Here is a 144,179-nt window from a genome sequence, read left to right as displayed (position 1 = left end):
AAGAAACAAGAGCAGAAGAGTCATATATAAATTAACAATGGCAAGATTGACAATTATTAAGAAATCAGAGTAGCTAGTTATAATCTTGAAAGATTTATTAAAAGAAATCACTCTCTAATGGAAATGTGAAACCACAGAATAAAGCAATATTAAACTATTAACCCTACCTCCACAATATTCAACTCAAGAGATCTATTGCTGCATTGAGTCCAAATTAAAGGAACAATTCAACCACTTACCCAACCATCAAAACACTACCTGGCTTAGGCACTGTGTGCACTTTCCTCAGCTAAGTCACAGAAGTTAGCCATGCCAGTCTCTTAAGGAGTCATCCCAAGGCCATACCAATCCCTTGCAAAAGTTCAGAATCTTTGGGAATGATGGGATAAAAGATGAGAAGCATTTGTATCCATTTTCAGTGTTAGTTATCTCCCCTTTATCTTGCTTAATGTGTTTTCATGTACTACAGGTGACTTGTTCTTTCATTTTCTGAATACATGATAATACATGAAAGGAAAAGTTAATGTTTTACTGAGGGACCATGCTTATTCAGGTACTTTTGAATGCAGACTGTTCAGCTATTGATATAGTAATGTCAATCAAGATTATCTTTCAGAAATTTTGTGCTAAAAATGAATGCCCACTTCCTTGTAAAGATAACTCAGCACAAAAGTGGTGGGTCCTTGGATGGCTGGTCTATCTCAGAAGCAATCTATATAAAGAACACAGCATAGTAGTCAGGCCCTGCCCTTTGTAACAGTGAATGTTTACTCTGAGTTGTTACACTTTATGGGAGCTGCTAAAGCCATTACATAATTGCAGAGTCTCTAGCTATGCTTTATTTTGTGTACCTTTATCATTATAAAATAGCATCTGCTCTCCTTTTCATCCTTATAGTAATAATGTAAGGTAAATAGAGGCAGCAACTATGCTAAGAGGTAGCTTCTGGGAGATCATCAACTGTACCCATAAAGGCCCTCAAAAAACAGGCATGCTCAGTAAAAAATGTGTATTCTCAATATAATACATGCTCTAATTAAAGCCCCTCTGCAAATCACCCCAAGTAAACATTCCATGTAAATAAAATACACTGTCTTACCTATGCATACCTGGTTTTAAGACAGATTTCCTAGACCTCCAGTTCTAATCTTTTGGCTCCTCACTGCCCCTCTAGAAATTGTGGAGCTACTATTGGATAAAAGCAAATAGTACAATAATCACTTTAATACTAGAGAATCTGGGGCAGACTTGTGCAAACTCAAATGGGGACTTCTCTGTTCTATCTACATGGCTGCTGAATGTGTCAGTGCTTAGGAAAGGATGCTGTAGTTTTGGTTTAGAAAATGATAGTATGAAAAACAGGATATTCAAGACATTATCTAGCTGCCTGTGGGATTAAGCTGTGGGTGGAATTTTGAGCCAAGTTACTGAAGGGTGTGATCTTATCAAAATTCAAGTGAGGGTGATCAGACTTCCAGAATGGTGGGGTAAAGATCTACAAAAATTCATTCCCCCATAAAAGCAACAAGAACATTGCAAAAATTGTCAAAATCAACTTTTTTTAAGAACTCTGGAAATTAACCAAAGGCTTGAGACAATCTGCAGAGAGTTTACTAATGAAACCTAGCTGAATCTTGGAAAAAAAACAGTAAGCTTTGTGGAATTTTAACATCTCCTATTCTAATTTCTCTTTCCCTAGTTCCATAGTAGTCTTGAAAGCCAACAGCCTTGCAATCACTTTAGCCATGAAAATAGCAGACTAACAGCCACAGGAGAGGGAGTTTCAAGTGCCCTCAAGGCCTCATTCGCAAATAATTTTTATTATTTGAAGTTCATACAGGTCTCTGGAAATCACCACTTGCAGGGCTTGTGTTTGTTTGGACTGCTTTGGGGCTTACTCAGTGCAAACAGCCTTTCTTCTGGGGCAGTTGGCAAAGACAATCAGTGGCAGTTGTTTAATGTTGCAGCTGCCTGAGGTGGCCATAACTGTTGGACGAACAAGAAGCTGACCAAAAGACTTAAAAGAAGAATCTGGGTAATGAGCTGTCCATAGGGTGCTTTGAAGAACTATAACATATTTCTGATAATCTAGAAGGACATATGCACATTCAGGGCTGTTTGCATGTTCAGAAAAGACCTGAGGAGTCGTTATTCTCTCACCTCTGACTGATATTGAGGGTCTACACAAGCAGGAAGTGAAAGTTTAGGCAGAATTAGACACTACCTATGAAATATTGCAGGCATACCTCAACATACCCACACACAACCCTCAGCAAAGGTTGGGAGACTAATTTGATCCAAAGCAATTAAAAATATCTCTGTCAAATAATTAGCTGACCATTAAGCAAACCACAGAGACTTCAGTGGTCAGACATGTTAAAGATTTCAGACTTTAAAGAATTACTTGAGAAAAGTGATTATGCAAAAAATAGCAACTACAACAAACAGCAACAAGGAAGAAAACTCTGGTAGGATTGATCTGGTATGCAGAGTTGCCACCTTATATTATTTACAGTGTCCAGTTTTCAACCAAAAATTATCATCCATATAAAGAATTAAGAAATTATGGCCCACACAACTAGAGAAAGCCCTTGCACAGAAACGAAGACCCAACACAGCCATAAATAAATAAATAAAATTAAAAAAAAAAAGAAATTATGGCCCATACACAGGAAAAAAATCAGCCAATAGAGAATGTTCCTAAGGAAGCCTGGACATTAGATTTATCAGAAAAAAATTTAAATCAACTACTATAGCTATGTTCAAATAACTAAAGGAAACCTTGTATAAATAACTAAAGGAAAGTAGGAAAGTATGAGGATGACATCTTGCCAATAGAGAATATCAGTAAAGAGAAATTATTTTTTTAAAAATTCTACAGTTGAGAGGTAGTACAATAATTGAAAGAAAAAAATCACTGGAGGGGCTCACCAGTGATTTAAACTGATGAAAAATATTAATCTGTACATGCACAAAGCTCAACAAACTCCACTCCAAGAAGGATAAACTTAAAAAAAAACGACACTGAGACACATAATCAAGTTGTCAGAAGTCAAAGACAAAGAGAAAATCTTGAAAGCAACAAGAGAGGAGGAACTTACATGTACAAGTGATCTCAATAAGGCTAACAGCTAATTTCTCATAGGAAACCTTGGAGGCCATATGACAGTGAAATGATATATTCAAAGTGCTAAAAGAAAAAAAACTGTCAACCAAGAATTCTATATCCAGCCAAGCTGTACTTCAAAATCTAGGGGGAAATTAAGGCACCCCCAGATAAGCAAACTTCGAGAGAATTTCTCTTTAGGAGATATGACCTACAAGAAATTCCTTCAGGCTGCAGTGAAAGGGTACTCCGCAGTAGCTCAAATCCACGTGAAGAAATAAAGAGTGCCAGTAAAGGTAACTGTGGAAAATATAAAAGACAATGTAAATGTATTTTTTCTTCTCCAATTTTATTTTAAAATATTCAAATAAAGCAATAATTATAAAGGTCTGTTGATGGACCTATGATTAATAAAGGTCTCATTTGTCTAATAATAACAGCACAAAGTAGAGGGAAGATTTAGAGCTATTTAGGAACAAAGATTTTTGTATACTTAAGTTGATACCAATGTGAACCAGATTTCTCTTAATTAACATGTTATTGGTAGTTCCCAGGGAAAACACAGACACACACAAAAAATTAAAAATACATATGGTAAAAGAAATTACACAGGAAATATAATGGTACATTAGAAAATAACTATTTGACATAAAATAAGGTAATAATGAAGAAATAGAGCAATAAAAAAGACATAAGACATAGAAAACAAGAAGAAAAATGTCATCTGCAAATTTTTCCTTATCAGTAGTGAAAGTAAATGAAAGTGAATTACATATTGCCGTTACAAGTCAGAGATTGGAAGAATGGATAAAAACACAGTATTTGTGTACTGTCTACAAGAGACACTCTAGATTCAAAGATACACATGAATTGAAAATAAAAGGATTGACAAAAATACACCATGCAAAAAAGCTGGAGTGGCTATACTAAATCAGACAAAATAGAATTTATGACAAAAGTTACCTGAAACAATGAAAAACATTTTATGATGAAGAAAGTATTAATCCACATGGGGGAAAAACCCCACAATTATAAACATACATACATCTAACAACAGAATGACAAAATGCATGAAGCAAAACAGATAGAATTGAAGGGAGAAATGGATCATTCAACAATAATTTCTGAAGACTTCAATACCTCATTTTCAGTAGTGAAAAGACCAACTAGATTGAAGAGCAAATAAAATAATGCTTAATATCATTAGTTATTAGGAAAATAAAATCAAAACCACATAGAGGAAGAATCTGGAGAAGATTTTGAGTGTAAAGCACCAGGAATCCATCTCACTACCTAGACAAGAATTGCACTGACAGAATCTGACTGATGTAACTATTTTGGAGCTCTGGAGTCTATTAAAGGCTTGCAGATTCTAAAGGAAGGCTTGGACAGTAAGTAATGGTTAATTGTGGTCAATTTCAGTTTTTTAGCATGGTAGCAATCACCTGTCTCCCACTCACAGCCCCATAGCAAGCAGCTGTACATGTATTCCTGGAGCAACTTGCCCACAGCTTGTGGGAGCCAGGGTGGAAAATAAAGAATGTCCTCCAAATGTTGAGGATCTGTCCTCTGATAAATGATTGACACTTCTGATTGCGGAGGTACAGATATAGAGTTGGGTAGCTATTGTTGCAAACCCCTCCCCCCACAGCTGAGTAAATTCCAGGGTATTTAAAGGTCTGGGACAGACCTGCAAGATGGCAGAAGAGTAAGAGGTGGAGATCACCTTCCTCCCCACAAATACATCAGAAATACATCTACATGTGGAACAACTCCTACAGAACACCTACTGAACGCTGGCAGAAGACCTCAGACTTCCCAAAAGGCAAGAAACTCCCCACGTACCTGGCCGTGTGGATGAATATACATGCAAAACTCCTCAACAAAATACTAGCAAACAGAATTCAACAACACATTAAAAGGATCATACACCAGGATCAAGTGGGATTTATCCCAGGGATGCAAGGATTCTTCAATATACCCAAATCAATGAACATGATACACCATATTAACAAATTGAAGAATAAAAACCATATGATCATCTCAATAGATGCAGAAAAAGCTTTTGACAAAATTCAACACCCATTTATGATAAAAACTCTCCAGAAAGTAAACATAGAGGGAACCTACCTCAACATAATAAAGGCCATATATGACAAACGCACAGCAAACATCATTCTCAATGATGAAAAACTTAAAGCATTTCCTCTAAGATCAGGAACAAGACAAGGATGTCCACTCTCACCACTATTATTCAACATAGTTTTGGAAGTCCTAACCGTGGCAATCAGAGAAGAAAAATAAAAGGAATACAAATTGGAAAAGAAGAAGTAAAACTGTCACTGTTTGCAGATGACATGATACTATACATAGAGGATCCTAAAAATGCCACCAGAAAACTACTAGAGCTAATCAATGAATTTGGTAAAGTTGCAGGATACAAAATTAATGCACAGAAATCTCTTGCATTCCTATGCACTAATGATGAAAAATCTGAAAGAGAAATTAAGGAAACACTCTCATTTACCATTGCAACAAAAACAATAAAATACCTAGGAATAAACTTACCTAGGGAGACAAAAGACCTGTATGCAGAAAACTATAAGACACTGATGAAAGAAATTAAAGATGATACCAACATATGGAGAGATATACCATGTTCTTGGATTGGAAGAATCAATATTGTGAAAATGACTATACTACCCAAAGCAATCTACAGATTCAATGCAATCCCTATCAAATTACCAATGGCATTTTTTACGGAACTAGAACAAAAAATCTTAAAATTTGTATGGAGACACAAAAGACCCCGAATAGCCAAAGGAGTCTTGAGGGCAAAAAACGGAGCTGGAGGAATCAGACTCCCTGCCTTCAGACTATACTACAAAGCTACAGTAATCAAGACAATGTGCTACTGGCACAAAAACAGAAACATAGATCAATGGAACAAGATAGAAAGCCCAGAGATAAACCCATGCACATATGGTCAACTAATCTGTGACAAAGGAGGCAAGGATATACAATGGAGAAAAGACAGTATCTTCAATAAGTGGTGCTGGGAAAACTGGACAGCTACATGTAAAAGAATGAAATTAGAACACTCCCTAACACCATACACAAAAATAAACTCAAAATGGATTCGAGGCCTAAATGTAAGACCAGACACTATAAAACTCTTAGAGGAAAACATAGGAAGAACACTCTTTGACATAAATCACAGTAAGATCTTTTTTGATCCACCTCCTAGAGTAATAGAAATAAAAACAAAAATAAATGGGACCTAATGAAACTTCAGAGCTTTTGCACAGCAAAGGAAACCATAAACAAGAAGAAAAGACAACCCTCAGAATGGGAGAAAATATTTGCAAATGAAGCAACTGACGGAAGATTAATCTCCAAAATTTACAAGCAGCTCATGCAGCTCAATATCAAAAAAAACAAACAACCCAATCTAAAAATGGGCAGAAGACCTAAATAGACATTTCTCCAAAGAATATATCCAGATTGCAAAAAAAACACATGAAAGAATGCTCAACATCACTAATCATTAGAGAAATGCAAATCAAAACTACAATGAGATATCATCTCACACCAGTCAGAATGGCCATCATCAAAAAATCTACAAACAATAAATGCTGGAGAGGGTGTGGAGAAAAGGGAACACTCTTGCACTGTTGGTAGGAATGTAAATTGATACAGCCACTATGAAGAACAGTATGGAGGTTCCTTAAAAAACTAAAAATAGAACTACCATATGACCCAGCAATCCCACTACTGGGCATATACCCTGAGAACACCATAATTCAAAAAGAGTCATGTACCAAAATGTTCATTGCAGCTCTATTTACAATAGCCAGGACATGGAAGCAACCTAAGTGTCCATCATCGGATGAATGGATAAAGAAGATGTGGCACATATATACAATGGAATATTACTCAGACAAAAAAGAAACGAAATTGAGTTATTTGTAGTGAGGTGGATGGACCTAGAGTGTGTCATACAGAGTGAAGTAAGTCAGAAAGAGAAAAACAAATACAGTATGCTAACACATATATATGGACTCTAAGGAAGAAAAAAAAAAAAAAGGTCATGAGGAACCTAGTGGCAAGACGGGAATAAAGACACAGACCTACTAGAGAATGGACTTGAGGATATGCGGAGGGGGAAGGGTAAGATGTGACAAAGTGAGAGACTGGCATGGGCATATATACACTACCAAACGTAAAATAGCTAGCTAGTGGGAAACAGCCTCATAGCACAGGGAGATCAGTTCGGTGCTTTGTTACCACCTAGAAGGGTGGGATAGGGAGGGTGGGAGGGAGACGCAAGAGGGAGGAGATATGGGTATATATGTATATGTATAGCTGATTCACTTTGTTATAAAGCAGAAACTAACACACCATTGTAAAGCAATTATACTCCAATAAAGATGTTAAAAAAAAAGAAAAAAGAAAAGGACTGGTATACTTTTTACTCCCTTTATTTTCTCTTTGCTCCTTTTGTGTGCCAGATATTTAAGGACTAATACATTTCAAAGTATATGGGGAAATTTAGAAAGTCACTCTGCTTATCTAGGGAAAATCACAATCTCAGAAAAGACCTGAGAGGACCTTAAGTTCATACCTTAGTCTGATCCCCAGCACAGAGCCACCCTTCTACAATAAATGAAACAAAAAACAAGAAAAAAACAAAAATAAAATGGCAAACCCTGGGGAAGGGGGATAATTGAATCTTCAGTTACCACATTATAAGATTCAAGTGCCTAGTTTTCAACAACAATTTAAAAAAAAATCACAAGGCATACAAAGAGTAGGAAAGTAAGGCTTTTTCAAAGGAAAAATATCAACAGAAAATGTCCCTGAGAAAGACCAGATGGTGAACTTAGTAGACAAAGTTTAAAACAACTGTAAAAGGTATTTAAAGAGCTAAAAGAAGATATGGAACATGGACAAAGTCAAGAAAATGATGTATGAACAAAATGGAAATATAAATGGAAAGATAGCATAAAAAGGAACCCAAAAAGAAATTCTGTATCGGAAAAGTACAATAATTGAAATTAAAAAAAATCATTAGGGGGATTCAAAAACATATTTGACTAGGCAGAATAAAGAAAAAGGCAACTTGAAGATAGGACAGTTGAAATTACTGAGCCTTAGGAATAGAAAAAAAAGGTTGAAGGAAAGTGAAAAGAGCCTGAGCGATCTGTGGGATATCATCAAGTCAAGCAACATACATATTTTGGGAGTTCCAGAAGGAAAAGAGAGAGAGAGAGAAATTATTTGAAGAAATAGTGGCTGAAAATTTCCCAAGTTTTATGAAATACATGGATACAGGCATCCAAGAGGCTCAACCAACTCCAAGCTTGATAAACTCAAAGAGACCCACTCTGGGGCACATTGTAATCAAACTGTTGAGAGCCAAAGAGAAAGAGAGAATTTCGAAGGAAGCAAGAGAGAAGTGACTTGTCATACTCAAATAATTCCTGATAAGATTATCAGCAGATTTCTCATTAGTAACCTTGGAGGGTAGAAGGAAGTGGGTTGATATATTCAAAGTGCTGAAGGAAGAATATTATCAACCAAGAATCCTATATCTGGAAAACTGTATTTCAAAAATGAGGGTGAAGTTATGGCATTCCCAGATAAACAAAACCTGAGGGAGTTTGTTACTGCTAGACCTGCCCTACAGGAAATGCTAAAGGAAATCCTTCAGGTTGAAATAAAAGGACACTAGGCAATATCTTGAAGCTATAGGAAGAAATAAAGATCTTTGGTAAAGGTAAATACACAGAAAATCATACTATGGTTTGAATGTTTGCCCCCACCCCTGAATTCATATGTTGAAATTCTAATACCTAATGTGATGGTATTAGGAAGCTGGGCCTTTGGGCAGTGATTAGGTCATCAGGGCAGAGCCCTCATAATGAAATTAATGCCCTTATGAAAGAGGCCCAAGAGATTTCTCACCCCTTCCTCCGTGTGAGGTCACAGTGAGAAGACATTAGCTATGAACCAGGAAAAAGGCCTTCACCTGAATGTGACCATGCAGGCACCTTGATCTTGGACTTCCAGTTTCTAGAACTGAGAGAAGTAAATTTCTGTTATTTATAAGCCGTCCAGTCTGTGGTATTTTGCTGTAGCAGCCAGAACGGATTAAGATAAATTATAAAAGCTAGTTTTATTGTAACTTTGGTTTGTAACTCCACTTTTTGTTTTCTACATGATTTAAGAGACTAATGCATATAAAAACAATCATTAGTCTATGTTTTAGACATACAATGTATAAAGATGTAATTTTGTGACATCAACAGCTGAAAGGGGTAGGGAGGTAGCTGTATAGGAGCAGAGTTTTTTCATATTGACATTATGGTTGTATAAATGTAAATTAGAGTTTTTAACTTTAAGGTATTAAATGTAGTCCCCATGGTAACCACACACACACACACACACACGCACACACAAAACAGCTAGAGGAGTCAAAGGCAGAGAGAGAGAAAATAGAATGTGGTTGCCAGGGGCTGATGGGAATGGGGAGTAATTGTTTAACGGGTAGAGTTTTAGTTTTGCAAGATGAAATATTTTCTGGGGATGGATATTGGTGATGATTGCACAACAATATGAATGTTTTTAATGCCACTGAACTACACATTTAAAAGTGGTTAAAATGGTAACTTTTATGTTATATATATTTTATCACAATTTAAAAAGCACAAAAATGCATTGAGATATTCATAACTACTAGGATTGATAAAATGAAAAAGACAGTGTTGGTAAGGATGCAGAGAAATTGAATCCCTCATAATTCTTGGTGGGATTATAAAATGGTTCAACCACTTTAGGAATCAATTTGGCCATTCCTCGAAACGTCAAACATAAAAAAGTCCATATGATATAGAAATTCCATAATTTTGAATTATATAATCAATAGAATTGAAAACATATGACCACACAAAAACCTGTACATGATTGTTCATAGTAGCGTTAGTCATAATAGTCAAATAATGGGAACAAGCCAAATGTATATCAACAAAGTGGATAAACTGTATGTGGTATATCCATACAATGTAATATTACTCAGCCATAAAAATGAATGGCATACTGATACATGCTATAGGAAGGATGAACCTTGAAAGCATTATGCCAAGTGAAATAAGCCAGGCAAAAAAGACTGCATATTGTATGATTGTATTTATATGAAATGTTCAGAATAATAAAATCTTAAAAATAGGAAGTAAATTATTGGTTGTAAGGGGCTTATGAGGAAAGGAAATGGGGAGCAATTCCAATAGGTGAGGGGTTTCTTTTTGCAGTGATGAAAATATTCTGAATTTAGATAGTGCTAATCATTGCACTACCTTGTGAATATACTAAAAAATACTTAATTTTACACTGTAACAGTATAAATTTTATGGTATGTGAATTGTATCTCAATAAATCTGTTATTAAAAAAAGATTCACACGAGACACACAATTTCACTGTTAGCTCTTGTACAAGGAAACCTTGGCTGATGAAACAACCCGTGATGTCAGTAACCTAGTAAACAGTGGTATTTATTTTCCATTAGGAAAATGATTATAATTTCAATAGAGTAATTGCATAAGGTATTAAAATAGTTTCTCCTTTTCGCTCCCAGATGTGTTTCACTGATAGTTCTTATTGCATAAGTGAGTATAGATTTGCTTAAATTACACAATGTAAACCTTTCAACCACATCTGGAACAGGGCTTGTCAAGGGCAGAAATGAGAGTGTAGGCTTATCATGGTGAATCACAGGACTGAGCCAGGTACACCTCTTGTTTGGTATCTATTTTCTCACACACGCATTTCTCAATAGATATTTTCAAAGAGTTGAGAGAGAATTCTCTGGACCAGGCCCAATATGAGAACCAGGCCAAGTCCTTGCCGCCCAGAGAAAGCACCTTAAATTCTCCTTCTATTTTTCCTGGAATCTTAGTATGATTTCTATCTTGGGGAGTATAAGACTGTGTGTGCCAATTCCTAACGACTTTTACGGTATTGAGGAGAATAAAGGTCTTGGCAAAAAAATCTGCAAGTATGTTGTTGGACCCTGAAAGAAACTGGGGTGGGTTCAGTGAAGGGAGGGTAGGTCAAGAGCTAAATGTAGTCCTCCTTGCCACAAGCCTAGAAATGGACCACACACTTCTCTGGCTTTCCATCTTGGTGATACTGTGCTTCCCAAGCGTAGTCAGCATGTACTTGAGCAGCATGAAAATATAAGTTTGAAAGTTGATTTGGACACCATTTTGATGTTGCAGTTTTGTTACAAGTGTATGTGTGTTTTATAACTTTCTACAATTTTCCTTAAACATTTCTCAATCCACTGTTCAGCTAAAAAATGGAAATGATAGTGAAGTTTTTTCTAGTTTTTTGTTTAGTACGTAAAGAAAATCAGGAGATGGGTATCAATTTGAAAAGAATTTTTATGCTGTTGGGCTTAAAAGTTCTTTTCAAATTGATCCCATTTCCTGATTTTAATTATTAGTATTAGATAATTAGTATTTTCTGTGTCTTCTAAAATATAAAATTGACATTCAAATTCAGAGGGCTGGGTAGAGTCAGGTCATTATGGAGTTTGTATGTACTGGTTCAACACTGTGATCAAAATTCTGCCATTCCCATTGATTTTCCTGTTAGATTAGAGTCAATGATATAAGGTTCCATAACCTGGGGAGATAATTATAGCCAGAGTTAGAGAGCTTAAGCCCTAGACTACTACTTCCAGAGTTACAACTACTGGACTTCTTGAAAGGGGTACCATATACATACATATAAGATCTTAAAGGCTGACATTACCAGGCCAATAGCAGCAGGTGAATATAAGCAGCCATAATATAAGCATGGGTGAATGAGTATGGATTAGGAAGGTATGCAAGAGGAGAGACTGAAGCTAAACTAGACATGATCTTGGGTAAGGTCAGGAATCCATGAGGAGGGAGAGCTCAAGACAGAGGCCTGAATCTACTGACAGAAATCCAGGATGAGCCCTATGCAGTGCTGGTGGAGAATAGACTAAGCGCTGAGAAATGAGGTGAAGAAGGAAAGTATAATCAGATGTTATCTTGCAGGCAAAGCTAGATCAAAACCTAGGCACGGTTGTAATAGGTCAGCAAAGCCTAGAAGCAGATTCTGAGTGGACAGATAGAACACATAAGGGAGAGGGACAATTGGCTGTAGCCACTGAGATCTATCCCTGTTTTTATGGGAATCTATGAGATTGAGTGTGAGAATCAAGGCTGTCGTCACCATCAGCATTACCATCATCAACATCATCATCACTGCCATGACCATAGTCTCCCTGTTTATAGGTGTCTTATTTTACATTCCAGGAACTAAGAATTTACATATATTGTTTAATTTAAACCTCTTAACAGTTCTATACTCTTAATTTTATTATCTCATTTTCATGTTAACAACAACAGCAAAACAACTAATGCTCAGAAAAGTTAGATAACTTGCTCAAAGGCATGTAGGCAGTAAATAAAGAAAGGTGGCATTCAATACCTACTCTACAGTCTGTGTTTTTAAAAACCAGACACTCTGTCTCTAATAGCATCTCTTTCCTATTAGTATGAGAGCTGCATAAAACCTAAGAGAAGCTCACCTTACCCTTGTCACAGGTAGTCATGGATTGTGGTTTATAGATGAAGGGGTAAGAGGTTGCAGGGAGGAGATTGACCCACTATAAAGTGCAAGCAGAGCTTGTCCTGCTCATTAGATATTATAGCCAACTTAAGATGCTACCCATACACTCGTATCCTGAGTGTATGTATGTGGAGAGGGGGAAGTGTTTTTTACCTATGTCTCATAACTCAGAGAGTAGAGCTGGCAGTGTCCTCAGAGATTCCCCAGCCTAACTTTCTTGCTTGATTACATGACCTCCTAACTCAATTCCAGTGCCAAACAGAAACTTCTGCCAGCCTTTCCCAACTCCCAGGCCCCCAAGCAGAGGGAGTTTCTCTTTCTTTGGAGTTCCACAACATTTTTCCCTATGGCTACGAGAGCACTGGCTGTATTTTGTTGTGCGTTATTGTTCACAGCTCTATCTCCTCTCCCATCGTTATTGGAGTTGCAAGTGACCTAAGGTCAGAAGTTCTGTCCTAATCCTTTTTTTTCTCGGTACCTATTACCTAATACAGAAGGAGTGTAGTTACCAAAATTTATTGAATTGAATTTCACATATGACTAAACTAAGTGCCAAAACGTTAAGCAATTTGCTCAAGTCACGTGTAGATTGATAGCAAGACCAGGAAAGATTTCTCCTACTCATAATTTATACTACAGAATTGTGGCCCTCATCTGGGGTAAGTGTTAGTCTCTTTCTCTTTGTACGAGGTATTTGAGGGGGTGTTACTTTCTAACCATGCTCCTCTGAGCACGCTGTTATCACTCTCACGTCATTCTCCAGGGTTGTTTTTTTGCTGTGTGGGCACCTACAGAGTGAGGATGGAATTTTAAAAATTTACTTTGCATGGCACCAAGCACAAGGCTACTTTATTGCCTTTTTTCTTTGATGAAAAGATTGTAACTCTTAATTCAGGAGGAGCTAAATTGATTTCTATACAATCTCATAGGGAACTAGTGACAAAAGTAGAACACATTTGAATCTAGGTGAGTGTTTTTTGGTTTTGGTTTTTGTTTTTTAGCTCTAACAGCATTGAACCGTCCCCTACATAGTCTTAGAAAGAGCTTAAAACAAATATATTATGAATATCAATGCTACAAATACAAATACTTTAAAAAGCAATGTCCACAACCAAACCAAAAAGAACTTTTGTGTGTGTATATAACTTTATGTATGTTTTGTGACTGTGAAGAAATATGTGGAAGATCACTCTCTATTTTCTACCTTGGAAGGAGAGTGGTGGGATTGGAGGGAATTTTAGTTGGAGATTATTAATTTTTTATTCATATTTTTGTTGTTTCCCACAAAAATTAATAAACATTTTTAAGAATTCTGACTGACTGAACTTAACACCTGAACACATTATTTTCACTCAGGCCCATCTATTCAGCTTCTTTATTGTAAGAAAGAGATGACTCAGGCTAGCACAAGTAAATGAGATTTACTGTGTTGATAAGTGAGCCATGACTGCATAGGACCCAGGGACAGGAGAGGAAACCTGGTTTCCTGGGAACTTTACCCAGAGGGTGAACTCTGAATTCAAGAAGAGGTTTGGAACTTCAGAAAAACTGCCTGAGATTGACTCTGTGCTCCCTGTTAACACCTCACAGCCACACTCCCTGTGGTGCCTTCCATAACTGTCCCACTACCAAGTGACAAATGCTTCTCAATTTTCTCAGCTAAAATTCCTGAGAGGGGGAGAGAATTGGATTGGCCAAGATAATCTCTTGATGTCACATCTTATAAAACATTGTTTTCCTTTCTAGTGTATGTGAACTACAAAGTTGTCTTTCTAGCAGATGCCCATCCCCCTGGTACAACCTGTTGCCTGGGAGGTGGGCTCATGTGTTGTAAAACTCATATGGATGTGGGAGGGATGGGGAAGTCTTTAACTCTCTTGCTTTTGGTAAACCCATTCAATATTTATTTTTCTTGTCTACTTTAGCCCGTGTGGAGGAATATTATTATACATGTGCCTCACTTGTTATTTTGAGGCCCATAGTTATTTCTTAGCTGCATTCCTTGCTTAACTCTCATTACATTCTACTGAGGTTGCCTCTGTATAAGTGTGTAACCATCACTAGACTGCAAGTTCTCTGAGGAATGGGCTTTGATTGCTTCATGTGACATCCCAGGCATCCATCTAGCCAGCTCAAAGGTCTTCAGCAAATATTATTGAAATGAATTGTTGGCCTCCAAGATAACCAGGGAATTCTTTGAATTTGTTAAAACACAGTGGTGTTCAATTTCTAGGAGCCTGAGTCCCTTCCAGTGCTCATCTGTAATTGATATTTGTATTAGTGATTCTGCAACACAGCCTGGGGCCTAGCAGGTCTTCAGGGTGTTGACATGATTTTGAGTGTCTTGGAAATGGTTATGAAAAGATGACAGTGGTTAGCAAGGTGGGGCTGGGCAAGCGTGAGTGAGGTGGGAGGCTGGGTAACTTGGGGTTGATTGTGTAACATGAAAGACAGCTTACCCATCTGAAAATGTAAAGTAAAAAGGAGGCTATGCAGATCTTATCTGTTTCTATCTCTGATCTGGAAAGCTCAGAAACAGTTGTCAAACCCTGTCTGGACTCATCCATATGCTGCCTTTGATATGAATCCTAGTGGGTGATACCCACATAATCACAGCCTTGTTCCACATTGCATAATAAGCCTGCCATGACCTTGGGCTCTCACGCCTGTTCTGAGGGCGATGTACAGTGACACCAGAGCTGTCAGAGAAGCCATTTTCTGTCTGAATAGTTTTTAGGACACTTTTAAATGTCACCTATCAAAGCATAGTTTCTTCCCATGGTACCTAGCTTGGGAAAGTGTTATTCAGGGTGCATAGGGTGGGAGGCATGACGTCAATGTAAAATCACAGACTGCCTAAGGGTCAAGACTCCCCTTTGCCCCCAAGCCCTGGTTATTCCAGACCAGTCAATTTTTCTGTTCTCTAGCCCGGGAGAAACATGTCAATGGCATGAAAGAGCACAGAGCCTACATCTGTTTTGGCCAGAGAAACATAGAGCCAGTTCACAGTAGCTTAAGCCAATGACGTTCCAGGAATGCTCCTCAGGGTCCATCTAACCTCCATGGCCTATCTTATAGACAGTAGAGTAAACCGACTGGGGTAGAAGTAAAAAGATATGATTATTTTTAAAGATTGTACAAAATTACTGCCAAGTGGTGGTGAATGGAGACAATGATCTGGATATTTTAAAAGAGAATTTTCAATTCCTTTGCCTCAGCATTCTAGACAAATAAGGCAAAAGAATTACACTCAGCATCAATGGTTATTTCTCAAGCTTTGTGGTGAGGAGCATGAGTTTTGGTGTCATAAAAAATTGGATTTGAATCCAAACTTGAATACTTACTAGCTATGGGGTCTTGGCTGAGTTAGTCCCTTAAGAGCCTGCATCTCCTCACGTGTAACAGGGATACTCAAATCTCCCTTGCATGTTTCTTGGGAGGATTAAGTACACTGAAGTGAAGCACTGAGGACAGTCCATGGTCTGGAGATTGTCCAATAAATAGTAGTTTGTAGTAAAATTCCACTTGGAATGTATTGTCTTACCTAGGGCCTGCCTGTCTTCCTTCTCAGTTTTACCCAGACTTTTATAGAGCTTTTGATTGATGGGAACCTGTATAGAAACACTGAGACAGGGCTTGCTTCCTAGTGAATACTAGACACCAGCATTGGCGAATGATCTAAGGAAACAGCAAGACCTTATTAAAACATTGCCTTTGAACCCCTCATGGTTGGTGCCAGTGCCTCATTGTAAAGTGTGGAGTTACCCACTCTCTTTGCCTCAATTTGGTATGGATAACTTAACAGATACACCCACATATGTCTGTCAGGCTTGGAACTACATGTTACCACATGCCCTGTGTACCACTATAAAGAACTTTCTTTTTTGCCATTTGAATACATCTTAAGTTGCTTTAAGTGTTTACTGACATTGCTGTTATAACGTTATTTATCAGCTTCATGAACCTCCAAACTGTTCTCCATAGTGGCTGTATCAATTTACATTCCCACCAACAGTGCAAGAGGGTTCCCTTTACTCCACACCCTCTCCAGCATTTATTGTTTGTAAATTTTTTGATGATGGCCATTCTGACTGGTTTCTTACTTTCCCAACTGTGAACTTTAATTGTCCAATTTTAAGCACCAACTCAGGTCATTTCCAATCCTGAACTAATTAATTGGCTCCCAGTCTCTAAATTTCCTAGTATATAGATCAAGGATTTTAATTGTGAGATGATGCATCTTACTAACAACTACCTTATTTTTATGAGGATATGTATGGCACAGTATCATGATTGAGAGCACAAACACTGGAGCAGACTGTTCAGGTTCTAATCCAAAACCATCATTCACTATGTATGTGACCTAAGACAAGTTACTTAGCCCCTCTGGACCTCAAGTTCCTCATCTTCATAGAACGCTTATATGGATTCAATGAGTTTGTATATGTAGAGCACTAAAACACAGTCCTTGCATAGTAAGTGCTACAGAAGTGTTAACTGTTGTCATTATTGTTATGCATATAAAATAGGCTGGGCCCCCCCTTTTCTGGAAAGAGCACTAATCAAACTCTGGTCATTGTCCTCCTAGTATTCAGGTATACAGCCTCAAAGGGGACTGTCTGATGGATCCCCCCGAAGGCAAGTAGGACTGGAGGTTAGAGCTGAGGACAGGGGACTCGTTTTGTACACAGAGCTGTGGGTTTGCTGGATACAAGGCAGGATGACATGCTGAAAAGTCACTGGGATGTTGAAGAAAAGGATTCACACAAGTCACAAAAACAAGTTTGGTGTATGATATATAAAACTGGTGTGGGAAAGGTGATGGAGGTGAGAAAAGAGTCATATGCATTGTACCAGAGAATCATAGGATGACAACAGGAGCTAGTCCCAGGAGAATTCTTAACGTGGCATGGGTGAGTTGGCTACATTGAAATGAGAAGTGCCAGAGCAGTCATGATGAACCACCCGTTCTTTCCCCTATTAGGTTAAGTTTGACAGTTTCCTTGTTAACCTACTGGAAAATCTTGGCACATTCTAATGTATTCCCGAGACAGGAAATAATTTCCCTTTGCTATTTCTATAACCACAAAAATCAGGTTCTAAGTTGGTCATGGTGCTCATGGTGGGGGTGGGGCTGTCTAGGACTTCTTCAAACAGTAGCTTAGCAGTTACAGATATGGAGAATTTTAAGTCATAGTCTCTAATACTTGGAAAATAATAAATAGCTGTTAATTCATGGAGACAATAGATTTCAGAAATGACATAAAAATTCATCTCCTGCCCATGCTACTGTAATTTAATGCATACTATGTGCTGAGTCTTCAGCACTTTGTGTCTATCATCTCATTGATCCTTAGATGAACCCAATAAAAGTTACATATTATTAGATTTATTTTTTTCATATGACTGATATACTGCTCAGAGAGATTCTATTATTTGCTGCATGATACCCTAAACTGACTTAGGTTAGAAAGGGTCATTTTGAGGTAAGTAGGGGGCAAGAATGAAGTCAGTGGGATCAATTAGAAGACTACAGCAGCAGTCTAGATGAGACATGATGGAGGCTTAGACCAAAGTGGAAAGGCTGGAGATGGTGGGAAACTGTCAGATCCTGGATACATTTTGAAGGTATAATGAACAGGAATTTGACAGAATGAATGTGGGTAAAGAGAGAAGCTGAGGAATCAAGAGGGAATCTAAGTTTGTTGGCCTGAGGAAATAGACAGTTGAAATTGTCACAACCTAGGTGGGAAAGACGGAAAGGGAAACAGGTTTAGAGAGCAAGAACAGGAGTTCAGTTGGAGACCTGTTAAGTTTGAGATGTCTAGTAAATATCCAAATGGAGATGTCAGGTAAATAGTCTGAAATTCAGGAGAGAAGTCTTGGGTGGAGATAGAAATGTAGGATTCTGGCCCATAGATTTTCTTTTCTTTGAAGCATAGTTGATTTACAATGTCATGTTAGTTTCAGGTGTACAGCAAATTGACTCAGTTCTATATATATTTATATATATATATATATATATATATATATATAAATAATATATATGTATATATATTCTTTTTCAGATTCCTTTCCATTACAGTTTACTACAAGATATTGAATATAGTTCCCTGTGCTATACAGTATGTCCTTGTTGCTTATCTATTTTATATATAATAGTGTGTATCTGTTAATCCCAAATTCCTAATTTATCCCTTCCCCCCGCTACCCTTTCCCTTTGGTAAACATAATTTTGTTTTCTATGTCTGTGAGTCTGTTTCTGTCGTGTAAATAAGTTCACTTGTATCATTTTTAAGATTCCACATATAAGTGATACAGTATGATATTTGTCTTTCCCTGTCTGACTTACTTCAATTAGTATGATAATCTCTAGGTCCTTCCATGTTTCTGCATATGGCATTATTTCATTCTTTTTTATGGTTGGATTATAGATATTTTTAAAGATACAAGCCTTTAAGAAATTACTCTAAGCATGAGTGTAGATAGAAGAGAAAAGAGGACCAAAGACAGAGTGTATGGTGGGCCATACCTCTTAGAAATTGGTGGGAAGAGGAGGCGTCAGCAAAGGACAATGAGAAAAAAATATCCACTGGAACAGGAGGGGAAAAAAAGATTGTGGTGGCCTCAAAGCCAAGTGCAAAAAGTGTATTAAAGAGAAGCGAGGGATTCAACTGTGTCCAAATGCTGCCAACCATCAAGATGAAGAGTGAGAGTTGACCATTTAGACTTAACAACACAGAGTTCATTGGTGGTCTTGAAAGGAACTGTTTGACAAAGTGAGCTGGTATGGGAATCTTTGGGGAAACAAGGCCTAACTGGAGTAGATTTAAGAGAGAGTGGGAGGAAAATATTTGGAGGCACCAAGGGGAGCAGGAAGAGATGTACTTCTGGAATTATAAAGTTGTATATTTTCACAGAGACTGGGGAGGGTGTATGTGAGAGCTGGAGTTTGACCTTGATCCTCTGATCAGTTCATCATGACACATTATCCTAAGGCTTTTACAGATTGGACTGGTATATTCATTTTTCTCCCCTTTAACTGCTCTATTTTTTTCTTCTTCTCTCTTTTGTTTTTGAATTTTATTTATTTATTTTTTATACAGCAGGTTCTTATTACTCATCAGTTTTATACACATCAGTGTATACATGTCAATCCCAATCTCCGAATTCATCGCACCACCCCACCCCCACCCCCGCTTTCCCCCCTTGGTGTCCATACATTTGTTCTCTACATCTGTGTCTCTATTTCTGTCTTGCAAACCGGTTCATCTGTACCATTTTTCTAGATTCCACATATATGCATTAATATACGATATTTGTTTTTATCTTTCTGACTTCCTTCACTATGTATGACAGACTCTAAGTCCATCCACCTCACTACAAATAACTCAATTTCATTCCTTTTTATGGCTGAGTAATATCCCATTGTATATATGTGCCACATCTTCTTTATCCATTCATCTGTCGATGGACACCTAGCTTGCTTCCATGTCCTGGCTATTGTAAACAGAGCTGAAATGAATATTGTGGTACATGACTCTTTTTGAATTATGGTTTTCTCAGGGTATATGCCCAGTAGTGGGATTGCTGGGTCATATGGTAGTTCTATTTTTAGTTTCTTAAGGAACCTCCATACTGTTCTCCATAGTGGCTGTATCAATTAACATTCCCACCAACAGTGCAAGAGGATACCCTTTTCTCCACACCTTCTCCAGCATGTATTGTTTGTAGATTTTTTTTTTTTAAACATCTTTATCGGAGTATAATTGCTTTACAATGGTGTGTTAGTTTCTGCTTTATAACAAAGTGAATCAGTTATACATATACATATGTTCCCATATCTCTTCCCTCTTGCATCTCCCTCCCTCCCACCCTCCCTATCCCACCCCTCTAGGTGGTCACAAAGCACCGAGCTGATCTCCCTGTGCTATGTGGCTGCTTCCCACTAGCTATCTATTTTACATTTGGTAGTGTATATATGTCCATGCCACTCTCTCACCCTGTCACATCTTACCCCTCCCCCTCCCCATATCCTCAAGTCCATTCTCTAGTAGGTCTGTGTCTTTATTCCCGTCTTGCCACTAGGTCCTTCATGACCTTTTTTTCCCCCTTAGATTCCATATATATGTGTTAGCATACTGTATTTGTTTTTCTCTTTCTGACTTACTTCACTCTGTATGACAGACTCTAACTCCATCCACCTCACTACAAATACCTCCATTTCATTTCTTTTTAAGGCTGAGTAATATTCCATTGTATATATGTGCCACATCTTCTTTATCCATTCATCCGATGATGGACACTTAGGTTGCTTCCATGTCCTGGCTATTGTAAATAGAGCTGCAATGAACATTTTGGTACATGACTCTTTTTGAATTATGGTTTTCTCAGGGTATATGCCCAGTAGTGGGATTGCTGGGTCATATGGTAGTTCTATTTTTAGTTTTTTAAGGAACCTCCATACTGTTCTCCATAGTGGCTGTATCAATTTACATTCCCACCAACAGTGCAAGAGTGTTCCCTTTTCTGCACACCCTCTCCAGCATTTATTGTTTCTAGATTTTTTGATGATGGCCATTCTGACTGGTGTGAGATGATATCTCATTGTAGTTTTGATTTGCATTTCTCTAATGATTAATGATGTTGAGCATTCTTTCATGTGTTTGCTGGCAATCTGTATATCTTCTTTGGAGAAATGTCTATTTAGGTCTTCTGCCCATTTTTGGATTAGGTTGTTTGTTTTTCTGATATTGAGCTGCATGAGCTGCTTGTAAATTTTGGAGATTAATCCTTTGTCAGTTGCTTCATTTGAAAATATTTTCTCCCATTCTGAGGGTTGTCTTTTCATCTTGTTTATGGTTTCCTTTGCTGTGCAAAAGCTTTTAAGCTTCATTAGGTCCCATTTGTTTATTTTTGTTTTTATTTCCATTTCTCTAGAAGGTGGGTCAAAAAGGATCTTGCTGTGATTTATGTCATAGAGCATTCTGCCTATGTTTTCCTCTAAGAGTTTTATACTGTCTGGCCTTACATTTAGGTCTTTAACCCATTTTGAGTTTATTTTTGTGTATGGTGTTAGGGAGTGTTCTAATTTCATACTTTTACATGTGGCTGTCCAGTTTTCCCAGTACCACTTATTGAAGAGGCTGTCTTTACTCCACTGTATATTCTTGCCTCCTTTATCAAAGATAAGGTGACCATATGTGCGTGGGCTTATCTCTGGGCTTTCTATCCTGTTCCTTTGATCTATATTTCTGTTTTTGTGCCAGTACCATACTGTCTTGATTACTGTAGCTGTGTAGTATAGTCTGAAGTCAGGGCGCCTGATTCCTCCAGCTCCGTTTTTCTTTCTCACGATTGCTTTGGTGAGAGTGGGCAACCTTGTCTTGTTCCTGATCTTAGTGGAAATGCTTTCAGTTTTTCACCATTGAGGATGATGTTGGCTGTGGGTTTGTCATATATGGCCTTTATCATGTTGAGGTAAGTTCCCTCTATGCCTACTTTCTGCAGGGTTTTTATCATAAATGGGTGTTGAATTTTGTCGAAGGCTTTCTCTGCATCGATTGAGATGATCATATGGTTTTTCTCCTTCACTTTGTTAATATGGTGTATCACACTGCTTGATATGCGTATATTGAAGAATCCTTGCATTCCTGGGATAAACCCCACTTGATCATGGTGTGTGATCCTTTTAAAGTGCTGTTAGATTCTGTTTGCTAGTATTTTGTTGAGGATTTTTGCATCTATGTTCATCAGTGATATTGGCCTGTAGTTTTCTTTCTTTGTGACATCTTTGTCTGGTTTTGGTATCAGGGTGACGGTGGCCTCGTAGAATGAGTTTGGGAGTGTTCCTCCCTCTGCTATATTTTGGAAGAATCTGAGAAGGATAGGAGTTAGCTGTTCTCTAAATGTTTGATAGAATTCGCCTGTGAAGCCATCTGGTCCTGGGCTTTTGTTTGTTGGAAGATTTTTAATCACAGTTTCAATTTCAGTGCTTGTGATTGGTCTGTTCATATTTTCTATTTCTTCCTGGTTCAGTCTCAGAAGGTTGTGCATTTCTAAGAATTTGTCCATGTCTTCCAGGTTGTCCATTTTATTGGCATATAGTTGCTTGTAGTAATCTCTCATGATCCTTTGTATTTCTGCAGTGTCCGTTGTTACTTCTCCTTTTTCATTTCTAATTCTATTGATTTGAGTCTTCTCCCTTTTTTTCTTGATGAATCTGGCTAATGGTTTATCAGTTTTGTTTATCTTCTCAAAGAACCAGCTTTTAGTTTTATTGATCTTTGTTATCATTTCCTTCATTTCTTTTTCATTTATTTCTGATCTGATCTTTATGATTTCTTTCCTCCTGCTAACTTTGGGGTTTTTTTTGTTCTTCTTTCTCTAATTGCTTTAGGTGTAAGGTTAGGTTGTTTATTTGAGATGTTTCTTGTTTCTTGAGGTAGGATTGTATTGCTATAAACTTCCCTCTTAGAACTGCTTTTGCTCATCCCATAGGTTTTGGGTCGTCGTGTTTTCATTGTCATTTATTTCTTGGTATTTTTTGATTTCCTCTTTGATTTCTTCAGTGATCTCTTGGTTATTAAGTAGTGTATTGTTTAGCCTCCATGTGCTTGTATTTTTACAGATTTTTTCCTGTAATTGATATCTAGTCTCATAGCCTTGTGGTCGGAAAAGATACTTGATACGATTTCAATTTTCTTAAATTTACCAAGGCTTGATTTGTGACCCAAGATATAGTCTGTCCTGGAGAATGTTCCATGAGCACTTGAGAAGAATGTGTATTCTGTTGTTTTTGGATGGAATGTCCTATAAATATCAGTTAAATCTATCTTGTTTAATGTATCATTTAAAGCTTGTGTTTCCTTATTTATTTTCATTTTGGATGATCTGTCCATGGTGAAAGTGTGGTGTTAAAGTCCCCTACTATGATTGTGTTACTGTCGATTTCCTCTTTTATGGCTGTTAGTATTTGCCTTATGTATTGAGGTGCTCCTATGTTGGGTTCATAAATATTTACAATTGTTATATCTTCTTCTTGGATCAATCCCTTATGATCGATCATTATGCAGTGTCCTTCTTTGTCTCTTGTAGTAGTCTTTATTTTAAAGTCTATTTTGTCTGATATGAGAATTGTTACTCCAGCTTTCTTTTGATTTCCATTTGCATGGAATATCTTTTTCTATCCTCTCACTTTCAGTCTGTATGTGTCCCTAGGTCTGAAGTGGGTCTCTTGTAGACAGCATATATACGGGTCTTGTTTTTGTATCCACTCAGCCAGTCTCTGTCTTTTGGTTGGAGCATCTAATCCATTTACATTTAAGGCAATTATCGATATGTATGTTCCTATTCCCATTTTCTTAATTGTTTTGGGTTTGTTATTGTAGGTCTTTTCCTTCTCTTGTGTTTCTTGCCTAGAGAAGTTCCTTTAGCGTTTGTTGTAAAGCTGGTTTTGTGGTGCTGAATTCTCTTAGCTTTTGCTTCTCTGTAATGGTTTTAATTTCTCCATCAAATCTGAATGAGATCCTTGCTGGGTAGAGTAATCTTGGTTGTAGGTTTTTCTCCTTCATCACTTTAAATATATCCTGCCATTCCTTTCTGGTTTGCAGAGTTTCTGCTAAAAGATCAGCTGTTAACCTTATGGGGATTCCCTTGTGTGTTATTTGTTGTTTTTCCCTTGCTGCTTTTAATATTTTTCCTTTGTATTTAATTTTTGATAGTTTGATTAATATGTGTCTTGGCATTTTTCTCCTTGGATTTATCCTTTATGGGATTCTCTGTGCTTCCTGGACTTGATTAACTATTTTCCTTCCCATATTAGGGAAGTTTTCAACTATATTCTCTTCAAATATTTTCTCAGTCCCTTTCTTTTTCTCTTTTTCTTCTGGGACCCCTATAATTTGAATGTTGGTGCATTTAATGTTGTCCCAGAGGTCTCTGAGAATGTCCTCAGTTTTTTTCATTCTTTTTTCTTTATTCTGCTCTGCAGTAGTTATTTCCACTATTTTATCTTCCAGGTCACTTATCCGTTTTTCTGCCTCAGTTATTCTGCTATTGATCCCTTCTAGAGAATTTTTAATTTCATTTATTGTGTTGTTCATCATTGTTTGTTTGCTCTTTAGTTCTTCTAGGTCCTTGTTAAATGTTTCTTTTATTTTCTCTATTCTATTTCCAAGATTTTGGATCATCTTTACTATCATTATTCTGAATTCTTTTTCAGGTAGACTGCCTATTTCCTCTTCATTTGTTAGGTCTGGTGTGTTTTTACCTTGCTCCTTCATCTGCCGTGTGTTTTACTGGCTTCTCATTTTGCTTAACTTACTGTGTTTGGGGTCTCCTTTTTGCAGGCTGCAGGTTCGTAGTTCCTGTTGTTTTTGGTGTCTGTCCCCAGTGGCTAAGGTTGGTTCATTGGGTTGTGTAGGCTTCCTGGTGGAGGGGACTAGTGCCTGTGTTCTGGTGGATGTGGCTGGATCTTTTCTTTCCGGTGGGCAGGTCCACGTCTGGTGGTGTGTTTTGGGGTGTCTGTGACCTTATTATGATTTTAGGCAGCCTCTCTGCTAATGGATGGGGTTGTGTTCCTGTCTTGCTAGTTGTTTGGCATAGGGTGTCAAGCACTGTAGCTTGCTGGTCGTTGAGTGAAACTGGGTCTTGGCATTGAGATGGAGATCTCTGGGAGATTTTCGCCGTTTGATATTACGTGGAGCTGGGAGGTCTCTTGTGGACCATTGTCCTGAAGTTGGCTCTCCCACCTCAGAGGCACAGCCCTGACGCCTGGCTGGAGCACCAAGAGCTTTTCATCCACACGGCCAGGTACGTGGGGAGTTTCTTGACTTTTGGGAGTGCTGAGGTCTTCTGCCAGCGTTCAGTAGGTGTTCTATAGGAGCTGTTCCACATGTAGATGTATTTCTGATGTATTTGTGGAGAGGAAGGTGATCTCCGTGTCTTACTGTTCTGCCATCTTGAAGCTCCTCTCAAATATGTTTTAAAGTGAAAATGATAGCACTTGATAAAAAGAATGGTTTTATAACTCATGGTTCTCAAAGAAAAAAGGACAATGAAAACAACCTGATTGTAGTAAGGCACTCCACATTCAAGTCAGAGATAAGACAATAGTATGTAACACTGTTATTGTTCTAATTTACTCTGTGGAACTTAACCAATATAATAAGTTTATACAATATGAATATTAAGAAAAACAAAAAACTTAATATTTGCAAAGTTTATAATTGTTCACTTAGAAAATCCTGATGAAATAATTGAAAAACATTAAGACCCCCATAAGAGTTTACTAAAACTCCCACATATTATACACATTGACAAAAATCAACAGCTTGAGTAATTACCAGTTAGAAACTAATAGAAAAATATCATTTTAATAATAGTAATAAACTTTAAATTATATAAGAACTAATAATAAAGTATTATATTAAAATCACTGATAAAACTTGATTAAAAGATGAAACAAACAAAAACCCGTGAGTAAATGGAAAGTAATGGTATCTGTCTGTAGGATTCAATATTATAGAAATATCAGTTTTCAAATTAATCTGTGATTTCAGTTCAGCTTCAATCAACATCCTACTGGCATTGGAGGTTTTCTTTTTTTTAGAATTAAATTTTTATGTTGAGATAATTTTAAGCTAGCAGAAAAGTTTACAAAAATAGTACAGAATTCCCATATATTTTTCACTCAGCTGCCTCGTAAGTTAACATCTTACCTAACCTTAGAACTTTTATCAAAAGTAAGAAATTAACCTTGGTAAATACTACTAACTTAAGTCAAGAACTTAGATTTTACTGATTTTTCCACTAATATATTTATTCTCTTTCAGGATTCAATACAGGATACCACACGGCATTTAGTTGTCATTTCTCCTTAGTCTCCTCTGATCTGTGAAAAACTCTTATTCTTTCCTTGTCTTTCACGACCTTGACACTTTTGAAGAGTCACTTATTTAGTAGACTGTCTCTCAGTCTGTGTCCATGTGAAATTTTCTCTTCATTAGATGTGGTTCTGCATTATTGGGAAGGATACCACAGAAGTATCTGAGATATGCCTTTCTCAGTGCATCATCTCAGGGGCACATGAGGTTGATATGTACCACTGGTGATGTTAACCTTGATCACTTGATTAAAGTGGCATCTTCTAGGATTCTGCACTATAACTATTTAGGCCTTTGTAATTACAAATTTATAGAGTACAGTGTTTGAGTGGTTTTTGTATCTTAAGCTTTACAGTACCCACTAAAAACATTGTTTTCTAAAATTACTTAATCAGTTCTTTAAAGTTATTTATGATCATGTGATTCATATTTTCTTCATCAAGACATTTAATTTAATTTGTTTGTGCTTAAACTCTCATCCATTAATTTTAACATCTTTTGGTGGACCCTGACTGCAGTACTATGGCATTCTAACAGTGATTTTAATTTTCCTTTATTCTTTTTACATTTATTAATTGGTATTCTTCTGTAAAGAAGAGTTGTCGCTCTTATTTATTTATTTGACAAGTTTGTTTGTTTAAATTTATATCAGTGTAGTATGGGTTAATGGGTATTTATTTTATTCTTTGTGTTATAATACAGTATTACCATTATTTATTTTGTTGATCAAGGTGTCCCACCATTGACCATCGGAAGTTTTCAGATTGGTTCTTAGGGCCTTTTGAAATGTTACTATCTTTTTTACTTGGGGGGTCAGTTTCTTATTTCCTGGCACCACAAGATGCTTCAGGTTTATATTGTATTTTAAAACTGCCTCAGCTTTGGATGATTAAGCCAATTCTCCAGAGAACCCTAGTTTTGTTTGTTTGTTTTGGGTTTTTGTTTTAGAAAATGGTATTTAGAAACCAAGATCTGAGTGCCAAGTATGCTCATTGCCATTGGGGTGTCACTGCTTCTAACCCCTCTCAGTGGATAGAGCTGGTACACACACACACACACACACACACAGACACAAACTTGTGTACACACCCTTATCTATCTATCTATCTATATACCTACCTACCTATCCATCTATCTAGCTATCCATGTTTTTAACTGCACATTTGTATTGATACCTCTGCCTCATATCTAGCACCACAAGTTCGTTCTAGTCTTCTTTCTTTTCTTAATTTTAATTCCTTACTCTGACTCTAGTTATCTACAGTACATTTACTTATTTGTTCACCTAAGATATAAAAACAAAGTAGAATCAGAATTTCTAACCCATATCCCCATGAAAAACAATTTACCAAGTACAGTGCAGTATTTGAGTACAGTTTTTTCATGTTTAGCTTCATTGTATCCAAAGTACTGTTTTCTAAACTTACTTAATCATCTTTTTCTTCCCATTTCTTTTAATATTATTGTGTGACTTATTTGTAATACAGTTAGATGCATTTGTCACAGTTTTTTTTCCATCTTTCTCCTCCCTCCCACACACATTCTGATTGACTTATTTTTTAAAAATTCATATGCAGTGAGTTCCACACTTTGTGGTTTATAGTTTTCTGACAAATGTACAGAGTCCTGTATTCACCACCACAGTTCTCCCAAAATTCTCTTGTGCAGATACCCCTCTCCCCAACCCCCAACTGAGCAACTACATCTGCCTTTTCCAGAGTGACACATAAATGGAATCATGTACTATGTTGCCTTTTTGGTTTGAGTTCTTTAACTTAGTAAAATGTATTTATGATTCATGCAAGTTTTGTGAATCAATAGTTTGCTATTGTTTTTGCTACTGAGTAATATTCTATTGCATGGATATTCTGCAGGTTGTTTATTCACCATTGAAAGAGATGTCCCACCCCCAATTTTTGGTGTTTATGAATAAAATTCCTGTAAATATTTGTATGTAGATTTTTATATGTAAATAGTTTTTATTTCTTTGTGATAGATGCCCAAGAGTAGTATATAGTTGCATATTTAAGTTCATAAGAAACTGCCATATTCTTTGCAAAGTGACTCTAGCATTTTGAATTCCCACCAAGAACTTATGAAAATTTCAGTTGCTTCATTTTCTTGTCAGTACTTAACATCGCAAGTTTTTGTTGTTGTTGTCATTTTTGTTGTGTTTTTATTTTTTTTAGACATTCTAATAAGTGTGTAGGGGTATCACATTGTGGTATTAATTTGCATTTCCCTAATTACTATTAATATTGAACATTTTTTCATGTGCTTAATTGTCATCCCGTTGTCATCTTACTGAAGGTTTTTTTTTGGATCTTTTACCTATTTGTTATTAGATTGTTCATTTTTTAATTATTGGGTTTTGAGAGATTTATATATTTTGGACACAAGTCCTTTTTCAGAATTGTGATATGCATATATATGCTTCCAGTCTGTGGCTTGTCATTTCATTCTCTTAACATGATATTTCATGCAGAAAAAGTTTTTAATTTTAAAGAAGTCAAATTTATCATTTATTTTGTTTTGTGGGTCATAATTTTGGTATTATGTCCATAATCTCTTTGCCTAACACAATGTCATGCAGACTTTCTCCAGTATTCTTGATTATTCTGGTTCCTCAGTGAACATAGGGAAGATGATCAGACAGTTTCTTTGCCCTCTCACACAGCTGCTTTTCCCTACAATACACACTTCTTAGGGCTTTTTCCAATCTTTTCTGAGTGCACCATGTGGGGTTCGTGGAGAAACAGACTACAAGAGCATGTGGACAGTTTCTATGGCCTCCAAGGCTTCACTCTGTCCTGCCAGGCCGCACTCAGCCTTTACGAATATTTTGACTCTTCTAGTTTAACTTTTCTTACTGTGTCTGGTTTCTGTCTACCCTAGGTGAGTGAATGATCAAATCTCCTGTCTCCGTGCAGGCACCGTCTCTCCTTAGATGTTTGGGACTATTTGTTGGGACTCAGCTCTTTGATGGGTTAAAAAACACTAATAAACTTGAAGTTAACCTGGCTCTTTTTTGTTGCAAGGGTGGGCATGATCTCCTATCACCTCTATGTCTTAGGTGAAAGCTGAAATTACCCCATTTTAGATTTTTGAGAAATCAGAATAGCTGATTTCCAGTAAGTGAAAAATACTATCCAAAAAATATTTTTAAAAAGCAGCTATAAGGTAAGATTTTCTTTCTAAACATTATATTATAAAGTTACCTTATTATATTTTAAATAATAGTTTACTATATTATACAGCTCCCTCAATCAAAACAATGATATTTTGGTAGAGAAATAAGCACAACAGAGCAATGGAACAGAATTGATTTTCCAGAAACAGAGTCTATAAATATGCTAATAATATATGATAAAGGACATAATTCAAATCTCTAGAGACACACATTACTTACTTACTAAAAGATTTAGGGACAATTGGCTATCCATTAGAACAATAATTTAATTTTCTGTATCATAACTTTTACAACAATAGTGTCCAAATATACTAAAGATATAAATATAAGGAAAACTAACAACAAAGGTATTATAAGTATGAAATTATAGAATGTTTTTATAATCTTGGCATGGGTACATTAAGGAAGACACAGAACCCAGACACTACAAACAAAAAGAATGAAAATTTTAATCAACTAAAAATAAATATTTATTAAAATGTCTGAATAACATAAAACATCATAACTAGAGTTTAAAAAACAGTGATAGGACAGGAGAAAATATTTGCTTATATTTGCTTTCTCTATAGGACTCTACAATCAACATGAACATTACTAAATAGCTAAATAAAGTTATTGGCAAAAGATTAAAATTGACAATTCACAGAACTGAAATGGCCAATAAACAAAAGATAAGATGCTCAACTTCCTAGCAATCAGAAAACAACAACAACAATGAGATATCAGTTTTCATTCATAAGAATGGTAATTTTTAAACAAGCTTATCATCAATTCTTATTGATAACAGTGAAAGGAACTGAGAACTTTTATATACTATTGATGAGAAAATATGTTTAAAATGCCTTTAAGTGGGCTAACTGAACAGTATCTTTTGAACTTTAGCATGCTTAAAAAAAGTCTGATTTCTTGATCACAGGAAACAAATCCTCTTTAAGCTTGCTTATTCGACTTAAGCAAATTATTGACTCTTCCAACTGAAAAATTCAACTGAAAGGAACTCAGCAAGTAAACATTAGCTTTAATTGAGGCTGGATCAGTAAGCACCTATTTCCTACTGATTCTCAATTCTCCCTTCTGTCCTGTAGTTGCCTCCCCCTGTGATAATGAGATGGTGTTATGAGAACTGAATCATGTACTAAAAATTCGTATGTTGAAGTCCTAACCCTCAGTACCTCAGAATGTAACAGTATTTGGAGGTAGGATTTTTTTTTTTTAATTAACGTCCTTTTTTTTTTTTACATCTTTATTGGAGTATAATTGCTTTACAATGTTGTGTTCGTTTCTGCTGTACAACAAAGTGAATCAGCTATATGTATACATATATCCCCATATCCCCTCCCACTTGCATCTCCCTCCCAGCCTCCCTATCCCACCCCTCTAGGTGGTCACAAAGCACCAAGCTGATCTCCCTGTGCTATGCGGCTGCTTCCCACTAGCTATCTATTTTACATTTGGTAGTATATATATGTCAACACCACTCTCTCACTTCATCTCAGCTTACCCTCTCCCCCGCCCCCGTGTCCTCAACTCCATTCTCTACCTCTGTGTCTTTATTCCTGTCCTGGCCCTAGGTTTGTCAGAACCAGTTTTTGTTAGATTTCATATATATGTGTTAGCATACGGTATTTGTTTTTCTTTTTCTGACTTATTTCACTCTGTATGACAGACTCCAGGTCCATCCACCTCACTACAAATAATTCAATTTCATTTCTTTTTATGGCTGAGTAATATTCCATTGTATATATGTGCCACATCTTCTTTATCCATTCATCTGTCGATGGACACTTAGGTTGCTTCCATGTCCTGGCTATTGTAAATAGAGCTGCAATGAACATTGTGGTACATGACACTTTTTGAATTAAGGTTTTCTCAGGGTATATGCCCAGTAGTGGGATTGCTCAGTCATATGGTAGTTCTATTTTTAGTTTTTTAAGGAACCTCCATACTGTTCTCCATAATGGTTGTATCAATTTACATTCCCACCAACAATGCATAAGAGTTCCCTTTTCTCCACACCCTCTCCAGCATTTATTGTTTGTAGATTTTTTGATGATGGCCATTCTGACAGGTGTGAGGTGATACCTCATTGTAGTTTTGGTTTGCATTTCTCTAATTATTAGTGATTTTGAGCATCCTTTCATGTGTTTTTTGGCAATCTGGATATCTTCTTTGGAGAAATGTCTATTTAGGTCTTCTGCCCATTTTTGGATTGGTTTTTTTAGGTTTATTTTTTGATATTGAGCTGCATGAGTTGCTTGTATATTTTGGAGATTAATCCTTTGTCAGTTGCTTCGTTTGCAAATATTTTCTCCCATTCTGAAGGTTGTCTTTTCATCTTGTTTATGGTTTCCTTTGCTGTGCAAAAGCTTTTAAGTTTCTTTAGGTCCCATTTGTTTATTTTTGTTTTTATTTCCATTACTCTAGGAGGTGGGTCCAAAAGGATCTTGCTGTGATTTATGTCATAGAGTGTTCTGCCTGTGTTTTCCTCTAAGAGTTTTATAGTGTCTGGCCTTAAATTTAGGTCTTTAATCCATTTTGAGTTTATTTTTGTGTATGGTTTTAGGAAGTGTTCTAATTTCATTCTTTTACATGTAGTTTTCCCAGCACCACTTATTGAAGAGGCTGTCTTTTCCCCATTGTATATTCTTGCCTCCTTTGTCAAAGATAAGGTGACCATATGTGTCAGGTTTTCTATCCTGTTCCACTGATCTATATTTCTGTTTTTGTGCCAGTACCATACTCTCTTGATTACTGTAGCTTTGTAGTATAGTCTGAAGTCAAGGAGCCTGATTCTGGAGATAGGATTTTGAAGAATTAATTTAAATGAGGTTCTCAGGGTGTGCCCTAAGCCAGTGTGACTAGTATATTTGTAAAATGAGGAAATTTGAACACAGGCACACACAGGGAAGACAATGTGAAGACCCAGGGAGAAGATGGCCATCTATAAGTCAAGGAGAAAGGCTTGGAACAGATCCTTCCTGCAAGGCCCTCAGAAGGAATCAACACTGCAGACACCTTGGTCTTGGACTTCTAGCCTCCAGAACCATGAGAAATTAAATTTCTGTTGTTTAAGTCATCCAGTCTGTGCTACTTTATTACAGTAGCCCTGGAAAACTAATACAGATGACATCCAACATTTCCCAGGGCTACATTTTTCCTGTACATGTACAGTAAGAAAGAATAACTATCTCAGAATTCCCATCAAAATACCTGAGTTTCATTTGGATTAGAAAGGTTCTAAGACATGTGCCATCCTCTAAGTGCATCATTGTTGTGATCAGAGGTGTTAAATGGGTTCATTGCCTTAGCTAAGTCGTAAGCTCCACTTCTACTGAAGCCTGATGCCCCAGCACCAAAAGAGCTTGAACGGAATATGAGGCTACTGCAAATGGGGGAGCTAGGACTGGATGCCAGGTAAATGTCTTCTCTGTTCTTTGACCTGCAACTAGTCTTCTCACTAACTGAAGGAAATACTGACATGTGTGTCCAAAGGGCCCATATGAGCTTTTTATTATGCCATCTTTGTTATAGTGAAAAATTGGAATCAATCTCAATGCCTGCCAGTAAAATAATGACTGGCTAATCTGTGATAAAAGCACAGAATGGATTAGCATGACTTCTATGCAAATGTTTAAAAGAATTAATTATATTTACATGGTTTGAAATGGAAATATCTGCATGACCAAAATGGGAAATGTGAGTTCTGAACAATATCTGTAGAATGATAATAGTTACCAAAGAAGTCAACAAATTACATTTCTGTGCATACATATAAATGTGTATACGAATTTTAAAAGTGGCTAGGAGGATACCCACCTAACTGGCAACAGTGGTTATGTCAGAGGAAGGGTTTAGGATAGGATTAGGAGGATTAATTATGGAGAATTTTGCTTTATTTGTGGTTTTTGCTATTTATGAGAATACATTCAAGTAATTAGTATTTATAAAACTAAAAAATGGTAAAGTGCTTAGTATCAGATCTGGAATATAGTGAGCACTTAGTAAGCGTTAGCAGTTATTGCTATTATTAAGGATAGGTGAGACTTTTCAAATCAGATTCCTCCAGATGCATGTAAATTAGACCAGGGAAAACTGTGGTCTTGGCACAGTGGGCCAGGTGCTTGGCAAGAGGGCCAGGCAACAAGATGACATATACATGTTACGTGTACATGTATGGATTTAAGTGCACAGCACAAATGTAGAAGGTCGCTCACCAGGCTGGTAAATATGATTACCACTGGGGGCTCATGGAGTATGAAGGGGATGAAGTTGGCCTCCATTTTTATTCCACCTATTATATTCTTTTAACTTTTCATAAACATGCATTATTTTGGTACTATTTGAAGTAATCAAAATTATGCTTATATAATCTCCAGTTTGCTTCTATAACCTGTATCCTCATTTGCTTAAAAACTTAGCAAGGAAGAGCAATTTACAAAAACATTAATTGGGGCCCTGTTTGTGTTCTTATATTCTGGGCTATTGAGTGAGAATGAGGATTGTTTGTCAAAGCAGGACCAGCTGGGATTCTCTGGCTGACTCCCAGGCGCAACTGTGAAGACACGGATCCTGGGTGCTCTCCCACCTCGTCAGGAGCAGCGCTTCTCCTGTCTGCTCTTGGCACCCCGCAGCATCCTGTGCCCTGCTAAGGTGTTAACTGACAACTGACAGATTTTACTAAGAGCCTACTCTTCTCAGTAATATTTTCATTTTAAATGTTGACTTTAAAACTAAAAAAAAAAGAAAACCTTCTAAGATTCAAGGCATAAAGTTTCTTCATGATAGCCCAAAAATACGATCACCACTCTCCCATCCTTGAAGCAAATAAACAAATGGTCTCTTGACCCCTGAGTTCCCATTAGCTACCATCCAGCATTTATCAATTTTTATGCAAAATTTTCAATAGAACATTTCTTTGTCTCTTCTGCTAACCTCTGGACTACTGCAACTGCAATGTAATCTGGCTTTCATCTTCTCTCCTGAAACTGCTCTCTTTAAGGTCACCATCTTTAAGATCTAATTGCCAATCCGAGGGACTTCAATTTAATTCAGTACTCTCTAGGAGAGTGGTGCTACGGCATTTGTCACAGTTTTTAATTTGTTTGTTTATCTGTCTCCCCACCTTGACGGTGAGCATCTCTTGGTATGAATCTCTGCCTCATTCATTCTCATATCATAGTTGTCTTTTACAGTGCTTAGCCCATGAGCACGCTGACCACAGATGCACTTACTCTCTGAATTTACTGAAACACTGGATGATTTGGGAGGCCCAGTGCTGGTCACGTAGTAGGAGAAAATAAAATAAATGCGAAAGCATGACAGGCAGTGGGAGTATCAGATTGGGGGAGGTACTTTAAGCAGGTTCTTTTAGCAGCTCTTCAATAATGCTACCTGCCCACTCTTCAGATTGGCTCTGATTACAAGAATTAGGTACACGAAGGTATAACTTGGTGCAAGGACCAGAATGATGTTTTGGTTGAAAGAGAGGGGTGGCATCTCCGTCATGACATTAGGTAAACTGTGGGAATAAGAGGAGGAGAGAGGCATTCTAATATTAGAGAAAGAATGTAACTCCCGAGCCCAAGGTTTAAACCGTGCATTATTCTTATCCCTAAACCCCAACAGCGCAGGCCAGGCCTCTTCCATACTGCACACACCTAAAGCAATGGAATTGAAGGTGGCTTTTAGTCACTTTTAATGACATCTCCAAGCAAGTCCTGAGCTGTGCTGAAGAGACAGGTATAGGATCTCAGCTCTGAATGTGACTAGTGCTCACAAAATGCTGTAGTGGAAAATAGTACTTCTGATTGTGATCCCACCTCCCACACATCTCCCCTATTTATTTCCCCAGGTTCCTGTTGTTTTAGTCTTACTGTGGTGCAGACCGTGTGTTGGGGGGGGGGTGCTAGGAAGGGATAATGAGTGGAGGGGAAGAGGGAAGACTTCACTAGGTCTGTAGACAGGTGATAAATATGCTCAGATGCACTGGGTGACTTTCCTTCCACTGAACACATCTGAAGTCAGACAGAATAATTGTAAGTTTAGCCTGCTCTGACTGTAACAGAAATAAAACCATTGTAATAGAAACAATGGTTCCTAAGATCAATGTCTTCCACTTCTAAACCAAACATCTTCGCTGTGCCTCTGTGTTTGGTTTGGCTTTAGAAGCGGAGTCCTTTATCAAACAGCAGGAGACCATTATCTGGTGATAATGTATCTTGATTCCATTGTTGTTATCTTAAAACTGGTTACTTCTGGGGCCATCCTTCTGGTATGTTTTTTTAATGACATGTTTAAAAATCTTTGTAAGAGCTGTATTAAAATGACAGATATTTTATATTGCCAACATAAACCACAGTGTCCAAGGCTGATAATAAACTCTGCTCCTGGTCTTGGCTACTGTATGCTTTAAAGCTCTTAGTTACTTTTCAAATGTTGGCAGAGTTGTCAGTCATTCTGCATCATGCTTATAGTTTGTGTGAAGAAGCCATTTGTTAAATTGCCACCTCCTAGACTCAAAGAACACTTAACAAATGCTTTCAGATAGAATGCTACCTTATTCTGTCAAATACTGGGAATCTTGCAAGGGGAAGAAATACCTGAGGGAAAAAGCAAATTATAAGAGAGAAAAGTAACAAAGCACATTTATTTCTCCATTCTCTATTAAACTTCTGATAAGAACAGAGAATAGTACCTAATTCCTCTCTTTCCTATGTGTGTTTTTGTTATTCGTTTGACTGGTAAAGCTCTTTGGGGACAGGAAACGATACTACACTGGTGGCCTCGAGATTATAAAGGAATGACCACCCTAGGATGGTGACTCAGTGTGGTGACCCCAGAGTCAAAAAAGCCTCTCTTCAGATTTTCCTCATATTCTACCATCCTTTCCCTCTTTCTGATAGACCCTACTATTCTCTAACTCCAGGGAACTGATAGGATTTTACAATTTTCTTTCCACCTGGTGTTTAGAGGAAGGAATTGGTATCTTTTCCAAGTAAGCCCCAGCATTACTTAATAGGATTCAGGAGAGGTTTGCTAATGGAAGTCTATGGGAATTTGATGGATAATTGAAAAAACAAAAGAAATATGTGACTACATTTGTATACCAAGCTTGTAAAGTGGGTCATACTACTTGCATATGGATATTACCATGCTTCCCATGTATGCATTATGAATACATAGTAGTCTTTTAATGTTTTTTTTATTTCATTAATTGGCAGATACTATGTGGGAGTTTGGGAAGTTATTCAATATCAAAAAGGAATTCCCATTCTTAAAAGTAATTACCGAATTGAGGGGAAAGAGAAAACTCTTGAGTTTTGTATGAGCTTACCCCCTTGTTCCTGCTGATCAAAACTCTTAACAAACATCAAAAAAGGCTGTGCTTAGATCCAGGGACAGTCATTAAGGAAAGGTCTAGAGTGCATTTCACACCTGGGGAAGGGAGAAATCCTATTTGAAACCATCAGTGGGAACTTTCTAGTCTTTAAAGCCCTTGGAAGAATAAAAAGAGATGTCAGGTAGCCAGGTGTATTAGATTTTTAGGGCTACCATAAGAAATACCACAGACTGGGTGGCTCAAACAACAGAAATTTATTTTCTCACAATTGTGGAGGCTAGAAGTCCAAGATCAAAGTGTTGGCAGTGTTAGTTTCTTCTGAGGCCTCTCTTCTTGGCTGGTAGAATCGTCTCACTGTGTCTTTACATGGCCACCCCTCATTCTGTGCTGGCTGTGTCCTAACCTCTTTTTGTAAGGACGCCAGCCATATTGAAATAGGACCCACACGTATGACCTCATTTTACCTTAATTACCTCTTTAAAGGACCTATCTCCAAATATAGTCACACTCTGAGGTACTGGGGGTTAGAAATTCAACATATGAATTGGGAGGCAGGCACACAATTCAGCTTGTAACATCAGAAGACTGAGAGGGATCTCCAAGAATGGCTGCGGTACGAACCCTGGATCCCTAGGTTTTCTTCCTCTTTGGATCCGGTGCCATGGTCTCAGCTCCTAACAGCCCTCAAGTCCCTGAAATCCTAGCTCCTGCAGTGTTGGGGCAGTGGGGTTCAGCTCCTGTCGAATGATGAAGAAGCAGATGACTAGAGGTATGAGGGAGTCACCGACGTGTGGGTCAGAGTCGTGCAACCAAAGTTGGAACTGGAAATCACTTTCAACGTAGAAACATCTTTCTATGTCATGATCAGTTTCTTTTCAACTCTCAGTTTTCTATTTCAGATATGCAGTTGGTTAAAATGGCTTTCTTGGCCAGGCTGAGTATTTGCCACAATAATGCAGTATATTTGTTTGCAAACAATAGAAAAAGAGAAATAAATATTAATTATAACCTATTCACACAGAGAGTCTTCCTGTACACCGTTTTTTCCCCCTCAGGGCCTATCAGTGCTTCTTAAATATGTTTTGATTGATTAGTTTTTGGTTCACTGAATTTTACAAAACACCTTCAGGCTTCCTCAGGCTGTGCCTAAATGTTTCTTGAGAATGGTCAATTTATACAAAACACAGGACTGACTCCATATATTTTTTGTTGTTGTGTTTTCTGATGCCATGATTAGGATCAGCTAGATTGAGTAGAGACAAAATTGACATATCAGATTCATGAGTTCATGCAAGAATCCTTACAAGAAAATGATTATACATTTTTCCTTAATAGAAACAGCTGGTGTCAATGATGCGGATAGCTGAAGTTTTATTTGGATGACAGCAGTTAGTATAACAACTCTCCTGCTGCTTACATTTAAAATACCCTCACGGACACATGGTGCTGAAAGGATAGCGAGGCTTGAGTCTTCCAATAAGGGATTTAAACCCTAGCTTGGCCTGGGACTCCACAAGAGGTAGGAGCACTGTGAAAGCTACTCTTCCTGGGTTGCACCTGGCAAGCCTGGATTTTTTTTCTCAGTTGAATCCTCCCATGATTTATCCATTTCTATGTGGACCTTGTTTTAAATTACCATGATCCCTGTCTTGTATTTTTCCTGAAGGAAGTATAAGAGAAAATGGGCCAAAAAATCTGAAATGAAGGCTGAGTTAGTCTTAATAAAAAGCATTTTTAAAAATATGGAATATTTTCAATTTAGCTGTAGACAAAAATTATCTTCTTAAGTTTCTTGGGGAAATTTATTTTTATATGGGATTGAGTGAAACCAGGCCAGAATAAGAGTTTAAGGTATTAAAAAATAAAGTACATTGCCTCCTGGATCCTTTATGGACCTCTTCAAGCAGGAGGAGAATTAATAATGATAATGCAATAACTATAATTGTCATCTACTTGCAATCTGCTAGGTATTTTGTATACATTATTTAAGTTAATTCTTACAAATTTATGTGGGGCCTATTCTTAGCTTCATTTTCGTATTTAGAAAACTGAGGATCAGAGAGGTTAAATGACTTTCCTGTGGTTACAGAGCTAATGTAGTAAAGCAAGAATTTGAACTCAGTCTGGCTCCAAAGCTGCTGCTTTTAATCATACCCGTAATTATTGCACTGTAATGCCACAGGTTGCCTCTAAAATGTCCCCCTGTCTAGATTAACTAATCTAAATTTAATCTAATTCTTCTCAGCTTTGGCTTCTTAAGAAATAGGAAATGAGGTACCATTCCCCTCCTTTGCCTACTTTCCCCCGTGCTATTCGGCTTCGTTCTCTAACTCACCAATTCTTGGTTCATACCTTATTATATTGAAGGAGGAGGAAACTGCGCAAAAAATAAGGCTTAGAGACATGTGTTAAGAACCTGATGTGCTTTATCATTCATTGGTACTTTCATTTGATAAGTATAGCTACTTAGTCCCACTCAGAGCAGCTAATTTGCATAGTTCTTAATTACAAATATTCATTCCCTTAAGTAGCTGTTCCTTTCCTGGTTTTTAAAAGTCATAATCTAATCCATCCCAAGTAGGTATTTCACAGGGAAAAAAAAAAGAAATAGGTCCACATGTATCTTTATTTTAAAGCATGAAATTGGTGCATCTTAGAAGCTCCTCCATCCCCTCTATTTTCCTGAAGGTGTGATGGAAAATAGCACTAAATTATGAACTGGGTTACAAGGGAATAAGTTGGGAATTTAGCGACAGGTTTGTAAATCCAGCTGCTAATTTGGATGTGTAATAAAAGGGCTAAGGCCGTGAAAATTTTTAACTCAAAAATAGAGACTGTACTACAAAATTACAGTACTTCCAAATAGCAACATTTCAATTGACTAGAAGGCTTGAGGGATGGAGTGCTTGTTCATTGAATCTTTTGAAAAATTTGAGATTATCTGTTGTACTCTTTGCTTCAGTATGATGATGTTACCGTGAAACTTTTTGACGCTCCTCTCTCACAATCGCTATCTTGGAGTATGCCAGGTTCATTCTGTGAATAGCAGAGACCATATAGAATTTTTAAATATGTAAATAATACCAGTCTCCCCCAGAATTATACAAATGGAACTTGTATACTGCACCTGTCCTCGACATGCGTTCCTTTCTTGCAAGCGCACATCCCACTTTCAGTTGAAAACAAGTGGCAGTAGCAAAAGAAAGAAGGTGGTTGTAGTGTTAACAGTACTTGGTGGTGGTATCATTAGTATTTCATATTAGCTTTAGGTGACAGTAGCTTATAAAGTTATCCTTTTTTAAGTGTATTTATTTTTTAATAGAAACTGTATCCTAGAAGCAAAAGGCATACCTAGAGCCTTTAAAATTATCTCAGTAACTATATAATATACTTTCCACATTCATCCCTCCATGACGTACTTCTATCATCACTTGTGGAATATTTTTTTTTGATGAGGAGCTGGGGGAAAGGACTAATATCCTTCATTTTTTCTGCAATTATGAGCGTTAAGTTGAACTGTCAATTACTAATAAAGGTAATGGGTTCTAGCAAATTTAGGACTTTTGCTTGAAGCATTTGTGAGACTCCTTAGGTAATTGGAAGAAGTCCTGGACTGTTGTTGGAGAAACTGCTCTCGGATCTTCTGCTTCTACTTAACTATGTGACTTTCAAAAGGAGTGTAATCTCTCCAAACCTCAGTTCCTCATCTGTAACATGGGAATAATGATGGCTACAAGACAATGCATGCTTATACCTGAGTACTATTGTATTGTAAGACGTTGGGTTATGTGCCTCCCCAGGGACAAGCCGGTAAATGCACCACAGTGAGGGTTGGGTGTATGAGGCTCAGTAGCCTGATTTTTTGACATAGGGAGAAAGACTTCATCTCTCAGAACAGTACTTACATCAACCAAACCCTATGTATTTGTAAATAAGGAATGGTGGTGAATTGACTCATAATGAGAAAAAACTTTCGCAGGAACAGGAACACTGGTAGTCCATTCTCTCTTTGAAAGGTCAAGCCTTATAAAGAGAATTAAGTCTTAATGAGAAAATTGCCTAAGGATCTTGAGACTGAAATAAGGGGAATTGGATGATGTGAAAATTTAATGGCATAGCTCTAAGATGGCCTAATGTATCCATCTCAAAATAGTGATCATTTTATTATTGGGACAGAAATGTTGCAGATACACTGGCCACAATCCTTTGTGGTCATCTTTATATTAAAAATGGCTTTGACAGGAGGACTAAGCTGCAGCTAAGGTTTTGGTTATCCTCTCCCAGAAACAATGAAATCTGCCAGTATACCATGTGAATCTTCAATTTCCACATTCAGTAGCCACTCATTCTCTTTACATTTGACTTTTTCTTGTTTAGCTATGATAAAGCATTTATTCAAGTTGCAGCCTTATCTCCAAGGCCAGGAATCTATTTCTTCTTTTTTACATGATCCTGCCTATTTTTACTCTAAAATGATTTCAAAATTTAGTCCTCAGAAGTAATCTGACTTCTCTTTTTTCCAAATTCCTGGTTCCATTTATGACAATACCTACCCCACACTGTTATTATGACTGCTAATTTTTATATAATGCAACAGAAAGTGTGTAGTATGACTCCTAGTAGCTTTTGGACATTCAACAAATGATGTTTTAACTTGAATATGAATGTCTTCTCTGAAATACTCTACTGTATATTTTTGTCGGTTATTGGTACCATAGCATACTAGATTTTCTGGATCATTTCATCCCAATTTCAAAAACTTGTTCCCATTTTCAAATAGTCATTCTCATTTTCTGCTAAGCCAACAAACTATCCTAAAAATTTCATTTTTTGAGCATCTAAGCTACATTTTCCAGATGCTCTTACACCTCTGACACATTTTTTGGACTGTGGTGCCTGATTTTTAGTTAAAGAAAATACCCATTAGGATTTGAAGTATATACAAAACAACACTCTATTATAAAATTTGGAAGTATCATAATGTCACATTATAACTTGTATTACAGTGAGATACAGTTACTCAACTATGGCAGGTAGTGGTTACTACTTTTCTATTGTATCACAGTTTGTTGTCAATGTAAATATTTTGCTTTTCATGTTCTCCTCTAGTTTCTGTAAGGACAGGAACAACGTTTCACTCATCTTTGTATTCCCTAGGTACTCAGTAAATTTGTATTGAATAAACAGGTAATAGCCCAAAAAAAACAGGTTCTAACATTAAGGAAGATGAGCTTAATTTCAAAATGCTACCTTTTTTCAATCATAGTATTTAAAACTGCCACATCAATTTATTAGCATAAAAGATGCTCTACTATTCCAGATTGTATTCAGTAGGAGCATTTCTCCCAACTATTTCCTGGCTATATTCCTGATAGAAATGTATGTTAGGGGACTGGTAAAGCAGTTAATTGAAATCACTGACATTTCTGTCATTGTTTACCTCTTTTCTCAGTTGGTCAGAGTTAATTCTGTTAGTTTCTGTGACTTTGCATAGAAGTCCTTCTTATGTCACTTTGTAACTAACATAATTAAGGTCCCATGTGGGCGAACAGTAGGATTTCCCAGACTCTCCTGAATCTCAGTCAGACATATTTTGAAGACAGTCTGTGTAGAAAAAAAAAGGACAAACTTTTTGTCATAAACATGTATAATTCCTTAACTTTTCTCTTTATCCTTATATAACCATATTACCATGGAATCTCTGAATTACAAATAAAGTGTCCGTGATAAAGGAACCTCTCTCAATAGCTTTCTCTATATTCTGCATAAATACTTTACGTTGAAGTGACTTTCAATGATGGAAAATCCACTTCAACATAAAGCAGCTATTTGGAGCCCAAACTAATCTCTCCATAATTCCCACACCTTGGTTTCCTCTCTGAAGCCATGCAAATATAACATACATTTTCTTACATCTTTCTTAAATGTCTTAAGAATAATATGTGACTTGCTATAGTAAGCATGGCACAGAAACAAGTGATAACCCTTCTCCTTGTCTCTGCAGTTTCATAAAACATCATCACCCTCTTTGGATCTTTTTCATATACAATGATATGAACTGACATTTTCTTGTGTTTTCACATTACTAGGTCAGTGACATTCCATCTCCTAATTAGTGTTCTATTGCGGTTGTGTGAATGTTGACACACTCCCTTGGTATTTTACTGATACTTTACTGAAAAGATCTTCCTAAGATATTTAAGAGAGAACATTCCAGTTTTCCTCTTTATCCTCTTTTTTTTCAACTTTAGTAAAATGTATAAAAATTTTAAATGTAGCATTATTAAGTATGATACATGCATACAGTCATTAAAGAGAAAGGTACTGTAGAGGTTTAAAAACATGTCTCCATTCTTCAATATATGCAAATCAATCAATGTGAAATACCATATTAACAAATTAAAGGACAAAAACCATATGATAATCTCAATAGGTGCAGAAAAAGCTTTTGACAAAATTCAACACCAATTTATGATAAAAACTCTCCAGAAAGTAGGTATAGAGGGAACCTACCTCAGGATAATAAAGGCCATATATGACAAACCCACAGCCAACATCATTCACAATGCTGAAAAACTGAAACCATTTCCTTTAAGATCAGGAACAAGACAAGGCTGCCCACTCTCACTGCTATTATTCAACATAGTTTTGGAAGTTTTAGCCACAGCACTCAGAGAAGAAAAAGAAATAAAAGGAATACAAATTGGAAAAGAAGAAGTAAAACTGTCACTGTTTGCAGATGACATGATACTATACATAGAGAATCCTAAAGACGCTACCAGAAAAGTACTAGAGCTAATCAATGAATTTGGTAAAGTAGCAGGATACAAAATTAATGCACAGAAATCTCTTGCATTCCTATGCACTAATGAGGAAAAATCTGAAAGAGAAATTAAGAAAACACTCCCATTTACCATTGCAACAAAAAGAATAAAATACCTAGGAGACAAATAAACCTACCTAAGGAGACAAAAGATCTGTATGCAGAAAACTATAAGACAGTGATGAAAGAAATTAAAGATGATACAAACAGATGGAAAGATATATCATGCTCTTGGATTGGAAGCATCAACATTGTGAAAATGACTCTACTACTGAAAGCAATCTACAGATCCAGTGCAATCCCTATCAAACTACCAATGGCATTTTTCACAGAACTAGAACAAAAAAATTCACAATTTGTATGGAAACACAAAAGACCCTGAATAGCCAAAGCAATCTTGAGAAAGAAAAACAGAGCTGGAGGAATCAGGTTCCCTGACTTCAGACCATACTACAAAGCTACAGTAATCAAGATGGTATGGTACTGGCACAAAAACAGAAATATAAATCAATGGAACAGGATAGAAAGCCCAGAGATAAACCCATGTACATGGTCACCTTATCTTTGATAAAGGAGGCAAGAATATACAATGGAGAAAAGACAGCCTCTTCAATAAGTGGTGCTGGGAAAACTGGACAGCTACATGTAAAAGAATGAAATTAGAACACTCCTTAACCCTGTATACAAAAATAAACTCCAAATGGATTAAAGACCTAAATGTAAGGCCAGACACTATAAAACTCTTAGAGGAAAACATAGGCAGAACACTCTATGACATAAATCACAGCAAGATCCTTTTTGACCCACCTCCTAGAGAAAGGGAAATAAAAACAAAAATAAGCAAATGGGACCTAATGAAACTTAAAAGCTTTTGCACAGCAAAGGAAACCATAAACAAGACGAAAAGACAACCCTCAGAATGGGAGAAAATATTTGCAAATGAAGCAACTGACGAAGGATTAATCTCCAAAATATACAGGCAGCTCATGAAGCTCAATATCAAAAAAACAAAAAACCCAATCCAAAAATGGGCAGAAGACCTAAATAGACATTTCTCCAAAGAAGATATACAGATTGCCAACAAACACATGAAAGGATGCTCAACATCATTAATCATTAGAGAAATGCAAATCAAAACCACAATGAGGTATCACCTCACACTGGTCAGAGTGGCCATCATCAAAAAATCTACAAACAGTAAATGCTGGAGAGGGTGTGGAGAAAAGGGAACCCTCTTGCACTGTTGGTGGGAATGTAAATTGATACAGCCACTATGGAGAACAGTATGGAGGTTCCTTAAAAAACTTAAAATAGAACTATCATATGACCCAGCAATCCCACTACTGGGCATATACCCTGAGAAAACCATAATTCAAAAAGAGTCATGTACCAAAATGTTCATTGCAGCTCTATTTACAATAATCAGGACATGGAAGCAACCTAAGTGTCCATCATCGGATGAATGGATAAAGAAGATGTGGCACATATATACAATGGAATATTACTCAGCCTTAAAAAGAAATGAAATGGAGTTATTTGTAGTGAGGTAGATGGACCTAGAGTCTGTCATACAGAGTGAAGTAAGTCAGAAAGAGAAAAACAAATACCGTACGCTAACACATATATATAGAATCTAAAAAGAAAAAAAAAAAAAGTTCAGACAAACGTAGGGCCAGGACAGGAATAAAGACACAGATGTAGAGAATGGACTTGAAGACACGGGGAGGGGGAAGAGTAAGCTGGGACGAAGTGAGAGAGTGTCATGGACATATATACACTACCAAATGTAAAACAGATAGCTAGTGGGAAGCAGCTGCATTGCACAGGGAGATCAGCTTGGTGCTCTATGACCACCTAGAGGGGTGGGATAGGGAGGGTGGGAGGAAGGTGCAAGTGGGAGGGGATATGGGGATATATGTATACATATAGCTGATTCACTTTGTTGTACAGCAGAAACGAACACAACATTGTAAAGCAATTATACTCCAATAAAGATGTTAAAAAAAAAAAAAAAGAATTACCAAAATGTGACACAGAGACCCAAAGTGAACAAACGCTATTGGAAAATTGTGCTGATAGACTTGCTCAGTGCAGGGTTGCCACAAACCTTCAATTTGTAAAACATGCAATATCTGCAAAGCACAATAAAATGAAGCAAAATAAAACAAGCTATACCTATATTTTATTTAACCCTATATATCCAAAATATTATCATTTCAGTATGTAATCAAATAGAAAATATTAATGAAAAGGTTTACATTCTCTCTCATTTTGTGCTGTCTTCAAAACTGTGTATTTCACACTTAAAAGAACATCTCAATTTGAATGCTAAATTTTCATGGGAAATCCTTGATCTGTACTTTTGATTTCATAAAATTTATAGTTGAAAAAGAATATTCACAGACCCCATTTTTTCCAAACATACTGAAAAGTTTTCTAATAACTGGATGGAGTATTAGTTTTTTAATTTAAAGTAATTGAAATAAAATAAAATAAAAATTTTTATTTTATTATCCAAAAAAATGAATATAATAAAAAAATAAAAACATGTCTCCAAAGTATTTGATACCACTCTCATCAAGAGGTGGAGTCTGGTTTCTTTTCCTTTGTCTGGAAGTAGAATGCAGCAGAAGTGATGCTTCATGAATTCTGAGACTGGGTCCTAAAAGCAGTGCTACTTCAGCCTGACTCTCTGCTGGGACATTTGCCCTTGGGACTCTGACACCATACTGTGAGGAAGAAAGTGCTGGCCACATGGAGAGGTATCATAGATAAAGCTCCTAGCTGAGGTCCCAGGCAGCAACCAGCATTAACCACCAAAATGTGAGGAAGCTTTTGAGATGGCTGCAGCCCCAGGCACCATCTGACTGCAATCTCATGAGAAACCCCCAGTGAGAACTGACTAGCTGAGACCAGCTGACCCTCAGAACTCTGGGAGATAATACTAGTAAATTACTGTTGCTTTCATATGATGCCAAGTTTGAGATGGTTTGTTTTACCACCAGAGATAACAAGAAAATAGCTTATTGCCACATTGGGGGCTGCCATAGCCAAACTTAAAATGTGGGGCATTGACTTTGAGATGTGGACAGCAGCTAGAAGAGGCTGAAGTTTTTTAGCAAAGTTTATAGGGTCTTGAGGACTTTGTCAGTGAGAACTTAAACACACATGAGTAAAGCCTTATTAAAAGCTGGAGGAAAGGAGACCCTTGTAATGTAGTTGTGAGACATTTAGCAGCGCTGTCAGTTATTGAAATGTGGAAAATAAATATACCTAATGAACTGAATGATCTGCCTAGGAAATTTCCAAGCACAGTGTTGAAGATTCAACCTGATTTCTTCAGCTGCTTGTAATGAAATGAGAGAAGAACTAAAGAAATAAGAGCTTTAAAAAAAGCTGTTAAATATAAAGAATCCAGGACTTGGGTTCAAAAATAAAACAGTTTCTCATTCCCAACCTCTCCAGATGGTAAACTATTCTCAAATTAGGAAATAGCTTTCAGGCAAAGATCAAATCCAGGGCACTGTTAGGAAAACATGGCCTAAAAAATGACTTTAAAGCAGTTTCTAAGACTTCAGAAGTATTTAAGGTGGTGCCTCATATACCTTGACAGACAAAAAGGCCATCTGAGAATCTTAAGAACATGCTTCACATATCCTCTCAATTAAAAATTCTGGCTTCTAATAATTTTTAGGGCATTATCCTACAGAAACTTGACAGGGAAGTGAAGGTAGAGAAGAGTTTACCTTAAAACACTTTATGTGAGTGGGCTTTTTTTGTTTAATGAACTGAACCCTAAAAGATTCATTGAAAATCCATAAAAATTTTAAGATAATTGTATTAACAGAAACACTGCCAGCTTGGACTAAAAGGGAAAGCAACACTATGAAATGAAAAGTGGTCTTGGTATGCCCAAATTTTTATGGGAAGGAAGCAGGCAGAGAAGAGCATTCAGCTGTAGTCATGTGTTACATTTAGGCAAAAGGAAAGACAATTCAAAGGGAAGAACCAAGAGCCATGGAGAATTATTGTCAGACAACAGGACTAAACCCTAATCAAGGAACTGGGAATATGTCCTTGTCTGGATTCCAGAATTAAAATAGACCAGTGACTACTGTATATCTTCCATTTTTCTTTCCCTTTCTTTCCTTTTTTCCCTCCCTATACAAGAGCATCTGTCTTATGCTGTATTTTCAGTGTGTGAGAGGTAGACAGTCAGTTTCTTTAGTGCATGTGCATGCACACACACACACACACACACACAACACACACACCACACACACAATGCACCCAACAAAAGAACTACTGGCAAATGCATTTTCCATACAGGCGTCTTAGACTGTCTATGAAACCAGACAAGCAGAAATAGGCAAAAATTGTTATACAGCAGAAACTAACACACCATTGTAAAGCAATTATACTCCAATAAAGATGTTAAAAAAAAAAAAAGAAATAGCCAAAAATATTTATTATTAGCCCTCTACAGAAAAAGTTTGTTGATCCTTGGTCTAAAAAAATTGATATACAGTGCTACCACTAATGAAAAGAAAATTGGAATAGTTATGTTAATATCAGACATAATATGTTTCAGGGAAAAGAATATTGCTAGAGATAAGAAAGGCCATTTAATAATGATAAATTGGTCAATTTATCAAGAGTACATAAAAATCCTAATAGAGTATGTATATAACAGAGTTTCAGAATAAGTAAAGAAAATCTGATAGAACTGCAAAGCAAAATAGACAAGTCTGCAATTAGTTGAAAATTTAAAAATCTCTCTCAATGTCTGATAGACTATATAGACAGAAAATTAATAAAGATGTTGAAAACATGAACAGCACTATCAATCAACCTGATCTAGTAACATTTATAGAACACCCCATTCAACAGCATCAGAATATACATTTTTTCAAAGTGCAGACAAAATTTTTTAAATATAGGTATGCCATGTTCTGGGCCATAAAACAAGTGTCAGTATATGTTAAAAAAATTTAACTAGTACAAAGGGTACTCTCTGATCCCAATGGAATTAAATTCTAAAATCAACAAAAGAATATCTGAAAAATCCCCTAAGGATTTGGAAACTAAATATCACACTTCTAAATAAAACCCTGAAATAGAGAAAAATCTAGAGGAAATTAGAAACTATTTTAGACTGAATGAAAGTGAAAACATGACATATCAAAATTTGTGGGATGTAGATAAAATAGTACTTTGAGGAAAATTTTATAGCACTAAATGCCTATGTTAGAAGAAAAGAATGGTCTTAACTCGGAGACCTAAGCTTGTACCATAGAAGCTAGAAAAAAAGAACAATTAAACCGAAATTAAACATAAGAAAGGAAATTTTAAGAAGAGCAGAAATCAGTAAAATAGAAAACAGACAAAAACAAAAGATTAAAAGCAATAATATCACAAGCTAAGGATCAAAAAATTGATAACCCCCTAGCCACACTGATCAGGAAAAAAAGAGAAAAGACAAAAATTGCCAGTATCACAGATAAGAAAATGATAGCCTCTACACATCCTACAGAAATTTAAAATATAAGAAAATATTATAAAGAAATTTATGCTCATAAATTCAGTAACTTAGATGAAATAGTTGTGTATCTTGAAGGACACATATTACCAAAGCTCACTCAAAAAGAAACAGGCAAAAACCTTGACCTTTACTTCAAAGGAGTATCATATACTTAGCTTGAAATGGATCATATACGTAAATCTAAGAGCTAAGTTTATAAAATTTCTAGAAGAAAACATTGGAGAATAATTTAGAAATCTTGGATTTGGCAAAGATTTCTTAAATAGAACACTAAAAGCATGGACTATTAAAGAATACAATCAATAAATTGCTCTTTAACAAGAGTAAAACTTTTGTTCTTCTAAAGCCACTGTTAAGAAAATGAAAGAGCAGGCAGCTGACTTAGGATAAAATACTTACAAATCGTATAACTGACAAAGGACTTGTATGTAGAATTTGCAAAGAATTCTTATAAGACAACAAATAGCCCAAATGAAAATTGACAAAACAGTTGAATAGACATTTCACCAAAAGAAAATACACATACGGCAAATGAGCACATGAAAATACGTTCAACACCAGTTGAAATTAGGGAGTGCAAATTAAGTCCCACTGAGATATTCCTTAATACCCATTAGAATGGCTAAAATTATAAAAAGACTGATCATGTTAAGTGTTGGCACCATTGTGCCACTAGAAATCTCATAAAATACATCTTGGTATATGAAATGGTACAAACACTTTGAAAAAACATATTGACAGTTTTTTTTTTTAATGAAAAATTACACCTACCATACAACCCAGCCATTCTACTCTAAGTTATTTACTCATGTTAAATATGAGTTTATATCCACACAAAGACTTGTTTATAATTGTTTATAGCACCTTTATTTATAATAATCAATACTGGAAATAACCCAAATGTCCATCAACAGGTGAATGGTTAAACAAATTACAGAATACTGTGGAATACTGCTCAGAAATAAAAAGAAAGGAAATATTGTTACATGTAGTAACATGGAAGAATCTTAAAGTAACTGTATTAAGTGAAAGAAGCCAAACATGAAAGAGTACATATTCTATAATTCCATGTATATAAAATTCTAGAAATTGCAAACTAATCTATAGTGAGAGAAAGCACATCAGTGGCTGCCTGTGGATGTGGGTGAAGGGACGGAAGGATAGATTACATGAGTATGAGGAAACTTTTGGGGGTGATAGATATGTTTGTTATCTACATTGTAGTAATGGCTTCATAATTGTTAACACATGTCAAAGCCTATCAAAGTGAACATTTTAGACATATAGATTATTATACCAAAATAAATTTGTAAAAAGGAATTACTAAGCTTTATTTGTCAAAGGACAACATTAAGAGAGTTAAAGGAAAGCTACAGAATGGGTTAATATATTTGCTACACATGTACTTTACTATGGACTTAGAATATATAATGTTTTTCTGAAAATAAATAAGAAAAAGATGCAGGCAACTCATTATTTTTGAATTTTATTTTATTTATTTTTATACAGCAGGTTCTTATTAGTTACCTATTTTATACATATTAGTGTATATATTGTCAATCCCAATATCCCAGGCAACTCATTTTTTATGGGCAGATATTTAAATAGGCACTGCACAAAAGAAGATACTTAAATTATCAATCAACATTAAAAGGTTTCACAGTATTATTAATTATTAGAGAAATGCACATTAAAACTACCAACGAGTAGTGACCCATCGAGACAGCTAAAATTAAAGAACTGACTGTACCAAGTCTTGACAAGAATGTGGGAAAATTGGAACCCTTATACAATGCTAATTTGATATTTATTGTTATAATTACTTTGGAAAACTAGGGGTATATACTAAAGCTAAACATACATATATATACCCTATGACCCAATAATTTCAATCTTGGATATTAACCAATAGAAGTGAGTGTTAATGTCTAACAAGAAACGTAAAATAACGTTCATAGTCTTATTCATCATAGCCCTAGTTTGGAAACAACCAAATGCCCAGTTAATTTTAGGATAGGCATATAGGCATACTTCATTTTATCACGCTTCACTTTATTGCGATTCACAGATACTGTGTTTTTCACAAATAGAAGGTTTGGAGCAACCCTGCATGAGCAAGTTTATCAGCATCTTTTTTCCAACAGCATTTGTTCACTTTGTGTCTCTGTGTCACATTTTGGTAATTCTAACTATATTTCAGACTTTTTCATTATCATTTGTTATGGTCATCCGTGACCTTTAATGTCGATCTATTGTTATCGTTATGGGGCGTCATGAACCACACCCATGTAAGACAGGGAACTTAATCGGTAAATGTTATGTGTATTCTGACTGCTCCACCAACCAGCTGTTCCTGGTCTCTCGCTTTTTCCAGCTGTTCCTGGTTTCTCTGTTTCTCCTCAGTTCTTCCTAGTCCCTGAGACACAAAAAGATTGAAATTAGGCCAGTTAATAAACCTACAATGGCCTCTAAGTGTTCAAGTGAAAAGAAGAGTCACATGGCTCTTAATTTAAGTCAAAAACTAGAAATGATTAAGCTTAGTGAGGAGGGCATGTCAAAAGCTGAGATAAGCTGAAAGGTAGGCATCTTGTGCCAAACAATTAGCCAAGTTGTGAATGCAATGTAAAAATTCTTGAAGTTAAAACTGCTACTCCAGTGAACACATGAATGATAAGAAAGAGAAACAGCCTCACTACTGATACAGAGAAACTTTTAGTGGTCTGGGTAGAAGATCAAACAAGCCACAACATTCTGTTAAGCCGAAGCCTAATTCAGAGCAAGGTCCCAACTCTCTTTAACTCTATGAAGGCTGGAAATGAAGAAGCTGCAGAAGAAAAGTTTGAAGGTAGCAGAGGTTGGTTCATGAAGTTTAAGGAAAGAAGCTGTCTCTATAATATCAAAGGGCAAGGTGGAGCAGCAATTATGATATAGAAGCTGCAGCAAGTTATCCAGAAGATCTAGCTAAGATAATGAAGGTGGCTACACTAAACACTGGAATTTTTCAATGTAGATGAAACAGTCTTATATTGGAAGATGACATCTAGGACTTTCATAGCTAGAGAGGAAAAGTCAATGCCTGGCTTCAGAGCTGCAAAAGACAGGCTGATTCTCTGTTAGGGGCTAATGCAGCTGGTGACATTAAGTTTGAAGCCAGTGTTCATTTACCATTCTGAAAATCATAGGGCCTTTAAGAAAACAAAAAAAAAAGAATTATGCTGAATCTACTCTGGATGACAGGACATCTGTTTATGGCATGGTTTACTGACTATTTTAAGCCCACTGTTTGAGACCTACTATTCAGAAAAAAGGATTCCTTGCAACATATTACTGCTCATTGACAATGCACCTAGTCACCCAGGAGATGAAAATGTACAATGAGATTCATGTTTTTCCATGTCTGCTAGCACAACATACATTCTGCAACCCATGGGTCAAGAAATAATCTTGATTTTCAAGTCTTGTTATTTAAGAAATACATTTCGTTAGGCTATAGCTGTCATAGATAGTGATTCCTCTGATGGATCTGGGCAAAGTACATTGGAAATCTTCTGGAAAGGATTCACCATTCTAGATGCCATTAAGAACTTTCATGATTCATGAAAAGAGGTCAAAATATCAACTTTAACAAGAGTTCGGAAGAAGTTGATTCTGACCCTCTTGGATGACTTTGAGGGGTTTGAGACTTCAGTGGAGGAAGTAATTGCAGATGTGGTGGAAATAGCAAGAGAGCTAGAATTAGAAGCAGAGCCTGAAGATGTGACTGAATTGCTGTAATCTCATGATAAAACCTTACAGAGGAGGATTGCTCCTTATGGATGAGCAAAGAACAGTGGTTTCTTGAGATGGGATCTACTGGTGAAGATGCTGTAAAGATTGTTGAAATGACAAAAAGGACTTAGAATATTACATAAACTTAGTTGATAAAGCAGCAGCAAGGTTTGAGAGGATTGACTCCAATTTTGAAAGGAGTCCTACGGTGGGGTAAAATGCTGTCAAACAGCATTGTATGCTACAGAGAAATTGTTCCGAAAAGGCAGAGTCTGTCAATGCAGCATACTTCATTGTCTTTTTTTTTTTTCTCACACACACACTGTATTTTATTTTTACAAGAGATAAATAAACTGACACCAAGCATTGTAAATGGATGACCACAACAAAAGCAACAATGATTGCAATTACCAAACACGAAACACACTCATACTATGTCATAATATTGACATTCAGTCCAGTAATCCTCCACTGTAACAGCTCCTTTACTTTGCAGTGAAAATTGATTTGTATATTTTTTGCCTCTGAGTGCTTGTGGGTTTTTTTTTTTTTATTCAAACAGAAAGTCACAAAAATTATAATCATCCTCATCAGTTCACTCAGTCCCATGTAATTATTATTTTTTTTTCATCTTGATCTTTTGTTAGCACTTTTATGAATTCATCAGTTTTCCATTAGAGTTCTGAAAATGCTTATTCATTCAGTTCAGTAGTATAGTCAGTTACCAGAAACCTGTACTTGTCACAGTCTTTTCCATGAATTCCTTGAAGATGAAACCCTTTTATAGGAACATTTTTGCGAATCATTGTCTTATTTTAAGAAAATGCCACACCAACCCCAACCTTCAGTAATCACCGCTCTGATCAGTCTGCAGACATCAACATTGAGGCAAGACCCTTCACCAGCAAAGAACTTACAACTCACTGGAGGCTCAGATGATGGTTAGCATTTTTTAGCAATGAAGCATTTTTTAATTAAGGAATGTACATTTTTTTAGATATAATGCTATTATACACTTAACAGACTACAGTGTAGTGCAAACATGACTTTTATATGCACTGGAAAGCCAAAAAATTTCTGTGACTTGCTTTATTGTGATACTCACTTTAGGTACAATGGAATATCAGGTGATAAAAATGAATGAACTCCCTAATGTAAACTATAGACTTTGGGTAATAATGATTGATGTGTCAATGCAGATTCATCAGCTGTAACAAATGTACCCCTCTGGTGGGGGATATTGATAATAGGGCAGGCTATGCATGCATGGGGGCAGGAAGTACATGGGAAACCTCTGTATCTTCCCTTAAATTTTGCTGTGAACCTAAAACTGCTCTAAAAATTAAAGTCTCCAAAAAGAATGAACTACTGTCCACACAACAGCATAGATAAATTTCACAGGAATAATGTTGAAAGAAAGAATATGGATCCAAAAAATGTGCATGCAATATTCTACAAATATGAAGTTTTTGATATCTATTGATTAGAGGCTACAAAAGGGACCTCATGAGGTTGTGGAAATAATCTAGTTACGTGACAGTATATTATGTAAAATATCATCAAATTGTACATTTAAGGTTTTTGTCCTTTAAGTTATATCTCGTTTTTTAAAACTAATTGTATGTAAGTTCCTACAAATGTAAACTCCTCAAAAATCTGAATTTAGATATATACATTCAGATACACGTGCATACAGGCATATATAGGTAGACTCATAGATACTAAATTCAAAGGTGGATATATGCGGGTGTACTAATGGAATATTTCTGAAAAGATACACAAGCACCCGGTTACAGTAAGAAATGGGAGCTGTACTTGCTTTTGTATCTTTTGGACTTTACACCCTTTACATGAATTTCCTATTCTAAACAATAAATAAAGGGAGTGCAAGAAGAAAATATTAGCAAAATATTACATCTCTGCTCCAGAGTCTTCTTAACTTGCATTAATCTTTTGCTTCTCTAACCTACAAACTGAAATAATTAAAATAATTTTTAAATGAGTTAATATGTAGAAAATCATACAGAATTTTCTGATGTTAGAAGTTGGTTTTTAATCTTAAATATTTATGAATTTAAGAATACAACCAAAATTCTCTGATAGAATTATTTCTCAGTGTGTTAATTACACCATTGAGAATTGCTTTGTTCTCATCCTACCATGTCAAGAGCAGAGTGGAAATAAGGAAACTTTAGAGTGTTGATTGTATTGTCCTATTGTTATGAGGTTGAGCTTTCACAGTACAAATTGGACTAACTTTTGCTGTTTTCCCTATCAATTCTTTGAGCTTTCTTCACTCCTTCACAAATTGGGATATCATTTGACCAAAAATTTAATTAGCAGCGAGAATCCCAAGGCTCATGAGGGCCTAAACATCTTTGTAAGAGGCAAGTTTAGAGAAATGAAATCATTGATGGATGTTGGGAAATTGCACTACACTGACCTTATTCTCCAGAGAAGTTTAGTTCAAACTGAAGAAAAGCATGTGCATTTCCTTGCTTTGGCTCCAATTTAGAGAATCTTATGTCTGTATGGCCTTTCCAGGGATGTTGGGAGCCAATGTTGAAACTGTACTTTAAAGAGCACCAAAGTTAAAATTCACAGGCTAAGGAACAACTTGTTTTCACAGCAATGAGAGCTGGCATGGCAAACACTTCTCAGTGATGACTTACATACTTATTCAGTGATTTAGACTGCTTCTCTGGCACGGGTCAAATGGCATATTAACATGGGATATAATCCTTTCTCACCCTGTAGGCAATGGCTCAGTGTGATATTGGCACCATATTAAGCTTCATTAACCCTACAACACGTTGCCTTCTTACTCTTGGCACTCTCCTGCAGGCTGCAGGCAGTAACCCATGAGTAATCTGATTACCTACAACCGACTGTAGCCACATGGAATGGAGGCTGACTACAGAGTGGAACACAATTACAGTCTTTTGAGATTCAATTAGAAAGCTGTTGGTAGAGCTTCCTTCGGAATTCTGTAACTGGCTCCAATAACCCCTCGTGAACTGCACGTTTCTTTAAGAGCCCATAGTAAATAATGAACTTAAAAAGCTTCACCTGTTATGCATATGCCTTTTAAGAATTTGTCCTCCTGAAGTGCATAATAAACCACACTTGCAGTTAGAGACAACAATAACTATTTCCAGACTCTACGTGGAAATTTTTTTTTTTTTTTTTGCCTTCTCTAAAGGGGAAATGTTATTTGTTTCCTCCACAGAATTATTCTGATTGTAGTCTTCTTTGTAAATGGACATTAAAAATAAATGCTACTTAGCATGGAGCTGAACACTATCAGAGGCTAATTGTCCTTTAAATAAAACCTGAGGTTAAGAAAAATTAAGCTTCACATTTGAAAAAACAAAATTAAGACAAAGATGTTCTAGACTGGATTATGTCATTCTGTGACATCTCACAAACCTCAGGTATGCTACATATACATATACAAAAGATGTCATTCTTTGCTTGTTGGTAGTCTGAATTTCTAATTGCACATTTAAAATGGAGTGGTTCTAAAATGCATTGTTGGAAGAAACAATGCATTATTTAGAAGGTGTTTCAAGTATATAAAATGAATTCGGTAATGGAGTGTTTGTTTGTTTGTTTACTGTGTTATTTTTGCCCCCAGTTTGCCTCATCTTACTTATTTGTTATGAGATTTGCTTATTCTATTCTGACAGTTATGAAATGAATATGAATTTTGGAGGCAGACTTGAGCTTCAGTCCTAGCTTTGCTACAATCTGTGAAAACTTCACAAGTTATTTAATTTTTTGATCCTCAGTTTTCTCTTTTATGAAAAAGGGAATAAAGTACCTTATAAGAGTGTTATTGCAATGATTAACAGCACATGATGAAGGAAATGGCACAGGGTATGGGGTATCATAAACATTCAACACGTGTGCCTTTCTTTCTTACTAAATTTGTAGATGTCACTGGAAACTTTATCAGCTAGTTGTGAATTCATATCTTTGTTTTTATCACTATGTATAACAGTTATCTGGTTTAATGATATAAGCATCTATTTTTATGCCATGAAACTGGAGAAATCATCACTAATTGATGAAATGCATTACTTATAGGCATTTATTTGAGTCCCTGGGTTTCAGTAAGTGGAATCTGAGTTTGAATTAATATGATATTTTCCTTTTATTCCCATTGTCCTTTCTTCAAAGAAAATGTGTATACACATTTCGTTCATTAAATTCAACTGATTTCCAAAAAACACAAGCTAACACTTCAGACTAATGCCAGTTCTTTGACCTCTGTAAGGTGCATGCAAAAAGAGTTTGAAAATGTAGCATTTTCAAATCTGAAAGTTGGATGAATGGTTACAAATGCTCAGAGTATACAAAAAATCTCTCTACTTAACTCTGCAAGTAAACAGCTAGTAAACTGCTGAAATACTAAACAGTTGATAATATTGAAAAGATATGACTGAGAAAGTCACTTTCCTCCCTTGACTCTGTAGATTAGCATGTGTCTGGGGAATCCCCACTGGTACTGATTCCAACATCAGGACTAGTGTGCATTTGATGACTGCTGGTGTGGGAGGCTATATCACCCCTTAACACCCATGAATCAGATGGCTTAGTTAGGTCCAGTCATCACTTACAATAATTTAATCAGATTTGCTTTATGCATATTGTTGTCTAATGTGATACACCTTACTTTATCATAATCCATAATGAGTTACTACATGTCAACAGGTCAAGCTTAGCATTCATTATACACCAAGGTTTTGGGGCAATTTTCCAAAGTTTTGTTAACACATTTTGCTGGATTTCCATTATTGTAATTAACTATAGCTGGGTCATTAATACAGGAAAGCCAAATGGAGCCCTGATTCCAAAGTGACTTGTCTCGAACTGAACTACTTTTCAAAGAATAATCCTAAAAGCAGCACTGGCTACATCACCAGCCATGAACACGGCTGGAAGAGTAAAAAGCTGGTGTACCTTAGTTTATTTATTTTTCACTCTTGTTTCTCAGTTGACCCCTTAGGTGTGTCCATATCACCAATGAGAAATCTGGATCAATAATAGTTCAGATAAAGGAAATCGAAATGGGGTTGGTTCAACTTTTCAAGCATCAGATAAAATAAGCTCTCAAAAAAGGTACAGAAACTCAGTTTTTTAGATTGTTTGGTCAATACTGTTCATGACTCTCATGAAAGCATTACCATTCTTTTCTTTTTTTTTTTTTCCTTCTCTTTTCTTTTTTGACTCTAAGCCTGGAGTAAAATAATCAACTGGACAAAGCTTGACAGTAAATTGTTATTCTCATTTTTCTCACCTCGCCCCCTCCCCACCCCATTTTTATCTATTCCCTCATCCATAGCTAAGACTATTATCATTGCCTGGGCTAATAGATGTCATACTTTTCTCTTTGTTTCAAGTATCTTGTCCTTCCTACGCATCCTGATTACTCCTATCAATGCATGTTTCTCTTTTCATGTTGATCTTCTTCAATAATGCCACCAGCAGCCTCTTCTTGTGTGTTCTTATTCTTAGGCCAATCTCAGTCAATTCTTATGTTTTTTTCACCCTATTAACTGACTCTAAAAATATTGATAAATAATACAGCTTTTATTGGAACTTTGTTCAAAGAGAGAGATGTAAAGTTACATGGAATGCACATAGTCAAAAGGCCCCTGAATGCTCCTAAGTGTCTTTGCTCTTGTCCCAAAGTTCCTCTTTTCCCAGACACTAACTCACCCTTTCCTTTTAGTAGTTAGAAGACTTCTCTTCTCCCATTGCATTCTCACTTTTTTTCTGTGGCTCAGCAAAACAAAGCACCTGCCTAAGCATCCATGCTGGGTAGGGATGGGGGTAAGAGTAGTGGTATAAACAATGTATCATTTCATTGTGAGTCCCACATGCATCATTTCATTTAAACTTCACAACACTCCAAATGAGGAAACAAAGCACCAGAAAGGTTCAGTACCCTAGATCAAAATTAAGGGGCAGAGCTCAGATAGAGACCAGATCAGGTTGCTTCTGAAGCCCTTGTATTTGCCACCAAACCAGCATGAGAGGTAGTTTTAGGTGATGGTTAATCTAACTTTTAAACACTTTGGTAATATATATTTATTTCAATAAGTATTCTTTAAAATATAGTACAACTCGTGGTCTATGGATGTGGAAAAGAATTGTAAGGATGTTATTCAACTGAATAAAGTTCAGGAAGTACTATCTGACTATATTACTTCATACCTCTGCCAACTGTTCTCTGAGAGTCACCATACAATGTGTAATTTGAATAGTCTCTGTGCTTCTGTGCTACCTTCTCTATCTAGAATGTCTACCTTGCCCCATTTCTTCTTACTGAAATCCTGCTTACATGGAACTCCCTTCACACAACCTTTCCCAGCTGCCCCTCTTCTGGAGATCTTCATCCATATGCTGACATGGCACTGAGTGGATTATATACCTTTTGAGGATACTTGTCAGTGTGTTTGTTCCCTTCTATTCACCTTGTAGTCAGGAACTTCTTCATTTACATCACTATAGCTCCCTTTCCCATAGTACTTGGCTTAAACATAAGTATCCAGTAGAAAGATGCTATAAAAAATAGGAAGTCAAGGAAACTACGTTCAGTTCTTATCACCTGCAACTTACTCGCTGTGGGACCCAGGACAAACAAGGTTTGAGTCTCTGTGAGGATTATATAACATAGTATGTGAATGTAATGTGAATATTAAATCTTACTAGAGAGTCAATATACATTAGTGCTTTTTGTTTCTACCTCCAGTAAATATTTTCTGAATACATAAAAATGTACAGAAAAGATTGATGCAAAAATTGTGTTAAGCTCCCCCCCAATTGTTTCATACTCTTGCGTGTAACTTGGGTATTACTCAAATAAACAATATTTAACAACAGTATCCATTTGCCCAAGTGCTTATAAAATTCATATTAGTCAGGATTTATGGATGCATGTGACTGAATACCAACTCAAATTTGTGTAAGAAAAAGAAATCTTAAAAAATTGAGAGAGGGAGAGAGAATGAATATTCTTTGTCTCAGGAAACTTCAAAGTCCCAAGGTTAGGATTTGGTTCAGATACAGCTGGATGAGGGATGCACAGGTAGTGTCACTAAGGCTCTGTCTCTCTCCATCTTTTTTTTTTTCCCCCCTCTGTGTTGGCTTCATTCTTAGGCTGTTTGTCTCCAAGTACAGACGGTAAGGCCAAAAGCAGCACTGGGTTAACCTAGCCCTTTTAACTAGTATCCTTAGGTGGGAGCCTCTCTACCAGCATGTGCATCAGTCCTCAAGGACTCTTACTGGCCTTTTTTGAGTTTTATGCCTTGAAATAATCACTCTGTCCAGCATGTTAGGTCACTCTGATTGCCTCACTGGCCCAGGGTTTGATGGAAGAGGAAGAGACTCTGATTGACAGCCCCATTAGTTCCAGAGAGAAAAGGTATAGGACAGTTATAAAACAATAGATACCTTGTCTAAAACAAGTGAAGTTGCATGAACACAAGCATTCTAGGACTGGTGTAGCAGATGTTCTTTGTGCCTCGCTCACATACCTTCAGCATTCACTATTCCAGTAACATGCTGACAGTATCCTATGGCACGTACCTTTACCTTCACCCAAGGGTTTTCTTTGGCCCGGCTGACATACAGGGAAAGCAGGTGGTGAGATAGTTAGTGCCCCTGGAAGCATCCCTTGACCAATGATGGGGGAGGAGCTGGTGGATATATACCTCAGCTTCCTCTCTCCTCTGTTGGGATATCTTAGAGGCATGTTTTTCACTGTCTCCTAGAATTCCCTAGTAAGATTGGTTGCTAGGTGCCATAGCAGTAACCCACTTGGTAACACATCATTTATTGGCTTCTTTCCCTTCACTGGATCATTTGTCCATTTCCCTCTACCCAGGATAACCTCTCACATTAATTACTTATTCTTACCTCCTGATCTTGGGGGTCTGTTTCTTGGGGAATCCAGCCCTCCCCCCAAAAAAAATCTAGTAAGAAATCTCTAGTCAATTCCAAAGTTTGCTGGGTAAAATTTGCTCATTGCAATTAATTTCATGAAGACTGAATAGTTACATTGGGATGGCTATTATATTTGTCTGTGATATGTGAAAATCAGAAAAAAAACCTCTATATGAGTGAACATCATAATGAAGGCTGGGAACACATTAGATGGGATGTAGTTGAGGGGCAGTACTGTTACAATCTTTCTCACACCTTTTCTTCCAATTAAAAAGTTCTGCAGTTGCAGTCATTTTAATGATATCTGAGACCCATGAAAACATTTAAAACCAGGTTTGAAAACATTTGGCTCATATATAAGCTCAGTTTTTAAATCTGATGCAAGAGAAACACAATTACTTTCATCATTCCAACCTGTCTTTGGCAGCCAGTTTACCCTTTGATTCAATTAATTTCTACAAATTAGATATGTGGAAATGTAAAGAAGATAAACTCATACCGATGTATTCAGTAAATACAGTGAAATTCTTGCTGTTATCAACTATGGGGTTATAAGAAGTAGACAGTATACTTCCAATTCTCAAGGGGAGTTTAATCTAGTGGCAAGGAAAGATGCAATGAATGAAGAGAGTGCAGGGGATCTGACAATGTATGTGAAGGTTAGTACAAGCAAACACCCTTTTGGAGTTTGGGAAGTAGAAAGTAAAGATAGTCAAGAAGTCAGGATCAACATGAAGACAAAATAATGGCAAAAAACGTATAATGTGTTCTGGCAGACACTAAATTGATTGGTTTACCCAGTAGGGCTTAATTAAGAATGACCTTTTCCAGATGTCCCTTACTCATGCAATTTGCATATTGGGGATTTTGAAATGTTGCTTTTCCATCATTTGCATTTGGGTGCTGGGAAGGGATAAGAGGGAGTGAGGTTGAAAGGAAGAATTCATGCCAAGGGTTTAAGGGAAATATATGAAGTTTGTGATGTCACTTGTAGCTTCTTCTAGGTCTCCTTTGTAAGTTTCTCTTCTCTTCTCACAGCCCTCTTAATGTTGGAGTATCTCATTATTGCATTCTAGGTTCTTTTCTTTTATTGAATTATGGCCTTGATGACCTCATTCATCCCAGTGTTTTTTTTTTTTAATTAATTAATTAATTTTATTTATTTTTGGCTGTGTTGGGTCCTCGTTTCTGTGCGAGGGCTTCCTCTAGTTGCGGCAAGCAGGGGCCACTCTTCATCGCGGTGCGCGGGCCTCTCACTATCGCGGCCTCACTTGTTGCGGAGCACAGGCTCCAGATGCGCAGGCTCAGTAGTTGTGGGTCACGGGCCTAGTTGCTCCGCGGCATGTGGGATCTTCCCAGACCAGGGCTTGAACCCGTGTCCCCTGCATTGGCAGGCAGATTCTCAACCGCTGCGCCACCAGGGAAGCCCCCATCCCAGTGTTTATAAACATCATCTGTAGGCTGGTGATGCCCCAATTACCTCTTCAGACCAGAGCTCTCTCATGAGCTGCAGCCCGAGTTTTTTCAATTGCTTAATCAAACTTTCCACTTGTACGTTTAACAGACACTTCAAACTTAACATGTCTAAGACTGAACTCTTCTTTCCCATAAAATTTGCTCTACCTATAGCCTTTCTCAACTCAGATGATGGCAACTCATCCTTTCAGATACTCAGTCCAAAAACCTTGGAGTCATTCTAAAATCTTATTTTCTCTCATAACCACACATCCAATCCAATGTGAAATCCTGTTGGCTCTACCTTCAAGATATATACAGACTATTTCTCACCACCTTCATTGCTACCATCCAGGTCCAAGGCATCATCATTATTCACCTGGATATTACGTTAGCCTTCTATTGGTTTGCAGTCTTTTATTCTTGTTTTACCTTGAGACTAATGGTGATCTTCATGTCACTGTTCTGCTCAGAGCACTGCAATGACTCTCCCATTTTTCTCAGGGTAAAATCAAAGGCTCAGACCGACCTACAAGGCCCCGTGTGATTTGGCCTCCTGTCACCTCTTTGACCCCCCTCCTACTGCTCTTCCCTCGGCAAGTCTGCCCCAAAGCATCACCTCCTTAGCCATTCCTGGAGCCTGACCAGCCTGGACCTTTGCTTATGCTGTTTGTTCTGCCATTCATGTTCTTACTCCAAGGATTTGTTTGACTCAGTGTCTCACCTCCTTCATCTGTTCACTCAAATACTACTTCCTCGATGAGGCTGACCACCTATTAAACCAACTGCCATCTGCACCACCCCAACCAAACAGCATTCTGATTCCTCTTGTCTACATTTTCCTACATTACTTCTTCATTTACTTTTTCTTATGTTACCGCTTACCTACATTACTCCTACATTTGCTTCCTTTCCTAGTACTTACAATTGTATAGTACATTACAATAAATGTACTATATCATTTATTTTTTAGTCATATGTATTGTTTATTATATATCTTTACTTGATGGAATATAAGCTACATGCAGGCAGAGCTGTCTCCCCATCTTGTTCCCTGATGCTTCCTCTGTTGCTGAGTAACAAACTGCCGACAAATGTAGTGGCTTAAAACCATGCAAATTTATCAGCCCACAGTTCTCTATAGGTCAGAAGTCTGGCATGGTTCAACTGGGTTTTCTGCCTAGGGTTTCAGAAGGCTGGCATCAAGGTGTTAGCCAGCCTGGGCTCTTATCCGGGGGCCCTATGGAAGAATCCACTTCCAAGCTCATTCACCTTGTTGGCAGAATTCAGTTCCTTGCAGGTGAAGAGCTGAGGTCTCCATTCATTTTATTTTTTTTAATTAAAGAAAAAACTTTATTTTTTAGAACAGTTTTAGATTTACAGAAAAATCACAAAGATAGTACAGAGTGTTCCAATATACCCTACATTCTTTGCTGGCTGTCAGCCAGAGTCCTTGCTTTCAGCTCCTAAAATCCCAAAGGCCTCCTGCAATTCTTTTCACATGTGGCTTTCCATTTTCCAACATGTAATGGCACACTGTGTCCTTTTTATACTTCAGATCCCTCTGACTTCCCCTTCTGCCCTTACTTCTGCTTTTAAGAGCTCATATGATTACACTGGGCGCCCTTGGATAATCTAAAATAATCTCCCTATTTTAAGGTCAAGTGACTAGTAACCTTAATTGTATCTGCAAAGTTCATTTTGCCATGTAATGTAACATATTCACAAGAGTAGTAACAGGGAAGAAAGGTCATGGGGGCCAAAATTCTGCCTACTACACCTCACAAGCACCAAGAACTGGGTCTTCTTGGCACATAGTACAGGTGAATGATTATGTGGCAGTGGACACCTGAGCTAGAGGTTTTATTTGCAGGAAGTTGGTTATTTGCCTGATGCATTTGGGAGAAAATTTTCCAGATCCTTCCAATTTGAGTGTATTGGAATGTAAAAAATCACTTGTGTTTTTTTTTTTTTTTTACGAGTTATTTTGTAGCTTTTTTTTAAAATTTTTTATTTATTTATTTATTTACTTATGGCTGTGTTGGGTCTTCGTTTCTGTGAGAGGGCTTTCTCTAGTTGCGGCAAGTGGGGGCCACTCTTCATCGCGGTGCGCGGGCCTCATACTATCGTGGCCTCTCTTGTTGCGGAGCACAGGCTCCAGACGCACAGGCTCAGTAATTGTGGCTCACGGGCCCAGTTGCTCCGCGGCATGTGGGATCTTCCCAGACCAGGGCTCGAACCCATGTCCCCTGCATTGGCAGGCAGACTCTCAACCACTGCGCCACCAGGGAAGCCCGACTTGTGTTTATTTTGAGAAGGAGGAAGAATCAGGAAATGAGAGAAAGAGATAGAGAGAGGAAAAGATGGAAAGCCAGGGAGGGATCAAGGTGAGGACAGAGTAAGAGAATGCCCAAGGCCATGCACCTGGGAGCCTCTGATTTTCTGTTTCACACACACTGAAAGTAGAGATTTTCCACCTTTGCTAATGTTGTCAGTCCCAAGACTCTCACTCTTGTGTGCCAGATGTGGTTTTCCAGGCTCTTAGAGCTGCAATTGTTTAATAAACCAGATACCCTTAGAGGTTAGCTTGTATGCACCGACACGTATCCTGCCTGAAATAGGAGTTCTGGTAGATGCCACAAGTTCACAAGGGTGGCCAGGAACTGGGAGGCTTGGGATGGAATTCATGGTTTTTTCTCTTTCTTGGCAATAACATATCACTTTATCTTTATTACATTAAAACACAAGATATTTGAATTTAAATTTGAGAAATTACTTCATTTTCTACAAGAATGCTTAAACTCCATAGGGAAATTGATTTGGTAATTATGACAATGTCTGAATATCAGAAAACTTTAGATTAATTGAAAATGATAAATTAGTCATTTTTCAGCCTTGTGTCTGGATTCACTCAACCATGAGTATGCTGCCAGTTTAGAACTCTTCTCTCCTTCTCCACAGTGAATTCTCAGAGTCCACATTCAAAGTACAGGGGTCCAGCTGGCCAATCTTTTCCTGTAGCATTCACACTTGGCTCTTTCAACTGGCTGACTAGGAGAATCCTTCCCCTGACTGAGATGACAGCTTTGGGTGTCCTCCAGAAGTACCATTCTGTATGGTCCTTTCACTTTCTGATGAAATTATGCTAGGAAAAAGATGTTATGCTAAAAAATTGTTTAAGAAAGAATGAGGAATTTTACCTTCTAATTTTGTCATTTCTTCCACTAGCTTTTCTTCATCCAGTCATCCAACAGACTTGTGTTGAGTGTTCTCTCATATAACAGAGGGCTAGTGCATTGGAGAGACAGATTTGGGAATAAGTTCAAATAGTTTGAATTTGTTGACTGAACTCTAGTGAAGAGTTGGGTGAGCATGGGAAGAGGAAAGAATGATTTGGGGGAGCTGGTTGGGGGGACTCTGTGACCTAGAGCATGGATAGGCAATCTATGGTCTGTAAACAGAGTGGGAGTTAAGAATGGTTTTGCATTTTTAAATAGTTAGAAAAAAATCAGAGGAATAATTTTTTTAAAAACTTATAACACATGAAACTTACATGAAGTTTATATTTCAATGTTCATAAGAAAAGTTTTATTGGAACACAGTAATGCTCGTTCATTTTACATCACCTATGTCCACACTGGTAGAGTTGAGTAGTTGCACAGAAATGGGTGTGGCCTGCAAAGCATAAAATATTTATTATCTTGCCCTTTACAGAAAAAGTTTGCTTGCCTCTGAAAAGGGGTTAAGAAAGAAATCCTCATTCATTCTTTAGGAACTGAAACAAAATAACCACTGTAGAACACCAGGCTGTGGTGGATGATGGGGGCTAAGGCTCAGGAATTGTAGATTGGATTTAGGTGGTAAGAAGGGAGGGGAGGAGAATGACACATCTGGTAATGGCAGGAAAGGGGATGAAGCATCCCAGGGGCTCAGTCCTGGCAATGCATGGATGTCACTTGCTCAAGTAATAACAAGCAGTCTAGGTTCCATGCTAAAAATAGTATTAGAAGTTATTGGAATTCTTGTAGTTACAAATGATAGAAATCCTACTCAAATTTAAACCACAAGGAAATTTACTGTCTCACGTGACAAGTTTCAAGGGCTCTAGCTTATTATCTAAGCTCTGCTGATTTGCAGAACTTCACATTGCAAGCATGTCACTTCCATGTAGCAGGTAGGATGGTGGCCAGTCCCAGAATCACAGCCTTCCGGTTTAGAGTAGTCCCAGCAAGGGCTTGATTTGCTTGGCATGGTTCACATACTCCTTTCTGAAGCACTTCCTGAGGATGAGATGAGAATAGAGAATTTTGATTAGCAAATTTGGGTTACCACAAGAATGGGTTCTGAGCTAGAAAAAGGGTTTCTGTTACCAGAAGAGTAGACAAGTTTCCAGATAAAGACAACAGATGTCTGCTTCAGTGAGACAGTTGTGGAGAAATGGCATTGGCACAGAGTAGCAGGCTAATGAATGTGGCATCTCTGGGCAGCATCAGAAGCATCGAAATGCAACATCATTGGCATGGCTGGGCAGTACTTCAGTAGCTGGGTGGGCCAAGAAGCTGAATATACAATAGATATCGTCTGCCTGTTGTGGGCTGCTTCTGAGATCATGCACACACCCGAAAACCAGACAAGGGGCCTTGGGCAAGGTCTGAAGTTCCAGCGAAGTCTAGTTACAAAGTCAGATTTGTGATTATTGGACCCTTGCACATAGCCCCAGGCTAAAGTGGCTTAGGGGAATATCTGTTACACAGAGATGAATGTCACTTGGGCCCTTACAGTATGTAGTCTGTTTTTCTTGGTCCCAAGGGTGGAAAGACAAATAAGTAGCTATAATTTAGTGAAGTGTAAGTACTATCATAGAATTATATGGTGAGATCTTAGAATGCATAACAGTGTTTAAGTTGGGTTTTCTGGAAAAGTTACCTAAAAGGTCAGTTAGGAAAAAAACCCCTAGACAGTAGAACCATATATGCAAAGAGATGTGGACTTGAGAAAGCAAGTAGCAAGTAGCTCAGTGTGACTGGGTTGAGGAGACAGAACTAACATTAGTCCAGGTGCTAAGTTAGGTGCTTTCAATTCTTTATCTGATACATAGCATAACCTATATCACCCTGCTTACGGTGAAGCAAGAAGAAGAGGTTTTGCAATCAAAGGAGAAGTATAGGATGATTAAGGCTTCTTGTTGGGACAAATGGGTGGAGAGTGACATTTTCAGTGGAGGCAGAGATTAAAAGAGTAGGTATCTGATTAGCAGGGGAGGTAATGAGTTCAGATTTGGAATTTGAGTTCATGATGCCTGAGTGATAATCAGGTGGCCGTGTTTAACTGGCAGCTGGAAATATGGATTAGAGTTCAGAGAAATAGTTCAGGAATTTTGTGTTTACTCTTCTCCTAGTATCCATAGGAGATTAATAAAACCACTGTAATTACTCACTATGAAGCGTGAGAATTTCTCCAGAGAAGTCCAGAATTGTTTTTTCCTTTTTCTTTATTTTTATAAGCACCATAATCATTTTTATGCATACACTTACATTTGTGAACCACTGATTTAAAGCAAGAAGAAAAGTTCTCAGCAGGCCTCAGATCCTACCTGAGTTGAAAATTATTTGATGACATCATCAGAGCAGCTTTAATAGCACAATAGTGGGAACAGAAACCAAGCTGAGGAACAAATGGAAAATAATGAGTTAAAGGCTGAGAATGTAAATTTCTCGTTCAAAAAATACCGACCGCTAAAGGAAAGTGAAAGGAGAGCATGACTGCTAAAAGGGAAACAAGAAATGAACAAATTGTTTTGGGGGTGAAGGATACCTGAAAATGTTTGTTGGTTGAGGAGAATGAATGGGTGGAGAGGGAAACTACAAAAAGAAGGACTTATTGAAGATCAAGTTTTCAGATGATATGGAGGGACTGAAATCTTGAGTACACATGAAGTGTTACCCTTGGAAAGGAGCAGAGACAAGACTTTCTCTGAGATGGAAGTGGCAAATATACGATGAATCCAATGGGGGTGAATGGAGGGACTTTGATGCAGTTCATACATAACACTATATACTTGGTGTAGAAAACAAGATCTTCTGCCAAGACTGATGAGGTGGGAGTGCAGAAGGGAGCTTTCAGGGAGTGGTGATAGAGTCTACAATACAGTAATAGGAAAGTGAAAGACCAAGGGCTAGGAAAAGAAAGCACTGAAGATGAGACTCATATCATTGTAACAGCTCCAAACAGAATGACTTTGTAATTTTCTTCAGTGATACCAGGCAGGCAAAAAGTGGTTCAAACACCAGAAGTTTCAATCAATGTAGGGTTTAACCAGGCAGATATACTGAAAGACAGTTTATACTATTCTTTGTTCCCATCCATCTAGATTATTCTAGTGACAGAATCTAATCTAGTACCCTGTCCTTCCTTTTGCACAGTGTTCCTACAGTCAGTTTTGTTATTCATTTATCCATCCACCCTCCCAGATAGTGGGACACTGATTCTCAACATAGTTGTGAAACATGTGTAGTTTGTTTACTTTTCCGTGTCCTCACCTATACTCCTACGCATGCCCCACAACATGTGGCCTATGGTCTCAGCATGTGCCACGCTGGAGGCGTTTCTCACTTTCCTCTCATGTTTTCTGACACTTCTACTGAAATCAACCTATTTATGACGTATCATTGGATTGAGGGGCCAGCTACTCTGAAAGAAAAGGAGAGGGCATGAGGAAGAGTTTAGAGAGTAGAGCTTCCTAAGAAACATCATGAGACCAGAAACTATGGAAGGACAAGATCAGGAAGAAATTCTCCATGGATAATAGGAACAGTGATGTCTTACATTGAGTTGTTTATTTTACTGTGCTATAGTGATGATTCATATAGCCATCAGTGAAAGTTGTTAGACACACAAAACAAAGAATGAATGGAGGAATGGGGTATGGATTAAAGCTTCTTCATTTACTGACTGGTTGCTTTACTTGGACAAATTTGTTTCTGTCTCAGTTTCTCCTCTTGTGAAATAAATATAATGACATGTATACAATTTGCAAGATTATTATAGGCCCCTCGATAGATATTATTCTGTGTTTCTTGCCCTCAAGGCCTTGGTAGGTGATGGATTAACTGTGACAGAAAAACTAAAATGGTACACGGGTATTGGCAGATGTATTTGTGGTAATAATTATTTATACCAATTTTCCTGTTGGGAAATATTTTCAGTTTTATTAGGGGTCTTGAGTGCCTGAGTTTGGAAGACTTCTCACCATTATGAGATATTTTTGTTTGTATTTGTTTTGCAGTGTGTGAGATATCTTGTGTTCTGGTCTGGCAGGTCATGGCCAACTGGAAGGGAGGAAGGTAGCACTACAGGGTCCTGGAGACACCTGGAAGCAGACCTAGCTGGTGAAGTGAAGCAGGTTATAGGGATAAACCCACATGGAGGTATGAGAACAAAGTCTAGTCTAGAAGGTAGAACAGTATTTAAGGAGTGCAGCAAAAGACTGTCAGTAAGCAGCCCAGGTCACAGAGGTCCAACAGGGAGTGCAAGGTTGACATGACAAGTGGACGGAGCATAGTAATGACCAGGAGCAGAAATCTTAGAGAGCTTAATATTTCAGCATTTAATCAGATGACTCAGAGGCTATTTTCAAGGATGTCCATCAGGAGAAAACAAGCTTTTGGACCAGAGTAGCTAATAAGGAATGAGAAAACCCCCCAAATTCCAAAAGGCTATGAAGTGCATACTACAGACAGTCAGGATGAGAACCTGGTCATGAGAAATCAGATTAAAGGAGTGGGGGGGGGGGGGACCTTAACACAAGACATAACTGGAGCTGAGGGTCAGAGCTGATTCAGTAACAAGAACCACAAGATGCTGAGCACTGTGTTGGAGCTCTCGAGAGCCCATCCTCTGCCTTCTCTCCCCCGATCTCACACACATACATACAGACCTAAGGTTTTATGTTTTGCCATTAGGACATGGAAACTGTACGAGCAGAAGGCAGGTGATCCATTAAAGAGAGGAGAAAAGCCTTCAGAACCTGATAGCCAGGATGGCTCTAAAACGCTCCTTGTACACTTCACATGTGTTGATAAAAAGGCAGACTTAAGAATGATCCATTAACAATGTCAAATTTTAGGCAGCTACTCCATGCAATCAACAGACATTTGTGCTGTCACCTGTCCCATTGTGTCCAATCTCATTAGCATGACATGAAAAGTCCTTCACAGCTCAACCTTTCCAGCCCCATCTCGTCTCTTCCCTCCTTGCTGCCTGGGAAACACCTACTCATCCTTCAAGACTCAGCTAAAAAGTCACCTTCTCTGTGGAACTCACCTAAGTCCCTCAGGCAACATGAATCACTCCTCCTCCATGCTCTCCAAGCAGAGTGCATATTTTCCTCTATAATCCATCACTTATATCATCTTCATCTCTTTACATCTCCATCTCTCCCACTGGAAGTGAACTCCTCCAGGGCAAAAACTGCCTTATTCACTCTCATTTCCCAGTTTCTCAATTTGATCTTGCCACAATCTCATGTGGTTGCCCAATGAGGACACTATGGCCCAGAATGTGAAAATGACTTGCCCAAGGATATCCAGCTGATTTGGAGCAGAGCTGGGATTAGAAACCAGGTCACCTGATTTCTAATCCAGTGCTTTTTCTACCACCCTGTTCTGCCCCCCATCTAATGATTACAGTGATCTTGAAAATTTCACAGCACCTTAGTAACATTTAAACATTTATTTGTTTATTTCATGGTTCATCTGAGGTAGGTAGAGGGGGCCTCATTGCCTCCTTTTAGAGATTCCTGAGTTGGGGCAGTTAGTGACTTGTTCAATCTCAACACCAGTCATTGAAAGAGCCTCCAACTTGTGCTTAACCACGAGGCCGCCCTGTCATATAGTACACACTGTTAGCTTTTTGACGTGGTTATCAAAGCAACAGGAAGGAACCATTTAGACTGTGCTGGTCACCGCTTGAATTGTTATTTATTCCTCCTGCAGTTTTAGAAAAAAGTTAGAACTCTCCCTAGAGGGATTCTGTCAATACTAATGTGGGTGATTTATCACTGTCCTTTATTTCAAATATATGTCTGAGGAGTTAAAAGTAGGTAAACTGGAAGCAGGAGACCACCTGGGGCAATGTGAATTCCCTCTCTCAATCAGAGTCTTTGTCTAACTGGCATAGCTCTCTGCTTGCCATGCATAAGAAAGCTTTTCACTATATATTTTAAAGAAAGGTACTTTCAGCTCACACTCATTTCCCTAAAGGAACTTTTTATTGGGAATCTGGGATGAAACACTATTCTTAAGGAACACACCCAGTGTGGCTAGGTCACATTTCACTCTTGTTTACAAGGACAGGGTTCTGCCTAAGACCATATAGCACCATGCTGACATTTTAAAGGCAAAACTTGTTTCATAAGTTACTTTGTCGTACTAAATGAGAGCCCCAGTGACTTGAAAGATTATGTCTTTCTCAATTACAGTGTAAGTGAGACTATGCTTAGTCTCCAGTGAAAGGTTTTCTTCTTCAGGGAGCATGTTTGTTAGCAACAAAAGATGCTCTCTCAAAGCTATCTTGATCCCAAATATTCACAAGTTTCAGAAAATGTCTGGATAAAATATTTCCAGCCCATTGTCCTGATGTACTAATTTTTTTTTTCTTTAAGCCAAATCTAATTAGTTACATGTGTAGAAATAAATGTGGGACTCAGTAATTTCAGATTTTTATGCACCTTTCATAGTGAGAATAGGGAATAGAATTTCTCAACAGGGTACAAGGAATAGGGGTCGGTGAGCCTACAATTCCGTAGAGTAGTCCTGGAGTTTACAGGCAGACAGGACTATGTGCTTAGTCCCAGGGCTCACTAAAAGCTGAGATGGGCTTAGGTATTACTAGGTTTGCTTAGAAAAAATAATGAGTACCTTCTAAGAAAACATTTTTTTTCTTTTCTCTACATGATAATATTGTTACATTAGCTTCAAAAACAAATAAGCAAGGCACAAACAGATGTATTTTTCTCTTATGTAAGAAATCTTAGTTGGTTGAACTTCATGAGCTTTTGAAAGTTATTTATATTTGGAAAAGAGAGAAAATCAGGCTAGTGTTGTCCACTGAACAAGACATACTAGTATATTTATTATGTTTTTTTCTCTAGTTCCCAGAAATTATTTGCTTGAATTAAATCTGTTCTACTTTATCTGATATGGTAAAGGTAAATGTCTTTGAATTGCTTCAAGCATGTTGGAACATTACTCACAAGATTGGTATGGCAGACAAACTGCAAAAATGTGTAACAGAGAAGACTCCATATTGAAACTATTCCTTTAGCTCTAACCCTTGTGCTCTGGTGCCTGTGCTTAGTCATGCTGGCTCTGCACCTTTGGAAAAGAATGTTGCCTATAACCTGAAATATACGTGACAGCCCAGTCTCAAGGCTCTGACCTTTAAAGGTATCATACTTTTCCATTCATATAACAATAAAAAGTTGCAGAACAGAAAATAACATTTATCTAGTTGGAGGTTTATAGGAACCAGATCTAAGCTGGCAGCTGTAAGAACAAAGGGTTCAGGCACCAAGAAGTTCGTGGGAACCAGCCACACCCTCTCCCCTTTTAGTCTAAAAGATGTCTGAATTCTAAGATGGTTCTTTGGGAAACTAGTTCACCATCTTCTCTGTCTGCTGGCTTTCTGAATAAAGTCACTGTTCCTTGCCCCATCAGCTCTTCTCTCAATTTATCGGCCTGTCGTGCAGCAAGCAGTACAAGCTTGGAGTTGGCAACAGACAGACACAATTATTCCCCTCACTCTCATACCTTCACCCCCGGCAAAGTGACTTTGCAGCTCCTCTCTTCAGAAGATGGAATCTCTTTCTCTACCCCTTCAACCTGGGATGGCCTTACCTGGGATGGCTGTATAGTTTGCTCTGACTAACAGAATGTGGAAGAAATGATAATGTGCCAGTTCTGTCTTCAGGCCTCTGGCAGCCATGTATGCTTCTGCTCTTTCACCTGGACTTTTGCATTCACCTTGAGAATCAGCCCAGACCTGCCTGCTCTAGGACAAGAGACCAAGTGGAACAAAGTTAAGTCATCCAAACTGAGGCCTTCGAGACAGGCCAGCTCCTAGCCAAATTTCAGCTGATCACGGGCACATGCAAACTCAGCTCCGATAAGCCAATTTAGAAGCACCCAGATAACTCACAGATTTGTGAGCAAACTAAATGCTGTTGGATGCCCCTGAGATTTGTTTGTTTATTATGCAGCATTGTTGTGGCAAAGGTAAATGATAAAAGTGATAAATATTTATTTATGTTGACACTTTCAATCAGAATAATGAAACCCTTCTACTTATGCAACTTTCACTTAAAATTATACAGAGATAAATGACAGGCTAAATTTAAAAAGAAAAAAAAGTGTCAACTTTGCATTCCACCAACAGATAATAAGCTATCCCAGTGTATAGTAGCTCTTGGGACCTACTGACACATGAAATCACAGAAAGCCTTTCACAGTCTAACCTGTTTGTGAGTGGAAGAGCTTCTGCAGAGGGTTGGCCCTTTTTAAGTTAGCCAAGATTTTCTTTTTCCACAGTTGAAATGTAAACCCAAATTAATTTATCAATTAACTAATTTTTTTTCTGCCAAGACATCTACCTCTGACCAGTTTTTTTGACACTCATTTTCTTTCCCTCTTTAAGGCATATTTTATCCGCCTGCATATGGAATGATGATAAAACTTTGCTCTAAGGAGCTATCCTTTGGAAAGTGGTATCTTACACATCTGATAAACCAGACAGTTCCCTCTAGTGCAAAGGCAGACAAGCAACTAAGCCATTTTTACATGAGAGTTTAGTTTCTAAAGGAGAGTGTAGGCTCACTGAACAGTCTGGAAGACAAGTGATGAAACTTGCCAAACAAGGTTGACTGTGGTTTAGCTGGAAAAAGTGTTACTGAGTCCAAGCTCATACTGCCCGCCACGCGACAGGCCAATAAATTGAGAGAAGGGTTGTTGGGGCAAGGAATAGTGACTTTATTCAGAAAGCCAGCAGACCAAGAAGATGGTGAACTCATGTCCCAAAGAACCATCTTAGAATTCAGTTGTCTTTTATACTAAAAGGGGAGAGGGTGTGGCTGTTTGTTGCAGACTTCTTGGTACAAGAATCCTTTGTTCTTACAGCTAGGTGCCTGCTTAGTTCTGGTCACAATGTTCCTATAACTTCCAACAAGACCATTGTTATTTTTCTGTTCTGCAACTTTTTATTGCTATATGAATGGGAAAGTATTGTACATTTAAAGGTCAGAGGCTTGGGTTATCATGTATATTTCAGGCTATAGGCAACATTCTTTTACAAAGGTGCAGAGTCAGCATGACTAAGCGCAGGCACCAGAGCACAAGAGTTAGAGCTAAAGAAATAGATCCAATATGGAGTCAAGTTTGTTCTTCTCTGTTACAAAAGTAAAAGCCAAGAGAGTATACAGGAATAACTCAAACCCAGTAGATACTCAAAAGATATGAATTCATGATGAGGAAGTACTTTTCTTCAGTTCTCTCACCGATTTATTGCAGAGAGCCTGAGAAATTATACCTTGATGATTTTATCTTTTACAAGTAAAGGATGCGAAATCCCAGCTCCACCCTTACTAGACCTATGACTTCGGTGACTAGTTCCCTCAACTATAAAATGGAGATAATAATAATACCTGCCTCATAGGGTTGGTAGGAGGATTAAGTGACTGAATATTTGTAAAACTCTTAGAACAGCACCTGACATGTGGTAAATGTTTGTTAAGTAGAAAGCTAAAAACCAGAAGCTGAGGACTTCTGGTGTCTAGTCCAGCATGTAAGAGGCTGGAAGTTGCCACTCTGTCCTAACAAGTAAAAAGCTGGATAAATTGCCAAATAAATACTTCTCTTTAGAAATATCAGAGAATTGAGGTCACAGGGCAAACCACTTCCCGCCTTACCCCCCAATTTGGAGAGATAGGTGAATATAGAGAATCATAACCTACTGGAGCAGGATCCAGTATCCTGAGTAGGAAAAACCTGAACTATAATTGATGAATTGCTGGAGGCTCAGAATAGGCAAGTCTTAGAGCTAAAAACTCCTGGTGGAATCAGTCATCGAGGACTCTCACACTTTTGTGAATTTTACCTCCTGAAGCTTGACCAGGTTCTCATAGTAAATATCAAAGAAAAATCCCCTCATGCTTCCTGTAGAGGAGAGGGGAAAGGAACCATTTTGAAATACTCCAGAATACTCTGTCTGTTCTACTTAACAAGGCCTGCCCTCAGGAGAAACTAGTTAACCAGAGCCCAACGTGCTGGAGTTTTATCAGAGCCTAAATGACCCAGGGAGAGAGAAATACCCAACTTCAGCCAACTCTAGCCATCCTGACCCATCTGGGAGAGGGGGCAGAGTGGACTGAGGAGCACAAGTGAACTCCACAGTCCAGAGGTGGAGAGTCACCAAAAGACTGAAGCCTGTTTGTGGACTACAGAATGCTTCCCCTTCCCCACACCTCACCACTACATTATTAAAGACCTCTCTATAGCAGTTCCCTTTACCTGGTGCATTGTGTCCAGCTATGAGGAGAAATTATAAAACAAATCAAAAGGCAAACAACACAGTTTGAAAAGACAGAGCAAGCATCAGAACTAGACTCATATATGGCAGAGATGTTGGAATTATTAATCTTTTTTAATGATGCCATACATGATCAAGCCAATGACATTAATTGACAATCATCAGTAATATAAAGTGTGGCCTCTGTTCCTGTGCACATCGTGGTTCAGTTGGGAAGATGGAACCCACTGGCACAGGTGACATACCAAATAATTCAGAAACACAGGCACATAAATACTGGAAAAATCAAATCTGTGGGACTCCCATACCCCCCTGATTACTACTTTCTGCAGTAATCAGGGAGGTATCTGGTTGTATCAGAGAAGCAGTTCCTAGAAAAGCTAAGTTCTGCTGTGGGTCAATGGGAGGCTTAAGAAAGTGAACGTCAAAGATTGAAAAAGAGGTTGTCAATCTTTTCCATTATAGAAGTAACTCAAATCCCTAGAATTACCCATAGTAAGCTAAAGAAACAATTTATACTCAGTCTATTAGCCTCTGGAAGGAGTTTATGCAGCTTTCAAAGGTAAATTATTTAGGCCCAGAGGAAAGCTTACACATTGAGAGAATCTGGTCTGATATTTGAGGTGCTTCTGGGAACATAATTTTCTGAGACAGTAGAATACTAAGAAGCCAACTGTGAGAAAGTGAAAATTAACTCAGAAGCAACAGTGGAATTGTCAACTACTTTGCTTCTTTTAATTTTTTCTTTTTTGTCTTCCTGAAAAAGATGAATTTGGTACATGGTAATTAGCTGCTCTGCTTTGCTTCCTCTTTGCAACCTGATGGGCCCTACCTTATGAAACAGTTGGTGTTCTTGCACCACAGACATTTCTTGACAAATGTGAAAGTGTATGTTCACCCAGATGGATGAAAACACCACTTGTAATGACAGGAAGCCATATTAGAGGGCAAGATTGCTGTGGATGTGCAGTCCTCCCGCTAAGGTGTTTGGGAGGTTTATTCTTCCTTTTTCAAATCTTTTGGGAAGGTGGGTACAGCAGTTCAAGAAAAGAGATGCCACGATTCTGACAAGTTAATTAAGCTTTCACTTCTGAGTATTATATGTATAGCAAAGAAGAAAAACCTTAATTTCTTTGTACTGTCTGACAAAAAAGAAACACGAGATAAATGCAGGCAGATTCTTTCAAAGTTGTCCTTATTACTGATTCCTAGTCTGCAGAACAGAGGTTTTAGAAGTCTAAATCAGAACAAATGAAAAGTCTCAGCACCTTTTATCTTTCTGTAATTTACATATATATCTACATATATCAATAGATATAAGGATGTTATTCACCAAAATGTGAGAGCTGAAGAACCCACACTTAGATTCCTCCCTATGTGTGCTTCCTCAACTTTCACTTAATTTTACCACCAATGTGGAAAATGAAACATCCAGTGTGGGAGACAGAATTTTACCTCCCTCCCCATCTTCACCCTCTGATGTTGTACCTGTGATTGTGTTATATGGCAAATGGATGTTTGCAAACATAATTAAGTTTACTAAATAGCTGACTTTAAAATACGAGATTATACTGGATTATCCAAGTGGATGCAACATAATCACATGAGCCCTTAAGAGCAGAAGAGGAAAGCACAGAGATTCAAGGCATAAGATGGATTCAGTGTACCCCATTAGCTTCAAGATGAAGTAAGCCACGTGTCAAGGAAATGGCAACCTCAATCCTACAGCCACAAGGAACTGGATTCTGTCAATGACCAATGAGCTTGGAAGGCAATCCTGAGCTCCAAATGAAAAACACAACCCCTGCTGATGCCCTGATTTTATGTTGATGAGATCTTAAACAGAGAATCCAGTTGCACTATGCCGCAATTCTGACCTGTAGACACTATGTGCTAATAAATGGGTGGTGTTTCAAGCTGCTAAGATTGTGGTGACTTGTTAAGGCAGCAATAAAGAACTAGTACAACCAGATTTTAACCAATTTATTGTTTTACATTTATAGTGATCATGTTATAACTTGTTATTTATTTTTAGATCCTATATACTACATTTTTGATGAACACATCCTAAGTGTATATGATGTATATATACATATGCATATATAGGCATATAAGTTTCCAAAGGAGTTTTTCTCCCCTCAAAAATGTTTCTTCAGGTAGGCCTTCAAGTGAGTTCTGAGTATTTCTGAATTGAGTCAATTCACATTCTTCAAGGGGCTAACTAAATTTAAGGCCTCGTCAAATGGGCTTCTGGGATCAAGGACTTAGGATCTAGGAAGGGAGTGCTATAACGGGCAGCCCTGGTTTTCTGCCTAACACTGTGTCTGATCCTTCCTGGCACAGAGTCTATGTTTCTCTTAGCAATGTTCCACCCACCCCCACCAACACACGTGCGCACACACACACACACATACCTTGCCCTTACTGTTAGTCATTTGGGTAGGACTGAAATAGGACTCAATCCTATTTCCAGAGGTGGACCTTAATTGCATTAGGATAATCTGAGCAAGCCATTCTTATGATCATGGTAAATGGTTTAGGAATAGGTATATAACTCAGACGTAAGTCAGTCAGCTCATTGCAGTATATTGCCCTCATCCAAGGATACTGGTTTGTGTTCTAAGTTGGTACAATCAGAGTGAACCAGAGGATTTTGCTGAGAATGGTAGGACGTAGATTCCTCCCTTCTTTGACAGACCCCATCAAGGAAGCACGCAGCCCCAGCAGTTGCTGGCAGCCATCTTGGGACCACAAGGTGAGAACATACCTGAGATGATAGCCAACATCAAGGATGTGGAGTGAAGGCAACAAAAATACAGAAATAGCCTCCTGACCACTGTTTGGCTTCTGAATGAGGTCTGTTCTGGCCCTAGACTCCAGTTAGATGAACCAGTAAAGTTCCTTTTTGTTAATAGAGTCTGTCTTGATTGGGTTTTCTGTTTCTTGCATTGAAAGACAAGAGTAAAAAATACAAATTTCCCACTTTACAATGTTGCCCAGGGCTAGCTCGGCCTACACTTAGCCTTCACCACCCTGCTTTTCCCAGGTGTGAGTCCAAGTTGTAATTTCCTTGAGTGCAGCTTTCCCCAAGCAGACAATGCTGTGGGATAGTGAGCATCTAACACATTTCTTTTGCTCATTCTTTTTAGTACCTGCCTTCTCCCTTTGATCATGCTTTTTGTTTCTAACGTACATTTTTCTTTATGGTTCTCATGTGATTATTCAGAGAAAGTCGATGAGAGATGAAGGTGAATCATTATAGGGAATAAACTGTTGGGCAGACTTCTCATCTGGGGGCCATACTTCTATTTGTGGTCTTTTATGTTCCAGGCTATTCAGTTAATCCTCTGTCTGCATTTGTCCTGCCTCCATCTTTACATCTGATACATTTCTTCCTCTCACATTCTGAGTAGATTTTGCAAAAACAGTGAATGAAAAATTTCAAGTATACTAGTGCTAGCTGAAAATAAAAACAAAAGGTAATCTTGGTGTCCTGTTGCACATCCACCTGACAATTTGCCCTGAAGTAATCGGGTGAGGTGAATTGAGACATCTGTGTCACTCACATACATATTTGAACAGAACTGCCAAATCTTGTCTAGGCAAGTTTTCTCACTTGGTAAAATCTATTTATTACAAAACTTTGTTCATTTATTGTCAATATTACTTCATGAGGGTATGTATTTTTACATATATGAACTGTACACACCCCACCGTGAAAATCCTTAACCATGGGATAAATCTATTCCTTTTAGATTAAAAAAGCATAAGGAATAAGTTTATAAGAGGAAATTGTAAAATAAAAATAAATAAGATTTGTAGTAAACCCATACATGTTATAATTTTCTAATTCAAGACCCTTCTCTAAGTTTTAATGGCTGCCTAAAATTCCTTTAATAGGGATAGAAAATTTTATTTTGCAATAATTTGTAAAAGGGTTAATGTACAAGCGCAGATTTCTTCACATTAAGATTTTAATGGCAGTTAAACCTTCCTTTCCCATGAAGAAAGTTTAATAATGGGTATAATGGTGGAAACCCACAGGAAGAAATATAAAAGTATGGAAATAGGAGTATTTAAGAAGTTGGATACAAATTTCAGTTTTTATAATAAAATCATTTTTCATACTTTAGCCTATGACAACAAATTGATCTGTGACAGTTTTTTTCCATCTGAAATCATTTGTCAGGGACCTGCAAAGACAGCCATATCGGTTTCCCTTATTTTGTGGTAATTGCTTACGCTCTCCTATGTAATGCCAAATGGAAGATTAGAACTGGTGGAAGGAAAGTAGACTTTTCCTTAGAACCTGTTTACAACTGGGGGCGTTGAAAACCATTCTTTATATTATTAACTTTCAATACTATCATTTTAACATCTTCTGTTAATACTTCTCCTTCAAGCTAGTGTGCTCAAATATCCAGTTAGATATTGATATTGGCCAATTAAGTCTGGAAACATTCTCTAAACCAAGGTTCTTTGGAGCAGCTTTTCTTAGGATACTTACTGTGTTAATGTAGAATTGAATGTGAATTTCAAAGAGAGATATAATGTATCCAGAGATTTCTGAACTCATGGAATCTTTTACTGTCTTCCAGAACACCCATTTATAACTCATATGACACAGGTGTTTCTCAGGACACAGAGAGATTTTCTTTAACATAGTAAAAGAAAAACTGATGTTGTCATTAATTCCAGGGTCAGGTTTTTCAGTCCTTATATGGACCAGTTAACTTTGCTCTTCCCTGAGAATCTGAGCTTTTGTTTAGCTCCTTTTCACCTTTCCACTAGGCTCACAACTGAGATCAGAGGTAATGGCACCATCAGTCTGAACTTATCGCCAGTATTGGACAAGACAATCTATAGCATAAATCAAACTCAAACTGGCTTGATAATAGTGCCTTTGACATCCAAGAAAAACTTTCACCATTCAAGATAAAGCTTAGCTTCTCTCCCAAAATTCTTCCTCCACAATTATTTTCTCTACTCAGAATTGAAAAAGAACAGAATCTGCAAAAGAATTTAGAGTAGAAGATATAGAGGGATATCTGATTTTGATCCAACCAAATGCCTTCCTTTCAGATTTGAATAAAAAATAACTAAATGATTAAAAGTAAATATTAGAATGTTTGATTCTAAAACCAAATAATCATTAAATTTCAAACGTTCCCTTTCTTATCTTAAGAAGAAGAAGCTTTTGCTTCTTCCTCATTTATTTAAAAGTATTTTTATTTTTTGAAATATTGTCTTTTTTTATTGGATTGATATTAGTACTACTGTCATATCAACAAGTTCACAGCTTTTAATATTTGGAAGTGAACATGTGTTATTCAGACTGGAACAAGTGTGTGTGCTCTAGAGTATGCAATTACAATGATCAAGTATTTATAAAATGAAAAATATAAAAGAAAAAATTTTTAGAAAGATGAACCCAGAATACCCATGCTACACAAACTTAGGATTTAAAAGTGTGTGTGCGTGTGTGTGTGTGTGTGTATGTGTGTGTGTTATGGATCTGAAGGAATGAAAAATAACAACAACAAAAAATGCTGATTGCTTCCTAAATGGCAAGAAACCCAAACTGTGTGCCTATTCTTACATCTGTATATGTGACTAAAAACAGAATCAATAAAAAGAAGCTTTAGTGAGATGAATTTTAACTCAGTATAAGTACGAATAGGGACTGAACTTAGATCTTCTGATGCCCTGTCTAGTGCTTAGGAAGAATGTCCTAAGAGTCTCCTAATCCTAGTTTTATTTCTTTAAGGTTTATGTTTTAGTTCTTTCAAATTGGTCAGCTATGCTAACTGTGCTAAGTGAAGTCTGCCATCAGCACCATCATAAGAATCCTAACATCCACAGGTTTACACTAATAAAGGCTTCATAGAGTTCACTCCCTCTGCTTTTCCAATTTTAAGTGAGCCACCTCAGTTAAGCTTGCAATCCTCTTATTTCTAATTGTTCTGTTTCCAAGACATCCTCTGAAACAATGACTCATTGTTCACTGTACTGTTTTTCAGGGTGTGCAAATTTTACCTTGAGTCCTCAATTCACCTTAGAGCCATTTCATTTCTGTTGAGATGGGATTACATATTATAGAAACAATAACTTCACACTCTTCATCACCAGAAAACTACCTCAAGGAGGATGGAAAAGACCTAGAATTAAATGTGGCCCCTCCGCCATTAGTTACTCATAACCTCTTTTGCTTTCTATGTTCACATCTCCATGGAGAGATGGTTGAAGCAGTCCAGTGTTCAGCACTATCACCATGGCTCTATGGTAAGTTTAAGCTATGATTTTCCAAGATGGGCCTGACTTTGAAGAATCAATGTTTAGTCAGCTGTATAGAAGAGAATAATGGAAATGAGCCACTTGAGGGAGAGATTGGGATAATTACGGGGCATTGGACAGTAAGGGCAATTTACAAATGTTGTGTACTTCTATTCCTGGCTCAACAGATTTTGGTTCAAGTATGCTGAGCGCTCTAATCTGGTAGAAAAAATGTTCTTCCTGTTTATATAAAATATTGGGCTTGCATGTTGGCCAGTGCATGATGTCTTGTGGGACTTCTCAAAGTCTTTCAACACATGTGAAGGGAAGAATTCCAAGCCAGGTCATCAGGCATCTTAATGGTTCAGGCTCAAACTCTTTCTCCACATATGGATCATAATCAAGTGCAGTGGTCAGTTAAATTTCCAATAAAATTAGTGTGGGACACTTTACCCTAGAATCTAAAATAAAGCAATGCCCAAATCCTCCAAGAACCCCAAGAAACCCTGAAAGTCACAAATGAGGAAGTGTAATGGTCAGAATGATTGGCACTTGGAATAATATAAGAACTTAGATGTGACTAAGTTCAAGTTTATCCAAAGTATTGAAAACTATTTTCTGTCCTAAATTATCAAAAGGAAAAAAATAGTGTCAAGTGGGAATGGGAAGACTCAAAGGGCAATTGGACAAAAGTGACTGTAAATGGTCTAACAGCAAACTCTGGTAATTATATACATCTGCAAAGTTTTTAGAAATTTTGGTTAGTATCTTACGGGCTTTAGCTTTGGCCCTTGCTCCCTGTTGTGTAAAAGTGTCCTTTTTTCTCCCCCATATCTTTTGCAATACTTGGTATAATTTTTCTCAAGTTTGATAAGGAATAGGGCTATAACCAAGGAACAACAGACTTCAGTTGCAAAGGAAATGGTCTCATATCTTATTAAAGTATGTAGGGAAAAGTGGTTCACGAATTACGAAATAACTCCTCCCTGGAAATACTTTAAATTAGGTGTGGTGGGATTGAAATTGTTTACACATAGCTAATGGCACACAGAATTCGCCAATGCTTCTCTTTGTTTGGGACCTTAAAAATCTTCTGCGCCATCTAATGGAAACAATGCAAACTGCAGCTTGCTTTGAAGGACAATCCTCTGAAGTTCTTCAGCACAGTTCAAGGCAGAATAGATGAAAACTATAGAAACTTAATAATCAAATATCAGCCTCTAAATGTAATGACTATAAAACTGAGAGCCCATCAGTTTTATAGTATACACAATTGGCCCTCAGTTTTATAGTATACACAATTCAAATATGCCTAGGGCATTATGATTTCAACATGCAAATGAATAAAAATACAATGTATCCATTCATAGCAGCAGACAATGGAGTTTACTCACATGATTTGTCAAACCAAGATCCAGAATATTCCAGGTTTTATTTTTTTAATTAAGTATTCATTTGCAGGTTAGTGCTATATTTCTTTTTCACACATATGCCACAGGTACAGTATCATTTATTTTTCAAGGTGTTTACCACTTTCAAAAACCGTGAATTTCATGCATTTCATGAATTTCATATCAGAGTCTACACTTAGAATCGTAAATTCAAATGCAGAAAGAGAAAAGGAGATAATTTAAATTAAAAGTGAAAAGGGCATGGTTCAGTTCAGCGGGGGCTCATGGCAAAGTGGAAATCACACTCCCTGTCTAAAGGGAGTGAGAGCTACTCGGCAACAGCTGATTGCTGTCCACTGAGAATGTCCAACAGAAGTCAGAAATCTGTCCTCTTATGTATATTTCTTTATTTTTTAAACACTTGTTCTCACCCCCGAATACACCTGTGGTCCAGACATGACCTAGATCTAAGCCCCGCCATTTGTGATTGCTGGTTTACCATAATCCAAGCAACACAATGAGAACATACGTGTCACAGTTACTGGAATCATTTGGGATACAAATCCTTTGAAAAATGAGTGCTCTCATATTTTAATTAATATGCATAGATTTAACTCTACATGGTAGTGGGGAATATCAAATCACAAATATTATACAATTTTTCTATTATTCCTGGCCAAGTAGCTCTAAGTCTAAAATGCACTGAATCCATAGCCAGACTGTCGCCTGTACAGCCCTGGGATAAAGGCAGCTGTCCAATTTTGTCAAACCACAGTTTCTATTACTCCCAGCCCTTGGGTTGGAGACAAGCACACACAAATGAATGAAAAGTGGACTTCAGCTTTTGAAAACTCTTTTCATGTGATTATCAACACATTTTTATATTTCTCAGGCAAATAAACAAAAGGAATTAAGTAGCAGTTAATTAGAATTCAAACATGAAGAAAATATAAAGAATGATGAAAGATATAAAGGTGTTGGATATGAATGAACCCCACCAGACAGAGATGTGTTTCTCCCCCTAAAAAATGTTTTAGATGTGAGGGTTTTTTCTACCTCTTTCCCTCTACTTCATACTTTGTGGCTCACTACCTCACTATTTTGAAATATTTCTGTAGACATAGTTCCTCCAAATAGAATGTGATTCCCTCTTTCATAGACCCACAGAACCTGGAGGGACTTCTTTGACCAGCCTTAGGACAGGTGAATATCTGATCCACACACTTTCTAACAGTACCTTTGACAGCAGATTGCATCTTACAGATCAAAATGTCTCATAGCCAATATTAACCTGCCTCTTCATCAGCCAATTGTTCTGTCACAGAACTGGGTCCTTAGTTCAGGAAATACTCATAGTGCAATGCACGTTGCGTACTTAGCACAGGCTGGGCATATAGTAGATCTTCCAATAAATGTGGGTAATCATTATTCTCATTCAAGGACTTCTCATTCAAGGATTCAAGTAGCTAGTAGAGCTACTCCTTTGTACTTTATAAGAAGCAGGTAGGGCTTCTAGAGTTATAACAAAGCTAGCAAGGGTCGAGTCTACTTCCTGGATGCTCCCTTTTGCATGGTGTACCTGGCGTTTGGCCAGAGTGGAGGTGAAGGGGTGTGTTTCATCAGACAGTGAAGGAGGAAGGAATGATGGTGGTGAGGCCATTTCAACTGAAGGGACTAGTCTGGCCATTACTATGTTCATTATTAAAATATTTCACATTTATTTTTTGCCCTTTAAATTTCAAGTTTCTTAAAGGCAAGAACTATGTTTCATTTCCTTTGCAATCTTCTATTATACCTTAACATCAAGTTATACATATTATAGGTTTTCAAAAAATGAGAGACAAAGGAATAAATAAAATACTGCTTATTTCTGTTTCATTATAAATATTGTCTTTGGGACCTTGGATGGTCAAAAAATTAATTGCCTTATTATCATGTCTTATTTTTTGTATATTGATATTAATACTCCTATATGGAAGTTAGGATTCACTGAAGGCAATGCATTACAATCTTGTAAGGTATAGAAGTTGATGAGTTAATATTTAGCAAATAAAATAATATTTTATGCTTGTGTTGACCTTTCTATGAGACTTAGTATTGCTTACTTGGTAGTGTATTGAATTAGTAGCCAAGTAGCCTAGATAACGTTGAATCATTAATCTTTTCCTTTGACACTTAAATGAGAAACTTGGATAAATTTTGAAGCATATATTATATTTAGAAATGAGTATATTTAAGGTACAAGCTACTGAGGATTTTTTTAAATGGTCCATATACTGCACATTTTACCCTCCAACCCTTTAATCTTGTCTGGCTTCTCACTCTTGCTATCTCATAAATAAGGCCCAACACACCAGATGTTCTTTGAAATTATGACCCAGTAATGCTGCTTCGCTAGCGCTATTTCCTCTATGAAATATTTTTTCATTAATCTCAACTTTATCTTGTTCTGGTCTCCTGGAACTGCTGCCCCTGAACTCACATTCTACCTTAGGCTCTTCCCAGTGCTGATATTAAGTTCCCCCAATATCTGAATAGGAAACATTAGTTTTCTCCACACAAGCCTATCCCATTCTGTCCTATATGTCCCCAGTTTTTTAAGGCACAATCTATCCTCCTCCCCACAACCATCAGCCAGGTGAGAACCCAGTTCCTATGCCTGGTCTAAGAAATAGTCGCATAAAAACAACTTCTCTGCTCCAACCCTGTTAATAGAATGAAAAAAAGTATTTTAATGAGGCTTGAAAAACTGTCGTATTTTGTGCAATGTACCCTAAGGAGGTTCAGTGTTGGGAGTTCAGTTTAGATTTGTAAATCCATTCGTTCTAATATGTCTTAAATGCCAAAATATTATGGGAAGATTGTTCCCAGGAGTGAATGATCTGATTTGAAGGCCTAAGTGGTGGAGGTTATTGGGAAGGAACTGGAAATAGCCATTTCTCTCAGTTGAATCATGGACACTAGGGATTGGCTGAGAACATTTGAGTGGAGTGAAGCAATTCCTATGGAATGAGCCTTGGCCAGGAAAACACACTGGTGTTGGACTGAGGGAATGCAATATCTATGGCTTCAGCTTTGTTGGAGCAAGATCTTAATTAGCATGATTCTCTCCGTTTGGCTTTCACTGTGTTTTAGATTTGCAAGGAAATATGTTATAATAAATGGGCATGTGGAAGCCATTTTTTTTCCCCTCAGATTTTGATGGCACCTTATTTTGCACAGAGGAAAGTATTAATTTACATTTATTCTCATAACACTGTGTATTTTCTCAGTTTTAAAAATAATACATACCCATTATACAAATTGGGAAATTTCAAAAGTATAAAGAAGAAAATTACAATTCCCAAACTAGGTTAAAAAATTGTGAAAATTTTTGGTACATTTCTTTTCAGTACACTATGTATCTTTTAACCTGTTTATGATTGTACCATTCTACCTTTTATCAGTTAAAAATACAAAATAAATGTTTTCCTATTAATTTTTAAATGTTTTTAGCATATTTTGGATATATTCTTGTCTTTATGATTTTGGTTATATAGTGAGACTATAATTTACCTAATTATCCCCTTTTGTTATCCATTGTGCTTGTGCTTGTTTGAAATTTTGCTTTATTTTCTCTCCTTTATACAAACTAAGTGCAACTTCTGAAGCCAAAGGTAGATTCTCCCATCCTGTGAGACCATTAACTTGGAGTGAAAAAGATGCAGGAAGGACTGAGACAACAAACTTTTGTCTGTCCACGATATAGTTCAAAGTTGGACAGTGAACTGTTTAGCTATTAAATCAAACATCTGTTGTCAAGTCTAATTTCCAACAAATCACATAGAAAATTATCTTTCTTTACATGTTTTGCCAAGAGGAAATTTTGGAATTGGAGAGGTTTATTATCTGAAGGTAACCCAATTTTTCTCTTGCAGTCTCTAGATTAAACACTGCATAATGTCTTCTTAGGGAGTTTTGTTAGACAGGAACGCTGGTGCTCTTCATTTATGCATATTCATGTTTTTATTTAAAAAGCTCTTAACTAATGATTCTTTTATATTTACAGTATAAATCCAATCCAATATTTATAGAGTAAAGAAACAATAGGCATTTATGTATTTTGTGTTCAATATATTGTTCATACTGAATTCTCCATAGACAGCAATAAGAAAACAATATAAACCCATCAATATTAAATACCAAATCTTAATCACAAATGAGTTGTAATTGAATGCAATTGCAAATGGATTTTTTTCCCTCACAGCACAATTAAAATTTACTCGCAGATTTTTTCATTAAAAAATAAAATCAGCTGCTTAGTTCTAAAAATGTACTGTGACAAGAGCAAGGACATTTTCTCTCTGCTGGTTTTGCTTCTTGGAGGCTGTAATACTTTGGCTTCCTGTACTTTGGTGTCAGTAATCTATTCTGCGGAGGTACTCTGTAAGATAAAATAGAGTGTAAGACATTGTGAAAGAACAGTATTACACACTACTTTAGCTGTCCAGATGCCCAAGCCATCTTCATTTCAAATATATCCTGGCATTTTATGTGTTAAGATTAAATCAAGAGCAGATTTCTGTGGCAGTTCATGCTAGCCTCAGCCCACTCTTCCCGTGTGGATTTTGTCTTTGCTGGGGACAGAAAAGTATTAAACCAATTTACTTCCTTCATTTCCACTCTCACACTCACAAAAAATTAAAAACCAAACAAACAAGACTTCAGAATCAAACCAGGATCTACTTCTCAAACATTCTGGTAGAATCTGGAATGGAAAGACACATAAGAGATAGAAAGATGGGAGTTTGGCAAAGGTGAGGCTAAAATTTCTTTGCTTTTGGTAAGAAAAAGCATCATTTTGCTTTCTCTAGAGGTTTTGTCTAGACACTTATAAATATTTGCCTGGATGATCAACTAATTAGAAATTTTTCTGAGAGACACTCTGACAAATTTTGGGTGACCAAGATATTTGGCTACATTAAGTGTCTCAAAATGCGGCTACGATTTTCGTTCAGAATACATAGTTGCATGTATGTCTTTCAGCTAGTGTTTATAAATTCAACCTTTTGCAATTAAGTCTTTTCATTTCTGTCCTTTGATTTCCGTCTTCTTATGTCCTCCTCAGTAGAATCCAGATACTGAGAAGGGATTAACTCTTGAACTCTGTAAAATGTTATATAAACTTCCATAGATTATGAGTATGAGGGACACAAAAGTAGAAGTACATGTATGCACATACATGCACACACTCATGTGTGGATTCTCTGATCCCTTTTTCAACAACTATGAAAACGACAAAGGAAGGACTATGTGACTGTTTTGACATCCTTTTTTTTTTTCTTCCCTTTTAACTGAAAGTCAGCATGCATTCCACCAAAAACTTTTTAAATGAAAAAGGCAAAATTCTCATAATGAATATGAAATGAGGTAAAGATCTTCTCTGAGCAGTGACAGAGGTGAGTTGTCAGGGCTCTAGGCCAATCTTTTGATCTGCTTTAAAAATATTAGTCTCAAATAAAGGCATACTTTTCTTAGTTTTTAAAACAGTATAATATTTAAGGAGAGTACTTAGTTCTTCAGTGGTGTGTTTGAGGCGAAGTTCTCAAAGGCTTTAGAAGAAACTAGTGGGTATCTTACTGAACTCTGAAAAGAAGAAAGAGTCTAAGCTTTAAAAAAGAAAAGAATAAGTTTTCATCTTTTCCCAAAGACGATATTCTCAGTTTCAAAGAAGCACAGGTTTGATTTTTAAGTATAATACTCCTCTTCTCCCATTCCCTTTTTTCCCCTTGGTCTTCTTTAGGTCCATTTCCAACTGAACCCATTAATGAAGGAACGACCAAAGCTTGGGGTTGTCTGAAAAAATGAGCAGGCACATACTTTGTTCTCAAGACTCAGCTGCAGGTCTTGAAATCCCTGTGCCTGGTTACCAGCAAAACTTCCATTCCAGCTGGAGAGGAATAAGTTCTGTCACCCCAGTGAGAGTTCAGTGTCTTTCAGACCAAGTTAGAATGCATCTTAATTACGTAATTGTTTTTTGTTTTTTTTTGTAATTGTAGACTTCAAAATGCAAAGTGAGAGGATGACATTATACATAGGCCATATGGCTGCCTATAGCTGGAAAAAATCTAATCCTGGGTGTTAAATACATCAACTATTGTGCATGTAGAACTTTCATGGGTTTATCATCTCTAGGGAAAGCATTCAGGGATTTTATTTTTTCAAGTGGAAGATGAATTTATACTGATTCAGCCCAGTTTTCATTGGTTCCCCTTGGCTGGTAACTTACTGGTATGCAGTTTGGTTAAAGACCCAGAGCAGTTTGTTGCTGTGCAATGCAAAGAAACATCATGGCTGGTTTGCATGGTGAACATACAACACTCGTAGGAAGACACAGTCTGTCACACTGATATAGGAGATATTTGGTTAAAGTTAATAATGAGGATAAACAAGAGGAGATTCTGGCTCTGGCTGATCTATAAGGAAGAAGAAGAACTCTTAAATTGCTTTGGTCATGGTTGAAGAGGCAGACTAGAACATTTGGGGGCTGATGCTAATGATATGTGTTTTAGATCTGTATGGGAATATAGAGCAGGGTAACAAGCCCCAGTTTCAAAGATGGGACACATCTAATATCTTAACCTTCTTTGTCTCATGGTTCATGCAAAAGGATGGATGCAATAATGAAATCATTGCAGGGAAGAAAAACAAATTAATAAAAAATCCAAGGACAACCGATAAAAACAGTTTGACCTAATCCCAATCGAAATTGTGTTAACCTTCCTCTTAGCCACTGTATCTTATGATCAGAAAATGCTACCTATTGAAAAAGACATTAGATAATATGTTAGGATGGCTCCTTGGTGAATAAATCTATTAAAACTCATTCTCTAAACTCATCTGCCACATGGTATTTGTTGCTGCACTGGCAATAAGTCCCCAGGGATAGAAGATGAAAACCTCAAGGGGATCTGGAAAAGTCTGGAAACAGAAATAGACCATCCACCTCATGAAGTAACTGACAAAGACTTAGAACAGATGTAGGTACCCCTTCACCATGATGTTGATGAGTAAGGACAGAAAATAGGACCCAAAGCTGATTCTGGGAGACAAATAAGTAAAAGGCACGGGAGAAGTCTGGTTCTGAAGGATAAAGCACAAATTCATCAGTCTAAGCTTAAAGCCTTTCATAGTATGACTCCACTCTGGTTTTCCACACCTATCTTTTACTACTTCCCCCAAACACATCTTTCCAGCCAGAAGTACCAACTTAGCATCACCCAGACATGACTTTTACATCCATGAGACCCCTACCTCCTTTTGGGCAATGCATATTTTGCCCACTCTTAAAGGCTCTTTTCTCTGCAGAATCTTCCCTAACACCACTCATAATTATCTCTTTCCTTCATGAATGTTCAGCATATATTGTTTATGCCTTCCATTTTATATTGACATTGTACTGTGCTTGGGATAAAAACTCAAAATTTTCACCACTGAGCTATAAGATTTTATCTAACTAAACCCTATTTCTCCAATTCATCCTGTGTAAATCTCTGTATGGCCATGCACCAGCTACATTCAGCTTCTTAGGGGTCTTGAACACATTATGTTGCTTTGTACCTCATAACTTTAGCACAAGGCTCTACTTACTTGAGTATCAGAGAGAGAAAAGACTATGGATGGAGAAAGCAGAGAGAAGTTCGTGAGGGCTGCATCTCAGGCAAAGCTGATAGCCACCGTGACTTAGGGATAAAGAAGATGTGGGAGGAGAACCTTTGGGAGCAAGTAAGCAGAGGACGTGGTGGAGAGTCCAGGGTTTCCAGGAGCTAAAGGGAGAAAAGTCATTAAGGTTCTGCCACTTGATAATTGACTTCCTTGATCTTGATGACCAGGCATAGCATTTTGTTTGGAGACAACAGAGGGGAAAGGAAGAGAGAACCATGTTGATAGCAATAGACTTGGCATACGTTTTGTTTCCTAATAATCAGGGTCAGGCTGGTCAAGCTCTCTTCAGCCTCCATCTTCCAGAGTTATTTTATTCCATAGCTAAAGAATGTTCCAAATATGAATAGAAAGCAAATGAATAGTTAAGCAAAGTTAAGAAAAGCCAGAATTAAAACCTGGGTTTTTAATATTTTATTCAGAGACCTAACATCATTCAGCAGATGTTTAACCAGAAACAAGATTAGCATGCACAAATTTGTTAGATCCTTAATCCCCCTCATTTAAAAATTCTTATTCTATCAGTAAACCTTGTTATATAAATGTCTTCTATATTTAACTGCGTGTGTGTGTGTGTGTGTACACCTTGGGCATATTAGGTTCTCAAGTAATATTTGTTGATTTTATGTATAACCATATGCCACCAGGTTTCACCAGCCTGTGGATAAGATTGGCATTTATACTACATTGCATTGGCATTTCAGTACCTTATCATGTCTCTATTGTTTCTGTGAGACCACAGCTCCCTCCACCTTTCCCCTAACCCCATGTGTTTTGGTGGTCTCAGCAGTGCTTCACATGCTTCTTTTTTTTTTTTTTTTTTTTTTTTTGGCTGCGGAGCACGGGCTCTAGGCGCGTGGGCTTCAGTAGTTGTGGCACATGGGCTCAGTAGTTGTGGCTCGTGGGCTGTAGAGCGCAGGCTCAGTAGTCGTGGTGCACGGGCTTAGTTGCTCCACGGCATGTGGGATCTTCCCGGACCAGGGCTCGAACCCGTGTCCCCTGCATTGGCAGGCGGATTCTTAACCACTGCGCCACCAGGAAAGTCCCCACAACAAGCTGCTGGGCACAGCCACTCTCTAGTCAGGTGTGGGCTGTACCTCTTTGGCACCTGCTGTCTTGTTCTCTAGAGTTCTATGGCTTGAGAAAATAACCCAGAGAAATTATGCAAATAACCTGGAGAAAAAGAAGCCTGAGGTGACCTCTACTCAGCTGCATAATCTCAATTTAGCCTCAGTTCATACCCTTGTTATGCATGTATACCAGCAGACTTCAAAGAAATAGAAAAGTTGAATAGAGGACAACATTTTCTTGGAATATCCAAGATTGAGTTATTTGTGAGAATACCTCAAAAATATATCCACCATTGTAGCTCAATTTCAAGCATTTCTAGAAGGTGAAAGCCTTATTTCAAACTCCATTAATAGAACATATGTTCCAGGAAATTGCGTGTAAACCCCAAGGCAACAGAGTCATGGATCCACCCCGTCTCTTTGCTATTGACAGCCATTACTGTTGCAAAAATTATACCATATGTTAATAAAATTTTAAAGCAAAAAAAAAAAATAACTGTAATGGGAAATTAAACATGGTCTCTGACTCTATTATGTCTGATTAAGTGATCTATAAGAATATGGACATTTCTAGCACCTCTGTCAATGAAAAAAGAAAGAGCTTGGTTACGTGCCACACTCTTGCATCATCTTGATTCTGCAGAATGGACTAAATCAATTGAAAGATAAACTCACTGTAGTCAGGCATATGCTGACATGTTGGCCCCTTCACAAAAGCTCATGGACAGATTTCCTCTAGACCCAAACAAACTATGTAAAGAGTCTGTTTTGATTCTTGTTAGCTTTGCACTCTCTCAGCAAGCTGCTAAGAAAATTCAAATATGGCTACTCTTTTGGAAAGAAATGGCATTCCAGGATCTTTCAGGTTTTTTTTAAAATATAAGACAAAGTTATTTTTACAGAACAGTGCTACTCTATGAAGCATTCTTGGGATGGCATACAGTTCTGGCAGTTCAGTTAATTCAGAATTTGGGCTCAATGCGTGGTTTGAAAGACTTAAACTAATGAAAATGATGTACAGATTGACCCTTGATGTCATGGTAACGCTTAGCTCACTCTGTATCTGTTGGTCCCCAAGAATGTGGTCTATGTGATGTAAGTGCCACACTATTCCCAGTAATTAAAAATTTAAAATGCACAGTTAATACATATTTGTTGAATGAAAGAATAAACATAATGTTGGGTATGTGTGTGCTAGAAAATTAAAGGACTAGTATAATCATTTCAACCCCTCCTTGTTCATTTGGAAGCATGTTTACATGTTCCTGCCTCAGCAAAGGGGACTATCTGATAAAACCTTACATGACTACTTTGTGAAACACTTTATTTTATCTCATTCATTCTTACAACCCTGTGAGGTAGGTGTTAGCATCTGCATCAGTAAAATTGGGATAATAAGACATATTAAATGATATTTTTTAAGAGTACATAGTTGGTAAGTGGTAGAACAAAGACTCAAAGACTTGTTTTCTTTTCCAGAATTCCCCAGTGAGGACATTGAGGTTAAGAAAAGTGGAAGATTATATACTTCTGCGTCGCAGTATAAGAGTTGAGTAGTATATTCTGCTCTGATTTAGGCAGGGCATCAGCTATAAATACTTTCCCCATAATGAGTCTGTAAACCAGAAGGCAGCCACTGGGGAAAGGCTTTGCACTGGGCAAAATGACATGAGAATCAAGGCCTGCATTATGTCTGGACCTACTTCATATTACAAGATGTGCAATAAGCCAAGTATCTTTATAGAGAGTACAGAAACATCATTCAGTGTTGTTCTCATTCTGTGGGGGTCTTTTACCTACTAAAGTTATTTCAAAGTGATAATTTTCTAATCCAAAGAGTAAGAAAAATAAACTGTGCAATTATAGTGCTACCTGCTTAGAAAGATCTTGGCTTTCAAACAAATTAATAAAGCTTAAACACCTTCATAATTTTTCCATAAGGATTCCAGTGTAGGAAAATAAGGCAATGAGTGAGAGACTCCAGCTGTGGAATATACAGAGCTCTAAGGACTATAAATTCTTACATCACTGAGTAGAAGAGTAGAAGAAAAAATACACTGCTAGAAAGGAGTGAGGTTTTCTCAAAACCATAGATAATTTCCTTGAGGCTAAGCAATATACCAATTATAGATCACCTGAGTCCTGAGTACCGAACTTTACTCCAGTAGACAGTATTGCCTTCATGATCATCCTGAAAGATGTTATGGTTTGATATTTTGAATATTTTTGGAATGAAAGCTTCTGTTTCTCTCAAAGACTTTTTAATCATACAGATGACTCTCATTATCATCTTCTAATTATACTCATTGATGGAGGTAGGAGGTCCAAAGAACACAATGGATAACCCAAGGCTGTTGAAAATTTAGATGTAACTTATCCTTGGCATCAGAATCTAAATTAATACTTACAATTTGAATCATGGAGCTTATAATATTTTAAGCAAAATAATAAAGTTTTACAAGGAAGACAATCCAGAAGAGTTGGTAATTTTCCCATCATGGCACACTACCCAAAACTGCTTGGAAATAAACTATCCAGAAAATAAATCTCTTTTCTTTATTCCTTCTTATATTAATTCAACAAAGATATACTGGATGTCTACTCTGTGCTATCATCTGTCCTACATACTGAGCCAATCTTATGACAATCACAAGTTTTAAATCCAAGTGGCCAAATATTAGCCCATGATTAAAGCACCTTGATTTGACCCACATCTGTTTTCCTCTCCACTATCTTGTATAGTCTTTTTTCACAGGCTGGATTTAAGGCTAAACATTTTCGTCCAGTGTTCTGTACTTCAAACTCCCTTTCCAGAGATTAAGTCTGCTTGGCTCACTCTCAATTTAAATATGCTTCTTCCAGGAAGACTTTCTTGATGGTACCTTTTAAGGGTTCACATAATTGCCTCTTTACCGGGTATAGCTCCTATTAGATTATCGTGCCCCTTGGGGACAGAGACCAAATCATCTCTATCCTTATGGCCTCGGCAGCTAACATAGTGCCTAAAGATGGTTAGTAAGTATTTGTTAAATAAAAAGAGAAATAACGAATGGACATACTATTTCTAACATACAAGCGGAAAATGTTCCTCTGAATTCCTAATTCAATCAAATAATTTCACCCAGGGAGAAAAGAACAAAGAGAAGAGATATCTGATCCATTGTTAGAAGGACACTTAGACTTCTTTAGTGTTTCTCTATGTGACATCAATCCAGGGAACCTGGAATGTGTAGCATTTTCTGGTTTTATGCCTGCCTTTGAGATGTAGATTATTATACTATTGATCTTTTTCTTAATATTTATGGATTGTATCCCAGGAGTCTAGAAGATATCTTTTCAGTGTTTTAGAATTTCAAAGCAAATTACAGATAGGATTTCTTGGGATGCTGGACTATGAACTTTTTTCAAAATGATTTTTTTCTTGAATAAAATTAATCTTTTGTTCAATAGCCAATCAGAAAAAAATCAAATACTCAAGCAAAAGCTCAATCTTGATTTGAGGGCTTCTTAACCTAGTTTCCTTGGATTCCACCCTGTGCCCTCCCAGAAAAGACATCATTATTAATTTTGTTTTTAAAGGTTTATGCACATGGAGATAGGATAGGGGGAAATGTATTGATATCTGAGAATGACAGGGTGTTTCTCCACTCCCATAAGGGAATTAGGCATTTGAATTCTTTCCCTTCTCTGTGCTCTCAAGAGAAGTCTGTCTTTTTCACCCTTGTGTCTAATCTTAGGATTCAGAACCAAACAAATGTAACAAGAAAGACAAGGCTGAACAGGTTGAAGCAAAGGAAGAAGGCTCGTTGCTAGCTAAGTCAGCTGCTGGTCTCCCCTCTGCTACAGAGAATCCAAGTGAAGGGCCACATGGAGAGGACTGTAAACAATAAACTAGAGAAAGTCTGAGCTGTGTGAGAAGGCTGGGGGTGTGGTATAAGAGGCAGAGAAAGCAGGTGAGGCTGGGTACCAGGAAGGTTTTCTGATGCTCCAAGGGAGATACTGTAGGTATGAGGGAGATGATAGAGGAGGGGAAGTGTTGAAGGGAATTAGAAACTGGCATACTCTAGGGTGACCTATCCATGTGCCTTTTTCTCAGGAGAATGTTTATATCTCTCATCACGTTTTCAAAAGGGCCTAAATCCAAAAAGATTAAGTATTGCTATGGACCAAGTCACATTAAATGTTCTGATCTCAAAGACCTTCTGTTGGGAGCTGCAGCCAGTCTGCAGAAACACTGCAACACGGATGCAGAAATCTTCAGCATACTAAATAAAAGGACCAATTTGTAAAGAATGGTTACGGAAAAAGAAAAACTGTCTTGGATTATTTATGATGTGTGTGACTGAATTGTAGAGTTCACTGAGTTGTATCCATCTCTCTTTGACCTTCCTAAATAGTAGGGCAGTGGGAAAAACTAGAAAATAAGATTATTGAGTGGCTACTATGTTATAGGCCTAAAAGAGTTTATGTAGCAATGAGGCCACATTTACATTTATATCCAAATGATGATGGTTTCCAAACCTCACCTGCATTCCTTAATAAGCTCTCCAATTCTCTCTGGTAGTTTTTCCCTGCAAATTTTCCAAAACCTCCAGGGCTTTAAACATGTGTCTACAAAATGGTTCTCTGTGTTTTCTCACTTGTCTTTCTCCATCCCTGGCAAGTGGGAGCCGAGCTGTCCTCCTGGAGACTGAGCTGCAACACTGAGGATCTTTCCGATAGCCGTGTGGAGATGCCAGAAATTTGAATGGCCCAAACCTGTTAACCTTGGTTGTCTGTCAAAGTCCTCTGTTGTGTTGCTGGTAGGAGCCAAGGCTGCCTCTTCCTAACAGCTCTGTGGAGTGGTGGTTCGCCTCTTGGGTTATCTCCTTGCCATCTTGATGACAAATTTTATAAGAGATCTTCCAACAGTTTGCTGATTCAGCAATGTTTTTACAAAGCAAGGGGCCGTTTTTTACTCCTGCCTTTTTTTAGTATGGAGTGTCCCACGGTAATCCTGCCTGGATTGCAAAGTGCTATATGTTTTTAGTGATACTTCACTTCAGGTCACACACACACACACAAACACACACACACTTTTTTCCAAAGGTGCAACTGATACTCATGGGTGACAGGATTGTGATGGGTTCTTTTAAGCTACATGGTGGTCTCAGAAACTGTACTCCTCTACCTCCCTCATCCTGGAGGGCTATTTTTAATTGATTTGTCCCTATTCCTTTCCCTTTAAGGTGTGCCCCTTCTCAGGTGCCCATTATTCTTTCTCTGCAATCTAATCTCCATCTAGCAGCCACTCCATCGGACATGTATTTCTATATACGTGTGTATCTCCATGCAGTCCTGAGCCATGGTCTTTCTCCTTCAGAGACTCTAACTCTCCTGTGTAAATCAGTGGTTGAAAATCAATACTCAGCAGGATTAGCTAAGGATCCAAGCTACAATGCAAATAATTGTTAGAAAGGGGGTGATCTAATTCCACTGGCCAACAGTACTGGAGCCTCAGACCCCTGATTAAACAATTTTACAAAATAATTCCAAATATGATATCATTTGTACTTTTGCATTAATAAAAATATTAAATGTGTTTTGATTTTTGGCTTTTCAGTCTATTTGACTAATGGTTTTTATACTTTTATCATTTATCTTTATATTTGGGGAATGTATCTTTTTCACAATTTTTATCTAAATTAATTGAAAATGTTCAATACAAAGTTTTTAAAAATTATTTTCTAAATAATTTTTTCTAATAATTTTCAATCAAGGTCCGGATTATTTTTCTCTTTAAATAAATCATTATGTCTGTTTTCAGGATTATAAGAAAAACAAAAGCAAAAATCTTTATTCCCTTTAATACAGCAGTCACAGGGAAAAAATAGAGGAATTTGCAAAACTTACAAAGTGGCCTAATATCTAATATTTTGATAAACTAATACTAGAGACCTCTGTGTCAGAAAAGCTGTCTTAAGAGCATGCAAGTCTTACTCATTTCAGTGAATGCCTGTGGTGAGTTGTCTAGAGTGGGGATTCACTTGGATATTTAAAATACTGCAGAGGTGATAGCAGAGGCAATCGAGGAACTCAGAGGCACTGATATTCAAAGGTCATCACCTAAGAGAGGCCGAAGCTCTTTCAGAGCTCTAGTGAAAGTAGCCTCACCTCTGGGTTTCAGCTTCGCAGAAGAGTAAGGACTCCTATAAACTTTGTGCTTTCATTACTCTGTAAAACAGGGAATTGTGTCTTGATAGGTTATTAAGGAAGAATTTTCTGAGAATAATACCTGTGAATCAGCCATATCTGGTCTTGTGCGGCAGTTTTAAGAGATCCCTGTAGAGGATTATAGAGATGGATGGGACCGCCCCACACCTTTACTCAATGTTGCAGTGTAAGGAAAACAGCGTGGGAAAAACATTTGTGAGGTTGGTCATCAGCCTCTATTTTTATCTGCCCCAGAATTAAGAGCCACAGTTTCACTGGGGAAGATCAGTTTTGGAACCTGCAGGGTCCTTGCACCTGCACTGGTATTTCTGGTCGTGAGACTGGGCACATGGGGTGGGGGAAAATGGAGAGTGAGGAAGCCCCTCACGATCCAGGGAGTTGTGAGGAGCAGATGCTTGCCTTCTAATCTCCTTTCTCTTTCACCCTTTAAGAATCTTCTTCTGACCTTTGGCTTTTTTGTTGTCGCCCTTGTTGTTGTTTTGCTGCTGTTGTTGACTAATTAGATATTGGAAGGAGCAACAGGATAAAAATCATTGATACGATGTGTTATCCTTCCAGGGACATTTGCATTTTAAAAGAGGGTAGGCAAAGGGTGAAAAAAAAATGCTTAACACAAAGCAATATATTAGTAACAGTGGTCTTTCATTCTTCTGTGAGAGGTATTTTAGTCAGCATGACTTTCTAATACCTCACCTACCAAAATGATGCCCTATACTTGCCTTAATAAGACAGTAATCATAACGCACAGATCTACAGAAAAACAAATGTCCTCTAACAATATCATTAAGCTCTGTTTAAAAACATGGTGAATTTCTTTCCTGGAATTGCCATGTATTGACTGTGTGATATTAAATAAGGCACTTAGTGACTCTGAGCCCCAATTTTCTGATATTCAAATGTGATTCATGTTAACCCCATAGAGTTTTTCTGAGGGTCAAATGAAATACTGGTTTACAAAGTTTAACACTGCCAAGCAAGGCTGAGTTGTGAGGAATATGGGCATTTAGCGATGGAAAGGTTGCTATAGGGAGGGAGCCATGAAAATTAACATTCTGGGAACAGCAGGACTGCTGTACTCAACACTGAGTTTATAACTTACAATTCACAAACTGCCACAATGTGGATTAATTATAGAATTCAGTTCTGTGTTCTTATTTTGGGGAGCTGAGTTATGGATTTGTACAGAGTCAATATGACTATGGTAACTTCCCAAGATAGTCTTCACTGGAACATGTTGTCAATGATGCTTAGAAAGTAGCAGGATTAACTCTGGGCCTGTTTCAGTCTCCATCTCTCCAGATCTGAGTAGATTTCAGTCACATTGGGGAGCTTGAGACTGACTGTTCACATATACAGAGAAGATAAGGAAGAGTATGATAAGGTATCGACTGAGCCACCTATGATGACCCCAAGGGGGTCACTGGAAGGCACACAGAGAAGGGGCTCCTCTGTACATTTAAATTGGTACAGACTTCTTGTGCACACGTGAAAGATAGTCTGTATTCCCTTAGTTTCAATGGGATGTTTGGCAGGGCTCTGTCCTGCTCATTTCTCTTCCCCTTTAGACCTTGGATGACTTTTGTTCAAATAGTGCTTTGGGATGCAATTAATTCTTCATCCAACTTATTCCAAATGTTTCTCAGTAGAAACTTTCATTTTACACCTCTCAGGCATCATTTTTGCCATGTATTACACATATCCATTCCAGTGTGTGATAATCATGGTTCTTCTTGCAAGCAACACAAATAAATTCTAGCTAAAGAAGTTATTGGAAGGGTATCAGTGGCAAGGCTATGGAGCCAGGACTGGCAAAGGAGGCAGATACAGGCAGATCTCTTCCACAAAGCTGATCTATTGAAGGATGCCACTGATGGCTCCATGGCCCTTGGAGAATGCATTACCTTGCAGCCACTGGGAGTAATCTCCACCTGATCCCATTCATTTTCGTCACTCCCTAAAGGGCTTCTGACTGTCTGCAGAGGTCATGTGCCACACTTGAGCAGACAGAAGAGGAGATATTGCCTTTACCTCCCACCTATGCTGAGATTACCCTCAAATTTGAGAATCAGCACATGAGGGGTGGTCTTCTTGCAGAGGATTGGCTTTCTTTAGGACGTCTTTTGTCTCAGCTTCTCAGAGCTTGTTCTTCTCCTCAAACCCCACTATTCTTCCCAACCACAATTCCTTCTCTTTTTCTTTTACTCTCTTGGTCTTGACTCCTCTCTCAAGGCTTCTCTCCAACAGTCTTGATCACCTAGATTCTTTCTCTCTTTTCCCAGGCACTGAAAGCTCAGGTTCCTTTATATACTGTTGTAAAGGCAGAGAATCACCTCTCTATCCTATCCCCCAAAGATCACCCTTCATGAGAGGTTCAGAATTTTTTTATTTTCACTAGATGTTTTTATATGTATCATTCAGTTCTTGCCATTACCTCTTACTGCACTGTTATTACCAAATACTTTGGAAAAAGCTTCACTTTGAATATTTTACTGCGTCAAGAATCAATTTTATGCTACCAATGAAAGGAAAATGTTAGTGCAATGTTACATGCTTCTCACCCTCTCCTCCCCTTTTTTTCCCTGGAAATGCCCAGATTCATGAGAGACATATGGGACAAAGTACATACATTATTGTAGTAGTTCTTGAGTTTTGAATAATTAAAAAATTGTCAGTAAATGAGACAATTTTAAAGAGCAGAGGATTTGGAATGAGATAGACTTACCTTTAAAATCTAGCATCACCGCTTCCAAGCTTTGTGTCCAAGCTTTAATCTTGGTAAACCAAGCTTTAATCCCTCAAAATCTCAGTTTCCAGTTCTGTGGGATTATTTGAAGATTTAATGAGAAAGTTAATTAAAACACCTAGAACAAAGCCTAACACATAGTAGGCACTCCATAATAGGATTATCACTAGTAGTTCTGAAGGTGAGATATTTTCCAGAGACCTCTATGAGTTCCCAAATCCTTATAGCAAGAAAGTTTCCACAGACCCCTGTGTTTCTCCAGAATCTAATTTCCATGAAAATGCATGAGTTTTCTATAGATATCTGTAATTAAGTTCTACCTCTCACCAGATAGTTGTTCTATCTCTCACCGGATATCTTTCAAAATAAAATTACTCTGATTAAAATGATAACAAGAAAGCAACAATTCCACATTGAGGTAAAGAGGTGTGGCTGGTCATATAAGGATCACCCAATTAGCCCTATAGACTTTGTGCTTAAAATAAAGTCCTCAGGCAAATTCCAAATTATTTTACATCATGTTACATTACATTATTTATATTTTACAAGGTAGTTTACCTTACATTAATTATTTTACATTACCTTTGGTTTGTAATAAATTGGCAAAATCATGTCACTGTAATGAGTCCCATGAGGACAGTCTGCCCTGAGTATAGAACATGCATATGATAACTTTAGACGCTCTAACTCACAGATACATAGGACAGTCAACCTGTCATTTTAGGCTTCATTTAAATTCTAGACTGTTTACCTCTAAATTCATTTGGATATTTCTAAATGAAACTAAATATTTCAAAACATTATGGCAAAGAATAAGCTATTCTGATGAGATTTCTTCTTTACCAACAAGGTGACTGAGTGTGGGCTTTCTCAGTAATTCTGAAATGAGAAAATTAAAGTCCCGTCAAATCAAGCAAAATACATTCTGAGGCTCACCTCAGATCTCATTTGAGACTTTTGCCCACAAAATTTGACTTTTTCATTAAGTTCATCTATGTTACTTTATATTCCCAGGAGTTGCCGATCTACTAACACAATTTGCTCTTGAAGACAAAATTCCTCTTTCCTGAACACTTTTAGGAATAAATGATACTAAAAATGAACTGGGGGCAAATGGGGTGATTGATGAAGATAGCCGTTGAGTGCTGCAGAGCATGTAGGAGTAGTTTCATTTGCTTTGTTTATCCATCAACTGACCAATCGCTCAAACATGATTTATTGCTTACTTATTCTAGGTGACCCAGTGCTTGTTCCAATAAGGTAGTCGTCTACAGAAGTTTTGTTCATGCACTTCTATCAGTGAAAATCCTATTTATTTATAAATTATGCACAGATATTACTATACTAATCTTCTATGTACATTGTTCAGAGTTTGCAAGAGTAGATAATAAAAAGGAAGAAATAAAAATAGATACAAATGGCAGCCTTAATACTTCCTTCCATATCTGGTCCCAGCTGCACACCCAGTGTTGTGCTTGCACTCCCTTTTGAAGACCATTGGTCTAAAGGTATTCGATAACTCTCAACATGTAAAAAAGGTGGAGTTTTGGCCAATGGCCAGCTTTTCTAAGGGAGGTTATAATCTTCATCTGTGAAGAGTATAAACCACATCTGTGAAAGCTGGAAGTTAAGCCAGTTTTCCATCCCCAGACTCTCACCCTGTGTTAATACACTGGCTCCACAACATACTGAGTGTGAAAGGTAATTTGGAGAGGAGAGGAGTTTGGGATAAACATGGACATGGGAACGGCAGTCTTAGGGGAAGTTTGACAACTTTAGAACTCCATTCCAAACATATAAATGGCCATTCTAATTCACTTGCATGAAGGTAGGATTTGGACAACAAGAGCACATGAGGTCGGAGTCTAGCATAATTTTTAAAGTCTCCAGTGTGATATGGAGAAAGGAGGATGGAAGTACAAGCAAGAAGTTGAGAAAGGGCTATGGCAGAAAACAGGTCTCAAATGCATGTCTGGAGAGGAAGACAGGGCTCCCCTCAATTCCAGGTGCTAAAGTATCAGACAGAGGTGGCAACAAGATGCGCCAGGTTCCCACATAGCCCCAGTCAGAAAAGAGACAGAATGCCAGAGTCCCTTCTTACTCTGTCTAAGCTCTACTGCCCCCAGTTCACCATCTGTGTGTTTTATTAAGATGCCATAGCTATTTTTGCTTCCAACAAGAGTAGAAACTGATCTACAAAGCTCCTGACCGTTCCTTATATCCTTCCTGGAACAACATTTCTGGATTTGGGGTTGGGGTTTGAGGGAGCTGTATATGACCAGATAATGTTTACTGAGAAAAGTTTTCAAGAAATTTGGACAAGAGGAGGGAACTGACACTGAGCTCTGGAGACTGACCAGCATCTTCCTCACAAGGAGAAAAGAACTTAGAAAAGTAGTACTTTCATTTTGTCTGTCTTAGTCTTTTGTTGCCTGTTTCCAGTTTCTGATATACATTTGCACCTCTGTTTTCTGATCCACATGACTACTCCATTTTGATAAACTCATTGGTCATTGGAGACTGCTTTACTCCATTCATTCCCCCAAACAGACTTCCTGTATCCATTTGACCAAATCCTAAAATTAAAAGTTGTCCAAAGTGATGTTAATTCTCCATTGACAGTTGAACATGATATCAACTGGTAGAGTCACCTGTGAATTAAATGATGGAAATATATCGTACAACTACCCCTTTTTGTAGTTCTGTCTCTTAGGGAGACAGAATAACCATAGCTAATGGATTAATCACATTAGACATAGAAAGTTGGTTTTACCTGGAAAAAGAGATATAAAATTAGATTTGACACATAATTAAACTGTTTAACAAACACCAAGGTGTGAGTGGCAAAATGACACAATGAGAAGACCATAGGAGAGAAAGTCAGGAGACCCAAGTTCCAGATCTTATTCTTTATTAAGCTATAAAATGTTTAGTCTATCTATAACTCAGTTTTCTTATCTGTAAAATTAGACATATGAACTAGAGTACCAGCAATTCCTTCAAGCATTAATATCCTAGATTCTGTATTATAATGGTGTGGCTTATATGGTCTTGATATAAAATATTGTCATTCGCAATTTTCCGGGGGGGGAGAGGGTGGAATAAATGAACTGTGCCCCAGCTGAAAATCAGTATTTACAAAAATAGAAAAACCTTAAGACAAGCTCCAATAGCTCCCTACCGCCCCACCCCTGGAATAAGAACAGCTTTCTTTTCCTTGCACTGGGCCTGCTGAACCCCCAGCTCTATGGTAAGGGTAATTAGAAGAAGATATGTTTGCAGGAGAGTGCTGGGAAACATCCAGAATGTGTGTGTTCCAAAGGAAAACAGAAACTCATGCAAATTAACAAGACTGTTGACTTTGAAAATAGCATATTATTAATTCAGAGAATATGTACTTAGCTTATAATAACTTAATCATTTCAGAAAAGGGGAGGATGGTGCTAAAATATGTCATTATTTCTGAAAGTATGTTTTCAGAAATACTCACAAGAAGGACGAGTTGAAACGAGTCTACCTGTTCGTTTTGGCCCAGAGGGCTATTTGGATAAATTCTGAATTCAACAGGTTCTTACATGTCACCTGAAGAACATTTGTTGTTCGGGTAGATTTAAAATAACTTCCAAAAGGCCACAGTTTGAGCATTTTTACTTTTTTCTTTCTAGTTAAAGTCAGTTGCTAAAATTCTCTTTTACTCCTTTCTCCTGTCCTTTGGTTTTAGACCACACTTCAAATGGTTCTTGGCTCAGTAAAAAAACCATTGAATGTTTGGCTTATTCGCAAACATATGAGCCCCAGGTTGGAAATAACTCCCTTGTTTAGAAAAGTAGATGCTCTTGTTTCTAAATGATCTCTTCACTGAGAGAACGGAATGTAAAGAATGACTCTTTCTCCTACTCTAGTAAGTTATATGGAAATTAAACCCTGAATTCAGCATTTTTTGCATATGATTTTCAAAGAATGACATATAACATTTTAAGGGCAGCAAAAAGTTTAACCTTTAGAACAAATAAAACAACATGAGCAATAAGCATGTAATTTCAGAAGGGAACACATTGCTTCTGGCAGCACTGCTAACAGTTGGCTACTGTAGATTGTGAAATTCTTTCAGTAATACGGTTTCTATATATGCTGGGTCTATTATAGGTAAAGGCTATAATCTGGAAACTCTGGACATTTTCTGGTAATTTTTCACTATTATCCACATTTTTAGGGGACTAGGTAAAAAATATTTTTAAATAGATATATTGATCTTTTACATGTAATCAAGCAGCCTTTAGAATTTATTAACATATTTGGGATGGCCCAAGTGGAAATGGGTAATTTCTTAGAAAAGGCAAGTTGAAAAAGGCAATTTCTTAAGTCATTCACCTGAAAGGAGGACCTAGAATGTGGCAGAGGAGGGCAATTATAGAAGCCACAGCTTAACATAATTTTGGAGACTCTAAGCAGCCTCTTCAGAGAATATATAGGTGGAATCCACATTTGGTGAATTCTTTTTCACAATTTGAGTACACAGAGCAAGGATACAATTTGTTGACTTTTTATATTATAGTAAAAAACAACAACAACAGAAAAACACTTCTTATTTGACCTATAGTGGAAACAAATCTATGTTATTATAAAGTTCTTTAAAGATTACTAGTTAATAAGTGGAATATTATTACATGGCAGTTATAATAGGCTAAGGAGCATTTACATTCTTTACATATATTAAGACATCTCATACATCAGTAAGATAAATATTGGGATGACTTGCCCAAGTTCACACAGCTGGGAGTGGTACATTTGGATCTGAGCTCAGGCCATTTAGCTCCAGGTCTCAGCACTTATCACAGCCTCTCTGAAGTCACAGAACCTAAAGATCATGTTAAAAGTCAAGCTGTCCAGCCCTCTAATTTTATAGATAAGGAAACTGAGAGATGAAAGAATGTCCTCATACCACAGCGAGTTGCAGCAGAGCCAGAAACAAAACCCTGATTTCATTAGTCCCACTTGAGAACTCTCAACTCTGTTTTTTTGGTAGAAAAGCAAAGCACTTAATAATGCCTTTAAACATTCATAATTAGATCATTCTGTCTCTACTTTGGTCTAAACACAGTTAGTCAGTTGAAGAAAAGCTAACTAGAATTGTCATTGCCCACTTAGAGGGAGATGAGGTATATGCCATTAGCCAAATGACCCAGGAGCAGCTGGAAGCTCAGTCAGGAGAGAGCTTGCAATACATTGCAAGCAAAGCACTGCTTTCCTCAAAATTCATTTTCCCTGCAGACCACATTTCCTATAAGAAGTATACCTTCGAGTATTTGTTTTAGAGAAAGAGCACAACTTCATTTCATCCTTCCTCCCTCTGTCTCTGTGTTTCTTTGGGAAAATGAAAAGGATTGTATTATTGAGCTCCTGGAATAGCTCCTTCCTCTTCCCCTCATGGTATTGTCTTCGCCTGTTTTCCTTGCCTGAAAAGGAAAGGTGCAACGAGGAATTAAAACTTCTCTGCTTCTATGAAGGCCTCGAAACTGTAGAATGTTGAAACTAGTGGCTGAAATTGAAATACTCTTAAAACAGCACTCTTCACACTTCTGGATTCTTCACTGTGATCGGAGGGGAAGCTAATGTTCGAAGTCCCAGTTCATTTCCAGGAAACGCACAAGATTTTTAAGGAAAACTTAAAAGCTTCGTGAGTAATTTGCAATCACCACAACTATTAGAGGCTGTTCATTAGAGGCTGTAGAATAGATGGACCAGGATTTGGTATTATGTGCACCCCACTTCTTCTATTAGGTGCTCACCCTTTTTCCTCCCACCCAAGGGAACATATTGAAATGCAAATGATAGAGAGCCACGTTATTATAGGGATTACCTTGAATGTGTTTTGCTTTTTTTTTTAGAAAGTAAACATTGACATATCTTAGTACTCTCTCAACTTTCCATTTTAATGCATCTCACAACCACTGGACATCCCATTTGTGCCCCAAACTACAGTTTCATTAAATGAAAAAAGGATGTATAGAGCAGGGTCAAGCACATACTTATTCATTTATTCAACCACATATATGGAGCCCCTGCTGTGTGTTAAGTTCTATGTTGGGGATTGTGAGATACTAAGGTGAGCAAGGAAAGATCCTAAGTCTCAAAGTTCACATTCGAGTGAGGGAGGTAAAGAAATCGGCAGATAATTATGGTGTGACAGAGTAAGAATGGCAGAGGTATGTAGAAGGCTTATGGGATCACTCAAGACATTTGTCTTCTCTAGAACTTGGGGAATGCTTGCAAAGCCGTCTTGACTTTTCGGAGGAAGCCATGGCTCTCAAGCCATAAAGGATGGGTAATAAGTGGTCAGGTATAGTGGATGCTGTGGTGAACCATGTACATTCCCTTCAGGTCTGGGGCACTCTTTCAGTGCTGGGAATGTTGAAAGGAATTGCCTTCATCGGAAGACAGTTGCCTGGGTCAAGGTCACGCCCTCTCATGGAAACACTGGCATCCCATGACTTGTTAATGGGGGATAATTAAAAGCCCAGCCGTCTTGCCTCAAGGCAAGAAAGTGCTAAAGGTCCAGCCTAGCTCCAGAGCTCCCCCTGCAATCCTCTGAGGCTTTTATTATGCAGTTCTAGTTCTCTCTGCCCAATCCTACTGTCTTAACTTCCCTGCAGGGGCACTTCCCAATAAACTTCCTCCTCACAACTCAGAATCTGTTTTCAGACAAGATGACTGAAGATAATAAATGTAGAAGCAAGCAGAAGAAAGACATTTCTGGCAAAAAGAACAGATTAAGCAAAAGAAGAGTGTCCTGACCTTGTTAAATGAACATTTGTTAAGTAGAGGCTGAGCCACCGTTGGATGAGAGAGCCCAAGGAACTGAAACAGAGAAGATGATTACTCACAGGTCCATGCTATGCCTCAGGGGCCACATGGGGAGGTCAAGGTAAGATGCAGGCAGGGAGAGCAGCAGGACGGGGGCACATGCCTTTATTAAGGTCCGTGGTTGGAGTGCTTTGCGGCTCCCAGGCTAAGGCCAGACTGGTCAATTCAAACCAAAGAGCAGCGGTTTTAGTAAGCTCTGAGTATAAGCGGAAGGCCCTGGGAAGTTGCGGAGACTGTTTCCCACAAGGGAAGTCTTACTAGGGACTTACATTTACTTGTGATTCTGCGCTTGTGTAAAAGGCTCATGTCAGCTTAGGGCCCCCCACGGGCCACTTGACCAAACAACTGGACGCCAGGCAGCAATTGCATGGAACAGCTTAGGCAAACTCTTACACAGAGAGACAAGAAACAGCATGGTACGCGTGAGCACCTCAAAGGTCTCTTGTGTTCTGGAGCTTAAACAGAAGATGCAGCTGTATGATGAGGTGGATTTTTCTGAGAAGATATTTTAAAGGAGCTCCAAAGTACCACTTCTAAATAAAGGCTGGGTGCAATTTCACTATTTCATGGAATGCTGCCAGGCCTCATTTTATAGCATTTTATTTGGATTGATAGAATGTGATGTGACCGAGGTGGCCTCCACAAAGTAGATTCATTCATAAGCAAACTGTCTCTAAAGTAGGTTTTATAAACTGGACAAATCATACTCCACAAAGCCTCTTCTTGGTTCTCACCATTATAATGCTTTTGAGATTCCAATTTAAGTAGCTAATATCATACATATGCAAATCATGTTAGATATTTGGCATACCTGAGGGGAAATGAATACTTGAAATACTAATTTTGGTATAACTGTGGTCACTAGCAGATAATATTGCTGAGTTTTTAGGTGCCTGGAGTTCTCCTGGAATCCTCCTAACTAGCTTGTTTTTGCCACCTGTTTTCTGTATCAAATTTGATGTTCTGTGCAAAAGACATGGGCTATTTCTGGTAGGAATGAAGTGACATAAATATTTTACAAAAATAGCATGTAAACTTCATATCTTGTCATCTATATCATCAATTACATTGTCATCAAACACACCCACTTTACAAGAGGAAGAATTCACAAGGGTAAAAATGGAGCTGGTCCTCCTAGCACAGAAAGTCCAGAAATACAGTTAGGTCAAGGCTTCACAAATACATTGTTGCCTGGTTAAATGTCATTCTATCTTCGGCCTTTGCTCTTAAATATCAAGGTTCCTCAGAAACCCTGCAGGAATGAGAACACTGTGCAGTTTCAATTACTTTCAGATTCCCTATTTCCAACCTGCAAATGCCTTTTGGATGATGTCTCTGACCCTTGGCTGGATGCTTCTATCTATGAGTTGACATGAATAAACAGGATACCATAATGGAGAACTAGACATTTAACTTATCTCTGTCTCAGTTTCCTCAGTTGCAAAAGCAGAAAATAGTATTTGATGTGTGTGATAATACATGTGAACCTGCTTGGAAAGGACGTGAGGTAGTCCACGAATGTCAGTGGTTCTATTCTGTGTTCAGTTAAATTGTCCCTGGTGTCCTCAAGTTACCTATGGCACAGTGCTCCTTGAGCCTGCCTCAGCAGAGCTGAAGATGTGAAGTGAGGGGGAAAGATTTTTCTGTTTGTTTCTTAGCAAAGCCGTAAATGTGTTACTGTAGTCTTTTGATGGACCTTGATGTTGAATTCAGAGTTCATTCCCCCTACTTTTGCCTGTTGCCGGGCTGTGATAATTTGTCGAGACTTTTGGGTCCTGCTGCGTCATGTAAGAAAATCAACTCCTTCGACATTAGTGCAAACAAAGACAAGAAAATGGAGGCTCTTTTCTATTTTGAGAAAACAAGTGTCACTTGAATTCAAGGTAGTGCTGTGGATATAAGAAGAGAAGTCTTCAGATGAAAGCATTCACTCAGAAAGACAGTGTCCTATTTCTGTTTAAAGCACCTCAGGTGACTTACCTGTCAAAATGATAAAGTTATTTATTGCCTTCTAAGGGCACATATTTGAGTAAATCCAAATTGTTCCTTCAACTACTCATATTACAGCTGTAGTTTTGTCGGTGATATTAAATTGACCCAGAGGCTTTATTTTCACAGTGGAATACTTATTTGAGCTTTTAAAAGATGCATTTTTATTCTTGACTGAGGAACATTCTGGAAGGTGTTAACACTTTTTATTTCCAAAGTGCCATCCGGCCATTATCCTGCCCTCATACTATCTATACAGATAGGCTTGATATTCTTGTCAGCAGCATCAAATTTATAGCCAAAGGACCACAAGGAGTTCAGTAATTTTTTAAAGGCAAGAGAATATAGTTTCAGAGTATTCTATCAGTCCTACATTTAGCCCAATCCTCCATGGTGGCTTCTGCCTTTTTCATGAAGAAACATCTGCCTGTTGGCTTCAGAGACATTTCAGGGCCTCCTTTCTTTGGGCAGCCTCATGACCTAGTTTCAAATAAGCATATTGCTATCACTGGTTGGGAGAGACTCTTTATTCAATAGTTGGCCCTCCATTTACTCTGAAATCATTTGAAATTTAGCCTTTTTTGATGTTAGGTGAGAAATTTTGCATAATTAATACATTTAAGAACCATTTAGAGAGGACTTCAGGCATAGTTGTGAAATGGAAATTATCACCAATCTAGACAGCAATTATAAATACTTAAAATATGTCCTAGGAAAAATAGAGGGGTGGAAAGGTGTATGAAAGCCTGTGTTTTGGTGAGTCCCATAAAAAGACACCGTGCTTTGGGTTTTGTTAGTTTTGTCAGGGAATTTACACTGTTCTGGGCACTTTACAAAACGCTTTATATAAATCGATTATATCATTTGTTCTTCACCACTCCTTGATATTTGGATTGTTTTTAAGATATGCACACTAGGACTTAGAGAGGTTATGCAACAGTAAGGTTAGGCTTTGCACTTGGACATACTTTGATTTGAATTCTAGATCTGTGCTCCTAATCTATGGACAAAACCGCCTCTAGACTCAGCAGGGAGAAAGAGAAAGGAAGAAAAAGAAAGCTAATTCCTCTCCAGGGCGGGATAGTAAAAGACGAATATTCTAAGTCTATCTAACGCAAACCTGTTGTATTACTAGTTCCCAAAGAAAAGGTTGGGTACTAGAGAAAGGGTTAGAGTTAAACCAGATTCAAAATCTGTCCCATGCCGATAATCAGGAGGATTTATTTTGTGAGTGTGGCTGGATATGACCGAGTGTGGGCTGTGCCCTTAAATTCAGTCCCTGGTTCACATGTACAGGTAAACTACATGCTCCGTTCCTGTAGGGCTATCACATGATTCCCTGGGCACGCAGGTTGAGAGACTTCAAGATGGGAGTTGTGTGTGTGCATCTAGAGGCTTCATTTAGAGCTCTGTTGATCAGCAGCTTAGATGGGGCCCCACTGGCTCCTGACACTTGAAACAATAATGACTTGGTTCCTCCTCTAGATCCCACCCCATGGAGCAATCTTTTTAGATATTTGTTTCTCTCTTTCTAGATGTTTCTCTCTTGGTACCTAAACCTGCCACAGAATTCAGCTTTGGCCGATGCTGCCCTGACTGCTTTCAGTTCTCGGCTGCTGGAGTGACACCTGTCTCCATCGGTTCCCTCTCCGTGGCCGTGTTTGGCTTTGCCCTCACTCTGTGTACTCCCTGGCTGACCGTATCACTACCTCCCCTTTCCAGTCTAAAGGCCTCTGGAGTATTTTTGGAATATTTTTGTTTTTTTGTTTTTCAGGAACAGCTCCTTGCTGCCCCCTTCTGGCTCAAATTATAATTGACCCTTCGGTTTGCAGACCAAGGGGTGGGAGTCACGCACGCATGCCCAGGCATTTGATAACTCCGTGCCAATCCCATATTCTTGCTACTTACAGGGAAGGCGAGATAATTCTCTCTTCTCTCTCTCTCCTACAACTCTCTCCAATTATTTTTTTTTTCTTGTTTTATTCTAATATTCTTTCACTAAGAAGTGTTTTTTTCTGGGATTTATCAAATCACTAAAACTGGTTATGTACGCTTTTATCTTGATTCATAACAATGAGAACTGTATTTTCCCTTTTATTTTAAACATAAAATCTCTTTTCCTTATTAAGACAGTATGCATGCTCAATATTGAAAATGTGCAGAAAGCTGAAAGGCATAGAGAGAGCAAACATCACTTGTATTTCAACTACAACAGATAGCAGCCATTAACATTATGGTGTATCCTGTACATGTTATTTATGTGGTTCTGTATGCGTGGTTCTGTAGCCTGCCCTTCCTCATAGTGAGATGACATTAGCTATTTTTGTCCTTTTAAATACTGACAGCCTCCTTTTGGAGGCGATCATACTCACAACTTTGTTGGGATCTCAAATCATCATAAGATTATAAGCATCTGCAAGATGGATTTTGGATATATGAGCAGCCACTTCTTCTGTATTCTCCCCACACTGTAGAATGCTGGGCTCTTTATGCAGCGATGCTCAATAAATGTGGTTGACTTGCTGTTCTGAGTTCATGACGTGCTTTCCAAAATGGCAATAAAAATGGTAATGAAATGTTAAGTTATTCTCAGCTACTGAATTCCTAGTACCAGGACATCATAAATTGTCTTTGTGAGGATCAAAACTATTTGACCATAAATTTCAGCTAAGTCACAATAACCTCTGAATTTCTTTCCAGCCCTTTTTATCCCATATGTTTCCAAAGTATCTGCATCATGACTGAATTACCTTGCCACCAATTAGAACATAAGAGAAAAATACGATATATGTTAAGGTGGTTTTGACAAGTAACCAAATTTAGAAGAAGAATTCTATTATAAAGGGCATGTAGGGGAGCATTTCACCCCAAAGACCCTTACTGTCAATAATTCAGCTGTCCATCTTCCCGCCTCTCTGGCCATAGTGAGGTCAATTCATACACACACTTTTCGGTGAGCTAGAAAGCAACAAATAGGCTCAAAGTCAAGGCACCAAGGCAGCATCTCTCAAAATCACCAGCCCTGATGCTATACTATTGCTTGCTAATGCTTCTATCTTATAGAAGCTGGTGAGGTTAGGCGTCTCCGGTGGAATAATATCCCAAGCCTGAAGGAGAATCTGTGGACAGGTCTGTTTTCAGCCATGCAAGGGTCAGCCTTGAGGTGGGGTGGATCCCTCTACTCCCCTTCTCTCTTAATGGTTAAAAATAAGGAAAATGTTACAAAATTGACTAGATTGAAGAAAACACTTAACTTACATGAACTTGTTCACATTTAACGAAGAAGAGTAGGGAACATAAACATGCTTTTTTTCCAACTAATAAACTTTATGTTTTAGAGCAGTTTTAGCTTCACAGCAAAAATGAGCTGAAAGTACAGAGAGTCCCCAAATGTTCCTGCCCTCCCACATGCACAGCCTGCCCCACTGTTAACATGCCACATGAGAGCAGTGCATTGTTACAGTGGAAGAACACATGGTTGTCACCCAAAGTCCTTGGTTTATATTACGGTTCACTCTAGGTGTTGTATATCGTATGAAGCTGGACAAATTTATGATGAAATGTACCCACTATTTTAGTATTGTAGAGAATAGATTGTCCTAGAAATCCTCCGTGGTCCACATAGTCATCCCTCCTTCTTCCCCAACCCTTGTCAAGCACTAATCTGTTTAGTGTCTCCACAGTTTTTCCTATTCCAGAATGTTGGAATCATACAGTATGTAGCCTTTTCAGATTGGCTTCCTTCACTGAGTAATAAGCATTTAAGTTTCCTTCATGTCTGTTCATGACTTGATAGCTCATTAATTTTTAGTGCTAAATAATATTCCATTGCCTGGATGTACCACAGTTTATCGATTCATCTACTGAAGGACATGTTTCCTGGTTGTTTCTAAGTTTTGGCAATTATAAACAAAGTTTCTCTAAGTCTCTGTGTGCAGGTTTTTGTGTGGACATAAGTTTTCAACTCTTTGGGGTAAACCAAGGAGTGTGATTGCTGATTGTGTGGTAAGAGTATATCTATTTTTATCTTCCCAAGTGGCTGTGCAATTTTGCATTCTCACCAGCGGTGAATGAGAGTTCCTGTTGCTGTATGTCCTTGCCAGCATTTGATGCTGTCAGTACTTTGGATTTTGGCCCTTCTAATAGGTGTGGAGTAGTATCTCACTGTTAATTTGCTAATGACATATGATGTTGAACATATTTTCATGTGCTTACTTGCGATCTGTAGACCTCCTTTGATGAGGTGTCTGTTGAGGTATTTTGCTCATTTTTAATTGGGTTGTTTGGTTTCTTATTGTTGACTTTTAAGAGTTCTTTATATATTCTGGATAATAGTTCTTTACGAGATGTATTCTTTGCAAATCTTTTCTCCCAGGTTGTGGCTTGTCTTCTCATTCTCCTGAAGAACATGCCTTGTAAAAATAGCTTTCTTTCCACTTTTTGCCCTATGGGTGACCAGTGCAGAGTTCTTCTTAACATATTTAGAAAATAATTGTTTAACCAGAGAAATTGAATAAATTATGTTTGCCTGACTATTCTTGGTTTCAATTTACAAAACTTAAAATGCCCTATGATCCATGAATGCTCAAGAGCTAGCTCTTCTATAAATGTTAAGTGGTTGGGGCAGGGGGGCTTCAAGATGGCGGAGGAGTAAGACGTGAAGATCACCTTCCTCCCCACAAATATATCAAAAATACATCTACATGTGGAACAACTCCTACAGAACGCCTACTGAACGCTGGCAGAAGACCTCAGACTTCCCAAAAGGCAAGAAACTCCTCACGTACCTGGGTAGGGCAAAAGAAAAAAGAAAAAACAGAGACAAAAGAATAAGGATGGGACCTGAACCTCTGGGAGGGAGCTGTGAAGGAGGAAAAGTTTCCACACACTGGGAAGCCCCTTCACTGGCGGAGATGGGGGGTGGCGGGGGGGAAGCTTTGGAGCCACGGAGGAGAGCACAGCAACAGGGGTGCAGAGGGCAAAGCGGAGAGATTTCCGCACAGACGTTCACTGCTGACCAGCCCTCACCAGCCTGAGATGCTTGTCTGCTCAACTGCCGGGGCAGGTGGGGGCTGGGAGCTGAGGGTCAGGCTTTGGAGTTCAGACCCCAGGGAGAGGACTGGGGTTGGCTGCGCGAACACAGCCTGAAGGGGGCTAGTGTGCCACAGCTAGCCAGGAGGTGTCCGGGATAAAGTCTGGACCTGCCTAAGAGGGAAGAGACCATTGTTTCTGGCTGCACGAGAAAAGGGGATTCCTTCCCGGTCTGTCCACAGAAGGCAATGCACCGCCTAAACGAGCTCCAGAGACAGGCACAAGCCGCGGCTCACAGCTCAGACACCAGAGATGGGCATGAAACGCCAATGCTGCTGCTGCAGCCACCAAGAATCCTATGTGCAAACACAGGTCACTATCCACATGCCCCTGGGAGCCTGTGCAGCCTGCCACTGCCAGGGTCCCATGATCCAGAGACAACTTCCCTGGGAGAACACATGGTGCACCTCAGGCTGTTGCAACATCATGCCGGCCTCTGCCACTGCAGGCTTACCCCACATTCCGTACCCCTCCCTCCCCCTGGCCTGAGTGAGCCAGAGCCCCTTAATCAGCCTCTGCTTTAACCCCGTACAGTCTGGGTGGGAACAGAAGCCTGAGGGCAACCTACACACAGAGGTGGGGACAAAACCAAAGGTGAACCCCAGGAGCTGTGTGAACAAACAAGAGAAAGGGAAATTTCTCAATGCAACCTCAGGAGCAGCGGGTTAAATCCCCACAATCAACTTGAGGTACCCTGCATCTGTGGAATACCTGAATATACAATGAATCATCCCAAAATTCAGGCAGTGGACTTTGGGAGCAACTGTAGTCTTGGGGTTTGCTGTCTGTGACTGACTTGTTTCTGATTTTTATGTTTATTGTAGATTAGTTCCTAGCGCTTCTTATCACTGGTGGATTTGCTTATTGGTTTGGTTGCTGTCTTCTTTTTTTTTAATTACTTTTTTATTTTAATAACTTTTTAATTTTAGTTATTTTATTTTCTTTCTTTCTTTATTTTTCTTTCTTCTTTTCTCCCTTTTCTTCTGAGCCATGTGGATGACAGGGTCTTGGTGCTCTGTCCTGGTGTCAGGCCTGAGCCTCTGAGGTGGGAGAGCCAAGTTCAGGACATTGGACCACCAGAGGCCTCCCAACCCCATGTAATATCAGTCGGCAAGAGCTCTCCCAGAGATCTCTGTCTTAACACTAAGACCCAGCTCCACCCAATGGCCAGAAAGCTCCACTGCTGGACACCTCATGCCAAACAACTAGCAAGACAGGAACACAACCCCACCTATTAGCAGAGAGGCTGCCTAAAATCATACTAAGTTCACAGACAGCCCAAAACACACCACCAGATGCAGCTCTGCCCACCAGACAGACAAGATCCAGCCCCACCCACCAGAAAACAGGCACCAGTCCCCTCCACCAGAAACCCTACAGAGCCACTGAACCAACCTTACCCACTGGGGGCAGACACCAAAAACAACGGGAACTGTGGACCTAGAGCATGCGTAAAGGAGACTCCAAACACAGTAAGTTAAGCAAAATGGGAAGACAGAGAAATAGGCAGCAGAAGCAAGGTAAAAACCCACCAGACCAGACAATTGAAGAGGAAATAGGCAGTCTACCTGAAAAAGAATTCAGAGTAATGGTAGTAAAGATGATCCAAAATCTTGGAAATAGAATGGAGAAAATACAAGAAACGTTTAACAAGGACTTAGAAGAACTAAAGAGTAAACAAACAAATATGAACAACATAATAAATGAAATTAAAAATTCTCTAGAAGGAATCAAAGCCTAATAACTGAGGCAGAAGAATGGATAAGTGACTTGGAAGATAAAATGGTGGAGATAACTACCGCAGAGCAGAATAAAGAAAAAAGAATGAAAAGAATTGAGGACAGTCTCAGAGACCTCTGGGACAACATTAAATGCACCAACATTCAAATTATAGGGGTCCCAGAAGAAGAAGAGAAAAAGAAAGCTTCTGAGAAAATATATGAAGAGATTATAGTTGAAAACTTCCCTAACATGGGAAAGGAACTAGTCAATCAAGTCCAGGAAGCACAGAGAGTCCCATACAGGAGAAACCCAAGGAGATACACACCAAGACACATATTAATCAAACTATCAAAAATGAAATACAAAGAAAAAATATTAAAAGCAGAAAGGGATAAGCAACAATTAGCATACAAGGGAATTCCCATAAGGTGAACAGCTGATCTTTCAGCAGAAACTCTGCAAGCCAGAAGGGAGTGGCAGGACATATTTAAAGTGATGGAAGGGAAAAACCTACAACCAAGATTACTCTACCCAGCAAGGATCTCATTCAGATTTGACAGAGAAACTAAAACCTTTACAGACAAGCAAAAGTTAACAGAATTCAGCACCACCAAACCACCTTTACAACAAATGCTAAAGGAACTTTTCTAAGTGGGAAACAGAAGAGAAGGAAAAGACCTACAAAAACAAACCCAAAACAATTAAGAAAATGGTAATAGGAACATACATATAGATAACTACCTTAGATGTAAATGGATTAAATGCTCCAACCAAAAGACATAGACTGGCTGAATGGATGCAAAAACAAGACCCGTATCTATGCTGTCTACAAGAGACCCACTTCAGACCTAAGGACACATACAGACTGAAAGTGCGGGGATGGAAAAAGATATTCCATGCAAATGGAAATCAAAAGAAACCTGGAGTAGCAATTCTTATATCAGACAAAATAGACTTTAAAATAAAGACTATTGCAAGAGACAAAAAGGACACTACATAATGATCAAGGGATCAATCCAAGAAGATAACAATTGTAAATATTTATGCACCCAACATAGGAGCACCTCAGTACATAAGGCAAATGCTAACAGCCATAAAAGGGGAAATCGACAGTAACACAATCATAGTAGGGGACTTTAACACCCCACTTTCACCAATGGACAGATCATCCAAAATGAAAATAAATAAGGATACACAGCTTTAAATGATACATTAAACAAGATGGACTTAATTGATATTTATAGGACATTCCACCCAAAAACAACAGAATACACTTTCTTCTGAAGTGCTCATGGAACACTCTCCAGGGTAGATCATCTTGAGTCACAAATCAAGCCTTGATAAACTTAAGAAAATTGAAATCTTATCAAGTATCTTTTCCGACCACAACACTATGAGACTAGACATCAATTACAGGAAAAAAACTGTAAAAAATACAAACACATGGAGGCTAAACAATACAGTACTAAATAACCAAGAGATCACTGAAGAAATCAAAGAGGAAATTAAAAAATACCTAGAAACAATGACAATGAAAACACTGTGACCCAAAACCTATGGGATGCAGCAAAAGCAGTTCTAAGAGGGAAGTTTATAGCAATACAATCCTACCTCAAGAAACAAGAAAAATATCAAATAAACCACCTAACCTTACGCCAAAAGCAATTGGAGAAGGAAAAACAAAAACCTCCAAAGATAGCAGAAGGAAAGAAATCATAAAGATCAGAGCAGAAATAAATGAAAAAGAAATGAAGGAAACAATAGCAATGGTCAATGACTAAAAGCTGCTTCTTTGAGAAGATAAACAAAATTGATAAACCATTAGGCAGACTCATCAAGAAAAAAAGGGAGAAGATTCAAATCAACAGAATTTGAAATGAAAAAGGAGAAGTAACAACTGACACTGCAGAGATACAAAGGTTCATGAGAGATTACTATAAGCAACTATATGCCAATAAAATGGACAACCTTGAAGAAATGGGCAAATTCTTAGGAAAGTGTAACCTTCAGGGACTGAACCAGGAAGAAATAGGAAATATAAACAGACCGATCACAATCACTGAAATTGAAACTGTGATTAAAAATCTTCCAACAAACAAAAGCCCAGGACCAGATGGCTTCACAGGCGATTTCTATCAAACATTTAGAGAAGAGCTAACACCTATCCTTCTCAAACTCTTCCAAAATATAGCAGAGGGAGGAACACTCCCAAACTCATTCTACGAGGCCACCATCACCCTGAAACCAAAACCAGACAAAGATGTTCTAAAGAAAGAAAACTACAGGCCAATATCACTGATGAACAAAGATGCAAAAATCCTCAACAAAATACTAGCAAACAAAATCCAACAGCACATTAAAAGGATCATACACAATGATCTAGTGGGGTTTATCCCAGGAATGCAAGGGTTCTTCAATATATGCAAATCAATCAATGTGATAAACCATATTAACAAATTGAAGTATAAACACCATATGATAATCTCAATAGATGCAGAAAAAGCTTGTGAAAAAATTCAACACCCTTTTATGATAAAAACTCTCCAGAAAGTAGGCATAGAGGGAACTTACCTCAACATAATAAAGGCCATATATGACAAACCCACAGCCAACATCGTTCTCAATGGTGAAAAACTAAAACCATTTCCTCTAAGATCAGGAACAAGGCAAGGTTGCCCACGCTTACAGCTATTATTCAACATGGTTTTGGAAGTTTTAGCCACAGCACTCAGAGAAGAAAAAGAAATAAAAGGAATCCAAATCAGAAAAGAAGAAGTAAAACTGTCACTGTTTGCAGATGACATGATACTATACATAGAGAATCCTAAAGATGCTACCAGAAAAGTACTAGAGCTAATCAATGAATTTGGTAAAGTAGCAGGATACAAAATTAATGCACAGATATCTCTTGCATTCCTATACACGAATGATGAAAAATCTGAAAGAGAGATTAAGGAAACACTCCCATTTACCATTGAAACAAAAAGAATAAAATACCTAGGAATAAATCTACCTAAGGAGACAAAAGACCTGTATGCAGAAAACTATAAGACAGTGATGAAAAAAATTAAAGATGATACAAACAGATGGAGAGATATACCACGTTCTTGGATTGGAAGGATCAACATTGTGAAAATGACTACACTACCCAAAGCAATCTACAGATTCAATGCAATCCCTATCAAACTACCAATGGCATTTTTCACAGAACTAGAACAAAAAATTTCACCGTTTGTACGGAAACACAAAATACCCCAAATAGCCAAAGCAATCTTGAGAAAGAAAAATGGAGCTGGAGGAATCAGGCTCCCTGACTTCAGACACTACTACAAAGCTACAGTAATCAAGACCATATGGTACTGGCACAAAAACAGAAAGATAGATCAATGGAACAGGATAGAAAGCCCAGAGATAAACCCACACACATATGGTCACCTTATCTTTGATAAAGGAGGCAAGAATATCAATGGAGAAGACAACCTCTTCAATAAATGGAGGTGGGAAAACTGGACAGCTACATGGAAAAGTATGACATTAGAACACTCCCTAACACCATACACAAAAAGTGAACTCAAAATGGATTAAAGACTTATATGTAAGGCCAGACAGTATAAAACTCTTAGAGGAAAACATAGGCAGAATATTCTATGACATAAATCACAGCAAGATCCTTTTTGACCCACCTTCTAGAGAAATGGAAATAAAAACAAAAATAAACAAATGGGATTTAATGAAACTTAAAAGCTTTAGCATAGCAAAGGAGACCATAAATAAGATGAAAAGACAACCCTCAGAATGGGAGAAAATATTTGCAACTGAAGCAACTGACAAAGGATTAATCTCCAAAATATACAAGCAGCTCATGCAGCTCAATATCAAAAAAACAAACAACCCAATCCAAAAATGGGCAGAAGACCTAAACAGACATTTCTCCAAAGAAGATATACAGATTGCCAACAAACACATGAAAGGATGCTCAACATCACTAATCATTAGAGAAATCCAAATCAAAACTGCAATGAGGTATCACCTCACACCAGTCAGAATGGTCATCATCAAAAAAATCTACAAACAATACGTCCTGGAGGGGGTGTGGAGAATAGGGAACCCTCTTGCACTGTGCTGGGAGTGCAAATTCATGCAAACACTATGGAGAACAGTATGGAGGTTCCTTATAAAACTAAAAATAGAACTACCATATGAACCAGCAATCCCACTACTGGGCATAAACCCCGAGAAAACCATAATTCCAAAGGAGACATGTACCACAATGTTCATTGCAGCTCTGTTTACAATAGCCAGGACATGGAAGCAACCTAGGTGTCCACTGACAGATGAATGGATAAAGAAGATGTGGCACATATATACAATGGGATATTACTCAGCCATTAAAGGAAACAAAATTGAGTTATTTGTAGTGAGGTGGATGGACCTAGAGTCTGTCATACAGAGTGAAATAGGTCAGACCGAGAAAAACAAATACCGTATGCTAACACATATATATGGAACCAATAAAAGGTTCAGATGAGCCTAGGGGCAGGACAGGAATAAAGACGCAGATGTAGAGAATGGACTTGAGGACATGGTGGGGGGAAAGGGTAAGCTGGGACGAAGTGAGAAAGTGGCACTGATATATATACACTACCAAATTTAAAGTAGATAGCTAGTGGGAAGCAGCCGCATAGCACAGGGAGATCAGCTCGGTGCTTTGTGACCACCTAGAGGGGTGGGATGGGGGGGTGGGAGGGAGACGCAAGAGGGTGGGGATATGGGGATATATGTATATGTATAGCTGATTCACTTTGTTATACAGCAGAAACTAACACAACATTGTAAAGCAATTATATTCCCAAAAAAATGTTAAAAAAAATTTTTTTTTAAATAAATGTTAAGTGGCTGTGACCTTGCAAAAAAGAATATAGCAAAGAGACTTCTTAACAGTATGTCTAATGTTCCTGAGTGCATTACTTTTCTGGCATATTATTTCCTGTTCAGAAGTATTTCTGTCCAAGGAGATCCAAGACTACTTTTTTTTTTTATCCCTGAGAGAACTACAATGACCAAGCCCATGAAACTGAGATTAAAGATCAAAAAGTGGTATTATATTTTCATTTCTCAAACCAACATTCTCAAACATGTTACAAACACTGGTGAGAAAATATTTTATGTGATATTCTCCTTAGGACAAAACATTAAAAAAGAAATGTTTGTTTTCTGTTTGTACTCTGGTACCATATAAAATATTCTAAAAAAATAAATAGCTTTACAAATTCCTTTTAAAATGCTGTTTGTACTTTAGATATTTTCTCGATGTAGCTGAAATTTATCTTCAGTGTTTGAATTCCAGGTAATTTTTTGTTTATTCTCTACTTGGTCATGATAGAGAATGATAGGGATGATAAGGTTAGAATTTTATAAAGCTATGTGTGAAATTTAATGATAGATATTGAGTACATGGGTGGTTAGGTAATCTCCCCTTTTTACCTTTATTGTATAGGTGTACTTATAATTTCAGAAGTGTTCAGACAACAGTTTTAGATGAAATCAATCAGATACTTACACAGAGTTAGATCATTCCAATAATTACACACACACACAAACTTTTCTTTTTGATTGCTCGGTGTTCTATCTTATGTGCGCAAGTATAGTCCCTCTCTCTCTCTCTCTCTCTCTCTCTCCCTCCCTAAACACTTCCCCTCTTCTCCTGATACCCCTGCCCTTTGAAATGTAAATGTAAACACTAAGAACTTCACAATAAAAGATACTAGAGAAACATGACCTCTCTCAGCAAACATAACACTCAATAAGAGAGCTGTCTATATTTCCATTTCATCTTTTATATGATAAACACAACAATTATTTACTCTCTCTATAGAGAAGGACATGGTAGCAGTTAACAGGCTAATAATGGAAGTGGACTTTGTGCTTCTCCTAAGGAAGGTGTTAGATAGGTTCAGAACCTTTCAGGATTATGATAATTTGAGAAGAGCTGCTCTCCCTAACTGCTTCAAGGGTGTGTTAGAACTAGTACTTCAAGCTCTTCAACCTGTCAATAGCCAATTAGATGTGCGACAAAATACCTCTCCTCTGCAACTGGTGTCTTCAGTGTGTTTAAATTGGGTGAAGTCACAGTTATTAGCCTGATAAGCAATGATGTCATCGACTTTGGGCTGCATTTCTCCCTATTAAACATGGCTGCACAGGAGAATAATTTTGGACTACTGCATCAGATGTCGCTGCATTTTGCAGATCTGGCTAACGTGGAAGCCTCCTCTCTATTCAACTTGGGATCTCTGCACTGGAATAAATTCTCAGAAATCATTAATAAAGTAATTAAAAAATGCTCCTGCCATTTCCGTGAGCTCAGATTACAGCAGTTACAGTAATTACTGTTAGTGATATGCAATATACCCAGGGCCTATTAAGGAGATTTTTATGGGCCTCTTTTTTGCAATCTTTGCACCTAAAAGGTTGTAAAGGAAGAAGGGTGCTAAGGATGGCAAGCCTCAGCACTGCTATCACCTTACTGTTTATGATGTTTATAAGAACGCTTAGAAACTCTGGTCTTTTCTCATTTACACAGAGTCCTCCCAGGCCATTGATAGAGTTGCCACCTTTGGGCAGTTTGCATAGTTTAATTAGGGTTCCCTTAAAATTTCCTTGGAGGGCAAACTACTACTCCTACGGTGGGTAAGACAATTACCAAGACTCATCATCTGCCATCTGTGCTGGCTGCCAGTAGGCCAGTAGAAAATCATTCTCTTGGAATATCCATAGTCATTTATGTCTGAGGCGCTTAGAGAATTGATTTTCCCATAGGGCCCTTCTAAGGAAGCAGCATCTGGCTCTGGTCTTTCGCTTCCTACTTGAATGCGGCCAAGAAGCAGCATCATCCCTCAGTGAGAGCTCTCTGTATAAGGATTCTGTTCAGGCTCTCTAGCAGTCCTGAGACTGTCTAGAGGAACAGATTGGAGTTTTCATCTCATGGCTGCATAGTCAGTCATTTTTTCACAGTCTCTGCAGGTAGGTGGACGTATTCTCCCTCCCCAGCTCCCTTTGTCCCTCCCTCCCTCCCTCCCTCTTCCCTTCCTCTTACTTCCTTCTTTGTTTTTCCTTCCTTCCTTCCTTTGTCTATTACATTTATTTATATGTAGCTCTTTTCTGGGCATGGAGCCTGGGTTGGCTTATAGTTTGTTTATAATGTACTATCTCCCTATCTTCTTTTTTTTTTTTTTTTTTAATTTATTTATTTATTTATTTATTTTTGGCTGTGTTGGGTCTTCATTTCTGTGCGAGGGCTTTCTCTCGTTGCGGCAAGCGGGGGCCACTCTTCATCGCGGTGCACGGGCCTCTCACTATCGCGGCCTCTCTTGTTGCGGAGCACAGGCTCCAGACGCGCAGGCTCAGTAGTTGTGGCTCACGGGCCTAGTTGCTCCGCGGCATGTGGGATCTTCCCAGACCAGGGCTCGAACCCGTGTCCCCCGCATTGGCAGGCAGACTCTCAACCACTGCGCCACCAGGGAAGCCCCCAATCTCCCTATCATCTGTTTGGAGGTGGGCATTTCATCCAGAAATGATTAAACCTTCTGTGGGTCCTTTAGATATCAACACAGAGAGAGCACTAGAGTCTTAAGAAAGCAAGGCCAGCAATGACCACTGTAAAATCAGGTTTCCCATTAAGTCTTGTTTACCCAAGGAAAGGCAGGGTTGTCTCTTCAGCAGAATTAGTGGCAGGGCAGAGAGGAGGCATTAACATAAGGAGGAGGGAAGAGTGAAGAGTGTTCATTTCAAGTCAGTGAGTAGTCTCTTTGCTTATAGAGAAGCAAATGGAAGAGCCAGCTTAGAGACAATCTCATTCAGTTTTGAAATCTATAAACAAGCTGAATTATTTTCATCTTACAGACATTTGTATCAGTGCTAGAATAGTGCTAGAATAATAAGAGGAAATGTTGCATTTTCTGAATAGTCAAAGTTACCTAGATTCCCTCCAGAATAAAAATTTTCCATACGTGAGAGTAAGTGGGGCGATTAAGAACACAGACTTGGAAGCCAGGTTACCTGGGTTCACATTTTGGCTCTGTATTGTGACCCTTGTAACATGCCTATGGCTCAGTTTCCTAGTATGTATAATGGAGTTAAAAACAGCATCTACCTCACAAAATTGTTACAGGGATTAAAAGAGCAAATATTTATAAAGCAATTAGAATAGTATCTGCCATATAGCAAGCAACTTAAAAGTGTTTTCTCAGTGAATAGAATGTCCAGTCTCTCCAAGAAGATGGAAATTTTAACATTAATAGGAAAAGGAGTAGTGGCAGTGAAAGAAGCTTATACAGCATTATGTCAATGGCAGATAACATTGCTGTGATTTACTTTCCATGAAAAGGGTTTATATATGCATTTGGTAGGTGGCCTATAAATTTTATTGAGTGATTGAGCACTCTGCTCAGTATTTGGTCCACATTTTGCTATTTTTCATATAGATTCTATTTTACTAACCCTTTTCATTAGATTTGAACAAAATTATGGTCACAGTGGTTCCCAGGATCATTCACCATGGATTCTTGCTATAGGAAGCACTTAGATAAAGGCATTAAATTATCATTTATTGATAAGAAGCTAGACTTGGTGAATTAATTTTTTATTTATACATTAACCTTTAATAGTCATTTAACTTCAGAAATAGTCATAGACCTATGATCTTTCAATATCTTCCGGTTAAGATGTTCTAAAATCAATATTTTCACTTCCAGAAATAAATCTAATTTGATTATGTCATTTCCCTGATTAGATGTGTTTAGTGTCTCTCCGTCATCCACACAAGATGCAGTACAAGTGCCTTAGTTGGCACACACGGCCTTTCATGATCTGGCCCTAACTTTTTGGTCTGATCTCATATCACTGCTTCCCTTTCCCCTCACTTTAGCTCTAGAAATAAAACATACCAGGGGTTTATACCTTTCACCTTTGCACCCGACAAAAGCTGTTCTCAGTGCCTGTAATATCCTTTCTGACTCCTCACTGTTCACTTTCTACCTCTTCTTTTAGCCCATGTTGAACTGACTCAGCTCTGTCTAACCAAACTTCTAGGATATATAAACTCTCTTCTCCATGTTGTCACTGTAACAAAAATAAGCCAACCCTATATAGGGACTACAGTGTGTGAGACTCTATTCTAGTTGATTTACATATACAAACTCATTTGATCCTCATAATATACTTTTAAGGCAAATGTTCCCCCATTTTACAGACTAGGAAACTGAGTCACCAAATGGTTAAATAAGTTTCCCAAGGTCATACTGTTGGTTGATTACAAAGTGAGAATTACAGAGCCCTGCAGCTTATATATTTTTATATTTTCCACTTATCAGATCTTTGTAAATATATATATATATTATAAACATATATATATATATATATATACACACATATATATATATATACACACACACTCGTATATGGCTCTTTGATCTAGTAAGCATCTCCACAACCTAAGAGCCTTGACATCATAGATGCTCAAAGATATTTGCAAGGTGATTGTTCATTCATTTAAAATATTTGAAAATTAGTAAGTGCTTTTTTTTTTTTACCTAGAGACTTCTCTTTTTCTTTCCCTTTTCTGTCTTTTTTAAATTGAAGTATAGTTGACTTACAATATTATATTAGTTTCAAGTGTGTAAATTAGCAAGTATAATTATTGAATCCAAAGAAACTCATATGATTTCTCAAATCACCATTGCTCTTTTCCATCTTCTATATTTTCAGATTAATAAAAACCACAGCAATGATCTTGCCCACTGTTTTCTTTTTAATATATGTGAAACTTTGCAATTAAAGTACAGACTGGCCTCCTCTTGTGTCTTTTAACTTGTCATCACCAACCCCTTGCTAGTTTGGCCATCTTTTCATTCTGACTGCAATAGTTCCAAACAGCTAATGTGCATGTGATTATAACACATCTCCTCAATCTCACAGACATAACTAGCTCTGTTTTTAAAGTTTCTAGCCAAAGGGAGAAGAAATAAGAACAAAACCACAGATTTTGCCATACTCTAAAATAATATTTTAATAACATAGTACCAAGATGTTCTTGTTTTAAAATAACAGTTAAATTATTCATTTTCCAGTAAGTAGGGAATTGTAGGGGGGGGGATGAACTGGTTACTTTGCTCCAGTCTTAATTCCCACATTTCTATATTACGTTTTCCTGTAGATCTGACTGATTTTCTCTCAGACATTTAATAGTTTACTCCATTGTCCTTTGAATAAATATCACAAGCCCTTACCTCAGTACCCCTTTCTTTAACAATACTTTATAGCAACTTAGCAGGGATCATATAGAAAACATGACAATATCTTTGTCCAGATAAAAAGCATCTGTTGTCATCTCCATATTGACAAAAAACCTAGTCAACTCACTTTAAATGTGGGTCAAAACTGATTGGTTACTGACATGAGACCACTTAAATTGATCTATTTTTATGTTTAAGTTCATGTTGTACTTTTCACCCAGTTGTTTTGGTCCCAGGGAAATACAACTTTGAGGCAACTGGATAAGTTAGGCATGGTCAAATTTTTGCTTGTTTTAAATATTTCTTGTCTCTTTGTAACAACAACCATGGGGAAATAACTTGGAAATTCACCATTGACAGTCTGGGTTTTTAAAATTAGAATGGTGGAATCTTTCTTTCTAACTGAAATTGACAGCGCATGTGCATGTGTGTGGGGGGCAGAATGCATTGCCAGAATGACCTTGTGCCCTCACCAGTCTGGAGTTTGATCTTTATTTCTTACCCCCATTTTGCTTCTCTAGAAATGTTTCCTATATAATTTCCTATTGCATCAACACAGTTTTTTTCCCCATTCTAAGTTCTGTTGAGTCTCACAGATCTAGCTCTGAAGATTTCAAATTTCATACTCTTTGCAAAAAATATTTTCTCTCATAATCATTATTACCACTCCCCCAGGAATAATTATTTTAAAAAATGGAATGTCCCTAATAGGCAAATGCAAGTCCATAAAACAAGACTATGAACATTAAAAAGCATGCTACTTTGGCTTATGATTTCTGTCAGCTGAATCAACCTACAAATTTTATTTAAATGGTAAACAGTAGGAAACAGAATAAGGTAGCCAGTATTGTATGAATACAAAGAAAGCAAATCATATTGTTTGTTTTGTCACATTTTCTGCAGTGTGTTGCGTAGAACGGTAGAATTTTTTGCAATTTTTTGACACAGCACATAAGTATAATAATATCCATTTCTAGCACTGTCAGAATGAATTCCAGTTGATAAGCTCAGTTTTTATCTGTATGTTGGAAACCAGGTTTATGAACACAGATAATGTCTCTCTGCTCCCCTCCTACCTTACTTCCTACCAAAAACTAAGCAGCGCTAATTTGCTGTTTTAAACTTAAAAACAAAAATTCCTACCTGCTTATGTGTTACAACCCCGCTTCTCAATTTGGTGGATTTTGTCTCTAGACACACCTAAATGAATTTCTTATTTCTCCCTTCTTCTCCTCCAAAGCAAGCTCACTCTCTCTGCCTTTGAGACCCTGGATCAAAGGAGCTCAAAGGAGACACTCATAAAGATCTTAGATTAATGTTATCCGTCCATTCTATTAAAAATATCTTAAAATACATTTTACTGTCATTATAATAACATTCATAAAGTTAACAGTATCTTATTTTTTGTATGGGTATATTTATGTTCACATAGTGTCTGATGTTACCTTATATTAATTTTTCTCTTTGGGTAATCACAGAATCCCTATAAATTTGAGGAATCAGGTAGTTCCTACAATTCTACAAACTCAAGAATTGTTGCTGGGCCCTGCCTTGTCACCTCTTAGTCCACAGGTTGGGAAGGTAAAAGAGTGATAAAAGTATCTTAAACTCCCTCATCCTTACTACTTTTATTTTCCTTAGAGTGGGGTGAAGATTTAAGCTGATAATAAGTCATTAATTAACTTGCTAACAGAAGAGGGTCTGGGGAGGTATGCTCTCTGATGCCAAATATTCTTCTTCCTTTGTTCAATATTTAACGTTCCCAGGGAGAGAGGCTGCAGGGCTATGAACATGTCAAGTTCATTGGACATTTCTTAGCAGCTTTGTCCAGGGTGGCCCTTGCCCCATCCAGTCTTAATTCTCTTTCCCTAAGGGCACAATTTGAATCAACATTCCTCACTTGTTGAAGACTCCAAGAAGTTATGTGACCACTTAATCTTTTTACAGATCAAAATGTGTGAAGTTTTAATCTGCATAGCTCTAAAGTCTAGAAGACATTTCCTAGTTTATGGAAATTTCATATCAGATGGGCAGGCTTAGCTTGATATGTTAAATATGTTAAATTGATTTTCTTAAGAACCTCAGTGCATGTGAGAAAATCTAGAAGAGAAGAGCTATAGAAACTTCCCATGGAACCATAAAACCATCATGATGATTCATCAATAAACAGTGTGAGCAAATGTTTAGACCGATTATGTTGTAGAAATCTTGGTTCCAAGGCTTTGGGTTAGACTGCAAGAACTATTCATTGATTTTGATGACTGATTTAGAAATAGGGTTCATGGATTTTGGAAGAAATATCAGAAAGTAAATGGAGAATAAGACCTCATAACTTGTTTGAAGGAAATAGTTAATCAGGCCCAAAAGCTGTACAACAAAGAAAATCATAAACACTCAGGGAAAGAAACAATGCAAAGCATTTCAGTGACAAAGTAGCATGAAGAAATTAGAGGATGCATATAGGAAAACCTCATTGGGATGAAAAGGCAACATAGGAAAATTAAATGAAGGACAAATTAAGGACGTTATAAAAAAATAACCACAAAAATATAGTATTAAGAAACCCTCCAAGAGAAGATAGGCATTAAAGGAAAGCATGTTTGTAGACAGACTGGAAAGTATTCATTCACACACTGCGTTTAGCTACCACCTCCTATTCAACTGGTCCCAACCCAAGTTGAGTGTTTATTATAGTCAAGTTCTGAGCAATTAGATTTAATTAGAACTTTACAGACATTAATGTAATCAGATAAAAGATGAGATGCTATGCTCAGGTCAGTATGGATATGAACACAAAACTTTAAACAACATAGCACTACTTCTCTGGGATAAGCTGAGCATTTATATTATTGAAAGACTATGTTAAGCTCTGGTCACCATTTGGATGGATGTTCTCTTTGTAACTGAGAGGCGTTTCATTGCTCCAGCACCCAAGTAGACTTATTTTTACCTGCAGATCTTCCTCAACTTAAGATGGGGTTACATCCCAATAAACCCATCATAGAATGTGTTAAGTTGAAAATGCATTTAACACACTTAATCTTCTGAATGCCATAGTTTAGCCTTGCTTATCTTAAGCATGCTTGGAACACTTACATTAGCCTACAGTTGGGCAACATCATCTAACACAAAGCCTATTTTATAATAAAGCATTGAATATCTCATGTAATTTGTTGAGTACTGTGTCAAAAGTGAAAAACAGAATAGTTGTATGTGTACAGAATGTTATAAATGTATCGGTTATTTACCCTTGTGATCACATGGCTGACTGGGAGCTGTGGTCAGTGCCACTGCCCAGCATCTTGAGAGTACTGTCTGGGAGGAAGAAATTTTCCTCTACCCTTCTAGGTTCTTCCGGCTGGTCTAAGAATTAAATTGGTGTGAGACAGATTAACAGGAAAAAAATCACACAGAAGTTTGATAACGTGTATACATGGGAGAGACCCAGGAAAACTGAGTAATTAACCAAAATGGCTGAAACCTTCACCTTAAGTACCATCTTCAGCTAAAGACTAAAGAGGGTGTTGGAGGTAAGGGTTGGGACTTCAAAGGGGAGGAAGGCAATTCACATGGAGATGGAAGAGCAAGTGTTTGGTAAATAAATGTTTGCTTGGCCCTGCAGAGACAACGCTACATAGAGTAGACTCTGAACTCTAGGCCCTGTAGAGTTTCTCCCAACACACCTTCCCCATATTCCTTGCAGATATCTCTGGTGATAGGTCTGTTCTTGGAACATACCCTCCATCTAAATTCTTTTAGGCAGTTAGGGGGAAGGTCAAAGTTTCTTCTAGAGTCTTTTGGGCCTTGACTCTTTTTCTCAAAATAATCAACATGCCAAATACACATTTTGGGTTAGCAAATTACGTTCCCCTACAATATATTGCTAGCCCAGGAAAAGATCAAAATTCAAAATTTGGAGTGTGGTTTCTACTGAATGTGTATCAATTTTGCACCATTGTAAAGCTGAAAAATCCTAAGTTGAACCATTGTAAGTAGGGGACTCTGTATATTTTGTCTAGTCTTCAATATATAGTCACACTGATGCACTACAAAGAGATTTCTCTGGACCCAAAAGTAATCTGGGATGGTGGGGTTTCCAAAGGCCTTGTTCAGCAGACAGCATAAATTCAGGATGGAGAACTATGCCAAAGGAGGGGAAATGTGACTTCCCTGCATTCAACTTTAAGTCTCTACCTATAGAGGTAGCCATGAACGATTCACAGTTACTTCTTAGGGTAGAAAGGGTACTCTGCAAGGGGAATACACTTTCATAATTCCGGATAATTTGGTTTACTCATCCTGTGATAACAAGGTCTTAGGTACTTCTCTGCTGTCCCTGATATATGGGTTGCTCATTCAAACAGTTCTTTGTTCTTCATTCACTCATTCAACAAATACTTTTGGAGTATGTTGTTCAATGCAGGCTGGTCTAGTTTGGTAAACTGTTTGCTTAGTGTGTGTCTGGTCACCCCAAATGTAAACTACGTTAAGGCATAGATGAGCTAATATTTTCTTTATATTATCCCACTCTCCCAAATCAGTTCTTTACATGTTGTAAGCAGTTAATGCCTACCTTATTAATTTAGTTCAGTTGAAATGACGTTCAGAAGATGTATGGATTTCAACTGAACAAGTGTAGGTATTAGAATAACTCACTTCCACCATAACGTCAACGACTAGTATTCTGAATAAATGAGGCCAGGGATGTGAAAGTTTTATTTCTAAGAGCAGTAATGGAGAGACGTTAATAGCTGCCACATCAGTGTCATGCTTGAAAGAGAAGGCTTATTTTGAAAAGAAGAGTCCTGGACACAAAGGAAAGCCCTAAAGTCTTTCCTGAATTGTTCTTAAAACTATCATCCAGGGAAGAAGTTGAAACTGGTAAATAAAGAACACAGTCAAGTGTCACGATTTCACTCACAGGGCAATTGTAAAACTTGGTTTAATAATCTTCTTTGGTTGCCTCTTTTAGTACATAGACCGTATTTGACTATATGTGGCAAATTTTACCCAAATATAGTCAGGTGTTGCAGTGGAAACCTTAGATGACTGGAAGCATCTAACTGAATCCCTCACAGTTAGGTTAGAGAAATGGTTGGTGGTGCTGTGTCAGGCTCAAAAGAGGTGGTAGGAAGAAGTGTTAGAGAAGCAGAATCTCCTGACTTTGCTCAGGGCCAGCCCTGCTTTTATTCATATAAGCCTGGAACTTAGAAACACAATGGACTCTTGGTTTGGGGGGACTCTCTCAAAGGTGTGTGTTGTCCATTTCAAAACTTGGGTTCCTGCCATTAAGGAGATGAGGTTCTTCCTATGGTAGCAACATGAATGTAGCAGTGGGTGGGTTTGAAAGTTTTCGAAAAGGGTGTCCCCATGTCAACTCTGCCATCTCCCGCAGCGTTCCTTTATATTTTTGTCTGGATTTGACTTTAGTCATAGAAAGCAGCTCTTTCTGGTGATTCTGTTGGAGCAGTCACACAAGAGGAAGCATTTTCCAGTTGCTTTCATCTGCAGTCTTCTTGCTTCTCAAGTGCCGCTTCTCCGTGTGCCACCTCAGTATGTGAAAATTGCTTGACTCCTCCTAGATATTCCCAAAGAACTTTTACACTAGATTCTGCCTGTCTTGGCAGCAATCCTTAGAGAGATTTTGGCATTGACATTCTATCAAGGATAAGCTTTTCCTTCTCAATCAGATATTTGCTAGGTATCACTACTTGATTTCTTTGCTAACCTATAAAACATTCTGACCCATGGTACAGGCCTTTTCCTTCATCATGTCTCTTTCTAGAACTTAAGTTCTAAAATGCATTCAAGTGATGAAATCAGGTTGAAAAAATATTCTAGGGACAACCTAAAGAAGGAAAACAATGTAAATTTTCAAAAGGGCATCCAAAGACATTTGCAATGAAGACAAACCATTTAGTCTTTTTATTATTTATTTATTTATTTATTTATTTATTTATTTATTTATTTATTTATTTTTAACATCTTTATTAGAGTATAATTGCTTTACAATGGTGTGTTAGTTTCTGCTGTACAACAAAGTGAATCAGCTATACATATACATATATCCCCATATCCCCACCCTCTTGCGTCTCCCTCCCACCCTCCCTATCCCACCCCTCTAGGTGGTCACAAAGCACCGAGCTGATCTCCCTGTGCTATGCGGCTGCTTCCCACTAGCAATCTACTTTAAATTTGGTAATGTATATATATCAGTGCCACTCTCTCACTTTGTCCCAGCTTACCCTTTCCCCTCACCATGTCCTCAAGTCCATTCTCTACATCTGCGTCTTTATTCCTGTCCTGCCCCTAGGCTCATCTGAACCTTTTATTGGTTCCATATGTATGTGTTAGCATACGGTATTTGTTTTTCTCGGTCTGACCTATTTCACTCTGTATGACAGACTCTAGGTCCATCCACCTCACTACAAATAACTCAATTTTGTTTCCTTTAATGGTTGAGTAATATCCCATTGTATATATGTGCCACATCTTCTTTATCCATTCATCTGTCAGTGGACACCTAGGTTGCTTCCATGTCCTGGCTATTGTAAACAGTGCTACGATGAACATTGTGGTGCATGTCTCTTTTGGAATTATGTTTTTCTCAGGGTTTATGCCCAGTAGTGGGATTGCTGGTTCATATGGTAGTTCTATTTTTAGTTTTTTAAGGAACCTCCATACTGTTCTCCATAGTGTTTGCATGAATTTGCATTCCCAGCACAGTGCAAGAGGATTCCCTCTTCTCCACACCCCCTCCAGGACGTATTGTTTGTAGATTTTTTGATGATGACCATTCTGACTGGTGTGAGGTGATACCTCATTGCAGTTTTGATTTGGATTTCTCTAATGATTAGTGATGTTGAGCATCCTTTCATGTGTTTGTTGGCAATCTGTATATCTTCTTTGGAGAAATGTCTATTTAGGTCTTCTGCCCATTTTTGGATTGGGTTGTTTGTTTTTTTGATATTGAGCTGCATGAGCTGTTTGTATATTTTGGAGATTAATCCTTTGTCAGTCGCTTCAGTTGCAAATATTTTCTCCCATTCTGAGGGTTGTCTTTTCATCTTATTTATGGTCTCATTTGCTATGCTAAAGCTTTTAAGTTTCATTAGATCCCATTTGTTTATTTTTGTTTTTATTTCCATTTCTCTAGAAGGTGGGTAAAAAAGGATCTTGCTGTGATTTATGTCATAGAATGTTCTGCCTATGTTTTCCTCTAAGAGTTTTATAGTGTCTGGCCTTACATATAGGTCTTTAATCCATTTTGAGTTTATTTTTTTGTATGGTGTTAGGGAGTGTTCCAATTTCATACTTTTCCATGTAGCTGTCCAGTTTTCCCACCTCCATTTATTGAAGAGGTTGTCTTCTCCATTGATATTTTTGCCTCCTTTATCAAAGATAAGGTGACCATATGTGCATGGGTTATCTCTGGGCTTTCTATCCTGGTCCATTGATCTATCTTTCTGTTTTTGTGCCAGTACCATATGTTCTTGATTACTGTAGCTTTGTAGTAGTGTCTGAAGTCAGGGAGCCTGATTCCTCCAGCTCCATTTTTCTTTCTCAAGATTGCTTTGGCTATTTGGGGTATTTTGTGTTTCCGTACAAACGGTGAAATTTTTTGTTCTAGTTCTGTGAAAAATGCCATTGGTAGTTTGATAGGGATTGCATTGAATCTGTAGATTGCTTTGGGTAGTGTAGTCATTTTCACAATGTCGATCCTTCCAATCCAAGAACATGGTATATCTCTCCATCTGTTTGTATCATCTTTAATTTTTTTCATCACTGTCTTATAGTTTTCTGCATACAGGTCTTTTGTCTCCTTAGGTAGGTTTATTCCTAGGTATTTTATTCTTTTTGTTTCAATGGTAAATGGGAGTGTTTCCTTAATTTCTCTTTCAGATTTTTCATCATTAGTGTATAGGAATGCAAGAGATATCTGTGCATTAATTTTGTATCCTGCTACTTTACCAAATTCATTGATTAGCTCTAGTACTTATCTGGTAGCATCTTTAGGATTCTCTATGTATAGTATCATGTCATCTGCAAACAGTGACAGTTTTACTTCTTTTCCGATTTGGATTCCTTTTATTTCTTTTTCTTCTCTGAGTGCTGTGGCTAAAACTTCCAAAACTATTTTGAATAATAGCTGTAAGAGTGGGCAACTTTGCCTTGTTCCTGATCTTAGAGGAAATGGTTTTAGTTTTTCACCATTGAGAACGATGTTGGCTGGGGGTTTGTCATATATGGCCTTTATTATGTTGAGGTAAGTTCCCTCTATGCCTACTTTCTGGAGAGTTTTTATCATAAAAGGTGTTGAAGTTTTTCAAAAGCTTTTTCTGCATCCATCGAGATTATCATATGGTGTTTATCCTTCAGTTTGTTAATATGGTTTATCACATTGATTGATTTGCATATATTGAAGGACCCTTGCATTCCTGGAATAAACCCCACTTGATCATTGTGTATGATCCTTTTAATGTGCTGTTGGATTTTGTTTGCTAGTATTTTGTTGAGGATTTTTGCATCTTTGTTCATCAGTGATATTGGCCTGTAGTTTTCTTTCTTTATGACATCTTTGTCTGGTTTTGGCTTCAGGGTGACGGTGACCTCGTAGAATGAGTTTGGATGTGTTCCTCCCTCTGCTATATTTTGGAAGAGTTTGAGAAGGATAGGTGTTAGCTCTTCTCTAAATGTTTGATAGAAATCACCTGTGAAGCCATTTGGTCCTGGGATTTTGTTTGTTGGAAGATTTTTAATCACAGTTTCAATTTCAGTGATTGTGATCGGTCTGTTTATATTTCCTATTTCTTCCTGGTTCAGTCCCTGAAGGTTGCACTTTTCTAAGAATTTGCCCATTTCTTCTGGGTTGTCCATTTTATTGGCATATAGTTGCTTATAGTAATCTCTCATGAACCTTTGTATCTCTGCAGTGTCAGTTGTTACTTCTCCTTTTTCATTTCGAATTCTGTTGATTTGAGTCTTCTCCCTTTTTTTCTTGATGAGTCTGGCTAATGGTTTATCAATTTTGTTTATCTTCTCAAAGAACCAGCTTTTAGATTTATTGACTTTGCTATTGTTTCCTTCATTTCTTTTTCATTTATTTCTGCTCTGATCTTTATGATTTCTTTCTTTCTGCTATCTTTGGGGGTTTTTTGTTCTTCCTTCTCCAATTGCTTTAGGTGTAAGGTTAGGTGGTTTATTTGAGATTTTTCTTGTTTCTTGAGGTAGCATTGAATTGCTATAAACTTCCCTCTTAGAACTGCTTTTGATGCACCCCATAGGTTGTGGGTCATAGTGTTTTCATTGTCATTTGTTTCTAGGTATTTTTTGATTTCCTCTTTGATTTCTTCAGTGATCTCTTGGTTATTTAGTACTGTATTGTTTAGCCTCCATGTGTTTGTATTTTTTACAGTTTTTTTCCTGTAATTGATGTCTAGTCTCATAGTGTTGTGGTCGGAAAATATACTTGATAAGATTTCAATTTTCTTAAGTTTATCAAGGCTTGATTTGTGACTCAAGATGATCTACCCTGGAGAGTGTTCCATGAGCACTTGAGAAGAAAGTGTATTCTGTTGTTTTTGGGTGGAATGTCCTATAAATATCAATTAAGTCCATCTTGTTTAATGTATCATTTAAAGCTTGTGTTTCCTTATTTATTTTCATTTTGGATGATCTGTCCATTGGTGAATGTGGGGTGTTAAATGTCCCCTACCATGATTGTGTTACTGTCGATTTCCCCTTTTATGGCTGTTAGCATTTGCCTTATGTACTGAGGTGCTCCTATGTTGGGTGCATAAATATTTACAATTGTTATCTTCTTGGATTGATCCCTTGATCATTATGTAGTGTCCTTTTTGTCTCTTGCAATAGTCTTTATTTTAAAGTCTATTTTGTCTGATATAAGAATTGCTACTCCAGGTTTCTTTTGATTTCCATTTGCATGGAATATCTTTTTCCATCCCCGCACTTTCAGTCTGTATGTGTCCTTAGGTCTGAAGTGGGTCTCTTGTAGACAGCATAGATATGGGTCTTTTTGTATCCATTCATCCAGTCTATGTCTTTTGGTTGGAGCATTTAATCCATTTACATCTAAGGTAGTTATCGATATGTATGTTCCTATTACCATTTTCTTAATTGTTTTGGGTTTGTTTTTGTAGGTCTTTTCCTTCTCTTCTGTTTCCCACTTACAGAAATTCCTTTAACATTTTTTGTAAAGGTGGTTTGGTGGTGCTGTATTGTTTTAACTTTTGCTTGTCTGTAAAGGTTTTAGTTTCTCCATCAAATCTGATGAGATCCTTGCTGGGTAGAGTAATCTAGGTTGTAGGTTTTTCCCTTTCATCACTTTAAATATGTCCTGCCACTCCCTTCTGGCTTGCAGAGTTTCTGCTGAAAGATCAGCTGTTCACCTTATGGGGATTCCCTTGTATGTTAACTGTTGCTTATCCCTTGCTGTTTTTAATTTTTTTTCTTTGTATTTAATTTTTGATAGTTTGATTAATATGTTTCTTGATGTGTTTCTCCTTGGATTTATCCTGTATGGGACTCTCTATGCTTCCTGGACTTGATTGACTATTTCCTTTCCCAAGTTAGGGAAGTTTTCAACTATAATCTCTTTAAATCTTTTCTCAGACACTTTCTTTTTCTCTTCTTCTGAGACTCCTATAATTCGAATGTTGGTGTGTTTAATGTTGTCCCATAAATCTCTGAGACTGTCCTCAATTCTATTCATTCTTTTTTTCTTTATTCTGCTCTGCAGTAGTTATTCCACCATTTTATTTCCAGGTCATTTATCCATTCTTCTGCCTCAGTTATCCTGCCATTGATGCCTTCTAGAGAATTTTTAATTTCATTTATTGTGTCGTTCATCATTTTTTGTTTGCTCTTTAGTTCTTCCAGGTCCTTTTTAAACATTTCTATTTCCAAGATTTTGGGTCATCTTTACTATCATTACTCTGAATTCTTTTTCAGGTAGACTGCCTATTTCCTCTTCATTTGTCTGGTCTGGTGGGTTTTTCCCTTGCTCCTTCATCTGCTGCATATTTCTCTGTCTTCCCATTTTGCTTGACTTACTGTGTTAGGGTCTCCTTTTCGCAGGCTGTAGGTTCACAGTTCTTGTTGTTTCTGGTGTCTGCCCCCAGTGGGTAAGGTTGGTTCCGTGGATTGTTTAGGCTTCCTGGTGGAGGAGACTGGTGCCTGTGTTCTGGTGGGTGGGGCTGGATCTTGTCTTTCTGGTGGGCAGGGCTGCATCTGGTGGTGTGTTTTGAGGTGTCTGTGAAATTAGTATGATTTTAGGCAGCCTCTCTTCTAATGGGTGGGGTTGTGTTCCTGTCCTGCTAGTTGTTTGGCGTTGGGCATCCACCACTGGTGCTTTCTGGCCATTGGTTGGAGATTGGTCTTAGCGTTGAGATGGAGATCTCTGGGAGAGCTCTCGCTGAATGATTTTATGTGGGGCCAGGAGGTCTCTGGTGGTCCAATGTCCTGAACTCGGCTCTCCCACCTCAGAGGCTCAGGCCTGACAGGAGACCGGAGCACCAAGACCCTGTCAGCCACAGGGCTCAGAAGAAAAGGGAGAAAAACAGAAAAAAAATAATAATAATTTTTATTATTTTAAAAATTAAATAAAATAAGAACTAAAATAAAATAAGATAAAATAAAATTCTTTTAAAAATTATTAAAATAAAAATGTAATAATAAAAAAAGAAGAGAGCAACCAAACCTATAAAGAAATCCACCAATGATAACACTGCTAAAATCTATACTAAGATAAACATTAAAATCAGAAACAAGTCAGTTGCAGACAGCAAACCCCAAGTCTTCAGTTGCTCCCAAAGTCCACCGCCTCAATTTTGGGTTGATTCATTGTCTATTCAGGTATTCCACAGATGCAGGGTACATCAAGTTGATTGTGGGGATTTAATCCACTGCTCCTGAGGCTTCATGGAGAAATTTCCCTTCCTCTTGTTTTTTCACACAGCTCCTGGGTTTCAGCTTTGTTTTTGGCCCCTCCTCTGCGTGTAGGTTGCCCTCAGGCTTCTGTTCCTCCCCAGACAGGACGGGGTTAAAGCAGCAGCTGATTAGGGGGCTCTGGCTCACTCAGGCTGGGTGGAGGGAGGGGTACGGTAGTTATAATTGGAACGTGGGGTGAGTCTGCGGTGGTAGAGACTGGCATGACGTTGCAACAGTGTGAGGCATGTGGTGTGTTCTCCTGGGGAAGTTGTCTGTGGATCATGGGACCCTGGCAGTGGCAGGCTGCACAGGCTCCCGGGGTGGTGGGGGGGGGGGGCGTGTGTGGATAGTGACCTATGCTTACACACAGGATTCTTGGTGGCTACAGCAGTAGCGTCAGCGTTTCATGCCCGTCTCTGGCGTCAGAGCTGACAAGCCTTCACTGTAGGCATTTCACCACCTGGGGACTCTTTCCTTGCAAGTGTGTGCCTGGCTACTTTCCTACCTTTGGTCTGGTATCATTACAAAGATGCCTCTGAAAAGAGGCCTTTTGTGACCATTCTATCTTGTTAAGCTGTACCCAATACACACAATCACTTTTATCCCTTAATACTGTTTATTATATTAGAAATATTTTTATTCATTAATTTTCTTTCTTCTGCACTGGAATATGAGCTCCATGAAGGTAGGGAATTTGTCTCAATTGTCATTATATTTCCAGCGCCTAGAGTAGTATGTGGCATGTAATAGGTGTCTAATAAATATTCATTCAATGGATAAATTTGTTGAAGGAATGAATGACTCATGGGGTAAAGCCACTTGGGTTTTAATATGGCTTGGCTATTTGACATTAGTCTATTACTTAACTTCTCTTAGCCTCAGTTTTCACATCTGTAAAATGGCTATTATAATAGTCTCTGCCTCATTATTAGTTTGCTATAACATTAGGTGAGATCATTCACATACGTTGCTTCACAGGTGCCTGACATGTAATAGGCACTCAAAACTTTTTGACAACTATTGACTCTGCTACCCATGGATAAAATGCAATTTTGTTATTCTCAGTGGAACTGTGCCCAGCCATTTAGAACATGCGATCAATGGAACGAGTGACTCAGCTCTTAATTCAAGCTATACAGAATCTTGGATCTCAATTTCTGGAGACTGCATAATTGCCTTTCAATAGGAAATGTGACAAAAACCTGTTCAGGTTTTGTAGACTGCCTTTGTTTTCACTATCTCTGTCAGTAACGTGACTTTCTTTGCAGAAATCTGGCTAGAGGCTGTGGAACCCTTCATTTCACCTGATTTAACACCTGGTGCCAGGAGGGCCCTTGTGTGAGATTTTGGGTAAGAGGTTTTGTGAAAACGGGATTACACCCATTTTCTTGAGTGGAGGGCTGAGCCTGGTCATGAAGCCAGGCATGCTGGGAACAGTGGTCCAATTTGCTTTCCTAAGCTCCTGGCTTTATGAACTTTCTTAGAAAAGTCCAGAATCACCTCACATTTCTGTGGCCTAGGCCTGGCCCTGGGCTGCCCTGTAGATGTTCAGCCTGGTGATCCTAGTGACTCACTCTGAGGCTGAAGCTGGATGGCTCCTGACCCTTCCCTGCCTGGGCTTTCCCTCTGACAGAAGAGCTCCTGTCACAGGTGCCTCAGGTATTTAATGGGCTGTGGCTGCCCTTAGGGCAATTCCGTAAGTACCAGCTTCATGGCAGAGGGAGTTAAGAGAGGGAAAACTTCCCCAGACACCTCATCACAGCAACATTTGTAGGAAGTCAAGAAAGATATTTCAGAGAGGACCTGAGCTTCTGGTTTATAATCCATACAGGAGATAGGATGTGACTTTTAAAAGCAAATATGCAGGTCAGGGTAGAAAATTATGAGAATCTTATGAATGATTTGATAGAAAGTGCTTCAGGAGACCCATGCTGGGGGATTCCTGAAGGAAGGCCTGAGACATAGAAGTCCTGTTTGACCTACTCTCACTTGAAACCAGTGTTTTCCACAGCTGTAAGAAGAATGACAAAGACAATACCTGTCAAGCTCCTAGAGTTCAGCAGAATCCCCTGAGAGGCCTTTAGAATATATGGATTCCTGGATTCCATCCTCAGAACTTCTTATTGAATAGATCTGAAGTTAGGCCCAGATACTTGCTGTCATCATCGTCTTTCTCCTCCTTCTCCCTTCCTCCCCCTCCTCTTCTTCCTCCCCCTTCTGCTCCCCTCCTATGGACTGGGAGAAAATAGCTGCAAATGATGCAACTGACAAGGGCTTAATTTCCAAAATGTACAAACAGCTCATACAGCTCAATGACAAAAAAAAAAAAAAAATCAAAAAATGGGCAGAAGACCTAAATAGACATTTCTCCAAAGAAGACATACAGGTGGCCAATAAGCACATGAAAAGATGTTCAACTTCACTAATTATTAGAGAAATGCAAATCAAAACTACAATGAGGTATCACCTCACACTGGTCAGAATGATCATCATTAAAAGGTCTACAAATAACAAATGCTGGAGAGGGTGTGGAGAAAATGGAACCCTCCTACACTGTTGGTGGGAATGTAAATTGGTGCAGCCACTATGGAGAACAGTACAGAGGTTCCTTTAAAAACTAAAAATAGAGTTACCATATGATCCAGCAATCTCACTCCTGGGCATATATCTGGAGAAAACTCTAATTTGAAAAGTACATGCACCCCAATGTTTATAGCAGCACTATTTACAATAACCAAGACATGGAAGCAAACTAAATGTCCATCAACAGATGTATGGATAAAGAAGATATGGTGTGTATATACATATATATATATATATATATATGTATATACACAATGGAATACTACTCAGCCATAAAAAGAATGAAATACTGACATTTGCAGCAACATGGATGGACCTAGAGATTATCATATTAAGTTAAGTAAGCCAGAAAGAAAAAGACAAATAACATATGATATCACTTGTATGTGGAATCTAACATATGATAAAAATGAAATTATTACAAAACAGAAACAAACTCACAGACATAGAAAACAAATTTATGGTTACCAAAGGGGAAGGGGTATGGGGGAAGGATAAATTAGGAGTTTGGGATTGGCAGATACAAACTACTATATATAAAATAGATAAAAAACAAGGACCTACTGTATAGCACAGGGAACTATATTCAATATAGTTCAATATATAATAAACCATATATATATACATATGACTGGATCACTTTGCTATACACCAGAAACTAACACAACATTGAGTGTAAATCAACTATACTTCAATAAATAAATAAATAAATAAACAAACAAATAAATAAATAAAATAAAATTGCTACCTAATATCCCACTGTTTGAATAATCCATACATTGTTTATTATTTTTGCTTTGCTGGACATTTAGTTTGTTTTCAGTTTTTGACTACTATGAATAAGTCTGCTATAAACATTCTTATAAATTTCTTTTTGTGAACATATGTTTTTGTTTCTCTTGGGTAAATACCTAGGAGGGAAATTGCTCATAGGATAGATATATATTTAAATTTATAAGACACCAAAGACTCTTCTTCATAATGGATGCATCACTTCATACTCTCAATAGTAATGCTGGAGAGTTCCAGTTGCTCCATATCCTCACCAACATTTGGTATTGTTAGATTTACTTTTTTAATTTAATTTAAATTTTTGAGCATGTTTTTACGTATTTAATGATCACTTGTAATATCTTCTTCATTGAGTTGTCTGTTCAAATCATTTGAACGTTTTAATGGGGTTCCTTGTCTTTTTATTGTTGATTTTTGTGTCCTTATATATTTTGAATATGTTTTTATAAGATATACATATTATAAATAATTTTCCCAAAATGTAGCTTATCATTTTTAAAAGATTGCTTTTGATAAATAGACATTTTTAGTTTTGAGTTTAACTTATCAAGTTTTTCTTTTATAGTTAGTACTTTTGGGGTATTGTTTCAAGAAATATTTCTTTCTATGAAATTGCAAAGGTATTCTATATTTTTTTCTAGGAGTTTTATAGTTTAGGACTCTGATCAATTTGAATTTGTGTGTGGTATGTATGTGTGTGTAATGAGATAGTAGGCTGAGATTCATACTTTTTTTCCATACAGATATTTAGTTCTTCCAGCAGCATTTGATGAAAAGACTTGAATTAACCTGATACCTTGGTTTTCTGCATTTTAAATAAGCACTTTAGATGGTTCTGATGTAGAGTATTCAAGGATTATTTAATATATACCACTGAGGAGGAAGAGTGAGTGTTTGCTTTCCTAATAGAGAAAACTACTACCAGTGGAATAACATTATCGATAATAACTAGAAGATACTAAATTTTATCAAACCTTTGCTGCTTTACCTCCATTAAAATGAGAGTATTCGATCTGATTTAATCTTTACAACAATCCTATAGAGTAGATATTATTATCTGCATATGAAGATATAGAGGCTCAAGAGCTTAATTCACTTGTCCAAAGACACTCTTTAGGAAATATTGAAGCCAAAATCCAAATTCCGGTTTTCTGACTCTAGAGCCACTTTCTTAACCACTGTGTTTTCTGCCTTCTTTCATG

Source organism: Eubalaena glacialis, chromosome 1, assembly GCF_028564815.1.
Source record: "Eubalaena glacialis isolate mEubGla1 chromosome 1, mEubGla1.1.hap2.+ XY, whole genome shotgun sequence".
Lineage (NCBI taxonomy): Eukaryota > Metazoa > Chordata > Mammalia > Artiodactyla > Balaenidae > Eubalaena > Eubalaena glacialis.
The sequence above is the reverse complement of the archived record's forward strand: the minus strand, read 5'-3'. Positions refer to the sequence as shown.